At 49.5% G+C, this 139,848-nt stretch overlaps 7 protein-coding genes across 10 annotated transcripts; 4 read left to right on the forward strand and 3 right to left on the reverse strand.

Annotated features, from left to right (window-relative positions):
- Positions 1-449: 449 nt before the first annotated feature.
- Positions 450-18,271, forward strand: Cplx1 (complexin 1). Its single transcript, XM_048364085.1, has 4 exons — positions 450-516; positions 1,942-2,042; positions 13,773-13,948; positions 16,422-18,271. Exons 2-4 carry the CDS (start codon positions 2,012-2,014, stop codon positions 16,617-16,619), a joined length of 405 nt encoding a protein of 134 aa, XP_048220042.1. The 5' UTR covers positions 450-516; positions 1,942-2,011; the 3' UTR covers positions 16,620-18,271.
- An 8,598-nt stretch (positions 18,272-26,869) lies between these two features.
- Pcgf3 (polycomb group ring finger 3) lies at positions 26,870-61,884 on the reverse strand. Of its 2 annotated transcripts, XM_048364083.1 has the most exons (12): positions 61,696-61,882; positions 56,391-56,471; positions 48,920-48,959; positions 48,500-48,640; positions 46,671-46,788; positions 44,567-44,663; positions 41,329-41,384; positions 36,649-36,756; positions 36,178-36,266; positions 32,589-32,726; positions 31,729-31,809; positions 26,871-31,041 (listed from the first exon to the last, which is right to left on the reverse strand). In XM_048364083.1, the coding sequence occupies exons 5-12, from the start codon at positions 46,777-46,779 to the stop codon at positions 30,994-30,996; spliced, it is 726 nt and encodes a 241-aa protein (XP_048220040.1). In that variant the 5' UTR covers positions 46,780-46,788; positions 48,500-48,640; positions 48,920-48,959; positions 56,391-56,471; positions 61,696-61,882; the 3' UTR covers positions 26,871-30,993. The 2 variants fall into 2 exon arrangements, with proteins under 2 accessions (XP_048220041.1, XP_048220040.1); XM_048364084.1 differs by lacking the exon at positions 36,649-36,756 and having other exon boundaries at positions 26,870-31,041; positions 61,696-61,884.
- Positions 61,885-76,309: 14,425 nt separating this feature from the next.
- Slc49a3 (solute carrier family 49 member 3) lies at positions 76,310-82,954 on the forward strand. The gene is made up of 10 exons (XM_048364167.1): positions 76,310-76,399; positions 79,062-79,220; positions 79,414-79,627; positions 79,775-79,851; positions 80,321-80,458; positions 80,544-80,660; positions 81,067-81,219; positions 81,436-81,593; positions 81,902-82,011; positions 82,704-82,954. The coding sequence occupies exons 1-10, from the start codon at positions 76,310-76,312 to the stop codon at positions 82,952-82,954; spliced, it is 1,467 nt and encodes a 488-aa protein (XP_048220124.1).
- A 594-nt stretch (positions 82,955-83,548) lies between these two features.
- Myl5 (myosin light chain 5) lies at positions 83,549-86,389 on the reverse strand. Its single transcript, XM_048364447.1, is given in 8 exon segments — positions 83,549-83,622; positions 83,625-83,649; positions 84,231-84,279; positions 84,893-84,908; positions 85,215-85,254; positions 85,256-85,278; positions 85,681-85,784; positions 86,311-86,389. Coding segments are annotated over 8 exon segments (399 nt in total). The 5' UTR covers positions 86,379-86,389.
- Positions 86,390-90,035: 3,646 nt separating this feature from the next.
- Positions 90,036-91,300, forward strand: Atp5me (ATP synthase membrane subunit e). Its single transcript, XM_048364446.1, has 4 exons — positions 90,036-90,194; positions 90,445-90,499; positions 90,734-90,832; positions 91,228-91,300. The coding sequence occupies exons 1-4, from the start codon at positions 90,159-90,161 to the stop codon at positions 91,251-91,253; spliced, it is 216 nt and encodes a 71-aa protein (XP_048220403.1). The 5' UTR covers positions 90,036-90,158; the 3' UTR covers positions 91,254-91,300.
- A 1,780-nt stretch (positions 91,301-93,080) lies between these two features.
- On the reverse strand, positions 93,081-120,633 carry Pde6b (phosphodiesterase 6B). Of its 3 annotated transcripts, XM_048364442.1 has the most exons (22): positions 120,099-120,633; positions 114,102-114,254; positions 113,672-113,761; positions 106,741-106,881; positions 106,583-106,657; positions 106,009-106,073; positions 105,400-105,466; positions 105,157-105,204; positions 103,179-103,328; positions 102,757-102,900; positions 102,240-102,305; positions 100,998-101,144; positions 99,234-99,341; positions 98,861-98,970; positions 98,584-98,671; positions 97,961-98,061; positions 97,752-97,859; positions 97,341-97,404; positions 97,004-97,078; positions 95,947-96,030; positions 94,682-94,835; positions 93,081-93,281 (listed from the first exon to the last, which is right to left on the reverse strand). In XM_048364442.1, exons 1-22 carry the CDS (start codon positions 120,564-120,566, stop codon positions 93,220-93,222), a joined length of 2,568 nt encoding a protein of 855 aa, XP_048220399.1. In that variant the 5' UTR covers positions 120,567-120,633; the 3' UTR covers positions 93,081-93,219. The 3 variants fall into 3 exon arrangements, with proteins under 3 accessions (XP_048220399.1, XP_048220400.1, XP_048220401.1); XM_048364443.1 differs by lacking the exon at positions 93,081-93,281 and having other exon boundaries at positions 94,344-94,835; positions 120,099-120,566; XM_048364444.1 differs by lacking the exons at positions 93,081-93,281; positions 97,004-97,078 and having other exon boundaries at positions 94,344-94,835; positions 120,099-120,566.
- Positions 120,634-134,859: 14,226 nt separating this feature from the next.
- Positions 134,860-136,472, forward strand: Tmem271 (transmembrane protein 271). The gene has a single exon (XM_048364564.1). It carries the CDS (start codon positions 134,860-134,862, stop codon positions 136,003-136,005), a length of 1,146 nt encoding a protein of 381 aa, XP_048220521.1. The 3' UTR covers positions 136,006-136,472.
- Positions 136,473-139,848: the final 3,376 nt, after the last annotated feature.

The following is a 139,848-nucleotide window of genomic DNA, read 5'->3' on the forward strand; positions in this document are numbered from 1 at the left end:
GCCCCGGCCCCGCCTCGGCCCCGGACCCCGCCCGCGACCCCCGCCCCGCCCCCACCCCGGCCCGGCCCCGCCCGCGACCCCACCTCGGCCCCGGCCCCGCCCGCGACCCCCGCCCCGCCGCCCCGGCCTCGGCCCCGCCCGCGACCCGCCCCGGCCGCCGCCTCGGCCCGCGACCCCCGCCCCGCCCCCGCCTCGGCCCCGGCCCCGCCCGCGACCCCCGCCCCGCCCCCCCCCGGCCCCCGCCCCGCCCCCGCCCCGCCCCCGCCCCGGCCCCGCCCGCGACCCCCGCCCCGGCCGCCCCGCCTCCCTCGCGACCCCTTCCCGGCCTCCGCCCCGCCCCCGCCCGCCGCATCGCCCCGCCCCCGCCCCGCCCCCGCCCCGCCCCGCCCCTCGTCACGCGGCACGCGGGAGTGACGCGCCCTCCTCGCGGTGCCCTTCAGCCGCCGCCGCAGCTCCGGGCGCCACATGGACCCCGCCAGCCCGAGCGCGCGCCGCCGCTGACTGCCGCCCGGGAAGGTAACGGCGCCCGCGCGGCCCCGCCGCGGCCGCCCGCCCCGGGCCCCCGCACCCCTCGATCCCCGGCCCCTCCGGGTCCCGCTCCGGTCCCGCGCCCCGCGCGGCGGCTCCGCGGGGCAGGCGCTGTCCGCCGCGCGGTGCTGAAGCGGCCTCGCGTCCCCGCTCCCGGTCCCCCCGCCTCGTCCCCTCCGCGCCCCGCGCCCCGCGCCCCAGCTCCCCTTCCCGGCCCCTCTCCCCTGTCCCCCCTCCTCTCCCCGCCCCGCTCCTGGCCTCTCCCCTGTCCCCCGGCCCCGTCCCCTCCTCTCCCCGCGCCCCGGCCCCTCTCCCCGCGCCCCCCCTCCTCTCCCCTTCCCGGCCCCTCTCCCCTGTCCCCCCCCTCCCCCTCCCCCCCGCGCCCCGCGCCCTCCTCTCCCCCTCTCCCCTGCCCCAGCCCCCTCCCGGCCCCTCTCCCCGGCCCCGTCTTTCTCTTCTCCACCTGGGGCGTCTGCCCGTCTGCCCGGCCGCCGCAGACGGGGCTGGGGACCTGGGGAGTCCTCAGCAGAGGCCACGCAGCCCCGGCGTCTCCGCGCTGCCCCTGCGGTCCTCTCCCCCTGGAGGCAGGGGGAGAAGTTTGAAAGCGCATCGGCTTTGCGACACAGGCGCCTCGCCTCTGCCTGCCAGCGCTTCTGGGGGCGCCCCCCTCCCCTCCCCGGCTGCCCGCGGTCTCCTCCCGCAGAGGGAAGCCCGTGAAACTAGATCCCCGGGGGCCTGGGCTCCCTGACGGGAGACACCCACGGAGGAGGGAGCACTGCAGCTCTGTGGCATAACAGAAAATGTGCCCCCCCCAGCACCTTGCCCCCCTCATCCAATGCAGACCCGCCTCTCCTCTGGCTGGAAGGCGGCGTCCCTGCAGTCTATGCCCCAACTCCAGTCCTTTTTTTGTTGACCCATGAGGGGCGTCCCCTAGAGTCTCCCCAGCAGCTTCCAGAAGCCACATGGACCTTTCCTGAGGAGCATACTCATGAAGGACGTGCCCACCCTAAAACCTCTGCTCTCAGACCCCTTCCCTGTGGCCCCAGAACTGCCAAGGAGACTGAGCAGCCAGATACTAGACTGCAAAGCAGAGCAGTGACCTTCAAATGCCCCTTGGGCCTGCCTGGCTCTGCTGAGACTGGCACCAGCCTCCTCTATACAGGGCCCCCAGGTTATGGGCAGCCCCCCCCTGCTCCCCCCAGCTGTGACTGTTCAAAGCAGGCTTTGGAAACCTAGGACTGATGAGAGAGTATGGCTGGTGTCTTGGAACCTGCCATCCTGGTCTCAGTGTGGGGACAGACTTGGAGCTACACAGGACCTTCCAGGTGTACCTTACACCATGGAGTCTGGTCTTCAGGCCAGGGAGGGCAGGAGGAGTTGGCGAGGGCACACGTGACCACTTGCTCTCCCCAGGCAGAACTCTGGCCACCCTTGAATGTGAGATCTGAGCCTGGAGTGACTTCTGAGGAATCAAGCCATCATCATGGAGTTCGTAATGAAGCAAGCCCTAGGAGGTAGGAGGTGGCACGGGCAGGGAGGGCTGTGGAGCTAGACCACTGGGACCAGGCAGACAGGGGACACCCTGGGACATGTCTACCCACTGCAGAGGCACAGGGCAGCACAGCACCTGCAGACTCACACACAACCTGCACAGATACACCTGCTTTCCCCTGGATGAACCCTGGGTCCCCCAGGCTAGCCTTGGGTTGAAAACAGGAGGGTCAGGATGTGAGGTGGAAGCTGGCCCCAGCACCCCATGCCATGTCTTGGCAGAGCCTACCATCTGTATTCAGGCAAATAGAACTGAGTGGCCAGTTGTACCCATCAGGGAGGGTAGACATCTCAGGGGAGTTTGGGGGCTATACTCAGTGTAGCCAAGCCCTGGTCAGAAGGAACACTAAGAGGGGAAATGGGGACAGAGCCAGCTATACTGTTTGGTCAGGATCTCATGGGTTTCACTCTGGAAGAGGACAGTGCTGTCCACAGGGTGCCATGGCTGCTTGACAGAAGAACAAGAAAAGACAGCTGTGTAGCCTAGGTCCTTTCCATGGAGTCAAAGCGGCCTGGTTTGTTGTTTTTTGTTTTTTTGGCTGGGGGTGGGGGTGGGGGAGAGGCCAGCTTGCTGACTGCTATTGGAAGGGAGCCCTGTTTCTGTTTGGCTCAAGGCCATCACTGTAGCCAGAGTTATACCCAGGACTGGAGGTAGGAAGAGGGCAGTGGGCAGAGTCTCTGGTCAGAAGGCAATGGAACAGTGGGTTGAGGGGCCTCTTGGCACACTGGCATAGGTGAGACTCAGTAGGGCCATCAGGTAAGCTCAGGTCTGCAGACCTTTGGGCTGAACTGGATAGGCTTCAGGTCTGCTCAGAGCTGTATGCCCTAAGCACTCCAGTCCCCCTGGTGCAGCCCCAGGTCCCAGAGCCTTCTTGAGGAGAACCTGTGTCTAGTTCATGATTCTTCCATTGGAGAGTCAGCCTTGGAAGTCCTAGCAGGACCTGATGTGGCAGGGATACCCTTCTGCCATGAAGGTGGGGGCATGGCGAAGGTAGGGAGAGAGTCACCTAGAGAAAACTGATTGGACCACAGTGACGGTGGAGGGAGGCTTGAGGGACACTTCCGGACGTCTTCCAGAAGATGTCTACTCCTCCACTGGGATGAGATAGAAGGTACATGCAGGGTGTGTCCCTGAGAGTTCATGGCCAAGGGTAGGTTCAGGCTGAGTCTAATTATAATGATTACATCACTGGGACATGATTCAGGAACCAGCCAGCATCCTGCATCAGGAAGAACCCATGTTGTACCCAGTGAGTCCCAGGCTGCTACAGATAATTAATTAGGTGGCTAATTCAGGCCCTGAGGTGGGCTTTTAAGGAAACTGAAGTATCTGATTTGGCTGTCTACATGGCTGAAATTAGCTGGGTAATTGCCAGCCTGGGTTCTTGCTTTGTTCCACGTCAGCCCAAAGTTTTTCCTGCGGCAACTATGGGGCGGGCTCCATGAAGTGCTGTGGGACTGGGAGCCTCCGGGGCAGCAGACAGGGCTGCAGTGCTGTTGCCACACACTAGGCCTCCGACTGAGCACTGCCCCTCCGCCTCTTGACAGAGATGTGGGTCCAATGATGCCCAGTGGGGCTGGTGTGTGTGATTCCCCTTCCCAAACTTTGAGCTCCAAGCTCCTTCTCTCCATCAGTGGACATCACTTTTGTTGTCTCAGGATGTGCAGGTGAGGGGGAGCTAGACAGAGACAGAGATGGATGGAGAAAGTAAGCTCCAGTGATCTACAAACACCCTGAGAGACAGGCCAGGCCCCAGATACGGAGAAACCATAAGCTAGGGGGTGGTACAGGAAGGGGGGAGAGAGGGGAGAGAAAGGGAGACAGAGGGAGAGAGAGAGACAAACAGGGAGACAGGGAAGAAATTAATAGCCCAGAAACAGAGGGAGAAAAAAACACATGAGACATACACTTCAGACGCACTGGGGATGGCAGAAAACAAAGGCAGAGAGACAGAAACAGAATAAAAGAGATAGAGAGAGACAAAGGCAGAAAAATAAAGCAGACACTGAGGTAAAAGTAGACATAGGAAGGTAGAGGAACAGAGATAAAGAGAGACAGCAACAAAGACAGAGATGGAGCAAGACAGCATTAGAAGCGAATTGAGAAATATGGCCAGTGATGACAGTCATGCTCCCACAGACCAAAGAAACCTAGCAGGCAGCAGGAAAGGAGCTCTGGGATGAGGCCCCACCTGAGGCCCTGGAGACTGGCTCACTGACCTGTGGCCATGCCTTACCATTTGAGCAGTTGAGGCAGTGGCCAGATGACCCATGACCCAGGGCCTTCTCTGCTCTGAGGGACCGCCTGGTGGGTGGCAGCTGATGGACTTGTGCCAACAGGCTCCTCAGTAATATGGCTTTTCCTGCTGGACCTTGTCCACTGGTTGACCAAGGTCTAGACCTTGCTGCCACTCAAGACAGGGGAGGGCCCAGGACCTGGCTGACCATCAGCATTGTGCAGGCCTTTGGTCTTGTCTCTATGCTTCTCTGGCCCCATGCCTGTTAGGGGTCAGCAGCCCACAACTCAGACCTCATGCCATGCCATGGCTGCCACCTCTGGCCCCTATTAGTAAGTCCCAAGTATATGCTGGAGGCATGAAGATGTCTTCCAAGTGGGGCCCCAGGGAGGAGCCTCAGGACCACCAGGGCTCTCCTGTGGATGTCACATGACATGAGGAAAGGCAGGGTTCCTCTCCAGTGCCATCTGGCTTAGGTACCAGATGGGTCCAGTGGGTCCCTCTGGGAACCCTGAGGTCATGACGACCCTTAGGTCCCTGCTACCTAAGGGAAGGAAGGTCTCACGTGGGGTTCAGTGCTCTAGCTTCCTCTGCAGCTCTGGGCCAGTGGGGGCCAGGAGGTTGAGTGTCCAGGGCAGAGCTCCGAGAAAACCTAGGAAGTGTCTGTGAAGGAAAGGGGCTCAGCCTGCCTTGGGGACCCAGGTCTTCTCATCAGCCTTGTGTAGTTTCTTTATCACCAAGGCCCACCATAAGCCTCACCAGAACAGCTCTTTCCCTAGACATTCCTCCCTACTCTTTCCCACCCAGCCCACAGGTCCTAGCTCTGACTGTCCCCCACCCCACACGCCAGCCTTGTAATAGAAGCCCTTCCTTGCCTGGCCTGGCTTCCAGAGGATCTGAGGCAGGCAACTGCGGTAGGGCAGGGCAGGACCAGCCATCTGTTAGCCTCTGCCCCTCTACTCTGCGCCCACTGTGGTGCCAGGAAAGCCCCTACCTGCAGTGTGGGCTTGGGTGAATGTAGTGGACCCTGCTGACTGGTTTGGTTTGTGTCTCCTTACCCCAGGAAGCCCTAAAAGTCTCAACACCTGTGTTGTGGCCTAGTCTCTAGGTCATAGCTGCCTTATAGTGTTACCTGTTTACCCTCAGGCCAGGGCACCTGGTCAGGACCTGCTGGTCACAGCCAACTTTCACCCATCCTTCCTCTCACTCTGCAATCAGCTGGAGCCTAACCAAGTGCCAGGGGGTGGTAGAGTGGGGCTGCCTGTGCCAAGGTCAGGCAGGGCTGGAAGGAGAGAAAGATCTTTTGGGGTCAAATGGTGGAGGATAGTACCCCTGGGGGCAAGCTCATTCTTCTCACTAAGAGAATGACCTCTAGGCCTCATCAGACCTTAGACCCCTCAATCCCTGTCAATGCTAGTCCTGAACCAGTGCTAGTTCTAGGCAGAGAGAAGGAGGGGATGTGACTCAAACCGCATCAAACCAGTGATAGCTCTCCTGGGATGGATAAGCCAGTCTGCAGCACAGTGGCCTGCTGGGCCAGGAGCTCAGCCATATCTTCATGGATCCAGGATTCAGGCCCCTAGGGTATAATTTAAAGAAGTTGTTTCTCCTCAGGCAGGAAGTGGCAAATGCCCAGGGGCTGAATTTATGCCGGGAGGAGAGTGGGCGCTGTGGCTTGCTCAATGTGAGCTCTTAGTTGAGTTAAGCAGAAGTGGCTATTTTGGCTCAAATGATCCAGGTCATGCCTTGTTCTCCCTTCCGTCTGCTTCTGTGTGATGCCTGCCCTCTGTGCTGGGAACATGCTTAGAACCCAGGCGCAGATCAGTGCAGGTAAAGGCTCTGAAGAATGAGCAGAGAGCCAAGGGCACTGTAAGCATTTTCAAGGCCTAGGGCCTCTGGGCAAGGACAGGCAGAGACAGTGGTAGGGGATTTTCAGGACTGTAGGCCAAGCCTGGTTCTTCCTGGGCAACCCCAGTGACTGGCTTGGTCAGGGTGCTTAGTGTCCTACAGTGAGTCCACCCTGGGCCTGGTACCTGGAGTTCCACATGGGGAATGTCTGGACCAAATTCCTGGGGGGGTTGGCCTCACCTGCTCTTACCCTTCCCATGATAGTCTGAGTCTCAAGAGCAATGTTTACCAGGTCTCCCTGGCTCATGTGGGTTCCTGCCCCACTGGGACACTGGCCAGGCAGGACCAGGTTGGGTTGCAGCTGAGCTGGGCAGCAGGAAAAGTAGCAGACAGGAGAGGAAGTCACATGGCAAGGGTGTTTCTGGTTGCAGTTACAGAACCAGAGTTATGGATACAGCAGCATATCCAGAGGCAGCTCTGCAGTGCTACTGGAGACCTGGCGCCACAGGCTCCACATTCATTCTTGAAAAAACTCTCATTCTCAGCCTGCTCCTCACAGTCTCAAAGTGGCTGCTGCAGCTCTGGCATCACCTTCCTAGTGGGATGAGTGAGGGGATACGCTGAGGCAGCCCTTTCATCTCTTTGGTGGATGTGATTATAGAAAGGCAGGGAGGGTTTCCATTTGGGAAGGGGAGGGCCATGTTGGGCAAGTGGACTTCCAGAAATGAGCAGGGTGTTGAGAGGGCAGCTCCCAGTGCCTCGAGCCTCCTCAAGCTGTGCTGTAGTGATTTCCAGATCCTCAGGCAGAGTGTCGTCCTTCCCCCACCTCAGCCTTTTCAACAGGCATCCAGCAAACACTTGAGGACAAATACCAACACTCATGCTTGCTCAGAAGATGCTTCTGCTCTTTCTGGTGGCAGAACGGCCTCTTGCCCTAAATCTCTCAGTGGCTGGAAGGATACTTCAGAGAAATGACCTTTTCTCCCCAAACCCTGAAGGATGGTCCCTTCCTTCTGCAGAGCTGCTCCTGGCTGACGAGCTGTAGTTCAGTGGCACAGATTTTAGGCCTGACCTGAATGAAACAGCTGCAACACACGTTGTCAGATGTAGTCATCCAGTTTTTGCCTTGTTGGTTGGCAAAAGATCATGGTCAGGATTAAAGCATAGGTTTTAGTAGCTTCCGTGTGCCAAATACTCTCAGAATCCTTTGCTAACATGGTGCACTGCGGGACTGGCTACGGATCCTGTCATTTAGGGCAGGAGGTTAGATGGAGCAGGAAACTTACAAAAGCTTCAGAGTGAGCCAAGTGCAAGCCCTGTGACATCCACCAGCCTGGCAAAGCCCAAACCCAAGAGGCATCCGGCATCCCCTAAGAGAATCCTCCTTTTGTCTAGCTATGTGTGAATGCCTGTTGTCTTGTATAAGTTATCATGCCATGGTGGTAGCTTCTGCATATGAGAGAAAACATGCGCCATTTGTCTCTCTAAGCTTATGCCCCGTAAGTTTGGACTAGATGCTAGATATTGCAGATTTTACTTCATTGGGTGCTGGATAGTTTCATTTTCATAAATGTGTTCTTGAGTTTTGAACTGGATGTGGTCAAGCCACTTAGAAACAGTTGATTCCACCCCCCCCCCCCGTCTTGATCTAGACTTGGCTTGGTAGGATCAGAGTTTAGTCTAAGGATAATTTTTCAGCAAGGTAGTACGTGCTTTTCTTGTAACTTTGGCCCATGACTGGGGGGACCTTTTCTCCTTTATCTTTTGGAAATGCTTTTAGTTAAATAGCAGAGATTGGTCAAGATACTGACACACACCTGTTATTCTAGCATTCAGGAGGCTGAAGCAAAATGATGAAGAGTTTTAGGCCAGTCTAGGTTATGAACTGAGACATTGTCTTAGAAAAAAGAAAGGAAAAGAAAGACAGAGGTTAACAGTCTTGATAAAAGAACAATATCCAACCCTGTGCTACCTAAAAAAATTACTTTTAATTGTGAAGATACACATGGGGTAAAAGCAAAAGGTTGGCAAAAGATAAATCATACTAGTATTAATCAAAAGATGAGGCTGGGAATGTGGCCTAGTGGTAGAGTGCTTGCCTGGCATACATGAAGCCCTTGGTTCGATTCCTCAGTACCACATATACAGAAAAGGCCAGAAGTGGTGCTCAAGTAGAGTGCTAGTAGAGTAGAGTAGGTAGAGTGCTAGTGCTAGCCTTGAGCAAAAAAGAAGCCAGGGATAGTGCTCACACCCTGAGTTCAAGCCCCAGGACTGGCAAACAAAACAAAACAACAACAACAATAAGATGACGTTTACCAGACTAAGTAAATGTCACAGCAAGAAGTATTACCTTTGGTAAAGGAGCCATTTAGCCAAGAGGACACAACAGCTCCAGTTACTTCCACCCCTTGTAACTGAGCTTCAACATAAGCAGATCCTAGCTACCCAGAAGGCTGAGATCTTAGGATCATGGTTCAAATCCAGCCCAGGCAGGAACATCTGGGAAACCCTCATCCCCAACTAACTACCAAAAAGTCAGAAATGGAACTGTGGCTCAAGTAGCAGAATGCTAGTCTTGTGCACAAAAGCTCAGGGACACCCCACAGTCCCTGTGCTCAAGCGCCAGGAATACTGTCCCCCAACCCCCACAAGCAGAACAAAGCTATGAAAAGAAATAGATGCCAAAAGATTGTGTGTGGGGCTTGGGAATGTGGCTTAGTGGTAGAGTGCTTGCTTAAGCATGCATGGAGCTCCCGGTTTGGTTCCTCAGTACCACATAAACAGAAAAGGCCAGAAGTGGCACTGTGGCTCTAGCCATGAGCAAAAGATCAGGGACAGTGCCCAGTCCCTGAGTTCAAGCCCCAGGACTAGCAAAAAGAAAAATGTGTGTGTGTGTTTGGGCATGCTGGTATTGGGGTTTAAACTCAGGGCCTGGGTGCTATCCCTTAGCTATTTCCACTGAAGGCTGGTACTCTACCACTTGAGCCACACCTCCACTTCTGGTTCTTCTTTTTGGCTGACTAATGGGAGATAAGAGTCTCACACACAGACATTTCTGTCTGGGCTTGCTTCTAACCGTCATCCTCCTCAGTACTGAGAATTACAGGTGTGAGCCTGTAATTGGCTTGTTTCAAATTTTATTTTCAAAGGTTGTTTTACTAACATACATTAGTTGTGCAAGAGGAGTGTGTCATTGTGACATTTGCATACGTGTGCCCAATGCATCCACTGTGCCCACCGTACCTCTACAAGGGACACAGGCACAGAGGTGCACGTGCCCACAGTGCCTCCACAGAGCTGCTCACAGTGTGTTCTCAGTGGGTCAGGACATGCCCGCGTTTGCCACCACTGTGCTGTGATTGCATGTGTGGGCTCCACAGCTGTGGTCCCACCTCACCCTTTCCAGGCCATGCTAAGGTGTGAGGCAAGATGGTAGAGAGGCTCTGGCCTGCCAGTGGGCCTTTCTAGAGGAGGATTAAAAGCTATGGCCAGCCCTGCCCTGGTGTGGGGGCATAAGAAATCATTGACACCCATCTGTAGAAGAAGAAGCTGCTAAGGATACACAACATGGTTCATGATGATGCGGTGATGGGACTGGCCTGTACCTTCCTGAAAGAAGCCCCACTGAGCACAAGTTCTGTCTTTCTGCCTAAGAAACACCAGACTCTGAATTCCCTTTGTTGGGTGGGGGGTGGACACACAAGCACAAGAATGTTCTAAATATTATGGGAATTGCCTGTTTATGAATGTTTGAAAGATCCCATCTATATATTCTTACACATGGTTCTCAGGTTTTTGTTTTGTTTTTGTCTTGGTCCTGGGGCTTAAACTCTGGGCCTGCACACTGTCCCTGAGCTTCTTTTTGCTCAAGGCTAGCGCTCTACCACGTGAGCCGCAGCACCACTTCCAGCTTTTCTGAGTGGTTTACTGGAGATAAGGGTCTCATGGACTTTACTGCCAGGGCTGGCTTCAAACCACGATCCTCAGATCTCAGTCTCCTGAGTAGCTAGGATTACATGCATGAGCCACCAGTGCCCGATTCTCAGGTTTTTATTATTTCTTTTTTTGGAAACATTTTATTCAAAGTTTCAAATGTATTAGGACAGAATATATAATGTATCATTCGATCATTTTGATTGCTACCTAAGGCATTTTGTGTTATTAATAGGAGTGCTATTTTGTGATTACCCTAATTTGGGACATTTTCACGCTTCGTCTCCCAGCATTGAACCCGTGTTTTTTCCTTCATTGGCTCTAAGATTCACCTGATGCTGACATTCGACAATGATATCAATATGTTACCTGTAGCTTTTCTGCCCCAATTCTTCCTACCTTGCAACCTGTCTTTCTTAGAGGGTAGAGGTAGAGCTACAAGTCCTAGTTTGCTCAGGAATGTGGTGTTTAGGGACTTGCATGGCCACTACTTAGGTCGTGCCTAAGGACAAGGTGACCTCTAGCCCTCCGAGATGCGTTCACTGACAGAAGTCACATTTGCATGGGCTAGGAGGTAGTTTTACCCAGTCACCTTCCCTCTATGCTGTGCCCCTTGGGTGAGATCCAGCTTCAGGTCTGCTTTGAGAAATACATTGAGATCATTATAGCTATCATCACTGGAAGATGGAACATCACTGAAAGTGTTTTACCATTTTAATCAGTTTTAAGTGCACAGTGCAGTGCCACTAAGCATATTCACGCAGTTGTGTAACCATCACGACTTCCAGAATGTTCTCAGCTTCCCAAACTGAAACTCTGCTCTTGTGAAACACTGGCTTCACATTTGTCCCCAAGCTCCACCATCTTCATTCTGATCTGTAGGTCTGATGTTGTAAGAGACTCAGTATTTGTCCTTCACACCTGTCTTGTGTGTTTGTGCCCATGCACACGGGTGGTGTGCACATGCATGCTGGTACTGGGGCTTGAACTCAGGGCCAGGGTGCTGCCCCTGATCTTTTCTGCTCAAGGCTAGGACTCTACCAACTAGGCCACAGCTCCACTTATGGCTCATTTTGGTGCCTTATTTTACTTATTTTGAGATAAGCATCTCACAGACTTTCCTGCCTGGGCTACCTTCAAATCCCAGTGCCCAGACCTTAGCCTGCTGAGTAGCTCCAATGACAGGAGTGAGCCACCAGTCCCCAGCTCCTGGCTTATTTTACTCAGCATGAGGTCCTCAAGGTTCCTTTGTGCAGTAGCCTGTCAGAGCTTCCTTCAAGGCTGAGTCTTATCCGTGTGTGGACAGACACACTTGCGGTGTGACGCCCAGGTGGCCCTGCCTCTCAGCTGTTGTGAACGGTGCTGTGAGCATGGGTGGGCGGGCACCTGACCAGGTTCCTGCCTTCAGTGCCCTGTGCACACCTGTGGGTGGGGCCATCGGGTCATGAGGCCATGTTAACTTTCTGAGGGGTTGTGACCCTTTCTGCAGCAGCTGCCTCATTTCCCATTCTTACCGTCAAGTCCCCCACAATGTTGTCAACATTTACTTTGTTTCCTCCTCCTCCACACCGCCTCTGCCTCCTTTTCCTTGTCTTTTTTAAAATAACAGCCACCCTAACAAGGTGGTCTGTTACAGAATATGCGGACATTTGATCTTTTTTTTTCCATTCTGTAGTGTATACTAATTGTATAAAGAGGGTTTTCCATGGCATTTTCCAAGTGTTTATGTTATAATTTAGTCAGATTAAGCTCTTCTTTCTCTCTTTTCACTGCCCTGACCTTCCTATTGCTCAATAGCTTTTTGTTTTGTTTCTTCTCTCTCTTTTTTTTTTTTTGCCAGTCCTGGGTCTTGAACTCAGGGCCTGAGCACTGTCCCTGGCTTCTTTTTGCTCAAGGCTAGCACTCTACCACTTAAGCCACGCTGCCACTTCTGGCTTTTTCTATATATGTGGTGCTGAGGAATCAAACCCAGGGCTTCATGTATACGAGGCGAGCACTTCCCAGCCCCCCTCCCCCTTTTTATTGTTATTGTAAAGGTGATGTACAGAGGGGTTACACTTACAAAAGTCAGGCAGAGCACATTTCTTTCTGGACAGTGCCACCCCTCAATGGCTTTCTTAATCTCTGCAAGCTTGAAAGAAATGCCTGCTGCTTTCTTTGGGACTGTAGTATGTGGTGTCCTGGTCCTTTCTTGCCCTTAGAGGATCATGAAACATGGTTGTTTTTATCTGTAGGGTTTTCTCTCTGCTTTCCCAATATGAGGTCTATGGTGCTTTTGTCTGCACATAGCCCTCCTCCTGTGCTCTTGGCAGCCACCTGGGAAGCAGGGCTCTGTGAATGCTTCCATGATGGGACCCATGGCCGATGTGATATATGAAGGAGCAGGCCTTGCAGTACAGGCTGTGCCACTGGAGCTCTCTTGCCCCCCCTAGCCACCGTACATTGTTCCTCAGGAGAGAACTGGGGACCAGGTTCAGCAACTTCCACTTCGGTTACCTGCTCCTAGGAGGAAGCAAGTTTCTTGTTCTACCAGGGAATATAATTTGTACAAAACCAGTCAGAATTGTGTGGTTCATCCTTATTTCCTCCCACACCTGCTGGAGACAGACGTTCCAGAGGCAGAAAGATTCCATCCTCATTGTCTGGGGAACCATGAGAATATGCTTCTCCATGACCCACTTTTCCCCGACTCACTGGCCTGAGAGCTCTGCACAATTTTGCAGATGTGGCTGAAAAGTGACCAGGAGGCTCCTGTTTCCTGTTTCCTGACTCAGCAGGTAATATCTGGTCCTGGCTAGTTCCTTGTCCTCATCCCGAAGATAAGATAATCTTGCTCCCCTTCCCATAGCCTACCATCTGTGATGGTAACAAGATATCCCTTGTCTGTCGGAGGACCCAGGGTGTCCAAAGGCACATGGGGGGTGGGGGCTGAGCACAGCTGCCCTCACCTGGGGAGGTCATCCATCCCTTAGAGCTTCTGAACAGAGAAGAGGCGATGATGGCTTTGCTCCTGTCAGCCAGAGTGTGCAGGAGTGGGCTGGATCTCCCGTGAAGCAGGTCCCAGCCAAACAGCCCCCTACACCCAGACTCAGAGGCCAGCTGATCCCTGCCTGGGGTGACCAGCTTCTGGAGGCTGCCCCGGGCAGGGCTCACCGGTTGGTGCTCATGCTGTAATTACAGTTTTGGTCCTGTGGGCTGAGCTGCAGGGCGTTTGGGGAGGTATCTGTGACTCAGGAACTCATGAGAAAAGTGGTGGCTGGCAGAGGGGGAATTAGGGCCTTGGTGCTGGTGACAGACAGTGCCTGCAGCCAGGGCCACAGGTGCCATCCATGCAGTGCCCACATCTGTCCAGGCATCAGAATAGCAACCCTGTCTACCAGGCATCTGTCCCTTCTCATCTGTGTCTGCGTATCTGAGCACTCCCCCTCCACCACCTTCTCCAACCCAGCTCAGATGCGGGAATAGCACACACTGCCCCTCAGGAGCATACTTACATGTCCCTGCAAGCAAGCACATGTGCCCACAACATGGCCACATAGTCATGGCTCATAACCACACAGCCACCTCCTGTCAACCAGCAGGTTGTCTACTTCCTTCACAGCAGTGGATGCCAGGGCTCGCAGGAGGCTCCGAGAGCCCTTGGCATAGCTCTTACCTCTGTTTTTCTGTTCACAGGGGCCACCAAGGACATGGGGAAGATGCTTGGAGGTGACGAAGAGAAGGACCCCGATGCTGCCAAGAAGGAGGAGGAGCGGCAGGAAGCACTGAGGCAGGAGGAAGAGGAACGCAAGGCCAAGTATGCCAAGATGGAGGCAGAGCGTGAGGTCATGCGACAGGGTATCCGAGACAAGGTGGGCATTGATGGGTGGATTTGCATATGCAACACCCAATTTTCACGATTCCAGCCCCTCTCAGTGGCTAGCTGAGTCCGACTTTCCCCCTGGGGAGGAGATGAGGCCCAGCCTGGAGTTGGTGAGCACCCACCTGATGCCTCCCTCCACACCCCTTTGTGCTTGCTCAGGGCCTGCCTGAGCTTGTTGCCTGAGCTTGTACTGATGACAACAGGTGCAGGTGGGTGCCAGCAGCAGCTGGGGGCCCCAATACTGGGTCTTGCCATTAATGAACACTATGGACTTTCCTCAACAGTGTTCTCAGGGTTTCTGTAATCTCTTGTACTTTGGCCCCCACCCTCATCCCTAGCCTTAGCCTAGCCCAATGTCTAGCTACATGGGGCTCACCTTTCAGGGTTCCTTGAACTGGAGGGCCCCTCTTGTAGACTTGTCCTCGGGCATAGCCACCTGGCATGATCGACCTGGTAGAGCTATCTGTCTCTGGAACTCAGATCTTGGAACCAGAACCAGCCACACATTATGAGAACCTTCCTCAGGGGTGGACCCTGGCTGGCAAGCCTCCTTGGGTGTAGCCCAGAGTCACTGCCTCAGGAAGACCTCAAACCTTAGTGCATAGACCAGTACCTCAGGCCACGCTCAAAGTGCCCCAAAGGACAGTGTTTGAATGTGCAGTCACATGTGTTCCCTGACAACATGCATGTTCGTGGTCACCTTTTCTGAGTTTGGCCTTCACAGTTCAGCCTCCTGCTGCAGAGCGTCTGCATTGCTGGCTAGAGGGGTGTGCTCTCAACCTACACACAGGGACAGAACCAGATGCTCCTCCCTCCTTGCCTGGGCTCTGCCTGTGCAGAACAGGCTGTCTCTGGGGGTGACCCAGCCACTGGCTGTGGGGCATGCCCTCCCCTTGCTGTCAGTTTCTCATCACAGCTGACTCATCAGATGGGGACAGAGCTGTCTATGACATATTTGCTTGCCATGTCCTATCACCTGCCTATAGAGACCAGAGTTTAGCTCTACTATCAGCATGGAGAGGTGACTGAAGAAGTTGCGATGAGCCCTCTCCCTTCAGGAGCTAAAACAACCCATAGTCCAAAGACAAGGAGCATGCCACTGAAAAATGAAGAGTTCCTTCAGCCTCCTAGTTTACACAAAAAGGGAGATTCTCACAAGGTTAAAGTTTTAGCAAGGATTTATTAGACCCCCCCGCAAAAGATTCAAATGGTGGTTTTTGTCTGCAGCACCCCCCCCCCTGCTTTTTGTACCAGTCCTTGAACTCAGGGCCTGGGTATTGTCCCTGTGCTTTATTGTGCAAGGTTAGTGCTCTACCACTTGTGCCACATTTCCATTTATGGTTATTTTGGTGGTTACTTGGAGATAAAGAGCTTCATGGACTTTCCTACCCCTGCTTGCTTCAATCCATTATCATCAGATCTCAGCTTCTTGAGTTGCTAGGATTACAAGTGAGAGCCACAGGTGCCCAGTCCGTTGGTTCTTTACATAACCAGTCAGAGTTCCCAAATGTTTACTGTTTGAAAGAAGGCAAATGTAGATCGCTCCTCCAAAATCTTTTAATGTTGTAATTTAACAATAAAGAGGAGGTATGGTGGGAGGGAGTTTATGTGCTTTTTCAGTTTGCTTTCTGGTTTTAAGTTAGGCCCTTCTGATACGTGTTCTAAAAAAAAAAAAAAAAAATTTTTTTTGTGTCCTCATCTATCTTATCTATATCCATCTAACCTATGTATCATCTATGTATTTCTTTGTTTTGTTTTGTTTTTTTTGCCAGTCCTGGGCCTTGGACTCAGGGCCTGAGCACTGTCCCTGGCTTCCTTTTGCTCAAGGCTAGCATTCTGCCAATTGAGCCACAGCGCCACTTCTGGTCGTTTTCTGTATATGTGGTGCTGGGGAATCGAACCCAGGGCCTCATGTATATGAGGCAAGCTCTCTTGCCATTAGGCCATATCCCCAGCCATCATCTATGTATTTCAGCCTTTGCTGACTGCACAGGGCTGCAGAGTGGCCAGGCAGCCTTGCCTGGGGGAGGGATGTGTGCACAGGCCGAGGGCCAAGAAGCAGGGGGCAGGTAGACTATAGAACGAAGGGTCCTGATACCACTGTCCCTCTTTCTGTTTGTTCCTCCCTTCTTTGCCATTTTCCCAAGGGTATTCCCTCCCAACCAGCATAAACAAGCATTAGATTTGAGTTCTTAGACACATACCTCCAAGTTCCCGGGATGCAGGTCTGCAGGGTTCTGAGGACCAAGGCACTGACTTGGGGGCCAGAGGGCGGGAGGGCAGAGAGCTCTCCATGCCCTTGTGACCTTAGGCAGCCCTCAAAAGAAGCCCCATGCTAGGGGAGGAGGGTCCCCTACACCAGATCTAGGCATGGGTTGGGGACCTCCCCTGGGGCAGGAAGGCTCCCACCTCCATGGACATAGGGTCTTTAGGACTGGCGCCTGAATGCCCTCTCCCTGCAGTATGGCATCAAGAAGAAGGAGGAGCGAGAGGCTGAGGCCCAGGCAGCCATGGAAGCCAACTCAGAGGGCAGTCTGACGAGACCCAAGAAGGCCATCCCACCGGGCTGCGGGGATGAGCCTGAGGAGGAGGATGAGAGCATCCTAGACACCGTCATCAAGTACCTGCCTGGGCCGCTGCAGGACATGTTCAAGAAGTAATGCCAAGCTGGTCAGAAGCCAGGAGCCCAAGACCCTGCCCCATCGCCCCCTGTACAGACCCCCGCGGAGGCCCCCCCCAGGGATGTTGGGAGCAGATGCAGCACCCCCAATGCCAAAATAAGCCATAGTCCTAGGTCTGTCCTTCTTGTGCCCCCAGGGCCCGCCTCGGGGCCTTGCCTGCCCCTCCCTGCACTGCCATCCAGGGCCCCACTCCCAGGCCCTAGCATTCGGTGACCGAGGCCAGGCATGGCCCCTGCACTCCCAGCCTGCGGGTGTTGGACTCTCATCCTGTCCTTGCTTATCCCCCCACTCAGCCCGCCCAAGTCCCCGAGAGGGCTGGCCCCTTGACCACCCCTGGGCGCGCCGTCCCTGCGTCTGTGGGCGCCTATGGGGGCCCAAACTCAGGAGCACAGCCATAGTCAGAGCTGCGCAGCTGTGTGGTTGGGGTGGGCTCAGAGGTGGGCAGCAGGTGCCTGTGTCCCACCCCGTAGCCGGCCTGGGTCCTGAGCCCTCCCTGGTGCCTGGCACCAGGGTTTCTGGACCTGTTGGCCCAGCTGGACCATGCTCGGTCTGCCTGCTGCACCCCACCCCTGACTTCCATCTGCAGCCCTTGACGCTTGTCCAGCCATCTGTCACTTTCTGTTGCTCCCTCCCTTCTTTCTTCTCTCTTTGTTCCACAGGTTTGGCTTCTTAGAAATATCATGGCCAGCCGGTAGTATCCAGTCTCAACCAGGGGAAACAAAGCAGTGGGCTTGGGAGGGGAGTTCTAGGCACACACGTCCAGTTTCTTTGCACCCTCTCCCCATGACGCTCACTTTCTTGGGTCTCCCTCCCCCCCACTCCCTGTCCTCCACAGAGGGTGCTGCGGTTCCCAGGGGGCCCCTGCGTGTGCCCAATGAACACCCACTTTCCAAGAAAGGCCTGAGACTCAGGGCCTTAGGAAACCATGGGTGGAGAAAACGAATGGCTGGGGAGTCTGGCTGACTCCTGGCTCTTCCTTGCCCATCCCTGGGAGAGGGGGGGGCGGAATGTGGTGCAGGCCTCTGAGGCTGAGGACAGCTGTGCTTGGCTCCCAGTGGGATTTTGGCCACCTACCACTCTGCCTCCAGTCCTGGGCTCACCTCCAGTCTTGTTTAATTTGCATCATAACATGTTGAATCTCAGGTAAATGAGGTCTTCTGTATTTGTTGAGTTTTTACCTTGACAGAAAGGCAGTCCTCTCCCAGCCCTTTCTGTCCACATCAAATCTGCTTTGTGTCCGCAAGCACGGGCCAGGGGCGTGGCTTGGCACTGACCTTCATGACCTTACATAGCTCTTTAGAGAAGCCATAACAATTAGACTGCAATACTGACCACAAACACCCTCTGTCCAAAGAGACGAAGCATGCCGGGCGCGCGCGCGCCCCTCCCGCCCCGCTAGCCCCGCGCCGCCCTCTGCGCCTCCAGGTCCGCGTCGGTTTTCTAAATGCCTGTTTCCTCCTGTTGGTAAGACGGGGCGTCTTCTCTGTGAACTCTGCACCCTGTTCCCAGCGCGTAGCCCGCGGTGTTACCTGTCCGTCTGTCCTGGCGCCTGCGCCTCCTCCTGCATGTGGGGGGCCTCGCGGTCTTCTCTCCGGATGGAATCACAGCCAATAAACGGTGATTTCACGCCCGGTGTCCATTCCTTCCTTACGCACTCACTTCAACCAGCGCCGGCACGGGAGCTGTCCTTCCCCCCCCCCCCAGCAGGTCTTACACCCGCAGCCTTACACCTCAGGGTCGGCACGAGGTCAGCCCCCCCCCCCCATGAGCCAGGCAGGCTGTGACTGGGCTCTACCCTCCCCCAGGGACCCTTCAACCACAAGGCCCGGGGAGGGAGGGGGAGGCCCAGCAATTAAGGACCGTTTTGTCTAGCTCTGTTAATCCTCTACTAGACAAATCCCGCTGCCCACCAGACGCCAGCGGGCCGAGGAACCCTGGGCCTGGCCACCTGTCCACACCATTTGGAAACGGCTTCACTTTCATTGTCCGTTGGGCCCGAAAAAGGGGACTGCGGCGGGAGTCCGGTTGGGGTGAGTGGTCGCAGCCAGGAGCCAGGGTGAGGACTTACCGGGGGCGCGGACCCGAGGACGGAAGGGGCCTCCCGCCCGCGCGCCGCCCCCGTGCCAGGGTCTGTCTGGGCGCGGCGGCGAGGCGCCCGGACTCGCGCCCTCCGAACGACGCAGCACGTGGCGAGGGGCGCGGGCGGAGAGACGCCCACGCCGGCAGCTCCGGGGAGAGCCCACCCGCAGCCCGAGGGCCACGGAGGTCAGGCGTGCAGCTCGGAGCCCGCGAGAAGTCACCGCTCAGGGAGCTTCGGCCGCACCCCCGCCCCGCCCCGCCCCGCCGCGCCCCGCCCCGCCGGCGGCGGAGCTCCGGGCTTGGAAGGACGCGGGGGCGAGGCTCTCGGGGGCCACACCAGGCCCCGCCCCTCACTCCAGCCACGCCCCCAGGTCACCTGGCCCGCTCTCCGAGTGGCCGCTCCCGGCCCCGCCCACCGCCCCGGACCCCTCCCCACGTCACAGGGCCCGCTCGCGCAGCGGCCCCGCCCCTCGCCTCTAGCCCCGCCCCACGTCGCGTGGCCCGCCCTCGCGGTGGCTCCGCCTCCGCTCCGCTTCCACGGCGGCTTTCCCGGCAGCTTCCGGGTCCCCGGGCCGCCGGGTCGCCCCCGCCGACCGGGTCCTGGCCTCCCGACGCTCGGTCAGCGCGTCCAGGGTAACGAACGGGGTCCCCTCCCTGGATGCGGAGTCTGTGTCCCAAGGGGGTGCGGGGCCCAGGTCTTGCGGCGGCTCTGCGGACGTGTGGCCCGCAGCAGGCACAGCCGAGAGGGGGTCCTCGTTCTCCTCCCGGTGAGGGGCGGCGGTGGGGGGCGAGGCGGCCTGCAGCCTGAGGCTTCCGTGAGACCCAGGCCGTGGCCGGCCCTTCTCCTGCTCCTCCGCTTTACCCGCGGATGGAATCGTGTCTCAGCTGGGCCACCCCTCTCCTGCGGCCCGTGCCCTGTCCCCCAGGGCTGCACTGGAATGCGGGGGCCAGAGTGGCCTTTCCAGTAGCTGTCAGGGGCGTCCAGGGCGGGGGCCAGGAGTTACTCTTGCTCACAGGAAGATGGTACTGAGTTAATGACTGCCTTTCAGCCAATCCAGCCAGCACAGGAGCAGTGAATGTCCTTTTCTTCATCTCTCCCCCAGATGGAGGACCCCAAGGACAGGAACGCCCCCTCCTCTGTTCCCACAGAGACCGCACAGGTGGGGTCACCAGCGGGACCCAGGACCAGGCCAGTGAAACACAGGGAGCACAGAGTGGGAGCAGCAAGTGGGGCTGTGGGAACATGGCAGGGACCTAGGCCATGTGCAGGCGGGCACTTCCAGAAATCCACCTTTCATCCTCAGGTGGACTCAGAGCCCCCACCTGGGGTAGCCTCCCTTAGCCTCCCTTGCTGTCCTGGGTGGAGGGCACGGCTGGCCGAGGGGACCTTGTTCTGGGCCAGGACACACCAGCTTCTCATTGCTCACTGTGGCTCTGGGTGGTAGACAGGTGCACATGAGCCTCTGGGGACACCTCATACACAGTGACAGGTCAATAGTAGGTAATGCTGGGTTACATGGTAGGAGTATGTCTAGTCTTAAAAAACAAAACCATTGTCCTCCAGAGTGGCTGCTCTCCCCACAGCGAGGCACAGGAGTCCCTGTGGCTCCACATACCCCTCAGCCTTGTGGTTAGGGTTCTGGTTTTAGCCACTCTGTGTCATTATGCCAGGTGCCAGTGGCTCACACTTACATACAACTGGATGTAGAGCTTTTAAGGCTTCATTCAAGTGCCAGCCTTTAGTGAAAAGCTAAAGGACAGTGCCCAGGCCCTGAGTTCCAGTCCTAGTACTGTACAAAAAAAAAAGATTGCATTATTATGGCTCATTTTTTTCCAATTTGCAATTTCCAAATATAGGGTATTATCTCTTTTCATATATATACATATCCATGTAACATATCTTCCTTGGAGTTCTGTTCAGAACTTTTTCTGATTTTAAAAACTGGATTGTTTTCTTATTGAGTTTGAAGAGCTCTTTGTGTATTTAGGATCTTAAGTCATTTCATTTTTATTTTTGTACGTCGTGGGGCTTGAACTCTGGTCCTAGGCACTGTCCCTGAGCTCTCTACCACTTGAACCACAACATTACTTCCAGTTTTCTGGTGGTTAACTGGTGATAGAGTCTCATGGCTTTTCCTGCCTGGGCTGGCTTTGAACTGTGACCCTCTTATCTCAGCCTCCGGAGTAGCTAGGATTACAGGCATGAGCCACTGGTGCCTGGTGGATCCTAATCATTTTAAAAGATATGTGACTTGCAAGTATTTTCACTATGGCCTGTCTTTTCATTCTTTATAGCATCTTTCAGAGTATAAAGAATTTTGCTAATATCTATCTTACCAACTTGTTCTTTCCTGGAATTTGTGTCTGGCATTGGATCTAGGAACCTAAATTTTTCTCCTGTGTTATTTTCTAGGGGATTTATAGTTTTGTTTTTTACATTTAAGAATAAGGTCTGTTTTAACTTCGGTGGCATAGAGTCTTTGCTTGACTTCTGATTGTGATTCAAGCTACAGAACAAGCTTGGAAGAACTGACATCTTGTCCTGCCTCTTTGTAACCATGAACAGAGGATATCTCTGCCCTCAGTTATTTTATTTCATCCATTAGAATGTTACAGTTTTCCTCATATAGATCTTGTATATATATTTGGTTAGGTATATATATGTGTTCCATTTCTTTTTATTGCTAATATAAAGGACATTGTGATTTTAATTTCAAGTTCCAATTACTCACTACTAGTGATTGTTTTATTTTTACATTTCTTTTTAAATGATTTTTTTTGTGTGTGTATCAGAGTGGGGTTTGAACTCAGGGCCTGGGCGCTGTCCCTGAGCCTCTTTAGTGCTCAAGGCTAGCACTCTACCACTTGAGCCCCATAGCACCACTTGCTGTTTTTGAGTGGTTAATTGGAGGTAAGAGTCTCATGGGGACTTTTCTGCCCGAGCTGGCTTGGAACCTCTATCCTCAGATCTCAGCCTCATGAGTACCTAGGATTATAGATGTGAGCCACTGGTGCCTAGCTTTTAAGTGATTTTTAAAAATTAGCACATATTAGTTGTAGCAAAGAAATTTCACTGACATTTCCATACATACCTACATTGAGATACAATGTATCCCAATAAAAATCACCCTATCACCACTGTCCCTTACCTTCACTTCTAAAAGTTTCAACAGGTTTTATTGTTCCATTCTCATGAATGCAAATCCTCCATTATGACCATATTCACTCTAATTTACCCTCTCCATTCATGTTCCTTCCTCTTGATACCTATCCCTAGCAGAGCCCGTCAACCATTTTCTTTTAGTGTGTGTATTCATTGTACCAAGAGGTTTCACCATGGTTTTTTAGACAAATATTTTAGTTTTGGGCCAGTCCTGTGGCTTGAGCTCAGGGCCTGGGCACTGTCCCGGAGCTCTTTTTGCTCAAGGCTAGCGTTCTATCACTTGAGTCACAGCACCACTCCAGCTTTATCTGTTTATGTGGCACTGAGGAATTGAACCCAGGGCTTTATGCATGCTAGCCAAGCACTCTACCACTAAGCCACATTCCCAGCCCATATTTTATCTTTTAGTCAGAAGAACCCTCTTTATTGCTTTCTTTTTCCCTGTCTCCATCTGTGTGTGAACCCCACTTTGAAAATCTGAAATTACTCTCCATCACCTCCTCCCCTCGCAGTCCTATCTATGACGAGCATGTGCCCCAACTGCTCTGCAGTAAGTTGGTGTGAGACCAGGAGGGTTGGGAAGCCCCTTCTCCCCACCTTTAGGACCCTGCTTACTCAAACCTCCCCCTTCATTCCCTCCAGTGACCTGGACTTTTATCTCCACTGAGTCTATACTTTTCTATCAAAAAAGCTTTTTTTTTTTTTTTTAATGGCAGAGCACCTCAAAAAAGTTTTTTTTTTTTTTTTATAAAGGGAGACAGGTTCTCAACATATTTTGACCAAAAACATTTTTTTTTAAAAACAACTGGTTATTATCAGTCCCTAAAAATCAGATGAGTAATTATAATGGTCAAATAATCCTCATGTGTGAAAGCAATCTAAAGACAAGCCTTGTCACATCCTACAGAGGATGCAGTGTTTCCTCCGTGACACCATCTTAACAGACCCGGACACTGCTCACTCTAGCCTCAAAGCAGGTCATTGGGGAAGAAGGGACCACATGCAGCCAAGATGCTCACTTGCCTTATTTGCTTACTTCCTTAATTTATTTAGAGCCAGTGTGTAATTATGTAGCCCCGGCCGGCCTCTAACTCAGTACTCAGCAGACTCCTGCCTCTTTCCCAAGTTGTTGAGAGTATAGCACTGGGATTACCATATATCTGGTTGGTTTGTCCGTGTGTGTGTGTGTGTGTGTGTGTGTGTGTGTGTCTGACCGACCTTCCACCACTAGATCTACACCTCCATTTCTGGCTTTTTTACTGGTTAATTAGATATAAGAGACTCACAGACTTTCCTGCCCAGAGTGGCTTTGAGTTGGTATCCTCAGACTCAGCCTCTTAAGTAGCTTAGAATTGCAGATGTGAGACAGTGGTGCCCGGCTTCTGCATCCTTTTTGGGTGGGCATATTATAGAGAAACTACTATTCATGAGCACAGTTGCATGTAGGCATAAGAGAGCAAGATAATCTACATTTCTAGATACAATTATTATCATGGGGAGATGATCATCATACAGGCCTTCCTCCATCCCATCAGCCATCTCAAAGGATGGATGGACATGATACTTAAGAACTAAGAATAAGGGACCATTTAATATAAGATGCAAGTGGTGGTCACTTTGATGATCCTTAGCAGAGTGGTGAAATTTTAAGATATATTCAACACAGTAGTCAACTAACAAAAATATATTGGATTCTATATTGTCAACGTCAAAATACTTCAGCCAACTTCACATACACATTTTTGAATATTGGATGTTTCATCTCCATTCTAGTTTCATGTGGCTTTTCTCCTTCCTAAATTAGGACTTTCTTCAGGCATTTCTCAAATGGTGTCTTCTTCCTGTAATAGAACTTTTGTACTTTTACTTGAAACTGAAACTGTTAGCTGGGTGCTAGGTAGGTGCTCATAACTATAGTCATAGCTACTCAGGAGGTTGAGATCTGAAGATCATGGTTCAAAGCCAGCAAGGGCAGGAAAGTCCATAAGAATCTTATCTTCATTTAATCACCAAAAAAAGCCCCTAGGACTGGAGCTGTGACTCAACTGGTAAAGCACTAACTAGCCTAGCACAGCGCCTAAGTTCTGAGTTCAAGCCCCAGCATACACACACAAACAAAAAAGAAACAGAAACCATTATCTCCACAGCATTCTAAACTTCAAACATCTTTTCTACAAAATGAAAATGGTTGATTATACATGAAAATTTCAAGTACTGCAGAAATTCAAATGAGGAAAACTGTTGCAGGCATCAGCAATCAGGGAAAACTTCAATGTTAGAAAGATTGCAAATGTCAGAAAAAGAGGTTGTCTCATTCTAGAAACACAAAAATAAGGACTTCCAAATATAGGTCAAAGGATAATTACAGCTTAGGATGATGTTTTCTTTGCTTTACTGTCATGGCTGTTTTCTACTCGTGTAAAAATAAATAAACTAATCAGACCAAACCTTCATTATTATGCATTATAAATACTGTGGACCTTTGGTGGAAGCATGCACTTCCAGATTAAAAAAAACAAAAACTTCTCCCTGTTGGTCTCAGTTACAACACTAATTTCTTCTCCATTATCTACCTAGTTTTAGGAGTCACACTTGGCCTAGTCCCCCCAATGCCTGCAAGGCTGGATAAACAGCATAAGCCAGGGTGGCCCTCCCAGCACCTGCAGGCTGGAGAAACAGCATAAGCCAGGGCGGCCCTCCCAGCACCTGTAGCCTGGAGAAATAGCATAAGCCAGGGTGGAGAGGCCCTGGCCCTCCCAGCACCTGCATGCCCTTGATCAGTTTGGGCAGGCAAGAGGAGAGCCTGCTGTCTGGACTTGAGTCTGGGTGTCAGTGGCTCACACCTATAATCCTAGCTTCTCAGGAGGCTGAGATCCAAGGATAAGGTTGGAAGCCAACCTGGGCAGGAAAGTCCAAGAGTGTCTTATCTCCAGTTAACCACCAAAAAGCCAGAAGTAGATCTGTGGCTTGAGTGGTAGCGTGTTAGGCTCTTTAGTATAAAAGCCCAAAGACAGTGCCCAGGCCGAGTTCAAGACTCAGAATCAGCAAAAAAAAAAAAAAAAAAAAAGAGAGAGAGGCATTCAATAGTAGTAGTCCATGGTATGGCCATGATCCTGAACTCTTCAGAGATTAAATAATCTGCAGAAGCTGGGTGCAAATGGCTCTGGCATGTAATCCTAGCTACTCAAGAGGCTGAGATCCAAGGATAAGGTTGGAAGCTAGCCTGGGCAGGAAAGCCTGCGAGATGCTTATCTCCCATAAACCACACAGAAAAAAACTGGAAGTGGTAATGTGGCTCAAATGGTAAGAGTCTAGCCTAAAGCAAAAACCAAATTCAGGGATAGCTCCCAGGCCCAGAGTTCCAGCCCCAGTACCAAAACAACAGCAAAAAGACTTGTAGAAAATAACTTTGTTTTTTCTTTTTTGCCAGTCTTGGGGCTGGAACTCAGGGCTTGAGCACTGCCCCTGGCTTTCTTTAGCTCAAGGCTAAAGCTCTACCACTTGAGACACAGAGCCACTTCCAGCCGTTTCTGTTTATGTGGTGCTTCATGCATGCTAGGGAGGGCTTCATGCATCCGAGGCAAGCACTCCACCGCTAAGCCACATTCCTAGCCCAATAACTTTGTTTTCTAAGACAAACCTTATTTTTCAAACCTACTCATCTTAAGGCCATGAGAATTTAATTTTGGTCACAGTCCTCTTTCCCTCTTATCCATGTTCTCAGACTTACAAGAGAAATGGAAGATTATTTAACCTTTAAAAACCCAAGTCTGGGGCTGGGGATATAGCCTAGTGGCAAGAGTGCCTGCCTCGGATACACGAGGCCCTAGGTTCGATTCCCCAGCACCACATATACAGAAAACGGCCAGAAGCGGCGCTGTGGCTCAAGTGGCAGAGTGCTAGCCTTGAGCGGGAAGAAGCCAGGGACAGTGCTTAGGCCCTGAGTCCAAGGCCCAGGACTGGCAAAAAAAAAAAAAAACCAAGTCTGACTGAAAATGAACTATACACTTGACATTGTCCAAGAAGAAATGTACTCATTCCCTGACTTATGTAACTCCTCTGTACGTCACCTTTATAGTAACAAAAAAAACCCCAAAACATTATAGTACCCTTCTCCCCCCAAAAGCCCTGAAGTCTGGTGGGCATTTCCCCTTTTAGGCACACTTTTTCCCACATTTACAGTCAGCCACCTAGGGGACCATCAAGTTTGATCCCAGCATCTTGTTGCCACACCCTGCTCCAGACCAAAGAGAACTTCCTCTGCAAACAGTTGAATGCACTTCAGTTTCCCCTGGGCCAATTTTAAATGAAGTTCTGTACCAGGCATCATTTTACAAATTCTGTGCAGAATAAAGAAAAAAGGCACACCTCAGAGAAGAGCAGTATACCTGTATACACATGACCATGCTGTGTACATGCATGCAGTGAGCATGTGCTCGTGCTCACATGTGGCCTGCTGTGTACACCCACATGGTATGTTCCTGTGTGTGGCTGTGCTGCATATACACGAATGTGCTTCTGTGTTCACATGTGACCATGCGGTATACACACACGGTGCCTTCCTGTGTGCGTGTGGCTGTGCTGTGTACACACATTGCATGGTGAGTAACTCCATCCTGTGATCATGCTGTGTATAGTCATGTGATGAGCATCTGGCCTACCGGAATGGCTGGCTTCTGTACCTGCAACACTCTTACCACACAGGCACCTTCAGCATCGCAGGGCTAGATTCTCTGACAATACCAGAATCTGCAGATGTTGTTCAAATCCCTTCTATAAAATGGCATAGTATTATAAAAAATACACACCCAGAAGTGGCGCTGTGGCTCAAGTGGTAGAGTGCTAACCTTGAGAACAAAGAGGCTCAGGGACAGTGCCCAGGCCAAGTTCAAGCCCCATAACTGACAACAAAACCAAAAAAGCACACAATCTTGCATACTTTAAATCATCTATAGATTACTTGTAATACCTTATACAATATGAATGTTCTGCAGTTGTTATGGTGTATGATTTAAAGAATGACAAGAAAAAAGTATAATTTTCAGTTCAAATGAATTTTTCCCTAAATATTTTCAATCCATGATTGGCTGAATCTCTGAATGCAGCATATGTGAATAGAGGGCCAATTGTATTCCACGAGATTGACTTAAGTTCCTAAAAATATTCTATATAATGAAGTTTCAGCCTGGGAGATTTTTAGTCATTTTTCTTCTGCTTTTATTACAAGCATATAATATTAGTTGGCAAAACACTGAATACAAGCTTCACTATCATAAAATCAAAACATTAAGCAATATTCCAAAAAAGATTTTAGACAAAAACTAGCCACCGATGGTACAAAAATTACACACCAACACAAGCATAAAAAATGTAAACTTTCAAATTAAATATCAAAAATCTGTATCTGCATCATCATTTTCCTATACTGTGGCATTTTCCTCTGCTCGCCACATTCTGAGGCGACGGCTTGGGTCGGGACTGTCCCTACCGGACATTACTTTCACTGTGGAAACATATCTGGTACCCAGCTGAGAGCTGGGATATAGACATTTACGCTAAAGCTACACATATCTCAGTCCACTCTTCAAATACACTCTTGGATGGGAGCGACAGGGACGCAGAGGGAGCAGCCCAGCCCCACTTGGCCTGGTCCTTGCCTGGCAGGATGTGCAAAGCTTGTAAATTAATTTAAGTGTCGATTTTCAAACCTACATATCACAGTTTATTCACATTGTGTATTAAGTATCAAGGTGGAGAAATAGCATTGTTTTTGTGTAAGGTCACATGTGATGTGGTGGGGCTTGAATGCTTTCCTGAGGAAACAGAGAAACAGGTTATTCTGTATGATTTAGCTATCTGCACTCAATTTATTTTTAATGTTTTGGGAGCACATTCAATATCTACATACAATGTAGAAATCTGTTGGTTTGTTTCTAGAACAATGCCCCCAGAAAAGAAACCAATCTCCAAAGACTGACACAAAGCCAGGCTTCAAGCCAGCTAGCCATGAAGGGAAGGCCACCAGGTTTGTGGGCTGAGCCCATGTGGTCCCAACCTCCAAGGTGGCCTGGCTATGAGCACACAGGCTCAGGGCACCAGGACCTGGGTTGGGCATAGGTGGACACAAGTTGACAACCTCATCACTTCCTGCCTGGCTGCTCATTTTAGGATATTGCTGGCAAGTATTCATGCACACACACGCACACAGGCCCAATAACAGCATTCTTATAACAACAACAATGAAAAAGGAAAAACCAAACAGCTGAATACACATAATTTGAAATTCCACCTATATTCCCTTTCAGTTTAGTAGAATTGATGCTAGATCACAATTAAAACACATCTAATAAATGCATGTTGGAACCTATTGCACAAAAGCATAAAAATGCTCTTCATCCCTATAAAAACATATGAATTGAAGGCTACACAAAGTAAAAGAAGCTTGCAAAACATCTCACAATTTCATTTTATATGCCTGTAAATAAAGCTGGACCATGGAAACCAAACGATTGGATGGGAAAATATGATAGAAGGCTTAAAATAGAATAAATAATTTTATAAAGTTAAGTTTTCTTTTTTTAACCCCCCAAATCTTAAATTCAATATTATATATTCTATCTGAGTTCTATCTTCGTGAAAATGGTGTCTGGCGAGACCCAGTGCTGGGAGGCTGGTCCCGTTGCTGCTGCCGCCGCTGCAAAAAGTCCTCTGACAGCACCTGGTTCCCTGTGCGGCAGCTGTGAAAACGACTTCGAAGGAGCTAGGCCTGCTGGGAAACTCAACAGGACCAGTCACTAGCTGATCCCGGAATTCATGCTGGAAAAGCAAATTCGGCCTTTGATGTCACATGGAGCTCGGCAGGGGTGAAAGGAGGCGGCCTGAAGCTTCCATCAGACACAGGTTCACTCTGCTTGTCTCCAAGCACGGTAAGGCTACAGGTCAGACCAAAGGGCAGAGGGCACCGGGAGACACCTGCAGTGCAGCTGGTGTGTGATGGAATCTTAGAAAAATAGGTACTTTTGCTGCTGAGGTTTATCAGGTTTACATGGTGACAGAAGCAGGGCTGTGGGAGGCAGCGCCCAGCCTGGACGTCTGCATTGCTGTACAACTTAGACTTATCAACTTAGCACCATAGCAAAGTCAAGTGATTCCAAAGGTAGCTACAAAGTTACAAATGTATGTCATGAGATTACACAGCCATACTATATTTGATCTGAACTGTAAATTATCTTTATTTGAATTTGGAGGCTCCTACCTGTTTAACCCTTTTTTAGTTTCACCACACAGAAAACACCTAACCCTAACAGTACACGTCAGCTGCACGGTGAGAACAGGGTCCTGCTGGGTACTTCAGCAGTGTCATGTGTTTTGAGGTAGACAGGTAATATTTACTCATAAACCCTTATATAGTAAGTAACTCTAGAAACGATTTGGATGAATAGCAAGCTCAGGAAACTGAGTAATTCAGAATCCTGGGCTTAAATAAAGAGGTGAATTTTGACCAATTACTAACAAAGAGCTTGTTTTTGTTTTAAGAAAGGCCTCACATTAAAGATTGCTTGGATGAGTTAATTTGGACATTTCCTCATCACTGACATTAAGTTTCACCAGTTGCTGCTTCTAACATTTTGTGTATGGGAACAGGAGACAAAAAGGAAACAAAACTAGCTGTCAGCAAGCCCAATCTCAACTTTTAAAGCAAATGGAGAAGAAATTCTAGTGATTAAGGTGAAGATTCATGGACATGTTGGGACCCTTTGCCTACCCGGCAAGGGCTGGTGGGCAGTGGCTTAGTGGACCTACTAGGGACCGTCCATCTACCGAGGGCCTGGGGAAGGAAGGAAAGAAGTGAGCCCACAGCTCATCACGAAGTAGTGCTCAGCGCAGCTTCCCACAGGACTCCAACCACCACAGAAAAGAGCCTCTTCTCACTCCTGCCTCCACACCGTTTCTGCCATAAGGGAACAAATGTTCATGTGGTGGCAAAGATTTTATCCTCTAATTTAATTTAAAAAACAAAACACATTGCATTTGGGAGGCAAGAGGGCTTAACAAAGGGTCTCTTGCCTGAGACTAAAAAGCAACTTCTGGGCAGAGCCAACTAGCTTGGCCTGCCTGGCCCAGTCCCACAACTCGGCTTAGCACCACCTTTATCAATTCCAGAGCCACAAACCTCACACACCACCCTCACGGGCAGGAGGGCAAGGCTGGCAACATGTCGATGGCACCGTTGCCTTCACCAGCCAGTGCCCACAGGCTAGGCGCCATCTGCATGCACCCCACAGCCACTGCCATGGCTCACCAGCAGAACAAAAACAGAAAGGGAAGCTATGAACACAGATGATGGCACCAGTCATTTGGGCCCTTTTCAACAAAAGCAATTTCTAAAACAAGAACTCTTCTGCAAGTCAGCTCTATTCTGGCCAAACCAGCCCTGGTCTACCCTGCTGAGTGTGCTGGAATCTTGTCAAGTGTCAAGTCTGGGGTGACAAAGGAGCCCTGCCTCACCTGGCCTGCTCAGGCCAGCCCAGGACACAGCACAGACCTCTGCTGTATTCTACAAGGTGGAAATTAATCACCATGGTTAAATCATAGTATTACCACAAGCCTCTTTGGGTATGCTTTTAAATTAAATTTTTATATATCTTTTAAGTCTCAGGAAGCTAAAGGCAACATAAATATTATTTACCATGAAAAGGCTTTTTCAATAACTTAGGAAGGATGCGATAAAAGTACAAATGTTTTGGAGGCTTATCAAGAAACCCAATCCATGACATAAACCAAAATGAACTCAAGATTTCGTGACCTGAACAGCAGGCGAAGGTGCTGGGTTGGAGGTGGCAGGACGCGCACTGCACTGCACTGCACTGCACTGCACTCGTTCTCTGGCCTGGGGACCTGAAGCAGAGACGAGTGCACTTGGTCACACAGAACTGCGAAGTGTTTCCATCCTCTGTAAACGCGTGCTGGTAGTGTCTTGGGTGTGGATTCTCTCATACAAAAGTTATAAATATTCTCTATTCAGAAATCTGGTCCGCATGACACCCAAGAGGTGGCATTCCATAGCCGAGTCACCACGTGGAGCCCAGGGTGCAGCTGAGACTGGCCGGGTCACAGCAAGTCCATCTTGGGTCTGTAGTGCAGCAAGAGAGGCGCCTTCTGCAAGACAGAGACAGTGGCTCATAGCAGTAAGGGGAAGCCAGGGGGGCAGATGGCTGTCTCTTCAGATAGCAGAAAGATACCACAAAGGCTTCCAGCAGGAGCCTCTCTGTCCTGGATTACAGGGGGTGTAGGGCAGAGGCTGGAGGAATGAGACCCATTTCCTTGGTCCTGTGTAACCCAGTGACCCTTGTATAGTGCTTGAGACCTGACGGAGGCCCTGGTAACCAGCACCTCCACTTGCCCCTCCTGCGCATCACAGTGGCTCTGGTCCTTCCCATGTTCTCTCATACCCTCTTGCCCTGGCCCTGCCCAGCTCCCAGTCACCCAGACCCCCACTCCAGTCACTGTGCCACCTGGTCAGTTCTGTTTGCAGGCAGTGTGCCCTGGGCTAACCTTGCTGTTGCTTTCCTTTTCTCCCTAGTCAGTGGCTCAACTAGACTGCTCCTGGTCTCAAATCAGAGTTTCACCACTTGTTCCTTGCCTCGGAAAGGCACCCAAAGTATTTGGGATTTGTTCCCAAACAGTGGTCACTCTCCTACACTCATATCCTCTGACATCTGGTCCCTAACTGCAGGGGAGGGAGTGAAGATCCTGGCTGTGGCAGATGATTCTTGAAAGACACCTGCTCCACAGCAGTCTCTGATGGGAGCCATCACAGACAAGTCAAGTTCCATAGGCTCTCACCTTGAATCTCCACCTGGTGACAACCACGAACTTGAGGGTGTGGTCCTTGCCCAAGATTTCTTCATTGCATAAAATGTCCAGCTGTGGGAGAAGGGGCTTTGGTTAAGGACATTAGCGCCCTACACTGAGAACAACGCCAATGGTAATAGTGTGAATGACACTGCCTTAAGCCTGGTGCTGCTCCTTTCCAGTGGGAACATTTACCTGCCTTACTGAAACAGGAACTTTGTGCAATGCAAGCTACAAAGTATCAGAAGCATATATGAAAGCACCAGATCTTCCTCAAGGGCCAAAGGCGGCCAAGGATCTGGCTACTCCACACAGTAGTGATGCCTGGAGGCTAGGCCCAGCCCTTCTGTCCTCAAAGCTGCACAAGGCTGTGTTCTCACCCAGGTTCACTGTTCCTCTACCCACAAGTCTTGGAGGCAGTTCCATCTCTGAGGGTCCCTCTCTGCACTGCAGGTCTCACTATCCTGACTGAGGGCCATGGGCAGTACCATGGCTGAAATTGTCCATCTGTGCTCTCTCCCCCACAAACTCCAAAACAGTTTAAAAATATATATAAAAGTCCAAGACTGGGGCTGGGAATATGGCCTAGTGGCAAGAGAGCTCGCCTCGTATACATGAAGCCCTGGTTTCGATTCTCCAGCACCACATATCTAGAAAACGGTCAGAAGAGGCGTTGTGGTTCAAGTGGCAGAGTGCTAGCCTTGAGCAAAAAGGAAGCCAGGGACAGTGCTCAGGCCCTGAGTCCACGCCCAAGGACTGGCCAAAAAAAAAAAAAAGTCCAAGACTTTCAGAGTATATCTTTGGCAAATGAGAAATGCCTTGTCCCCACTACTGTGTGCACTGCTGGCTACCTCATTGAAGGAGGAGAGATTGAGCTTCTTGGCGATGAACTTCTTCAGGTGCAGGACTGTTGCCTGAGCCGAGCAACGAATCCACTTCCGCTTCAGGCCCCGAAGTTTGCTGCTGTTGCATTCCAGACAGATGCTCACCTGGAAAGTGTAGTTGGTACAGTCAAGAGGGATTCTCTGTCAATTCTCAGGACCCTTCCTGCATTGGAGATTGCCAGCCTTTTTTTTGGCTAGTCCTGGGGCTTGGACTCAGGGCCTGAGCACTGTCCCTGGCTTCTTTTTGCTCAAGGCTAGCACTCTGCCACTTGAGCCACAGCGCCACTTCTGGCCATTTTCTGTATATGTGGTGCTGGGGAATCGAACCCAGGGCCTCATGTATATGAAGCAGGCACTCTTGCCACTAGGCCATATCCCCAGCCCCATTGCCAGCCTTTTTGAAATTAGAATCCTGCTTTACCTCACTGAGGCAGAAGGAATTTTACATCAATCATTTTATACACATTCTCTTTAAAACTATTGTTCTGCTGGGAAATGTGCCCCAATCTGTCTATTTTGTCTTCTAACCTGTAATAGTTTGGAAAACACCAAGAACTATAGTAGTTCCCAATGTTCTGCTCCAATGGCTGCTCGTATTCTAACAAGCCTAGAAAGAGCCGGTCATGGTACCACAAGGGTACAGAGCAGCACATGTGATGGAAGCAGAGCTAGTGTGGCCTGGAAAAGCCATTAGGAAACTCTTGTCTGGCTAGGTACAGGTGGCTCATGCCTGTCACCCTAGCTACTCAGGAGACTGAGATCTCAGGACTGGGGTTCAAAGACAGCTCAGGGGGCTGGGGATATAGCCTAGTGGCAAAAGTGCCTGCCTCGGATACACGAGGCCCTAGGTTCGATTCCCCAGCACCACCTATATGGAAAACGGCCAGAAGCGGCGCTGTGGCTCAAGTGGCAGAGTGCTAGCCTTGAGCGGGAAGAAGCCAGGGACAGTGCTCAGGCCCTGAGTCCAAGGCCCAGGACTGGCCAAAAAAAAAAAAAAAAAAAAAAAAAGACAGCTCAGGCAGGTAAGTCCATAAGACTCATACCTCTAATTAATCACAAAAAAAAACAAAGAAACAAAAAAAGCCAGAAGTGGAGCTGTGTCTCAAAAGGCAGAGCACTAGCCTCAAGCTGAAAAAGCTCAGGGACATTGCCCAGGCCCTGAGTTAAAGCCCAGGACTAGCAAAATAATAAAATAACGACAGCAACAACAATAATAAAATTTAAGACAAACAAAAAGCACCCCTCTGGTCTGGCAATGCAAGGTGAGTCCCAGGTGTGTGCCAGGGCTGCCAGGCAGTGCAAAGGTGATTTGCTTCTAAAGGTCAAGGCTCCATTCCAGGATGAGGATAAAGCCCTATTCCCACAAACACACAGTGCTACCCAATGGATAAGCTTGGGTGCAACCACCAGATGCTTGAAAATTCAGATAAAAGAATTAACAAGGGGCTGGGAATATGGCCTAGTGGCAAAAGGGCTTGCCTCTTATACATGAAGCCCTGGGTTCAATTCCTTAGCACCACATATATAGAAAATGACCAGAAGTGGTGCTGTGGCTCAAGTGGCAGAGTGCTAGCCTTGAGCAAAAAGAAGCCAAGGACAGTGCTCAGGCCGAGTCCAAGCCCAGGACTGGGGAAAAAAAAAAAAAAAAAAAGAATTAACAAGGCTGAATGCTGGCGATTCATGCCTGTAATCTTAGCTACTTAGGAGGCTGAGATCCAGTGAATTGTGGTTTGAAGTCAGCTGGGGGGAGGGGTCTTGATACTTTGTCTTCAAAATAACCAGTAAAAAGCCAGGCTAGAAATGTGGCTCAGGTGGAAGAGTGCCAGCTGAGCAAGCAAGCTGAGTATATGCAAAACTGTGAGTTCAAAACCTAGTACTAGGGGCCGGGAAGACGGCTTAGCGGTAGAGTGCTTGCCTAGCATGCATAAAGCCCTTGATTCAATTCCTCAGCACCACATATCCTGAAAAAGTTGGAAGTTGCGCTGTGGCTCAAGTAGCAGAGTGCTAGCCTTGAGCAAAAAAAAAAGCCAGGGACAGTGCTCAGGCCCTGAGTTCAAGCCCCACAACTGGCAAAACAAAAAACAACCTAGTACTAATAAAAAAATTGGTAGTAATTAATAGTGTTTTTGAAGATTAAGAGACTATGGCAAGAAGCCAATTTCCAGGTAACTTCTCACAAAAGAGCACAGGGCTAAGTCCAAGTGAGGAACACACTGAACCAGACAGGCTCTGCAGGTAAACAGGGCCCACAATACCCTGGGCATCATCTGAGGGGTCTTCAAAGCCACTCAGGGACAGTGCCTCTGCTACTTAAGACTCAAAAACAATGCAGCAGGGCTTGGAATGTGGCTTAGGGGTAGAGCGCTTGCCTAGCATGCATGAAGCCCTGGGTTCAATTCCTCAGCACCACATAAACAGAAAAAGCCAGAAGTGGCGCTGTGGTTCAAGTGGTAGAATGCTTGCCTTGTGCAAAAAGAATCCAGGGACAGTGCTCAAGAGGATTGTGGTTCAAAGGCAATCTGGGCAAAAAAAAAATGAGCAAGACTGCCATCTCAGTTAATAAAGTGGGATCACACCTGCATGATTCCCAACTATGTGGGTAGCTGTAGTAGGAGGCAGTCTGAGACTAGCCACAGAAAAAAATGTGACACCCTACATGAAAAACAACTGAATGAAAAATGGGCTGTGGGCATGGATCAAACAGCAGAGCACTTGCTGGGCATCCACAGGGCCTTCAGTTCAAACCCTTAGAAAGAAAAAAGTTCTACAAGCAGGGTTAGGGAGCTGTAGCAAACCCTTCTATGGCACCTGTTATGAATTGTTTTTCTTCTTTACCTACTAACACAGTGAGGAGACCTTATGCTCACTTTCATTATTGTGCTGCTGGGTCCTTCGTTTCTCACACACAAGAGCACCCAGCAGAAGAGGCATCAAAATACAAATAGTACAGGGCTGGGAATATGCTCTAATGGCAAGAGTGCTTGCCTCGTATACATGAAGCCCTGGGTTCGATTCCCCAGCACCATATATATAGAAAATGGCCAGAAGTGGCGCTATTGCTCAAGTGGTAGAGTGCTAGCCTTGAGCAAAAAGAAGCCAGGGATAGTCCTCAGGCCCTGAGTCCAAGCCCCAGGACTGGCAAAATAAAATAAAATAAAATACAAATGGTACAAACCTGCAGGGATGCTAAACAATGAACACTAGGGGGTAACCTGTAATTTTTTGATTGAAATGCTTTATAGTCACTGCATATTCCTTTGGTAATAAAAACAAGAAAGAAAGAGAAAAAGGAAGGAGGGAAGGAAAGAAAAGGAAGGGACGAAGGGGGAGGGTGGAGGAAGGAAGGAGGGAGGGAGGGAGGGAGGGAGGAGGAGGGAGGAAGGGAGGGAGGGAGGGAGGGAGGAGGGAGGGAGGGAGGGAGGGAGGAAAGAGAGAGAAAAGATAGTGTGTGGAATTCAGGAAGAAAATTCCCAGGTATTTGACTGTTACAGTTTCACAAGATACCAATGTGGAGGTGTCAGCCCAGGAAGTACATCCTAGCCAGAAGCAGCCCCACCTGCTCATCACTCCTGTGGTAATCGTTATCCTCTTCCTGTTTCTCTTCTGTTGTTTCTTTGTTTGAACTGTCATCTGCTTTGGTTTCACCTTTTAGCACAAACAGAAAAAACTATTCAGACTGAGTGTTCCTAATCCAAATTCCAAAATGTTTTAAACCCCAAACTTCCTGAGCTACATGTGGAAACTTCCACAACCAACCCCATGTTCACATCAAATTGTAATTTTGCCATTTTATCATAAAGCACTTCTTTCTAGGGCCTCTGCCCCCTGATATTCCTCCACCCAACCTCCAGGCACTTTCAGGGACCTCTTGCTCTCCACCCCTCCATGTTCCAGAAGTGATGAGGAGCCATCCCACAACTGTTAGCATCATCACCTTCTGGTGAACCACCTGAGGCTTGAGACAAAGTGCTCTCTGAGAGGAGGCCTGAAAAATCGAGCTCCCACTACAGCCTGCATAGCTACTTACCATTCCGGGTATCTAAGTGTTGTTTTGCAGAACACGCCTCCCCTTTTATGTCTCCTGGCACCTCCATGCCCAGCTTGTGATAGAATTCCCTCTGTTTCCTCATTTCCGCTATTAAAAATTAATAGATAATCTTCAATCTTTAGTAGGCAAAGAATTACAGAAAAGCTTCACACACATGACATGAAGGAAGCTGTAATTTGGGCTATCAACTTTAAATGCTGTTACTAGTGAGAAAATAGAAGATGTGGACAGAACTCTGTATGGGTCAGACTTGGAAACCAAGTGCCTGTGCTGGAGGCATGCAGAAATGGGATTCTGGTAGCTGTCATGTCATTCAGTATGTAATCATGGAGTGCTATGGAATTCTTCTGGACCTACTTGCTTGTATGATTATTAAGTTGCATCTTAATCACTTTAACTAAAGAACAGGTGTAAAAGCTCCTTAAGTGAACAGGGTTGGATACATTCTGAAATATGGAAACTTGATTTGCATTTGTATCATTTGCATTGTAGGATCAGCCACAGGTTCCTACCACAATGTATGGCCTTACATGGCCCAAAGCCATAGGACCAACTGATTCTGGACTGAAACCTCAAAAACTATGACCCAAAGTAAAAGTTCTCCTGATAATTTGGTGATTTTGTTATACTGATGGAAAGCTAACAGCTTGACATCATTTGTGACATAAGTAACATTAGCAATATGTTTTTTTTTGGCCAGTCCTGGGCCTTGGACTCAGGGCCTGAGCACCGTCCCTGGCTTCTTCCCGCTCAAGGCCAGCACTCTGCCACCTGAGCCACAGCGCCCCTTCTGGCCGTTTTCCATATATGTGGTGCTGGGGAATCGAACTGAGAGCTTCATGTGTAGGAGGCAAGCACTCTTGCCACTAGGCCATATTTCCAGCCCCATATGTTTTCCATGTAAATGTTTTGTCTTAAAATGTTAAGGTGATTTCAATATTAAGCATTATTAGGTCTTTAGCAAAAGCTAATCTCCAAAATCATTCAATATTTGACAGCAATGGTTAAAAGTGCTTCTCATTCAGAAAATTGCCATCTCTGCCCTCAGCTCAAACAAACAAATAAAAAAATCCAAACACATACATATATTTCATTACTGCCAAATCAGTGAAATGCGTGCCTCCTATTAGTAAATCAGTGCTTTGCCTGTTTGGCTTGACAAATAGGCCAATAAGCAGCTGACTTTGTAGCCTCACCTTTGTGAATTTTCAATTTTCTTCTCTGACACCACATCTGTGTTGGAAACACTATACTGGGCTTGTTTATTCTATGGTGAATTTTCAGTTTTTTTCTCTGATACCACATCTCTCTGTGTTGGGAACACTATAGTGGTCTTGTCTATGAGCACCCACAAGATCACTGTGTGATGAGTAGAGTGCTCTGCCACTAGTAGCAACTGGTCAGCAGCAGCAGTCTGACACTTGAGGTTCATTTTTCTTTTCTTTCCTTGTCTTGGCATGTTGGATATGTGCTGATAGCCCAACATGTCTCATCACAGTGTAACACAAGGCATTCAAATTATACATTTCCTGCTGAGAAATATTTTGCAGTATATCAGAGCAAGGACCACATAACACACAGTCTGTAGCAAATAGTTAATTACCATTGGAGGACAACAGACAGTACATTCACAAACAAGCATGACTGTGTTCCAATGACTTTTTGGGGGGAAGGAGGGGATTTTTTTTTTTTTGTTGGTGGTGGTGGTCGACGGTAGGACTTGAGCTCAGGGCCTGCCTGGGTACTGTCCTTGAGCTCTTTTGCTTAAAGTTAATGCTCTACCACTTTCACCCACAGTGCCACTTCTGGTTTTCAGTTGGTTAACTGGAGATAAGGGTCTCAGACTTTCCTGCCCAGGCTGGCTTTGTCAGATCTTAGCCTCTGGAGTAGCTAGAATTAAGGCGTGAGCCCCCAGCCCCTAGCCCCCAGCTGGGGGAGGGGATTTGAGAGAGGGTCTTACTATGTAGCCCAGGAGGGCCTTGAACACAGAATTATTTTGCTGCCTGAGGGCTGGAACTGTAAGTGTGTACTTCCATACTTGGCTTCTAATAAAACTATTTATGTACTATGAAATCTCAATTTATATAACTTTCATGTTACAAAATAATATTTTTATTTTTTCCCACTATATAACAATGTAGCACATATTCTGAGCTCACCTGCCATATGAGACAGGCAGTAGGTCAGATGGGGCCTGTGGGATGTAGTGAGCCAACTCCTGTTCCAGATAGTGCAATAAGGCACAAGAAAGAAATAAAAAGGTAGATACCTTTTGATCTGGCAAGTCTACTTCCACAATGAAACCAACAGATATTTTTACCCATATGCATAAAAGTATACCTTTTAAAAAAGCAAAACACGAGAAGCACATTTAGTATCTGTTGGAGCACTGGTAAAGAAATGGCTTGAATTCTCGAAGAATGCATGTCATGTTTGTGGACATAGCAGCCACAAACAATGTGAAGGAAAAGCAGAGAAGATGGTGGTATTAAAAAGTGGGCACTTTGATGAATTTTATAGATAAAGATATTGCCTCTGGGAAGGCAGGTGTTTAAAACATTTTCACAAACACAAAAAGAACAACTGAAAATGAACTTCTGTTACTTATCTGCATGGGAACAAAAAAAAGTCAGCAGTTGTCACTAGCTCCAGAACCACAAGGTGGAGGTTGTGGAGGAAGCCTGTTACCAAGGGGTCAGAGTGGGAGCCAAGGCCCAGTGAGGCTTGGGCATAGCACCCAGGAAGGGGCTGGAGGCATTTAGTTGTTCTACAAGAATTAATCAGGGACCTCAAAAGCTGATGCTCTGTCTCATGACAGCACCACCACTGTTAAAATATGTTCCAGTCTACTTGGAGGCCCAGCTAACAACCTCTGGCCTAAGAAATGAGGTTTACAACTGCTTGTACAAAAAAGAAAGCCAAAGAAGTGGAAGCAGCCCTTCTCAAGAACATAGCCACTTGTTAATGGTTTCAAAGCCAGAATAATCCTTCTAAAGAGCAAATGGCTGAGACATGGGAGTTTGAGAGCAAACATCTGCCACATCAGGAACACGCCAGTCTGTGACCTCTGAGAGGGCATCACAGTGAGAAGCTGGGCCACAGGAAGCACATGTCTCTGCATGCCAGAGGTGTGAACTCAGAACCCCTGACTTTCCATACTCCTGGCTTCTCCAACCTCCAAGTAGAGTGGGCAGTGACCATGTACGACAGGTACCTGGGTATGGCAAGGATAACAACGGAAGCAAACAAGTGTCTAAGCCAGATGATCCTCCCGTACCATGGCCCTCACTTCCAATAAAACACAGCAACAGTGAGTACTGAGTACCCAGACTGTGCCCTCAGGACAGCACTGCATGCCAGGTACTGAGAAACCTGGCTCTATGGAGAGTCCCAGGAGGTACCAACACCTGTACTTGGAGCCCTGAACATCTAAGACCACCAGGGGTGATAGGGTCCCAACCAAATATGAGATGCCAGCTGGCCACAAGCTTCAGATAACTGCAAAGAACTGAGAACACAGGGCTATGAAGATGGACAGGAAAATAGGTAACCTGTTATCATGCAAATGGAAGAGGACCGGACATGTATTCTGCCTCTCTTCCACAAACAGGACCTCTGGGAAACCCAGCACCAATAGTCTTAACAAACACATTACAATTAGAGGAAATCTATGAATGCAGGACTGGAATGGCACTGCGGCTGCCTGGCAGGAATTATCAATGATCATCTCCTCAGAAGTTGACTCCGCCTGCTTAGGAAAAGAGACTATCCAGCAGTGAGCTGGCCAAAAACATGCACCAGAGTTGGACAGATCCACTGGACATGTTCACCACTAATTCCAATACATAGGACATGTGACGATGCCACTGCATGTCCTCTGTAAGTCCAGACTCCAGTCGAGCCTTAGGAGGAGGCAAAGACAAGATAGCAGAGACCCAGAGGAGGCCTGTGAGTCAGCTCCAGGTACAGGCCATATGTGGATCCTGACCAAAACAACTGGAAAGCCAACAGGAGACAACTAGAAACATCAACATGAGTGGACATGTGACATTAAGGAATTGCTACAACTTCCCCACAACTCCCCCACGTGTCCTAAGGCATTAGGGCCAAGCATTTTTTTTCTTTTAAACCCTTACCTCTGGGCCTCACAGATGAAGCACCATAGAGGGGAGGCAAGGGAGTCAGAACCACTAGACACAGCACACAGGGCTCCTCACACATTTGTGCAACACATGTTTAAGATCTTAACACCTTATTTTGAGGTGTTCTTTGTCTTTTCTTGGGACAAAACAGTCTGCACATTTTGTTTGTTTGTTTGTTTTTTTTTGTCAGTTCTGGGGCTTGAACTCAGGACATGAGCACTGTCCCTGGCTTCTTTTTGTTCAAGGCTAGCACTCTGCCACTTGAGTCACAGTGCTACTTCTGGCCTTTTCTATATACGTGGTGATGAGGAATTGAACCCAGAGCTTCATGTATACAAGATGAGCACTTTGCCACTAGGCCGTATTCCCAGCACCAGTCTGCACATTTTGGAAAGTCAATGGAGAACCCAGTGTTAAGAACAGAGATATGAGAGATGAAGACACTGCAGGGGGAGAGGCCTTGGTTCCAGAGCCAAGAGCCAGGAGTGGATCTGAGCAGAGGAGCTCCTGAACTCACCTTCTTGGAGGCCTGGAACCAGCTTGTAAACGATGTCCTGCATGGTCCTGTCATGACTGCAGAGAGACAGGACAGGATTAATCACAGAAACTTGGTTCTATAATTCTCCACATTTTCTACTTATAAAAACAAGTTTGTGGGGCTGGGAATACGGCCTAGTGGTAAAGTGCTTGCCTCGTATACATGAAGCCCTGGGTTCGATTCCTCAGCACCACATATATAGAAAAAGCCAGAAGTGGCGCTGTGACTCAAGTGGCAGAGTGCTACCTTGAGTAAAATAAGCTCAGGGACAGTGCTCAGGCCCTGAGTTCAAGCTCCAGCATTGGTTAAAAAAAAAAAGCTTGTGCTACCAAAAAAGTCATCTGTGACTTGAATTAATATACCATTTGATTTAGATCCTAGGTACTTATGAATATTTCAAATAATGAGAGCAGATAAAGTCTAGGATCCAGTGCCCTCTGTATGCTGGACAAAGGATTAGTGTGTACAGGCTCTTCTCTCAGAGGACAGTCAGCACCACTATGTCCCACAAATGTGGGATGCCAAATCCCTGTGGCTCTGGGCTCTTCTACCCTGCGGCCCCTGGGCTCCATGACATTAGGCTTTCTTTCTGTGCTCTTTCTGTTAGACCTACAAAGGTTCTTCAAGAAGGCATAGAGGCACTATCTCAAATACAGTACCTACTCTGGTTTGCTATTCTTTTTTTCTTTTTTCCTTCGGCCAGTCCTGGGGCTTGGACTCAGGGCCTGAGCACTGTCCCTAGCTTCTTTTTGCTCAAGGCCAGCACTCTGCCATTTGAGCCACAGCACCACTTCTGGCCGTTTTCTATATATGTGGTGCTGAGGAATCGAGCCCAGGGCTTCATGTATACGAGGCGAGCACTCTTGCCATTAGGCCGTATTCCCAGCCAAGGTTTGCTATTATTTTCTTTCCTTTTTTTCTTTTTTCTGTTGGTTGTGGGGCTTGAACTCTGGGCCTGGGTGCTGTCTCTGAGCTCTTCAGTTCAAAGCTAGCTCTCTACCACTTAAGTCACAGAGCCACTTGAGGTTTTCCGGTGGTTAATTGGAGATAAGACTCTTCATGGACTTTCCTGCCTGGGCTGGCTTTGAACTGTGATCCTCAGATCTCAGCCTCCTGCATCCCGAGTAGTTAGGATTACAGGTGTGAGCCACTAGTGCCTGGCGTGTGTGTGTGTGTGTGTGTGTGTGTGTGTGTGTGTGTGTACCAGTCAGTCCTAGGGCTTGAACTCAGGGCCTGGGCACTGTCCCTGAGCTTATTTTGCTCAAGGCTAGCATTTTTACCACTTGAGCCACAGCACCCTTCTGGCCTTTTCTGTTTATGTGATATTGAAGAATCAAATCTTGGGCTTCAAAGCACCAAAGCTAAGTGTCACAGGACTATAGCTGTCTGCCTCAGCCTGGGAGTGAGTGAAGAATCCAGCAGGAGGGCAGGAATGAAGCTACTAGCCAGGCAGTTCTAGGCAAAGCCTGGACAAGCCAGTGAGAGAGGGACCAAGAGTCCCAGAGGTCAAAGGCCCACAGAAGGCAAGTATCTCCACTCAATTCACAGCCTCTGTATCATCATGTAGCAAAGTGTCCAAAGCCAGAGGCAAACCAGCCCCTGTTAACCCAAATGTACCCCCTCCCTCAATTCCTGGCACTTACCTCTCTACCTGGTCCCACACTTATTCCTCATTCTCTCTATGCATGCCCAACAGCCTAAGCCTGTGATAAAAAGTCTAACCCCAAGACAGCCTCCCTGCCAAACATCCCAGTGTGAGGAAGCATTGAAGCTCAGTACCCTGGAGAGGGTGACACCTTCTTTAGGCTTCTGTCCCTGGCTCACGCACAGCCCCTTGCCATTCTTCTGCCAAGAGTTCATTCCAGCTCTGCAAAACGACTCCCCAGATGGAAAGCAGTTATTGTGGTCTGTCCACAATCAGTGGTAAGACAAGTAAAGACTTGCTCCAAACAAGTTAACCAGGCAAAGCACTTGAGACAGGTGATACCCACAGAGTAGCCCCAGTGGCCAGTCAACATGTAGAAATGGGAGCTCAGAGAAAACCAGAGAACAGAGTAAAATTTACCCAGTGTCACCACATTGGAAAAATTAAACATTTGGTACTACTCAGTGCTGGTCAGAATGTGGAGAGCAGAAATTTGAACCATACAGAGCAGGAGCCTCAGGAAAATGGGCAGAAGTTCCTTAATCCAAATATCTTTCATCTACCCTTCACCTGGTACACAGAAAAGAGCTCAGGGTAGAGAGCCACTGGATGTCTCCAGATGACCTGCAGTGTACATGGACCATGGGAGCTTCTCAGGGATGCCATGCCATGGACAATTCGTCGAAGGTTCAGTACACACAGAAACTCACACTGGTTCAAGTGAAATGCTGGAGGAATGGAGGGACCTGATGGTGCTGTCTAGGAAGCTGCAGGGGCTTCTGAGGACAGCCCTGTTGCCTGAACCCAGGCTCTCATTCCTGGGAAAGCTAAGCATCTGTTTGCCTCAGTGCTCTGTGTGCAACGTGCTGTTCAATGTTAACACAGAGGGCTGGGAATATGGCCTAGTGGCAAGAGTGCTTGCCTCGTATACATGAAGCCCTGGGTTCAATTCCCCAGCACCACATATATAGAAAACGGCCAGAAGTGGCGCTGTGGCTCAAGTGGCAGAGTGCTAGCCTTGAGCATAAAGAAGCCAGGGACAGTGCTCAGGCCCTGAGTTCAAGCCCAGGACTGGCAAAAAAAAAAACAAACCCAAAACAAACAACAACAACAAAAAAACAATGTTAACACAGAAAACAAGTACATGCCTCTTCCTTTAACCTGGTTTCAGACTTCTACTTCCCTCTTGTACGTGTGGGGTGGGGGTGGGGATAGGGCGGGGGGTGTTCCTTCAGAGTGATCCTCAAATCTAAATTCCACTATTTTGTCCCCTCACCTCCTTTGCCCCAACTCCAGTACAGGGTGGGTTATTTCTGCAGAAAGGCAGGTCTAGAACACCTTCTACTTTCAACTTCACTCCCAGTTTAGAAAACTCTTGAGGTTCCACTTGGGTTTTATGATCCCTTAACTGACCACTAGCTGCTGCTGCACAGCTGCTGACCAAGGCATGTCCACTCTCATGACCCTGGCCACCTTGGTCTGGCATCTGGGCAACCTGAAGCAGAGCAGCCATGCTCATGCAGCTGCACAGGTGCCATGGCTGTGAGCCCTCAACCCATGTGCAGTACTCACCCAATGTACTGCAGTGGGTGGCTCTGATGGATCACAATCCTGCACGTGGGACAAGTGTTGTTCTCTTCTAGGTACTTTACCAGGCAGCTCCTGCAGACTACACAAAGGGCAGTAGGTGAGAGGAAGCCCAGTGTAGAGAGGTTCCCAACACCCACACCTAGCCAAACTCCACTAAGCTGAAGGGACACTCATCCAGCAACCTCCTTCACACAGTGTCTGGCTCCTGAAAGAAAGTACTTGCTTAGGGAAACATTGTAGGAAGGAATGTCTACTGTGTGGTGGTCAGCTCACCCCACACTATCCCGAGTGGGGGAGGAAACAGCAAAGTGCAGCTATCAAAGGCCAAAGAGAAAATTTCTGTCAAGTTGGGCTAAAACATCACAGCAATGTCTTGTGCAACAAAACTAGATACAATTCAGTGAAAAACGCATGACAAAATTTTGCTGCCAGCTCTTAACAATATAGTAACTTCAACATAAAAGTTCTATTAAAACTGGCAAATCTGGGGCTGGGAATATGGCCTAGTGGCAAGAGTGCTTGCCTCCTACACATGAAGCTCTCGGTTTGATTCCCCAGCACCACATATATGGAAAACGGCCAGAAGGGGCGCTGTGGTTCAGGTGGCAGAGTGCTAGCCTTGAGCGGGAAGAAGCCAGGGACAGTGCTCAGGCCCTGAGTCCAAGGCCCAGGACTGGCCAAAACAAAACAAAACAAAACAAAACAAAAAAACTGGCAAATCTTGCCAGGTGTCAATAGTTCACACCTATAATCCTAGCTATCCAGGAGGTTGAGATCTGAGGATCCCGTTTCAGAACTAGCCCATGCAGTAAATCCGAGAGATTCAATCTCCAACTAAACAGCAAAAAGCTGCAACTAGAGGCATGGCTCAAGGTAGTGTCCCAAGTTCAAGTCCCATGTCTGGTACTAAAAATAAAACAAACGGGCTGGGAATGTGGCTTAATGGCAGAGACTTGCCTAGCATGCATGAAGCTCTGGGTTTGATTCCTCAGGACCACATGCACACAAAAGGCCAGAAGTGGCGCTGTGGCTCAAGAGGTAGTGTGTTAACCTGTGCAAAAAGAAGCTGGGGACACTGCTCAGGCCCTGAGTCCAAGCCCCAGGACTGGCAATAAATGAATGAACAAATGAATGAATGAATGAATAAATAAGAACAACCAAAAAAAAAAAATCCCTGGCAAGGGAGAAAAGGTGAGTGAATAGTCATAGTATTCAATGTACTTATGTGAAAATGAAACTAGGTAACTTGAGGGGACTGGTGTTGGGAGAGATGGAGGAGAATCATGCAAAGAATGACATTGATAAAAATTTACTATACTTGGGCTGGGAATGTAGCTTAGCAGTAGAGTGCTTGCCTAGCATGCCCTGGGTTCGATTCCTCAGCACCACATAAACATAAAAAAAGCTGGAAGTGGAGCTGTGGCTCATGTGGTAGAGTGCTAGCCTTGAGCAAAACGAAGCCAGGGACAGTGCTCAGACCCTGAGTTCAAGCTCCAGGACAGGCAAAAAAAAAAAAATTAATCATAAATTGATGTGTTGAACTGAAACCTTTGTACAACCAGTTTAAAAAATGAGAAATCTTTTTTAAAGAGAAAAGTATAAGATGGCAAGTCATTTATGAGTCTTCACTTCAACAAATTTATGCCTGGTGGTTACCAAATACATTACTACCAAGTCTCCAAGTGACCCACACAGAACTTTAGGGAGACAGAAAAGCCCATCCCTCAAAGGCTAAGTGCTTGACAGGTAGAATAGGGAGCCAAGTATCAGGAACAAATGACAGATCTCCGATTCCTATAAAAATGTCAGGGTTTCATTTGAGAATTTGAAACAAGCTATCTCCCTGCTGGAAGCTAATACTGTTATTCCTATACATTCAGAGCACAGTTCTTTCAAGTTCAGCTTTCCTGAATGAAATCTCTCATTACAGAGAAACCACCCACAACAGCTTTACTCTGAGGTTAATTTTTCTAACCTCTGGCTCGCAAAACACAGCCAAAGTCTTATGGAGCAGACTGCAACTGTCTCCACTCCCCATAATTGTCTAGGGTGACTCGCAGTAGTTTAGGGTAAGGGTTGTACTCACATGTGTGCAGACACTCGGTCACTGTGGTTGCATCAATGAGGTAGCCGCTGCACAGGCGGCAGGTGATGTGGGCATTTATGTCCCAGAGCTTAATCTTCCTGGTCAACATCTTTGGCTTCTGCAAGAGAAACAGACTAGTCAACCTCTCAACTGCTCTGTGTTTCACCCATGGCCCTGAACTTCCTCCAGGGACATCTCTGGCCACAGGTGAGTTGCCTGTACTGAGTTCATTTCCTCATTCAGAAACATTAAACAATGGATGGTCTCACAGAGGACTGGGACAGGAAGTTGCAGCCAGTGTGAGAGTATGAGGAGACCTCCCTACCAAGACACTCATCCATGTGGTCCAGGCCTCATTCTGCTGTTAACCCTTCTTCCTCTCCTACTGAAGGCTGGGGGTGGGGTAGGGGAGGGTTTATAAAACAGAACAGAGGAAAGTTGGCTGGGAAGGCCTGAAGCCAGGACTGGGGGTGGTAGCCTTTGCTTGTGATTTTTCAGGGATTCTGCTGTGATAGCAAAGGGTGAGGGAGAGGGAGGGTAGAGGTGGAGCCACCTGGGCAGGAACATGGACAGATACCCTGGGACATCTGCATGGCACACACTGCATGGAGTCCTTAAAACCCCTGCAGGGTCCATACAGTGGGTATAAGGTACTCATTGGCTGCTTGATGCACTAGGATCTCAGGGCCTCCATCTGTCTGCTATAGTTCCACAAGACCAGAGATCTCCTTTGCCCTTCTCCTGAGCCCAACATGATATTGGTCTTGGCCCAACTGCCTGTTTCCTCCTTTATTGCCCAACCCAGCTCATCAGATGGCAGGCTGTTCCAGGCCACAGCAGCAGGTAGAGGATGAGCCCTGAGTTGAAGCCCATCAGCCTTGTTCCAGTCTACCAGGAAGACAGGACTCTGGCCCCCACAGGAGGCTAATTGTTAAGTTTCTCCAGGGCATAGGCCCATCCTTAGCCAGTTTCATCTGGATCTGCCATGAGGCCTCTGAGCATGGAAGCTGAGGTACAGGCCCCAAACCCACTTCATGTTCATCTCTCATGCTCTCTAGGCAGGAGATGGTTAGACTAGACTGTCCACTCAGAAGTATAGGAAACTTGCTGGTTGCACTTCCACAGCAAGTCACCCCTTAGAACCCTGCTGAGCTCCAGACCCCCAACTGCCCTCAGTACAGCATGACCATCTATCCTTCAGGGCAGAGCACTGCCATGGAACCCAAGTTCCACAGGAAGGCCCATTCCTTACCACTTCCAGACCACATACCTTCCCCAGGTAATCTGATGGTCAGCCACCATTGTCATACCTACCTCCTCCTCTCTTCCCATTTTAAAGACTATCATCATTATTATTATTACTATTATTGTTTTGTGCTGACACTGGGCCTGAACTCAGGGCCTTGAGCTCTTGCTTGGCTTTTTTTACTCAAAGCTGGTGCTCTACCACTTTAGCTACACTACTACTTCCAGCTTTTTGCAGGTCAATTGGAGATAAAGAGTCTTTTGGTTAAATGGAGATAGAATCTTTTGGACTTGTCTGGTCTGCTCCATCTGGGTTTCCAACTTTCTCCGGTTCTGTTTTATAAACCTTCCCTACTTGCTGCGTCCCCCTCACTGCCCCCAGGCTTTCATGAGCAGACCAGACAAACATAAATCATGATCCTAGAGCTGAGCCTCCTGAGTAGCTAGGATTACATGTACGAGCCACCAGCACCTCAGCACTTTGAATGGACCCCAAATTCACTCTCTCTGGAGGGCTGGCCCCACGAATGGAACCCAGGCCTCCATGGATAGAAAGGCCTTACTGATGGAGTGCTGGGCCTCACCAACTCTGGACGACTGCGGATCCCTCCTCACGCCGTGGCATGGGGGCTTCAGGCCACCACAAGGATGCGATGATCCCTTCTCACTCTGTACTCAGGCTTACTTCTGCACCTTCTTTCTGGCCCTTGCTCTTTTTCCATTTTCTAGGTCAGAAATGGTACTGTTACTCAGGCACATCACTGACAACCCTACATACAACCCTGCACCGAGTCTACATAGCAAGCCACAGTGGGACAATGGTCCATGAGAAACAAACATCCACCAAAGAAAACAAGCCACAGTAACTCCAAAGCCAGCTGCCAATGACAGCACAAAGGGGAGTAGAAGGAATTGACTTCTTCATTGCCATACAGCACTTGCCAAGTATAGGTAGGTAAAACTCATCAATTCACAGCAAAGAAGGAAGATCAGCTTCCACTTACCTGTGAATGAGAGCCTGGAGTCTTGGCTACATCGTGAAGCCTGTGGGGAAGCAGAAATGATGTCATCATAGGAGAATACAGGGCACAGGCCAAGCACATGTCAAACCTTCATCCTTGCTAGGTTAAGTATATCTGCTTATTTACTTGCTTAAAACAATTCAAGGAGAAAATTAAGAAGATGTAGAAAGGAGCTCAATAACATAGAGATGAAACCAGAAGTCCCTGAGCCCAGCCCAGAGAAGAGATGCAACTTGTATGAGCTAGGGAAGGAGGAAGTAGATCTCAGGGATGACCTGCAGGGCCTCAGGAGCAGCCACCTGTCTTATCACTTCACATGTCTGCAACTCCTGTGTCTTCACACCTGTACTGAGCCATCCTTTCTCCTGGTCACAAATGTGACACACACCTAGTGGACATGCACTAAGGAACATGTGTGTGGCTACCTTGCCCATGCTGGACTCAGGTAGAAAATAAAGGCGAGCATAACATTTGTAGCAGGGAGAGGGGGACCAGAGCAGCCTGAGTGACCTGGAGCTCTGACTCAAGTGAACGCATGGTAAGTGATGTGTGGTTAGGGCGAACCTGAACCTGCCTGGGCTCACAACCCCCCACTCTACCCCACTGCTGTGACCACCTGTGCAGGGTTCTGTCCACATAAGAACAGGCATTGCTAGAGAAGGGCTCCTGGAAGACATAGATATACGTGGTTTAAGGACCGTGGTTAGATGCAATCTGGAAACAACAGGTCCTAAAATGTAATGAAAGCATGTTCCTATTTTATCAAACTCATACCATACCATTATCACTCTTAAAAGTTTTTCCATGGGCTGGGAATATGGCCTAGTGGTAAAGTGCTCGCCTCATATACATGAAGCCTTGGGTTCGATTCCTCAGCACCACATATATAGAAAAAGCCAGAAGTGGTACTGTGGCTCAAGTGGTAGAGTGCTAGCCTTGAGCAAAAAGAAGCCAGGGACAGTACTCAGGCCCTGAGTTCAAGCCCAGGACTGGCAAAACAAAACAAAAGTTTTTCCATGACTACATTTTTATTAATTTTTTCCCCCTTCATACTGGAGTTTGAATTCAGGGCCTCATGCTGCTAGGCAAGTGCTCTACCACTGAGCCACAGCTCTAGCCCTCATTAATCCTGAGGGCTGACAGGCATGTCTGAGGTGTCCACATGAGGACACAAACGACGCATGAACAAACCTGTCGTCATGAACTGTCCCCTGCTCAGCATGGAGGCCACTGATCATTTGAGGCTGCTGACATTCAAGAGATGGCTCATCTGAAAACTAAAGTTTTAATTGCATTTCATTTTTTTTCTGTTTGAAAATATCCGTTTTATTTTCTGAACATAGTATTCTATTTCTAATAGTAGTTGCATTTCATTTTAGTTCCAGTAAAGCACAGTGCAACTTTCTGACTGAAGCACTACATACATACATGCCAATGAAGAGAGACAGCAATCAATAAACACAGTGAGCAGTTCAGTTATCTAGTACAAGGTGGCAAACACTTCCGAGAACTAAGGGGAGAAGGGGAGACCTGATGGGATCATGCCAAGCAGGCAGGTAATAAACAGCCAGTGGATGACCTGTGGGAAAGAGGGCACCTGAGCAGTAAAAGAACACTGAACAACTCCATGTCAATGAAACTGATATGAAACTAACAAATTCCTAGAAAAATAATTTAACAGAATTGAGGCAAATGCCAAATCCCCCAAACATTCTATATCTGTTATAGAAACAAAGCAGTCAAATCCCCTTAAAGAAACTACAGACAGGGCTGGGGATATGGCCTAGTGGCAAGAGAGCTTGCCTCATATACATGAGGCCCTGGGTTCGATTCCCCAGCACTACATATACAGAAAACGGCCAGAAGTGGCGCTGCGGCTCAAGTGGCAGAGTGCTAGCCTTGAGCCAGGGACAGTGCTCAGGCCCTGAGTCCAAGGCCCAGGACTGGCCAAAAAAAAAACACAAAAAAAAAAACAAAAAACTACAGACACAGTAGTTTTCAGATGTTTCCCATGAGTAAAAAGACAGTATTTTCAGAATGGAGATGTACACTCGCCCAGCATACAGGAGGACCTCGATCTAATCCCGAGCATCACATACCAAATGCTGGCAAGGTGAGAGCTGGAAGGAAACTGTGAGCCCTATCTAACTTTAAGTATCAGCCCACAAGCAGCAATACACAGAAGTTACAGTCATTCAGCATTAGGTTAGGTTTATCCCTAGAACAGGGGTGGGTACAATATAAACACACCATTTAGGGTAAAGGTTAAAAAGAGAGAGGAAAAAAAAAAAGACAGGATCCTCCCAACAGATCAGGAAAAATCATTTGATAAAATCCATTACCTATTCACGATTTTGTTGTTGTTGGTCCTGGGGCTTGAACTCAGCCTGGGCACCGTCTCTAAGATATTTTCACTCAAGGATAATACTCTACTATTTTGAGCCACAGCTCCACTTCTGGCAATAAGCCACCAGTGCCTGGCCGACATTCATGATTTTTTTTTAAAACAAAACAAAACTTGTCGTGTCTGTGTGTGTGGGGGGGGGGGGGGTAAGGGTTTGAACTCAGGGCCTTGCACTCTTGCTTGTCTTCTTCATTCAAGGCTGCCACTCTACCACTTGAACCACATCTCCATTTGCAATTTTTAAAAATGCTTATAAGAGGCAGGTACTGGTGGGCTCATGTCTGTAATCCTGGCTACTAAGGCTGAGATCTGAGGACTGTGGTTAAAACCCAGCCTGGGCAGGAAAGTCTGTGAGACTCCAAAAAAGAGGAAGTGGAGCTGTGGTTCAAGTGGTAGTTGTGGCTAGCTATGAGCACAAAAGCACAGGGACAGCACCCAGACCCTGAGTTCAAGCCCTAGGACAGGCACCAGTGGCTCCTCCCTATAATCCTAGTTACTCAGGAGACTGAGATACAGTGGACTTTGGTTCAAATCCAAGTCAGGCAGATTCCATCTTCAAATTACCCAGTAAAATCATGGCTAGACGTGTGGCTAAAGTAATAAAGCACCAGCCAAGCAAGCAAATCAAGCAAGTGCAAGATCCTGAGTGTAAACCCTACTACTGAAGGGAAAAAAATCCATGAGTCTCCACCTCCAAAATAACCAGTAAAGCTGAGCACCAGTAGCTCACACCTGTAATCCTAGCTACTCAGAAGGCTAAGATATGAGGATTCAGGTTCAAAGCCAGCCCAGGCAGGGAAAATCCCAGCGAGACTGTTATCCCCAATTAACCACTCAAAAACTGTAAGTAGAACCTGTGGCTCAAAGCAAAAGAGCCCGCAGGTCCTGAGTAGACACTCACAACTGATAGAAAAAAAACCAAAACCAAAACCAAAAATAATCTGTGAAAATCTGGCTGGAGGAGCAAGCATGGGATCAAGACTTTAAACCTCCATTGGGGGTCCTCCCCCCAAAATAGGTCAGAGGCATGTCTCAAGTGGTATAGAGTCAGCTAAGCAAGCAAGCCCAGTTCAAATCCCAAGACTGGCAAAAAGATTTAAAAAAAACCAAAAACCCTGGATTACTGAAAACGAATGAGGAAAGCCATAAGCTATGAGTACTGATACTCAGGCACCCATGGCTCACGCCTATAAATCCTAGCTACTCAGGAGGCTGAGATCTAAGGACTGTGGCTGGAAGCCAGGCAGGCAGGATAGTCTGTTATCTCCACTATCTTATCTCCACTAAACTACCCCCCCCCCCAAAAAAAAGCCCCAAGTAGAGCTGGTGCTCCACTGGTAGGGCACTAGCCTTGAGCAAAAGAAGCTCAGGGACAGAGTCCAAGACCAGAGTTCAACAGGCCCCATGACCCTTGTGTGTGCCCTTGTGTATGACACACACGCACACACAAGTGCTGACAGTCCTAGACTCACAATTCATCAACTGTGCATTGTGTGAAAGCCAGGCTGCAGCAGAAGCCATACTTGCAGGTCAGATCTTTCCTAGGCTAGCAATGTGAAGCATGATGCCCTCTCACCCTGTGGGCAGTGTCAGTAAACTACAGCTCCCAAGAAGTCCTTCAAACCCTCAGGGAAGGGAAGTAAGCTCCCAGGATGGACAGCTTTTGTGTATTTTTCCACTTAACAATACTTTGAATTTGTTGGGGGGCATCATACTGGCTCCATCTCAGATTAGAGAGGGCAGAAGCTGACCCCATCTTCACTAAGATCTCCCCTGCCCCTGAGCTTCAGAGTTGAGGGCCCCACCCTGTTCAGGGAAGGTCCCTTCACTGTGACAAGATTGTGTAAACTGTTTGACCACTGGAGTTGAGGAAGTTCAAGGTTAAACCTGTGCCCTCCCATCAAGGAGCAACCTCACCCTGCCCCCGTGAGTAGGCGAGTTCACCTGTATCATGTGGGGACCTGCCAAATCCGCGCACCAACTCTAACTAGAATGATAGGTTGGTTCAAACAGTTACTATGGGGCAGACTGTAACCTCATTGGCCACATGTATGTGGCAAGCTTGACCATGTGGTATTTGCCTTTATAACCTGACCCCAAGTGCGGCCCCAGCCCCCAAGTCTGGACTGCAGGCCCCAGCCAGTCAGCCTGCTTTTACGGTCACAGTTTCAGCTCCCAAGTCTGGGGCGCGTCCCTGGCCAGTCAGTTCACTTTTTACTTCCCAATAAATCCATCTTTTTTCATCTTTTTGCTTGAGACTGTCTCTGAGTGGTGGACTCCTGGATGGGCGGGGAATCCCCTACCTCGAACCCCATAACAAATTTGTGATGGGTTTACTGGGCTACTGCGGTCTTCAAGCCAGTCTGGTACTGCTGGTCCAGCTTTTCAGGCCATCTGTGCTCATGTACAACTGCTCAGAGTTGAGTAGTTTTTTTTTTGTTGTTGTTGTTTTTTGTTTTGCTGGTCCTGGGGCTGGCTTTTTCTGAGTAGTTGATTGGAGATAAAGAGTCTCACAGATTTTCCTGTCCAGGCTGGTGGCTTCAAACTGTTATCCTCACACCCCAACCTCTGGAGTAGCTGGATTATAGGCATGAGCCACCAGCAGGCTAGAGTTGAGTAGTTTTGATGCTGTGGGATATGACTATCTTTGAGTCAGTTTACCAATCCCTACTCTGATGATAAAAATAACTTCACATATCGGAAATTCCAAACAAGTATAAACTATTCAACCTTACTAGTAAGCTGGGAAATGCAAGTTAAAAATCTCATGAGACACAGTTACAGATCCACCATGCAGCAAGATGAAGCCCTGGATGCCAAGTGCTAGTGAGGAGCAGGCCCTTGTGTGCCAATTGCCATGAGATGCTCAGGTACAGTGTCAGGAGACAGTTTGGCATTTTGTGGAAAGGCAACACACATGCCCCATCAGTCTTTTCACCTGGCCACTTCCCAAAAGATCCCCTCTCAGGCCATCCTAGCTCTAGCTGTGGGCCTTCTTGGCATCTGTGGGTATTTTTCAGCATCCCACCCATGGGATGGTCCTGAGAGGCCATCCTTTGGGAGGGTATTGTCAGCCCCAGCTAGCAGAAGTTCACTAGAGATTGGAACTTTCTCTGAAGAAGCACTGTACTGTGCCAAAACCCCATTTCCATGTCCAGACACCTTCAACAACATGCCTTACAATTTATGCTGAAACTGTAACCTGCGAGGGTCTGGCATTCAGTGCAGACAGGAGAGCCTATGGGACCAGCCACCAGTGACAACCGTGGGCCTTGTGGATGGACACGACCCCCTACCTGTCCTACAATCTATGCTAGGGAATAAAGCCTGCTCTGGGCATGTGATCATGCACTGTGAGCCTCCTCTCTGGCTGACTCTGCTAAGTTCTTTCCTTGGGAAAACAGATACCAACTCTACACCAAATCTCGTTTAGTATGTCTAAAAGGGAAGAAACTAACTCTACACCAGACCTCCCTAAGTGTGTCAGGAGGGACAGATAACAACCCCATGAATCTGGTTCAGGGAAAACACTATGGATCCTCCAGTCCCCAGAAGGAAGATGACAAGCAGTTCACAAGTCCTGAGTGGATGGTGGCACTTCTGTCTACAGGGGCAGCAGGGTGGGAGCCTGCTCTCTAGGCCAAGCGTTCCTATGTCCTCCAGTAGGTACTGTGTTGCACTGTCTGAAGCTGCTCCCCTGTGACCCCATACAGTAAACCAAAAGAGGAAGCAAACTGCCAAATGGAAGACCGTGTTCCAGGAGTGAGCATAAAGGTCTGTCTTGCTCTGTTGAGATGTTCACAAAATATCCTGAACTTGTTAGTAAAGGTGTGGCTCAAGTGGTAGAGTACTAGCCATGAGCAAAAAAAAAAAACAAAACCCAACAAGCTAGAGGGAGAAGCCCTAAGTTCAAGCCCCAGTAGCTGCACAAACAAACAAATAGCCAGACTGGGAAGCTCACAAACCACTGAAGTTTATTTGTCCCTGCTGGAGGTAAGGTCATGTGTGTAAGGTCAGCCCTGGAAGGCTGCACATAGATGCCCCCCACCTCATTTAAGTCTCCACCCAGTTACCTGGGTAACCAGCAGACCTGGAGGCAGTTACCTCCCCTTTCCCTGAGGTCACATCCTAATCCACCCTGCCCCTGCTCTAGATAAGGCAGGGCTAGGTGGGGGTTGCCCTTTCTCTCCCTTCTCTCCAGCCAAGCATCATCTCAGCCACAGGCCAGCAGTTCGGTAATAAACTTTTCTCTCATGCCTCTATTCACAGACTGACCTTCATTGATAGACCTTCACTAAGAGCACTTCTCACTGAGTCTTCCCATAGCAGTAATGGCCAGAAAGCTCTCTTTCATAAGGCACTAATCCTATCCACAAAGGCAAGAACTTCCAAAGACCTATTCATACCATGCCCTTGTGACTGGAAATTGTGGGGAGATTCAAACATTTAGACTCAGTAGGTGCTCACAGTATAATTCTTGCAGGGTTTCTCCATTTTTCTCTTAGTAAATACTTGGGAAGTAAAAAACACACAGAATGGGCTAGGAATGTGCCTTAGTGGTAGAGCGCTTGCCTAGCATGCATGAAGTCCTGGGTTCGATTCCTCAGTACCACATAAACAAAATAAGCCAGAAGTTGTGCTGTGGCTCAAGTGGTAGAGTGCTAGTCTTGAGCAAAGGAAGTTCAAGGACAGTGCCCAGGCCCCAAGTTCAGGCCCCAGGAGTGGCAAAAAACAGCAACACATAATATGAAGTTACTGAAATAAAGAAGAAAAGCTCACCCTTTTCTGCTACCTCCTAGTATGTGTGGCCCAGCCCCCATTCCTGTGTAAGGCAAACAGGTTTGTCCTGGTGTCTTTAGAGACTAAGGTGATCCACACCACACCCTCAGAACAGAGCTACTGAAGGCACTAGTCTAGATCTGACTTTAATTATAGACTTATAGACAAGGAGATGGAGTCATTGATGAGACCCACACATGACCCAGGAACATGGCTTGAGCCCTGTAAGTCCCACAGTGCTGCATAAGGCCCTACAAGACCCACACTGACCTGGGTAGGAAGCAGTGGCTCCAAGGAGGTCTGCAGATACCTTTCCACTATTTGCAGGCTTCTTACTGTGTGTGGAGTTTGCTGTGAATATAGTCAAGTGCGACAAATATCAGTGAATTTACAAAAGAATCTAATTTACTGTCAAGATTCACCTAAACAATAGATCACAGTCTAAGGCCAGCTGGGGCAGAAAAGTTCATGAGACCCCCTTGTAAACTAAGAGCTGGCACCTGCTATCCAAGCTACATGGGAAGCCTAACAAAGGTATACCGCATACAGGTTGGGAAGCAAGACCTTATCTCAAGATTAACCAGCAGAGGGTTGAAGGCATGGATCAGTGGTAAGACTGCCTGCCTAGCAACTCCGAATCCAAACCCCAGTACCACCACCACCCTCCTCCACCCACAAAAAGCAAACACCTTAACAGTAGGCTGATAAGGGTGGTACTTTCTAGCAAGCATTGTTCCTACCATGGGAGCTTTGCTGATCAGTGATGATTCTATAAAACATATAAAGGCAACACTCATTACTAACCCTTGCCTTTGGCTGTGTAAGAAGATACTTGGCAAGTCAAAATGATAGTTATTTTTAAAGGCTAAGGTTTCTTTTTCTTGTGGGGCCTGAACTCAGGATCTGGAATTTGTGCTTGTGGCTAGTGCTCTACCACTTGAGCCACAGTGCCACTTCTGGTTTTTGGCTGGTTAATTGGTTATAAGAGTCTCGCTGGGACTTTTCTGCCTGGGCTGGCTTCAAACCTTGATCTGAAGATCTCAGCTTCCTCAGTAGCTAGGATTACAGGCATGAGCCACTGGCACCTGGCTGCTTCACATTTCTATTTATTCATTTATTTATTTTTTGAGGCAAGGTCTCAAACCAAGGTTGGTCTCAAACTCCTGGGATCAAGCCATCTTCCTCTTTCAGCCTCTGTAGCTAGGACTACAGGCATCTACCACTCTATTGATTAAATATATTGGTATCTTGTGGAACTGAAGAACAGTTTCAATTTTTGAAGCATAATGTATGTGTAGCCATTTTGCAACCTAAATAGCAAGTATCATAAGGTAATAAATAATAGATGGACAAGAAATTGCTCCGAAACATCAACATATTGCAACTTAGTGAAAACAAATTACATCTTCAACCTTAAATCCAACTCTGAATATCAGGCAAATAATGCAGCAAGTAACAAATCCGGCCACTTAATAAACAGAAGAGCAAAAGCATAGACATGAAGGGCTAGGAATGTGGCTCAGTGGTCAAGTGCTTGCCTAGCATGCATGAAGCCCTGGTTTGATTCCTCAGGACCACATGAAAAGAAAGAGCCAGAAGTGGCACTGTGGTTCAAGAGGGAGAGTGCTAGCCTTGAGCAAAAAAGAAGCCAAGGACAGTGTTCAGGCCCTGAATCCCAAGCTCCAGGACTGGCAAAAACAAAATAAAACAAAACAAAAAAGCACAGACATGAAGGAAGCCTGCTTTATAACTCAAATTGAACAACCCAAATCAACAAATCCAGGCAATGGCAAAGGGCCCCAAAAGCCTTGTGATATCCTGCAGTGGAACCTGTGGAGAAGTGGGAGGTTGATACCAGAACACCGGCATACATACAGGATGACCATGAATGGGTCCCCAACATAAACATCAGGCCTGGGCACAAGCAAGGTCCCTGAATGCAGGAAGCCCCTGGGGCATAAGGCACCCACAGGACAAATGTCCCAAACTTTCCAGGATCTCACATTTTATACACCATTTGGAAGACACAAATAACCAAGTGCACAAGGTCCAAAATAACATGAAAAGCCTTTCTCCATACATTTAAAAAGGCTAAAAAAATTTCTCTACTTTCTGAACCAAGTCCCTGGCAGGAGTAATAGTAAGACTCTTAGAACCATACAATCCCTTTTTTCAGGAGTTCAACAGTACACCACTGCTGCCCCACTTCATCCACAGAAGTCAGGATATTCAGCATGGCATTCTTAGGAATCTTATGTATCAGGCCCATATATCACAATGATCTCAACTGTTATAGTAATATCAGAGGAGCCTGTATTTTACCAACTAGAAAAGTTTCATTTCAATGTACTGCTCTACATACAATTCTGAAGGGGATTTTCTTGGGTTCAGGCTAAAAAGTTAAGTACCTAAAACCTAGTAAAGTCAGGCTCACAACACTGAGGCCGGATTCCACCCATCTCCTGGTATTGCCATCCCAATGGATCCCACCCCTGAAGTCTGTATCAGGCCTAATGTCTCCATTCTAACACACAGAATTAGGTAAAGGTGATAGTGGGTGACTTTCAAGATTAGGTTTGTAAGCTCTGGCTCCCTTCTGTCTTGTATTCACAGCCTCCCAACTCAGCTTCTTTCTAGGCCCTAGGAAAGAAGCTAGGCTAACAGACGACACTGCAAAAAGGGGCCTGGAAAGGGTGCTCCAGAGTGGCTGCCAGGTGAGGGCCTGGCCAGCCACACCATCTTGCAGGGTCTGACCAAAGGACCCAGGCTAAGCTTGGGTTTGACCCACAAAAACTGAAGGACAGAGGCTGGGAATGTGGCCTAGTGGTAGAGTGCCTGCCTACCATTCATGAAGTTCGATTCCTCAGCACCACATATACAGAAAAAGCCAGAAGTGGCGCTGTGGCTCAAGTGGTAGAGTGCTAGCTTTGAGCAAAAAGAAGCCAGGGACAATGCTCAGGCCCTGAGTTCAAGCCCCAGGACTGGCAAAACAAAACCAAAAAACAAAAAAACTCACAAAAACTGAAGGATAATAGCTGACTGTTGGCTAAGTTTGGGGATAAATGTTGCATGGAAATATATAAATAATATACCCACTCAGCACCATCACATGTTTAAAAGCCCCAAAATAGGAAAATGAAGACTTATTCAAACATGAATACATACACAGTCTCACAAGTCTTTCTCTAAATTTTGTACATTAAGCTTTAAAAACAGTAGAAGGTATAGCAAAAGAACAAATCAGAAGTGCATTAATTAAAAAGGTTCCAAGTGTGGCTGTATTTGGCAAATACTGCTTTCCACGCTGGACTGCTGGTGCTGACACTGGGTGCTACAGTAGTCACGGGGTAGTTTTTTCCTAAGGTACTGAGAGGTAAAACTACAGCTTAAACTGAAACATGGAACCTGACAGTTCAAGTGTCTCTCTGGAAACCAATCATCCCAGAGCACTGCCAATTTCTGTAAGTGTGCTGCCTGACCCAAGCAGAGCTTCCACAGGTGTATCTGCCTCTCACTAACTCTTCAGTGAACATATCCTCTGTGCACCCCAGGTTTGTTCTGGGGGTAGAATGGGCAAGGCCCTTGTCCTCCTTTTGCTTTCTGATCTTGGAACACATCTGACAAGTTGTCACTGGGCCTGCCCTAGTCAAGAACAGCACACATCACTGCCTCCTTTTCGCTTCATGAAGCAGTAAAACTGCATCCCACTTTTCCACTTCCAAAGTAAAGAAAAATACCTCACTCTAGATGAAAGGCCAATTTGGAGGTTTCAGAGAAACAAAAATCTCTCTCCAAGATCCTCCAATGTCACCCTTGCCCTTCCCAGTTAGGAGTGAAAGTGCCTGCAGGTCCTCATCCACACATCCCCACTCTCTGCCCACTCCAACCCACCCTCTTGCCTGCTCCTGAGCCCCTCAACACTAGAGACACCTCTAGATTCAGTAGGTACCCACACAACCTTGGAGGGAGAGGATGGGAGGAGAAGGTGCCAGACACTGAAAGGGCTGAGAAGAGGAAAGGCGGCAGTTCTGTAGGGGGAATGGGAGAGCAAGCAGGATGTGGTTTTCTGGATCTAGAGCATAGAACTTTCCTAGGCAGAGAGCACCCTTGAGAGCCAGAATGAGTCCCAATCTCATCTCGCACCTGCCCAGGTGAAATTTGCTGAAGGTTTGGGGGCCAGCCAGGAGCTCATGGTGCCATGGTGCTTGGGAGCCTTCTGGGGAAAGTAGCTTTTGAACCTGTGGGCTCAGGTGACTAGGATTCCACAAGCCAGAGTCTTTACAGCATGTTTAGAAGGGGGGAGCCCTCATTCTGGCCACCCTGAGGTCTCAGCACCCTTTCACCCTAGTATTGAAGTATAGTAGTCCTAAGTCTCAGGCCTCACTGAGGATCTATCCTGGGGTTCCAGTTCTTACCACGGTCCTCGTTCCTGGAGAGGACCTTATTCATGGTCCAGCCCAGTGCCCTCATCTTAAGTGACTGCCTAGGGTCCTAGTTGTCCTAGAGCCTTTCTACATCTTGAGCTTTCCTCCTATCTCAGCATAAGGGTCCCAGCTTCCCAGGGACGGACACACGGCTGTCTCTGGACCCCAAGTTGATTACAGGATGGTGTCAGGATTGGGTTTCAGACCAATGTGAGGCCGGCCTTGGTGTCTCAGTCCTCTCCAGTAGGCCTGTCTCAGAATGCTGGCTTTCCCACAGCCTTGTCCTGGGGTTCTGGCTCTCCTCTGGCATAGTCCTAGATAGAGCCTTGGGTCCTCTTCTGTGACCTCTCTTAGATTGGAAACTCCTCACACTCCAGTGGTCCTGGCTTTTTCTAGGTCTGTCTGGTTCTGAAATCTAACACTCCCTGATGACCTTTCCCAGGTCCCAGCCATGCCTGAGTCCTGCCAGACCCCAGACCTGGCCCTCCTCTGTAACCTACCCTGGGGTCTCGCCTTTCCAGTGATCACTCTTGGGATTGGACTCTTCCGGATGACCTGTCCTGGAGTCCTAACACTCTAAGGGCCCTGCCCAGGGACTGGCCCTCCTTGGTTAATGGCCCTCCGTGGTTCTTGCCTAATCTGAGGTCCAGCCTGGGCTAGGTCACTGGCCTCCTGCTCTTCCAGGGTCCTGTCTAGTCTGGGGTCCTACTTGGCACTAGGTCCAACCTGTTCGGAAGTCCTGGTCTGGGCTCCTGTTCTCCCTGGATTAGCCTGGTCCGGGGAACAAGCCTGGTCTGGCTCCCTGCTTGCTCCAGGTCCTGTCTGATCTGGACTCCGGTCCTCTCGAGGCTCTGCCCTTCCGGGGTCCCGCCTGGCCAGAAGTCCAGTCTGGCCTGGGGTCCTGTGTGGTCTTGGCTCCTGTTCTCCCAGGGTCCTGCCCTCCCGGGGTCCTGCCCAGCCAGGGGTCCGGTGCGGTCCGGGGTCCTGTCCTCCTGAGGTCCAGCTCTCCCATGGTCCCAGCCTCCTCGGTAGCCCCTAGGGGTCCCGCCTCCCAGGCCTGCCGAGGGATCCCGGCAGCCTTCCACCGGACACCGGCCGAGGCCTGAGGCGCGGGCGCGCGGGCCCAGGCCGGGCAGGGCGGGCTCACTGACCTGCGTCTCGAGCGGCGGGCGAGCGGGCGCACGCGGGGGCTCGCCAGGAAGGGGAGGGGGCGCCGCTCCCTCCGGGTCCCCCCCAAGAGGAGGAGAAAAAAGCCGTCCGGAGTTTAAAACAAAGAGGCGGAAATGCCCGAACACTGCCGAGCGCCGAATCGGGGGCGCCGCGCTTGGAGCATGCGCGGCGTGTGGCTCGGCTCCCACCCCGCGGCCCGGCAGAGGCGGGGCTTGGGGCGGGGCTTGGGGCGGGCCCTCAGGGGGTGGGGCCCAGGTCGCCGGGCGCAGGCGCGCGAAAGCGCTTCGGAGGCAGCAGGCCTGGCGCGTCGGGAGGGGCGGCCTCTGGGGGCGGGGCCACGGGCGAGGGGCGGGGTCGCGGGGGCGGGGTCAGAGGGGTTAGCCCGCGCAGTCTGGAGCCCGAAGCGGGCGTGGACGGGGCGGGGCGAGGAGCGGGCGGAGCGCGAGCGGGATCTCTGCGCGCTGAGGCCGGGACTCGGCGGGAACGCCGGGGCTGCCCTCGTCCTCAGGTCTCGGTCCTGGGCTTCTGGACCCCGAGCTTCCTCCCGCAGAAGCCGGGTGTTCTGGAGCTCCTGGCCTTTCGGGGAACGAGGCCGTCCGTCCTCCGGCGAGCAGTCTCAGCCCGGAGCCGTGAGTGGTGACTGGCGGGCGGGGGTCGCCGCGTTCCCCTCCTCGCCCCGAAGGCCTCCCCGGGCCTTCCGAGAGAACGCCGGGGAACGGGCCGTCCGGACGACTTAGCTGCGCCTGGGGCACCGCGGGCAGCGGGTTCGGAGAAGAACCGGAAGACTAACGTGCTCCGGAGGCTACAGGACCCAAGGAGACTGTTAGCAGAAACGGGGCTGTGTGGATCGTTACGGGAACAGCAGCCTCAGCCCATCGAAACACGTCTGGCACTCCAGCCTTGGACGCCGTGCTACCCAGTGAGATGGCAGCTTAGGACGCCTAGAGAAGCTCAAACCGCGGAAGACAGCTCGTCCCCGCAGCTGGGCCTCGCCACGGACACGCCCCTCTCTCCCTCTCTGTCCCCGACTCACTTCCTCAGCTCCTCTTCCAAACTAAAGCCCTGAATTAAGCCTTAATCTTAAACTCTGCTTCCTGGCAGCCCAAACCTGAAATTGTTCAGGCCCGTGTGTCTCACATAAATTGATAGGAAATGCAGAATTGAGAAGGGGAGTGAGATGGATTGGAGTTCAAGCAGGAAGAAACTCAGGACAGAGGGCTATTTCTACCACAACCCAATTGTAAGAGAGTAGAAACAACAGGTTGAAAAAAGCAAAGTGAGGACCAGCAGCTTCCTTTGGACCAAACAAGACAGGATGAACACCTGAACAATGGGGTGAGCTGACACTGGCTAGGTATTAGATGGTGTTGAAGATTTGGAGTCTGTGTTAAAGTGTAATATAGTTTGGGGTTATGTTTATTAGGAGGCCTTGCTTTTTAGATACTAAAATACTATGGAGGAAATGCATAACCTCTAAGACTTCCTCAAGATAACTTGGAGTAGGATGGGGAAGAATGCAGGCAAAAGGAGATGTGCCATTACATTATTGTGATGAACTGGAGGATGTCTTCTATAATTTTCTTTCCCTTTATCACTGAAATTTTCTGTAATAGAAACTTCAAAGATTATAGCCCGTTTTCCCCCTAAATCTCCCTACTAATTGTTCCATTTTACTTCTGACCCCAGTTGTCCACTTCTCTCTCCAGAAGACAGTCTCCAGTAAATAATGGTGGTCCATTTGCCCTCAGAGTGGCATTACCAGTGTTGTACACATGTTGAGTGGCAGTGTCTTAATTGGATGGAAATTTTGGAAATAAAGTTTGCAATTGTTAGCCAAGCATGAATGCAGATGCCTGTAATCCTAGCTACTCAGGAGAAGTAGGGAAGCTCTTGAGTTTGTAGCCAGCCTGAGCAAAGTTAGTGAGACCCTGTCTCAAAAATAAAGTAAACAAAAGGGTTATGGGATTAGCTCAAGTCATAGTGTGCTTGCTTAGCAAGTTTGATGCCCTGGGTTCCATTGCCAGCATCACATGGGTGTGTGTGCACGCATGTGTGCGCACACACACACACAAATTCCAGCTGTTGAAATACAGAAAGCACTAAGTGAGTTAAACTCAGTTGATGATCACCTCTGTCCTGTAAACAACAGTAGCAAGGCTCATATTGGATGCTGCAGAACAGGAGACCAACATCCGACCAAAGACAGCTACCATAGGACAGAGGTGATGATTTTCAAAGGACAAAAGGAGTACAGAATCACCTTGGTGAGCAAGGAGATAGCAGTCCCCAGGTAGAATGCTTTAACTGACTCCCAGTTGGATATGTGAACCTGATGAGAGCATACTGGGCACCAGTGGCACTGCAGAGGTCAGGAAGTGGCCAACCCCTAGCCAAGAGAGATAGAAAAGGTAGGGTACCCACATGTGGCCATCAGACTATCAGCAGATACTATATTGCCAACAACTAACACCAAGTTACAACCTTGCCGTAAACTGAAATAATACAAATTGCTGTATTGTGTTGTTTTTTTTTATATCAGTCTTGAGGCTTGAACTCGGCCTGGGTGCTGTCCCCAAGCCTTTGTACTTCAGGCTAGGCTTTGCCACTTAGCCACAGCTCCACTTTTGACATTTTGGTGGCTAATTGGAGATGAGTCTCACAGGTTTTCCTGCCTGGGCTGGCATTAAATTATGATCCTCACATCTCAGCCCCCTGAGTAGCTAGAATTACATGGTGTGAACCACTGGCACCTGGCTGTGGGTTTTTTTTTTCACTTAATATCTTTTTTTTTTTTTTTTGGCCAGTCCTGGGCCTTGGACTCAGGGCCTGAGCACTGTCCCTGGCTTCTTCCCGCTCAAGGCTAGCACTCTGCCACTTGAGCCACAGCGCCGCTTCTGGCCGTTTTCTGTATATGTGGTGCTGGGGAATCGAACCTAGGGCCTCGTGTATCCGAGGCAGGCACTCTTGCCACTAGGCTATATCCCCAGCCCCACTTAATATCTTTTTTAAAAAATATGTATTTATTGTCAAACTGATGTACAGTTGGGTTACAGTTTCATACCTAAGACAGTGAGTACACTTCTTGTTCAACTTGTTACCTCCTTCCTCATTTTCCCCCGTCGCCCCCTCCCCCTTCCCCTTTCCCCTGTGGCTTTTTTTTGGGGGGGTGGGGGTCTTTTTCTTTTTTGGTACTGGGGATTGAACCCAGGACGTTGAACTTGCTAGGCAAGCACTTTGCCACTGAGCTACATCTCAGCCCTGTTGTTGTTGTTGTTTTAAATAAATTAAAAACCAACAATGGCCATGAGAAAGCCATGTGTAAATCCAACGAGCAGGTAGCATATTGCAAGGCCCCTAACTTATTTAGGGAGAGTCTTCCAAGTCTGCATAATTTTACACTTTCTTTGGAAAATATTCAGTTGACTGTAGGCAGTTGAAATATAATGGCTGGGGGCTGGGGATATAGCCTAGTGGCAAGAGTGCCTGCCTCGGATACACGAGGCCCTAGGTTCGATTCCCCAGCACCACATATACAGAAAACGGCCAGAAGCGGCGCTGTGGCTCAAGTGGCAGAGTGCTAGCCTTGAGCGGGAAGAAGCCAGGGACAGTGCTCAGGCCCGGAGTCCCGGAGTCCAAGGCCCAGGACTGGCCAAAAAAAAAATATATATATATAAAATGGCTGGGCTGGGAATATGGCCTAGTGGCAACAGTGCTTGCCTCCCGTACATGAAGCCCTGGGTTCAATTCCCCAGCACCAGAGATATAGAAAATGGCCAGAAGTGGCGCTGTGGCTCAAGTGGCAGAGTGCTAGCCTTGAGCAAAAGGAAGCCAGGGACAGTGCTCAGACCCTGAGTCCAAGCCCAGGACTGGCCAAAACAAAACAAAAACAAACAAACAAAAATATATATATAGGCAAACCCTAAAAGAGCAAAGAAAATCAGAGGCAATCAGGACTCAGGGAGGAAGAGAGGAAGCACCCAGTGCTGCCCATGCAGGAACGATGAGCAAAGCTGAAGGAGGGAAACCATGGTGTGATCCTTTGATCACTACAGAAAGTGCAAAGACAGTCACCTGATTGGGTAAGAAGACAATATCCTGAAGCACTCCTGATAAAGAGCCACAGCTGGAACACCCAAAGTGAAGGTGTGGGAAGACACTAGAAGAATGCTATAACCATATTCCTGCCAAACACTGTTGAATACAAGTGGAAAGCAACAGATATAAAGAAGTTGCAACAAAGCAAATAATCCAGCAAGAAAACTTGATTAACAACTGAATTGCAGAGATATGGAAGAAAAAAGTATAAGAGGTAGTAACTCAAGTCTATCATAACTGCTGTATCAGAGCAGGCAAAAATCAGCTAAGTGTTTTGAATCTTCAGCAATGAAAAGAAAGCCTTATACAGAACAAAGTCTGACATTAAACAAATAGACAACATATATGTGAATATATTATAAACATTTTATGTATTTCACATATATTTTCAAGTATATAGGTAATATGTACATTAACCAAACATTTAACCATTAAAAAAATTCAGCCAGTTTGAAAGATTATATGGATGATATTTGCTGATTTCTCTGCATATAAATTAGAATTCAATATGAAATTTTTTAATTGTGATTGGGAAATTGTACATACTATTAAGTAGCTTATGAAATATGTATAGAATCTGTATAGAAAGCTATGTATAGAAAACTATCTGTATAGAAAATTCTGATGGAAGAAATAAAAACTAATGGGGATATATTTTGTTCATAGATATAAAGTCTCAATATTATCAGGTGTAAGTTCTTACCAACCTGTCTATGATTTCAAAGCAGACCCAAATAAAATTCTAGAAGATATTTTGTGGATATTGATAAACTGGCTCTAAAGGCTGTATGGAGAGAAAAAAAGACCCACAATAACCATCACTACACCAAAGAGAAGAACTGAGTCAGAGGATGGACACTGCCCCATTCAAGACTTACTGTACACGTGCAGTGATAAAGATAGCATATCAGTGAGAAAATGAACATACAGATCTATGGAACAGAACAAATTCCATAAGCAGATCCCACATGTATATTGGTAAATGAAAGAAGACAACCTGAAAAGGCTACATGGTATCTGATTCTAACTACATGACATCCTAGAAAGGCAAAAATGCAGAGACCGGTTTGTTTATTTGTTTTTAAAGACATGATGGAGGCTGGGAATATGGCCTAGTGGCAAGAGTGCTTGCCTCGTATACATGAAGCCCTGGGTTCAATTCCCCAGCACCACATACATAGAAAAATAACCAGAAGTGGCGCTGTGGCTCAAGTGGCAGAGTGCTAGCCTTGAGCAAAAAGAAGCCAAGGACAGTGCTCAGGCCCTGAGTCCAAGGCCCAGGACTGGCAAAAATAAAAAAGGCGTAATGGTTCATGCCTGTCATCTCAGTTACATGGGAGGCATAAATAGGTGGATCACAGTCTAGGCTGGCCTGGGTAAAAGTATGAGACCCTATTCAAAAAATGACTAAAGCACAAGTGGTAGAACTCCTGCCCAGCAAGTACAGAGCCCTAAGTTCAAACCCTAGTACTACCACCAAAAAAGAAAAAAGAAAGAAACATAAGTACTCTTGAAGCCCAGCAATGGGAAAATGAGTACCTAATTAAAAATGAAGAATTTGAGTAGCTAAGTTTTCAAAGAAGACACACATGGCCAACAAACACATGAAAAGATGCTCAACCAGATGGGCTCCAGTGGCTCATACCTGTAGTTCTAGCTACTCAGGAGGCTGCTTTGAGCTTTTTGTCCTCATACCTGTAATCCTAGCTGTTTGGGAGGCTGAGCTCTGAGGATCACAGTTTGACGCCAACCCCCGGCAGGAAAGTCTGTGAGACTCTTATCTCCAGTTAACGCAAAAAGTCAGAAGTGAAGCTGTGGCTTAAGCCTTGAAGAAAGGGAAAAAAATAAAAGATGTTCAACGTCAGCCATCAGAGAGGTGCAAATCAGAACTCCAAGAAGACACCTCTTCATACACAGTGGGATGGCTGTAACTGAAGAGAGACAGAAGTAAGTGTTGATGAGATGAAGAAAAATTTTAACTCTCATCCATAATTGGTGGAAAAATAAAGTAGTGTATTTGCTTTGTACAAGAGTCTGGAGGTCCTCCAAAGATTAGATAGAAAGTTAATATCAGAGTCAGATCAACAGGAAATACAAAGACAAATGACTACACAAAGATTGACACCTAAGTGGTTAGAATTTCATTATTCATAACAGCTCCAAAGTGAAAACATCTCCAATGCTGTTCAACTAATGAATGAAGAAATGAGATGTAGTGTACTTATAAAGGGAAATGTTTGGCAATAGCTAGAACTGCTAATAAATTCTACAAGATGGATGACCCCTGAAAACACTTAAGTGAGAGAAGCTAGTCATGGAGGGACACATGTTATAGGGTTCTATTTATATGGAATGTTCAGAATAGGTAAATCCGTAGAGACAGAGGGCAGAGCAGTGGTTTCTGGGGTGGGGGTGATGAAGGATTGCTAAAAAGCACATATTTCTTTTGGCATGACATGATGCTACAAATTGGTTGCAGTGATAGTTCCACTAAAATTGATTAGCTTGTAATCTAATAACTTGTAATACACTTTAAATGAGTGAATTGGATCTCAATAAAACTGTTATCTCAAAGAGAAAATTACAAAGGAAACTACAAAATACTTAGGACTGATGAAAAATTTGGGAGCTATATGTTTATGGGACCACTATAATGTTAAACAGCTCTCCATGAACACAGCACAGTAACTAAGTATCTCACACCAGCACACAGCAGATATCCATCTCAAACAACCCACATAGGAAAAGTAAGATACTTGGTCTCCACCACACATACCAAAATGTGAGATATGCATTTTATACTGTAAGCAAACTGTTAGGCATAGCACACCCACACTCAAAGGCACACACACATATGGGTTCACATCATTCTGTACACACACAAACATAGCCACTTCTGATATATTCCAGTATATTTGATAACTAACCCATAATACAGAACCATTAGTAAAAAAAATTAAGTATCAATTTCACATCAGATAGAGAAAAGAAATCCACCTGTCTCTTACCTTATACAACTAAGTTAGATCACACACATCTTTTTGTTCCATTCAGCACATGAGGCAATTTCCACACACAGATACTCAGCTCAAGTGGGGTCCTGTCAGAAGGCCAGACTATGAGCCACATGCCACACTGCAGGCAGGATCCCTGCCCACGGGGCAGGATGGTTCTGACCAGGTTTGGAATGTTCAGCAAGGAGACACAGGGACAGAGCCTGAGAGGCCCCTCTTCTAGAGATTGCAACTAGAAGGAAAGATGACCCTGGATAAGAGGGGCAAATAGTCCAGAGCAGACATCAGGCGCATCTCTGTAAGGAAGATGGGGTTACCAGAAGCCCTAGGAATAAAAGACTTTTCTAACTTAAGGGCTTTCCTAAAGCATACCCTGCTGCATGTGTAGGGGTCATCTGTGTTGTAGAACTGGCACTAGTGCTGCTTCTCCTTTGGGAGTAAACCTTTTGTCTCTACCCAGGGTTCTGATGCTCCCTGTCACACAAGTGTTAATATGGCAGGCTAGCTGAGCTTGTGAGTGAGCAAAATCCCAGGTCCTGCCAGCTTTTGGTTTCATATTTATACCACAAACATGCACAAAGAATTACATGTATTACTTCATCTCATATATATATTTTATTATCAAAGTGAATTACAGAGAGGTTACAGTTTCATACACTTCATTTTAACATTTACAAAACTGAGGTGTCCAGCTGGGTAACACTGGCTCACACTTGTAGTCCTAGCATCTCAGGAGGCTGAGAGCTGAGGATGGTGGTTCAAAGCCAGCCCCGGTAGGAAAGTCTGTGAGACTTATCCTCCAATTAACCACCAGACAGCCGGAAGTGGAGCTGTGGCTCAAAACAAACAGACAAAACACAGGGATATCGCCCAGGCCCTGAGCTGAAATCTCAGGATTGCTACCCAAACAAGAAGGTATCCACTAAATGGAAAATAACCGGGGTTGCCGGGGGTGGAAGGAAGCGGAGGGGGGGGCGCCCCGACCCCCGGCCCAACTCCCCCCCCCACTCCTCCCCTCCCCCTCCCCTCCCCCCACCCCGGGGGCCGTCCCCACCCCTCCACCCCTCCCCTCCCCTCCCCCCGTGCCGCCCGCCGCGACGCCGCAGCTCCAGAACTGGGAGGAGCTCAGCCGCCCATGCGGGGCGGAGAAGCTGTCCCCGCGTCCCCGCGTCCCCGCGTCCCCGCGTCCCCCCCACCCGGGAAGGCGCGTGCAGTTCTCGAGTGCAGCCATGCTGATGGGAATTCGTGGGACAGTAACAGACGACGCCGGTCGTGGGGTCTGCAGCACCGAGCAAGCTCAAGATGTACAGCAGGTTGAGGAATCCCGGCGCCCGGGGTGGCCACGGAGCCCCGCACCGCGCCGGCGGAGGCGGAGGCGGAGGCGGACTGAGGGCGGGCGGGCGGGCGGCCCTGTTTACAAGTAGAGACCCAAGTGTGGGGGCCGAGGAACCGAGTAGGCGCTTCCGATTTTAATTGAGAGAGCTAGGAATAAAAATGCCTTCAGTTAGAAAACCTTGATTTATTTTTGGAAATTGAACAAGATATACTAACTCTGAAAAATTTATATCAGTAATTTGAACATGAAATACTAAGAAAAAGCCCAGTCCTCTTTAACCTTCGTTCATGTGTCTTTTAAGAGAAAATTAAAAAGACCCCATTTTGCTGGACTCTTGTATTTCTTTTGGAACATAAAATTTATGCTGGTAATAACCAATAAATCGTTCACTGTGAGAAAAAAGAAAAAGAACCACCAAAAAAGCCCCACAGGGAATTGTTTCACACTACATATGCAAAGACATTAAATATCCATCTTAGACCACACACCCAAACCCAGATAGCCTAACACAGTATATCATGACGCCAATTATTACATAGTCATGTGCAGCATAGATGAACATCAGACTCTTCACAAAAAATTAGATGGAGGGGCTAAGGGATAGTTTCGCAGGCTAAAGTGTAGCTCAGAGCAGTGGCAGGTTACCTGCCCAGCATGCTGGAGACCCTAGGTTTAATCCTGAGCACTGAATCTCTCTCTCTCTCTCTCTCTCTCTCTCTCTCTCTCTCTCTCTCTCTCTCTCTCTCTCTCTCTCTCTCTCTCTCTCTCTCTCAATACTACCTTGCACCATACACACCATTTCATACTATGTACACACAAAAATGAGAAAGCCAAGTCTTTTTACTCCTTTAAGAGATTAGTGACTGGTGGCTCATGCCTGTAGTCCTAGCTACTCAGAAAACAGATCTAGATGATCATGGTTTTAGATCAGCCCAGGCAGAAAAATGCCCTAGATTCTAAAAGAAACAGCAAAAAGCAGCGCTAGAGATGTATCTCAAGTGGTAGAGCATTAACTGTGTGCAAGCAAAACAAGCCAGGGGCCCTGAATTCAAGTTCTGGTACCAGAAGAAAAAAGAATAATGGCCTGAGGGTAGGGACTGATAGGATTGTGAAGTCCTGGTGGGCTGTAGGAGGGGGCAGCAAGCTGGGCTACAAGCACTTGTTGACTCCAGGGAAGTGAGGAGGTAGATAGCTTGGGTCCTCCCTGTGGGACCAACTGAAGCCCAGGCAGCAGACACTAGAGCTCTCCTTCATCAAACAAATAAACAGGTTGACATTCCAGTGAAGGTTGTAAACTGTTTTGTTACTGGATCTTCTTGGCATCCATGAGGATGAAATCACATCATCATTTCTAAGGCAGGCTGAGAATCTGGATCCTGATGTGCTAGTTTGAACCCTGCCTGGGTGGTGTTCTGTGTGGGTTTCCAGCAGCTGGGCCCTGAAGGGGGTGGAGGAGGAGCAGGTGAGTCATCAGGCAGATATTCTGGGGAGGCAGGCTGTGCTGCTGGAACCAGACAGGGCCAGGAGGCCCACACAGCTGCTTGGGTTGATGGGGTACACCCACAAGGACATGCCTGCAGGCCCTTGACAGTGAAGTGGCCCTTCTTCCTCCACCCTTGTTCACTCAGGACTTGTATGGGCCCCTCAGGTATTTGGGATGGATAGACAGGCTCCTACCCTCACATTCTGGGACATTCTGTGGGAGGAACAGATTAAAAAACAAATAATAAATCCCTTACATAAAAGGTATTAGCACAGAAAAAGAAACTTCCTGTTGTGGCAAAGCAGCTCTTAGTTACTTGATTTTGAACAGAATTCTGTGTAGGAAAGATACTAATCCAAGAAACCCCACTTAATGTTAGTTTGGAATGCCGGTAGAAGTCTGACAAAGAGCTGGGTGCCAGGGCCTTTCACCTGTAATCCTAGCTGAGATTGGGAGGTTGCCTGTCACACTATTCAGGAGACTGAGATCTGAGGATTGTGGTTCAAAGCCAGCCTTGGCAGGAAGGTCTGTGAGACTCTTATCTCCAATTAACTACCAGAAAACCAGAAGTGGCACTGTGGCTCAAGTGGTAGAGTGCTAGCCTTGAGCTGAAGAGCTCAGGGACAGCTCCTAGGCCCAGCGTTCAAGCCCCACAACCACCACCAACAACAGCAAAGAATAAACCGAGGGAAAAAAGGGCTGGAGATGTGCCTCAGCAGTAGACTACTTGCCTAGCATGAAGCCTTGAGTTCAATCAAACTCAAGCAGGCACCAAAAAAAAAAAAAAAAAAAGACCTTGAACGCAGATTTAGCCATAAGTGAGAGATGGATGCTAAATATGTTCCTTAGAGTAATTTCTAAAAAGTCACCAGGAAGCTGCATGTGGCTGTTCCACAGGTGTGCACAATCACCTGCCGAGGGCCTGATTCTGTGATGCTATGCTGGATGCTAGGCTGAAGGCATTGATCCATTGAAAGCCAGAGTGGAAAAGCCATTGTTTCCAAAGAATGGACAGATTTTCTCGTTATGGGATTTCTTAGAATTATGCTTTCTGTTTCTAGATGATGTGGACTCACTAGCAATTGTAGGAAACAGCACAGAGAGAACTTTTGTAACCATTTGCCAGCTTTTCCCAAGGGTAGCCTCTCACAGGACATAGCAAGGCACATGGCAGCCACATGCCTGGGTCTAGCTTCCCACAGTTATATACTAGGTGCAGGCCCACATGTCTACTGCCATGGTGAAGGCGCAGAACCTGCAACACTGTGAATACCCTCCTGTGGCTCCTTCCCAGCCCACACCACCCTCCTGCTCACTCCCCACACCCATTACTCAGTTGGCCACCTCCAATCTGTTCTTCAGTTTTAAAGATTTTCTTCTCAAGAAGGTTCCCTAAATGCAGTATTAGTCCATTTTTGTTACAATAACGAAATGAGTAAGGCTGGGTAACTTTATAAAAAGGATATTTGTTTAGTTCACAGTTCTGCAGGCTAGGTGGTCAGGAGCTTGGTAAAAAATTCAAAAGAAGCCAAGGGGAGGGGAGGGGCTTGCTCTTTTTTTCTTTCTCCCCCCACCCCCTTTTCTTTTTGTCTGTACTTTGAATTCAGAGCTTTACATTTGCTAGACAAGTATTTAACTACTTTATTTTTTTTTCTTTTTTTGGCCAGTCCTGGGACTTGAACTCAGGGCCTGGGCACTGTCCCTGGCTTCTTGTTGCTCAAGGCTAGCACTCTACCACTTGAGCCACAGCAGCACTTCTGGCTTTTTCTGTTTATGTGGTGCGTAGGAATCGAACCCAGGGCTTCATGCATGCAAGGCAAACCACATTCTCAGCCCTTAACCACTTTATCTACATCCCAAGTCATCTGTCTTTTTTTTCTTTCTTTCTTCCTTCCTTTTTTCTTTCTTTCTTCCTGGGCTAGTATTGCACCATGATCCCATCTCTGCCTCCCAACTAGCTGGATTACAGACACATGATCATCAGCTTGCTCTTTTCATAAACAACCGCTTCTTCAGAACTACATTTACTACATCAAATGAAGGCCACCTGAACACTCTCACTAGACCCTTCTTCCTAAAGTTCCCTCCACCTCAGCATTGCTACACTGAGGACCAAGCTTCCAGCCATGAACTGTGGAGGACTCAGTCAATCCTATCAGAATCATAGCTATGTAGCTTTTAGGGATGGTTGTTTTTTGTCTCACTCTTCCAAATCACTTGCATATACACCTATGCTGTTGCTAATGTCACCTACATTCCTACCAAGTAATAGTCCATTGTGCAATGGACTGTTTGCTTAACTATACCTTGACTAAAGGACATCTGGGTATTTCCAATTTGTGTGTGTGTGTGTGTGTGTGTGTGTGTGTGTGTGTGTGTCTGGTCTGTCTGTGCTGGGTCTGGGTGCTATCACTGAGAGTTTTTTGGTCAAGGCTACCACTTTAGCCACAGTGCCACTTCTGGCTTTTTGTTAGTTAATTGGAGGTAAGAGTCCTATGGGCTTTCTTACTAGGCTGGCTTTGAACCTTGATCCTCATATCTCAGCTTCCTCAGTTGCTAGGATTGAAGGCATGCACCACTGGTACCCAGCTATTTCTGAATTTTTATTATCATATATAAAGCTGCTACATGTGTTTGTGCAGATGTTTTTATTCCTCAGAAATAAATTCCCAATAGTGTAGTTGCTGGATTATATGAGCACAGAGAGACTCAGGGACAGAGCCCAAGGACCAGGACCAGCAAAAAATAAAAAAGTAAGAAAGAAAGGATGAAAGAAAAAAGAAGAAATAAGGGAATTTCTAACTGGTTTTCAATAGCCTTGATGGCACTTGGTGATGTTGCTCTTTCATTTTAGCCATTCCCAAAAGTGTGTGATGATATCACATTGTGGTTTCAATTTGTATTTTCCTAGTTGCTAATGAATCTCTATTTGCAATCTGTTTACCCTCTTCTCAAAATTTCTTGGGTCTTTTATCTATTTTTTAAACTGTTGAGTTATATGCCCTAGACAGCAATCCTTTGTCAGGTATGTGGTTTGGAAATGTTTTCCCTACAGTATATGTATACAAAAACCTTTTGATAGGAGTTGCATTAAACCTATACAGTAGATCAATTTAGGAAGAACTGACATCTGTACATATTTATTTATTTATTTTTATTTTTTGCCCTTCCTGGGGCTTGAACCCAGGGCCTGAGCACTGTCCCTGAACTTCGTTTGCTCAAGGCTAGCATACTACCACTTGAGCCACAGCGCCACTTCTGGCTTTTTCTGTTTATGTGGTACTGAGGAATCAAATCCTGGGCTTCATGCATGCTAGGCAAGCACACACTCTACCTCTAAGCCACAGATTCCTAGTCCCAACATCTATATTATTTTCCAATCTAAGGCATGGTATGCCTTTCCATAGGTCTTTACTGTTGTTTTTTTATTAATGTTGTATTTTTTTTAGTTTGTAAGAACTACAAACCTGTTTTGTGCCAGATACCAGTTGCTCACACATGTAATCTTTGTTATTTAGGCGGCTGATGTCTGAGGATCATGGTTCAAAGTCAGCCTGGGCAAGAAAGTCCAAGAAACTCTTATCTCCAACTAACCACTGAAAAGCCAGATGGGGAGCTGTGGCTCAAGTGGTAGAGTGCTAGCCTTGAACAGAAAAGCTCAGAGAGTTTCTTTGTTTGCCTTTTTTGTTCACTCAGTTAAATTCCTCACGGAGCATATATATTGAAAAACAAGGCTGTAAACTCAATTTCTTCTAAGGTGTTGCATCCTCTTAACCATTAGCAAATACATTCTGTTTCTATACTGCCACCCTCACATACTGGCTTTCATAGGGGCCAGTAAGCAATCACCCATTTGACTAATAACAATTTGTTAAAGCCACTGACACTTAATAATCATTAAACCCATCAGGACATCTGGGCTAAGGAAGAGTGCCCAGTTTACCTAACAAATTAGAATTGAGGTATAAACACACTAAACAAACTTTTTCCATTGTCAGTTGAATTAACATAAATGGGCTCTTCAGAGAGAACTGGTTTTGAGCATTTCACTGTCGGCTATCTGCTCAAATTTACTTTATTTACAAGACTATTATAAAACATTTTGCAAAATAAAAATATTGTACTCATGGCAAAAAAAAAAAAAAAAGCTCAGAGAAAGTGCCTAGTCCCTGAGTTCAAGCCACAGAACCAGAACCCCCCCCCCAAAAGTCTCTTTTGTTCAGTTTATGTCTATCAGAGCTTAGAAGTAACGGCAATTGTATCATGTGTTTAATTTTGGCTCCCACATGTTCCACTTTGGTACAGGTTATAGAAATTCAGTTGGTTGTTTTGTGCTAATTTTTCATCCTGCAACTCTGCTTGAACTCATCTACTCAGCCCAAGAGCCCAGGAGGATGGAAGCAAGTGAAGTGGGGGCAGCTCAGCAGAGACATGTCCATGTAGGAAGCAATCACGGTGACTGCCTCTTAACAAGCTTAGACAGTACCCAGGCTTACAGCTGTGAGGGCAGACTTCATTTTAGCTTTAGATCTGGGAAACCTAGAAGGATCAGGCAGCACTGGCCCTTCCCACCACATGCACCGCCCCACCCTCCACCCCCTGGGCGGAGATTGGCTTCCTTGCTGACCCAGACCTGCCCTGGCGGCTCAGTGGCTCGGACAGGGACCATGGAGGCCGCCCCTCCTAGCTTCCGGGCCTACGCTCGCCGCTGGGTCTTCCTGCTGGTGGTCAGCCTGCTGAGCTGCTCCAACGCCATGGTATGGACGGGCAGGTGGGCGGGCATAGGGAGCTGCCCGGCTCACTTTACTAAAGCCACAGCGTTGCCTGTGTTCGGTGTCCCTCCTGCACCTTGTCCTGGTAGGGAAGGGGGAAATATTGATTCTGGCCTCAGGATACAGGGGGGCCTGTGACTGGGGGAACCAGCCAAAGACACAAACCTTCTTTCAAGGTCCCTATCTTCAGCCCAGGCCACCGGTTGTTCCTGGGCCAGATCCACAGGTCCTGTGTGGTCTTTCCATCATCTGACCTGTGCATAGTCAAGCTGCCCCTTGTCATTTCCCTGGCCAGATGGCCTGCCTCCTTGGCCTGCATGCATCTGTAGGTGACTGCAGGACTTCTTAAAGAACCACAAAAACTAGTTGGACAGCATTTGGGCCCTGCAGCTTGATACGCAGCTCAGGGAGGTTCAGAGCTATGGTAGAGATGATGTCTAGGCAGGCAGGTATGGAAGGATTTCAGTACTGCCAGCTGGCATTGAATTTAAAAAGCCTGCAGGCCGATTCTTGAGGCCTTTTTCTTCCCTGATGAGATACAAATGGCACTTGTGTGGACTGGGCTCTGCCTGCTGTGTTGATGGTAGAAACCTCCTCTCTGCCCGCAGCTGCCTATGCTGCCTGCCATGGCTGGACTCCCAGGTCCCCTGTGCCTGGTTAGTGGGGAATACCATTGGCTTTGGGTGGGTTGTGTGAAGATACACCTAGGGGAGCTGCTTCCATGGGTCTGAGAAGTCCTTGGGACACATGGAAGTGTCCCATTGTCATTATGAAACAAACACAAATCTATTCTGACACCAAGGATTGTGGCCCTTGGCTGCATCCTAGCTGTGAACCAGTGGGTACCATGTTTACCTGTCTAGAGTCCCTGGAGGCTCCACTCACCTGCAGCTGTAGAAGAGCTACTGAGAGGGCAGTATGAGGGGCAGGGACAGTGGAGTTCTGGGCAAGGCTAGGAGACAGCTCAGTGTTCTGCTTGAGGGTATAAGGCAAATGGCACACCACCTGAGTGATACGGCTGAGCCCGGGCAAGGCTGGGAACTGGCTGAAGGTGATCTGGTAGGATGGGTAAGATGATGATCATTTCCTCCATATCTTTTATCTGGCACATGCTTGACACATATTCCCTGTCTGGTTATGGGCACAGCTCTGGGAAGAATAAGGTCAGAGCTTAAAGGCCAATGAGAAGGCTGGGAATGTGGCTTAGTGGCAGAGTGCTTGCCTAGAATGCATGAGGCCCTGGGTTCAATTCCTCAGTACCCCACAAACAAAAAACGTTAAAAGTATATTTTTGGGGGCTGGAAATATGGCCTAGTGGCAAGAGTGCTTGCCTCGTATACATGAAGCCCTAGGTTTGATTCCCCAGCACCACATAGATAGAAAACGGCCAGAAGTAGCACTGTGGCTCAAGTGGTAGAGTGCTAGCCTTGAGCAAAAGGAAGCCAGGGACAGTGCTCAGGCCCTGAGTCCAAGCCCCAGGACTGGCCAAAAAAAAAAAAAAAAAAAAGGCTAATGAGAAATGTGTCTGTAAGCAGTCACCTCTTTGTCTTCTGGGGGAGACTTAGGCTGGAAGTAGGTAGGTCTGCATGAAGCTCTTTCTTGAGCCTGGGAGCTCAGTCCCTTGTACTGTCCTGAGGAAATAGGAAGAAAATGTAACCCTTGCCTAAGCTTGCTGTACTGTCCTGAGGAAATGGGAAGAAAATGTAACCTTTGCCTAAGCTTGCTGTCATGTGAGATTTTTATGACTAGTAAACCTGGATCTTGCTGTTTAACCACCAGGGGTGTGGCCTGGAGCTATGCCAGCCTCAGAGTTGGCTTAATTAGGATCTTTAACTTATGGTGCACCCTTGTCATTGATCCACACACCCACCACTTTTCTTCTTCTTGTGCTAAGCCTCCTGTGTGACCCTTCCTCTCCTTTTGGACCCTCTCATCTCTTCTAGAAAGCCTTCCCCTCTACCCAGTGTGTGCTGTGCCCTTTGCTGAATAGAGGGTCAAAGAGAAAGGTCTGGGTCCTAGCCCTTGATAATGCCTAAAAGCCTCCTGTCCTTGTCCATTCAGATATTTGACATGGAGTTTCTTATAAGCTCCCCAAAAGATGCTCCCCTGCCCAGCCAGTTTCACACACTGCTCTTACATGTGTTGGGGACCAGGGTGCTACCTCCCCTCAACCTGATGTCTTCCCTTCTACTTCCCATGCCTCTGTGCTGCATCTTTACAACTCTACCTCTGAGGTCTGGCTTTATAGTCCCTGCCTGCCCCTTTCTGTCTACTTTCTACAGGTACCTCCCAAGCAGTGGGGGCTCCCCTGCTGACCACTCCCAGCCCCTTTGGGGGGTCAGACCAATCCCAGTGGAGCTTCTGGTCAGACCTGAAGGTTCCGGCTATGTTTCTGGACTCCCACAGGTGTTTCCACAGGCTGGTCCACTGCTGGGGAGGCTGTCTGGTCCTGCCCAGGTGCCACCTTGGGATGGCAGAATGGATAAAGGGTATCTCTAGCAAGAGGACACAGATTTCACGTTAGGTTGTATCCTTACAGCATTTATACACCTGCCCACATTCCTGCTCCTCTCTGGGTTGACTATATGAGGCTACAAGCAACAAGGGCAGAGACTATATCCCCCGATGACTTCCTTGTATCTCACAGTTGTGGCTCAGCTTTGCACCTGTGGCAGACACCATCGCCCAGAACTTCTTCCTGTCCATGGAGCAGATCAACTGGCTGTCACTGATCTACCTTGTGGTGTCCATCCCATTTGGCATGGCAGCCATCTGGGTCCTGGATCATATGGGGCTCCGCTGGGCTGTGAGTCAGAGCTGATAGCATGCCTGCTCTAGGGCAAGGGGTTCCTGCCTTTGGGTGTACTAATGCCACCAGCCAGGATGATGCCAGGGGTGTGGGGTAGCTGAAGTTGGGCTGTCCCTGTGGCTGGGGCTGGGCATCTGGGAATGTGGGGTGGGAACACTCAACTGACTGTCAACCTCTGACCATCCCACAGACTATCCTGGGTGCATGGCTGAACTTTGCTGGGAGTGTACTGCGTGCTCTGCCTGGCCTAGCTGGTGGGATTCCCAACCCATTTGCCTTCTTCATGAGTGGCCAGAGCCTCTGTGCCCTGGCCCAGACTCTGGTCATCTTCTCTCCAGCCAAGCTGGCTGCCCTGTGGTTCCCAGAGCACCAGCGAGCCACAGCCAACATGATAGGCACCATGTGTGAGTCCCAGGGTGAAGTCTTTGCTGCCTGGCCTCAGCCCTCCGCCCATGAGCTTGGGCTTAAGCCAAGGCATGAAAACCAAGAAGGCTGGGGTGAGGCCTATCATGGCTGAACTAATGTGGTTCTTTGTACATCTGTCAACCTAGCAAACCCCCTGGGCATCCTTATAGCCAATGTGCTGTCACCTGCCCTGGTCAAGAAGGCAGAGGACATCCCTGTGATGGTGAGGAACTCATGAGGTGCACTTATGTCCTGCACTAGCTTGGGCATGCATATATGGTGTGCACATGTGTGTATGATGTATGTTCTTGTGTGTGCTATAGGCATAGATACAGCATATGCACATGAACATATGTGCACCCATTCCTATCAGTAGGACCCTTCTAGGTACGTCAGCCTGACCTGCTTCTCACGTAAGTGTGAAGGGCTATCAGGGAATGACTCTGGACCCTGAGGAGGTTAGGCTGCCATTTTCAAGGAGGAAGCTGTCTTTGGGTAGAATTCTGAAAGCTGGGCTCCACATGAAGTCCTCTGAAGAAGGTAAGTATGGAGCAGACAGCTTACTACCTGGAGATTGAAGATGCGTGGTAGCTGGCAAGGGGCCAGGAGAGCCTGGACCCAGAGCAAGCTGGAGTGTGTGAGGATGCATCCACCAATATGGCCATCTGGTGACATCCATTCACTCTCCCCAGCTTGGTGTCTATATTGTGCCTGCTGCCCTTGCCTGCCTGCTGGCTACCACCTGCCTCTGGGAGAGTGTACCCCCCACCCCACCCTCTGCTGGGGCGGCCAACTCCACCTCTGAGAATTTCATCCAAGGGCTCAAGCTGGTGGGTGCTGCAGACCCTGGGGCCTAGATGGCTGGTATGGGAAGCACACTGCTGCTTTTGGGCTAAGGGATTCCTTCTGCTCCAGCTTGTGCAGAACAAGGCCTATGTGATCCTGGCTGTGTGCTTTGGAGGTGGCATCGGGGTCTTCTCTAGCTTCTCAGCCCTCCTGGAGCAGATCCTCTGTGCCAACGGCTACTCCAATGTAAGCACCCAACCTTGTCCATGCAGTCACCTGATGCACACTCAGTGTCCATCACTGATGGTGACTAGGTCAACATTCTCCTGGTGGTGGTAGCCATTGTGGCTGCTCATACATCCCTGTGTCATGTCCTCTACCTCCAAGCTGGGGGTGGGTTTAGATATATATTTCTACCTCGGCTCTGGGGTACATAGACATTGAAGTCTCATAGGCTATCTGGAGGGATCAGGCCCTGCCCTAGAGTGGATGCAAAGTGCTGTCAGGCAGCCAACAGTCTTTTCCATCCTGGGCCTCTGGCCCTTCCCTGGTGATAGCATAGACCCTGAGAAGCCCTATTGGTTCCTTCCCCATGACAGTGTCTGTCTTCTCTTCCCCCTCTTCCATAACCCCCTCTTCTCCCTGCTTCCAGGAGTTTTCAGGCCTCTGTGGGGCTCTTTTCATCGTGTTCGGGATCCTGGGTGCCCTGGTTCTAGGGCTGTATGTAGATCGGACCAAGTGTTTCACTGAGGCCACCAAGATAGGGCTCTGCCTAACCTCCATGGCCTGTGTGGCCTTTGCCCTGGTGAGCATCCCCTGGGCAGGGTGGTGTGGGCTAGACAGGGGATGGGGCAGCCTGGCCTAGCAGTCTCCTTAACTTCAGCTTGACTATTGCCTGAGTTGTCTTGGGTAGGACGCAGCTTCTCTGCTCACACCTCGCCAGCTAGTCTAGGAGCTCACAGAGCAGTATACATCTGATTGTTTCCACTGCTCCTTTACTCTGCCACCTTGCTGCCCCCAGGTGTCCAGGCTGCAGGAACAGCATGTGGCCCTGGCTGTCATCTGCTCCCTGTTTGGGCTCTTTGGGTTCTCAGTGGCACCAGTCGCCATGGAGCTGGCTGTTGAGTGCTCATTTCCTGTAGGAGAAGGAGCATCTGCAGGCCTGGTCTTTGTCCTGGGGTAAGTGTCCATCTGCCCCAGCTGTTTCCCTTGGGGCCCAGAGGCCCTCCTCTTGTCCTGCCCAGGCTTTGAGACCCAAGCCCGTTCCATGAAACAAGGAACCTGTCTGCTTTGGCCAATGCTGGGCGTGTTCTGAGCATCTGCTGTGTGTAGGCTGAGGCCAGCTGCTGGGTCCACATGGGCTTGGGGCTATACAAGGAAATGGCAGGTGGCAGGGTAGGTAGCACAGATGTTGGTGCCCTCCTACGGTGGCAATCAGCTCTGAGTGGTTTGCAGTGCTGCTCAGCCTGAGAGCCCTGTGTGTCCAGGCAGGCTGAGGGAACACTCATCATGGTGCTGCTGACAGCACTTACTGTGCAGAGTGCCAAGCCATCTGTCTCTACTTGCCGACAGGAGGAGGACCCACTGGACTGGACGGGTGAGTGTCCACACCCAGGCATTGGCCCTAGAGAGCAGCAGCTAGGAGACCTAGCCCAACCATGGACATCCCTCGATGGTCTCCAGAACACTAGCTCATGTTGCCCTTTGCTGTCCTGGGTGGGCAGGCATGGGCACTATGGGTGCTGTGGGGTGGGGTCAAAGACATCTGGGCTTAGCTGGTGTGTGTCACCAAAAGACTCTGATATAAACTCAGCCTCCATACCCCCATGTGAACTTCTTACAACACAGGAGAAGAGAAAGAGAAATGGAGGTAGAAGCAGAGATCTGGGAGAGGAGAAGGAGACAGAGACAGGCAGAGACATACTGAGATAGAGATGGAGGCAGAAGAGTGATACAGGAAGACAGGGACAGAAACACAGAGATAGGGACACATCGAGAGAGACAGGGTCAGCAAGAGACCAAGATGAGAGGGGGAGGTAGAGTCAGAGATGATGTAGGCAGAAATCAAATGTTGTTGTACACTCACCACCCAGTCCCCTTGTTGGTAACTCAGAGCCCCAATTCTTGGACATGAGTCTATAAACACTCTCAGGGCTGCCAGGGACTGGGCACAGGGCTGTTTCCAGGTCACTTTGTGGTCATGGTCAGTGAGTAGGCTTCTGCCCACACTTGTAGCCAGGGGTTCTGTGGCTTGGAGTTTGTGGGACAAAGCTATGCTTGTATCCCCAGGGTCCCTGCTGCTGCTGGCTGGCCTGTGTACCCTCTTCACTTGTGTCCTGGTCCTCTTCTTCCACACTCCATACCGGCGCCTGCAGGCTGAGTCTGAAGGGCTTTCTCCACCCAGGACCAATTCTTCGGAGCCCAGGATCACAAGTCCCACTCCAAAGTCACCCCTGAAGGCTCCTGGCTTAGCATCCCCAGATGGGGTCCTACAGGAAATTCCTGCCCCTGTCCCTCTACCCCCAGTAGTGGAGATCTAGTGAAGGAGAGGCAGGCTTGGGTCACCCCTACTGGGTCAGCCATGCTGACAGCCTTAACATGGACTCATGAATAGGTACGACTGATTATAGGTGTGAGCCACCTGCAGACTCAAGGTTCTCAGCACAGGCCCAGGGTGTAGGAAGGTGGTCATTTGCCTCTGGAAGACTGTGTGCTGTGGCATGGACGTTAACTAGGCAGATGGGACCTTCTCCAGGCCAGCCCCTGTGGCTGCTGTAGGGAGGGGCAGTGTAAGGGCAACCTGGGTGAGGAGGAGTGTCCTGTCATGATGAACAGGGGCTGACAGGGGTGCACAAGTTAGGGGTCCTAGGAGCCAGAGCATGGCCAGACTGGGGTGGACTAGTGTGGAGGGACCTTGCTATGAGCCGCACCTGGAGCCTCTCCACATCAGCTCACCAGAGTGACCAGACCCGAGCCCAGTTCTAAGAATGTGGTGGATGTTGGGCAAGACTGGGCTGTGGGGGCAGCAGAAGAGCACCAGTAAATGCAGGGACCTCCCTACCTCACTTCCCTCCAGCAGACAGGTTTGTGGGTTCATGTTTATTGAACTGGCCACAGCCCTATGGGTGGGAGAATCACTCTTCCTTCTCATCCCTATGGGTGAGCACATAGCTCAGCACCTTGTAGTCCAGGTTACCCGCACTATCCTAGTGGCAAACTCTAGCATCTGATCCACCTGAGAACAAGTGTGTTGGTCAGTGGCCAGGTGGGAGTAGGGGGTCAAAGACTTGCCAGGCTCCACTGCCCAGAACCCATTGAAATACAGGAACTTAACTCCAGCTAGCAGTGGCTCATTTCTGTGCCGGGCTGAGGAGGGGCCCGCAGCTTAGGGGCATGGCCAGGCAGGGCCTGGAGGGGGCAGGCATGGCCCTACTGGCTGCTCAAACAGGCTGGGCCTGGGCCTGTCCTCTGCCTCTAGACTTCCTCCACTATTACTGAGCTGGTCTGTGGCTCTCACACTTGGGTTTTTGGGCATTGTGGGAGAGGGCAATGTACAATATGAGGGAGAGGTAGGGATTCCAGAAAGCTGTGGAGATCACAAAGTTGCAAAGTCACCTCCTGCCAGGAGTACCTTCCAGGCTGCTGAGTACCTTCCAGACCTGACCTACCATTCCTGGAGGGTTTAACCCCTTGCTGGGATACCAATTCAAGGGTGTGTTCTGAGTGGTGCTTCCATCCCCGTCACACCCTACTGCAGTCTCTGGAGAGGTGGGCACCTCCCTCCAAGCTTGGCAGAGGGGATGGAGCTGAACAAACCTCATTCGCTGTCATTTTGTTGGCCTGGGACATCAGCAGGTGTTTGAGGCTGAGGAAGGGAAGGAGCTAAATTAGGCTGTTCTGAGAAAGGGTGATCAGTTCACAAATGCAACTCCTTGGGGTGGGGTCCGCTCTGACTGCTCCCTGCCATGGCCTGGTGGTCACAGAGCCTATCTTTTTTTTTTTTTTTTTTAAGTTTTTAACCTTTTAGTTTTTTTTTTAATTTATTAATTGAACACAAATTTTTTGACAAGGTGTTGTGCAAAAAGGGTACAGTTACATAGTAGGGCAGTGTGTACATTTCTTGTGATATCTTACGTCCTGTTTTTCTATCTCTTCTCTAGGTCAGTAGACATATATACAATATACAATGTATCAAGAACATATACAGTAGCCACGTGGCCACGCCCAAGAAAGTTCGCCTAGGGCTTTAAATGTAATGTCGATATTAGACCATATGTCGACAGTAGTCTTATGTGAACGTACATACCTAGCTTTTGAGCTATTGTATTCCCCTGGGAGGTCAATTTTTGACCTTTATATGTTGAGTAATTGTTTGGTTTTAGTTACATACTGTTGGGTCGCTGCCCCAATCCTGTGGGGAATACTATTTGACAAGCAGTTTTTGGTTTCACAGACTTGGTCTCTACTGTCCACAGAGCCTATCTTGACTCACACCTCTCCTGGGGTCTTGCCTGGGGGGAGGTGTCCGATGACGTCAGAAGCCATGACCAGGCCACCGGAATACTTATTCCCTTTTGCCAGTGCTCAGCAAGAGGTAACTCTCTACATAAGAGTCTAAAGGATCTCTCTAGAAGACAGAACAGTGGTCAGAGGAATGATTACCATGTCATGGGCAAGGTTATCCTAAGAATGGGGCTTTTATGGTCCCAGGGCAGTCACTAAAGGCCCTGACCTGGGAAGAGGCCAGGGGTGTAGACTGTAGGATCCAGGAGCTCCAGATATTCACCATTCCGAGAATGCTGCCTTTGCCATCTAGGTCAAGCATCCTGAAGGTGTTTAAAGATGGTTTCCTCTGTGTTGCTGCCTGTCCACCAAGAGGCCTTTAGGATCCCATCCTGCTCCAGGGCACCAAACATTGCTCACAGTGTGTGTTTTGCTTGGAAAGCCTTCCCACTCCTGAGCCCCAGAAAGATCTTATCTTTGTCACCTTGGGGATAACTATTCATAGGGCAGCCCAGGTCTGCAGTTGAGGGCCAGGGCTCCATGAGTGAGAGAGGCCACCAATAGTTCAGATAACTGGAGGTGAGTATGGGACCTCAGGTGGTCTTGAGGTAGCTAACCAGCTTCTATAGTGATAGGAAAGTATGGATTTTTCTGTGAAATGTCTAGGTTTTTACTAATAGGACTTAACCAGCATACAGGCATCTGGCTGTACTCCTGTGGGCTGTCTAGCACTTCTGTGCCTATTGAAGGGTTGGGAACTCACCATTCAGACTATCTCCAAATAAGTTCAGGAACAGAGTGAAGTTGATGGGCCTCCAGGCCTCCTTGAGCAAGACCTCCAGCTCTTGTCCTTGACATTGATTTTGCCTATGCAGACATGAAGGGCAGGGGTTCACTGGAGGGCTATATCCCCAACTGTACTGTCCTTATTGACACTGGCAGGTGACTCCTTCCAGGGATCTTCCCATCTGTCATTCTCCAGACTGATCCCAGAGCAGCCCAGGTATGCAAGGCATGGACTGGAATAGACCAGGCTCCAAACCAGGAGCCAGGGACATTGGCTGCTGTGGAGGACCAGAGGAGGAAGAGAACTGTGGACATTGTTAAGGACTTGTTTTGTATCCTCAGGTATTAGAAGGCTAAAGAAAGACCAAGTCACTAGGGACCCTTCGCCCAAGGGAGAGACCAGATTGCTTTCTGTTTCCTAGAAGCCTCTTGCCCTCCCTCACTGGGCTAAAAACAATGTGTTGCATGGTATTGAATTGAGGCAGGGATGGCCATGGTATCCATTAGGGTGTTAGCCCCTCTGCAGTTCCTGTTCCAAACCCATTCTAGATTCCCTGTCCACCCGAAATGCTAGGATGTCTGGGGCCATGCTTCCCTTCCATTGTACCTACCTAGTGAGGCCAAAGTGTCTTTCAGATCCTCCTTGTTGATGAAGCCATCTCGGTTCTGATCCATAAGTGTGGATCAAGAGATCAAGGGATCAAGGCCAGGCCTGTTGTTCCTGGTGGCCTGGCTTTACCCTGTCTTGGGCCCCATCCCCTATGACCCACTCCTCAGCCCCACAGAGGGGAGAGGTAGCCAAAGGCCCACATGGGTCCTCCAGACCAGCTGGGCAAAGTGTCCCTGTGAAAGAAGGTCATCTCACCTCCTTGAACTCCTGGATCTGGGTCTGCTTGAAGCTGGAGAAGACATTGGAGAATGTGGCTGGTCACCCAGGGCTCTGCCTTCCTTCTTCTTGGTCTTCCTCCTGGCCTGAGTTGGGAGCACAGTAGCTGAGGTCTCTGGAAAGTTGTGGGAAACCTCATGGGCACCCCATGATTTGGGAGGTGAGAGGAAGAGGAGCTATCGCACTTGGGGCTGAAGGGGCCTGAACAGCCCTCAGTCCCAATGCCTGGGTTTTAGGGGAAAGACATACTCCTGAAGGCCTTGGCAGAGTATGCACTTATGACTGGCCCTTGGTGTATTCAGCCCTGGATGGCCTAAAAAAAAAAAAAAAAAAAAGGGACTCCAGGAGTATCCTTGTTCTGGGATCAGGTTTCCTGGATGAGATTTTCTTCATCCTGTCCAGACTCTCATCAGCATAGGCCCAAGACACATACCTCCTATACCCACAAGCGCATGTTTACGTGAGTATGTACATACACACATGTACAAACACACATACATATGAACACACACTCCCATGCCCCTGCCCAGACTCCTTCCTGGCTGTCTGCTCACCATGCTTGGACTCTTCCTGCTCAGGGCCAGGTACTGCCTGTCTTAAGACAGCTCCTTTCTGGTACCCCAGGGAAGCTCAGACTTCAGCTGCCACTCCCTATAAGGAGAGGCTCAGAGCTATGTCAGGGGACTGGACACCTGCAGAGTGAGCCCTGGCAGGGCTGGGAATATGGCCTAGTGGTAAAGTGCTTGCCTCGTATACATGAATCCCTGGGTTCGATTCCTCAGCACCATATATAGAAAAAGCCAGAAGGGGCGCTGTGGCTCAAGTGGTAGAGTGCTAGCCTAGAGCAAAAAGAAGCCAGGGACAGTGCTCAGGCCCTGAGTCCATGCCCCAGGACTGGCAACAAAAACAAAAAACAAGAAGAGTGAGCCCTGGCACCAGGTGGTGACTCAAATCCCCCTTGCTCACCCAGCATTCCCAGGTACCAGGGGACTTTACTTTGCTACAGTTCCATGGCCACATTCCATGCTCTTGGCTAGGACCTGGGGGGGGTCTGAGCCCCCATGGTGCCTGGGCTCTGCCAGGGCTGCAGGAATTACGGCCATCAGAGGAAGCATACCTTTTCCAGATCTACACAAAGGCCTGTTTCCCTAGCATTTTGTATGTGTAGGGCTCTCAGAGCACCATCCTTACATCCTGGCAAGACCCATGACCCTGCCCCTAAGGCTTCTTCTGACCTTTGAGTTGGCATCTCTTTGGCTGGCCCCTGGGGGATAAAGTTTCTGAGATGGACAAAAGAAGCTGGAGATGATCAACCAGGATATAGTCACTCAGTCTTGTCCCCAGGTATTCTCCTATTCCTAGCCTGATGGACAGAGTAGATGGAAAGAATCTGGCAAGCAGCCTGCTGTTGGTACCAAACACTGGATGTCCTGAAGCGAGCATGACTACAGAGGAGGTGGGGGTTTGCAGGCCACAGAGGTTGGGTGAGGCGAGCAGGTGGGACCCCCACGATCCCATGTGTGGAGAACAGGGCCCCAGCAGCCACAGTCCTCCCAGTGCCCGCAGTGAGTGGGAGATGGAAGTAGACTGTGAGGTTCTGAGAGCTGGGTGTCCCCTCCTAGCACATCTCAGAGTCACAGTGCCTCTGCCACTGTGCATGGTGACAGAGGTCCTCTTGCCTTGTGCCTTAGCTGGCCACAGAACATCCAGGGTGTTACCTAAGACCTCTAGGGCTGACAGTACCTTCAGGTAAGACAGGGGGGTTTGGGAGAAATCATCAGAGGGGATGTTCATGGCCACGCATGGGGCAGAGGTCCTTTTCACTTGTGCCTCAGCTGGCCACAGAACATCCAGGGTGTTACCCAAAACCTATAGGGCTGACAGAACCTTCAAACAGGACGCAGGGGGCTTGCGAGAAATCATCAGAGGGGATGTTCATGGCCATGCATGGGACAGAAGCTGGGAAGGAAGGGCCTGGGCCAGCTCTGGGTTTGACTCTGCAGGGACTGGGGGGGGCTGTGGAGCAAAAAGTTTGGAATCTGAGAAGGGCCACAGAGGCCCCAGGGAAGTTCAAGCCTATGCTCAGCACTAAAGATAGCGACACAGACAGAGTATTGACATTCTGTACACAGCTGACCTCAACAGGTGCAGAGGTGCCCTGTGTTGTCCCAAGCCAGGTAAAACCCTTCTACCTCCAGAAAGACCCCAAGTCATGGGGGGAGCCAGAGGGCTGAATGTACAGAACTGCCCTATGGATGAAGTCTCATGAGGTGTGTCCTTACAGCTTCCCCAGGAAGCTTTCCATCCAGAAGGCCAGTATCAGACAGAAGTCCTCAGATGTTCCAGATCAGACTCACACAGGCAGCCCTAGAAGATATGCTTGGTATTTGGTCCTAGAAGACTTCCTGATTTCCCAGCCTGGAAGGCCTAAAGCATGGACACAAGACCCTGGAGCACAGTAAAGTTTCACCTGGGTGCCTAGGCTAGATCAGCACCCATCTTCCTGCTCCAGGATTGCTAAGTACTTATATTGAGCCCTGGAGGTTTTGCTGCTGGACTTTGTTCACTTTATATTAAGTTATGCTCTTGTTTGGAAATGAGGATGTGGCAAACAGAAGGGGAACCTGGGCTTCTTTCATTTCTGCAGGGTGTGGACCTTGTGGGAACCATACCTTTCTTCTCCAGGACCTCCTGTCCAGCAGTTTGGGGCTAGGAAGGCCAGAGCACAGGCAGCCTTGGGGAAGTGCCACTGCTGGTCATTAGGGCTGGCAGACCACCCTGCCACACCAGGCTTCCCTGGAGACTCCGAACTTCCTTCCTGCAATACCACGGCTGGGAGGGTGCTTTTCTACCACGGGTCTCACCTCTGGTAAGCTCCAGCCGGGGCTGACGAGGATGCAGGGCACAGAGAGCCACCCGGGGGTCAGAGAACAGACGGCTGTCCGGCTCTCCAGATCAAGGCGAGAGACTAGATGGACTGGCAGTCTGGAGCAGAGAGGCCTGCGTGGAGGCTTTGGGGCTCCGGACCGTGGGGCTCAGAGGGCCTGGGTCGAACACCTCGGGGGCAGCCCCGCTCGGAAAGGCCGTCCCAGCCGGACCCTAGCCCTTCCGGGTGGCAAGCAAGGAGGGCCCCGGGAGAGGGGGGCCTGCGGAGCGCGCGGGACGGCATTGCAGGAAGGCCTGAAAGGTCGCCGCCTCGTGGCCGCTCCACGGGGATCGGAAACGCTCAGTACCGGGGCTGCACCGCCCGTCGACTCAGAGGGGACCTGACCACGACCCCACGAGGCCAGCCGCTCGCTCCCGCCCCGCGGGGGGAGGAACGGAGCCCGCGCCGTCGGCAGCGTACCGGCCACCGCACGCGACGACTGCGCGTGCGCACACCGACGCAGCCCGCCCCCGTTCCCGCCCGTGACGTCACTCGCTGGGCTCTTCGCCCGCCAGGGGGAGCCCCGGGAGCGGTTCGCAGCTACGGCGCGTGCGCGGCCCCGCCGCGTCCTTCCGAGGCTTCCCCTCCGCGAGGTTTCTTCCTCCACCTTCGATCTGCTTCCGGTGCGGAGGTCCGGGACAAGATGGTGCCGCCCGTGCAAGTTTCTCCGCTCATCAAGGTGAACCCAGCTTCGTGGTCTGGCGATGGTCCCGCAGGACCCGACCTGCACCCCCCCGCCCTGTGGCCCCGGCCCTGCATGCTTCAACCCTTCCCCACTACCCACGTCCCGCGGCTTCCACTCCTTGGGCGGCGGCCCGCGGTGCCCCGGGGGCTCCCGCCGCGGTCCCCATCCCCGCCTCGGCCCCCGGAGGCCCCCGTCAGTCCCCGCCGCGCGGTGCTCAGCTCCCCCCGCCTCTCTTGTCTTGCAGCTCGGTCGCTACTCCGCCCTGGTCCTCGGCATGGCCTACGGAGCCAAGCGCCACAGTGAGTTCGGGGGAGGGGAGGGGAAGGGAGGGAGAGGCCCAGCCTCGAGCGTCGGGGTGCAAGTCAGGGTGCTGGGCCCACAGCTTCGGATGGCTCCGGCTCGGGCCCCGATCGGGCCTGCACTGCCGTGAGGCCGAGGAGGCGGGCAGGTGAGCAGCCACCCCGAGGTAGCTCCTTGCGTGGAAGCAGCTTGGTCAGGGAAGTAACCTCCTCCCCCCACCCCCCGCCCTCCAGGCTACCTAAAACCTCGGGCAGAGGAGGAGAGGAGGGTAGCAGCGGAGGAGAAGAAGAGGCAGGATGAGCTGAAGCGGATTGAGAGAGAGCTGGCCGAAGGTACTTAGCCCCGTCTCCCACCCTCACTGCCCGGGTTTCCTGGGAGCAGGTTGCCGCGTAGTGGAAGGAGGGCGGTTTCTCCTCACTGCCCTGGGTCCTGAGTGCTAGGATGTGGTGGGTTTGTGGCACTCTGTGGGGAGCGGGGGGCAGGCCCTAGACTGGCAACATGCACACCCCTTCAGAGAAGCCACAGCAGAGCAGGCTGACCCCAGCAGGTTCAAGTCGTGTGACCCAGAGTGGGAGGGAGAAGCCAGGGACTGAAGCCAAGCACTTAGCACTGTTGGGATCGCTTTGAATTAGAATCTGGATTGTTTGAAAACTGAAACCTTTGAGGTTCTCTTAGGTGGCCTGAGAGTGGAATAATGTCTGATATTTCGTCTCTTCTGATTTTTCAGCCCGGGAAGACAGCATATTTAAATGAGAGGCACCAGCTCTGCCCCATTGGATGAATAAAAATTCGGCTTATTATGCTTTGGCTCCCTTTCCTTACTGTCCCAAGCAGTTTGATTCTGTTTTCCTACTATGGGGGCCTAGAGGAAATTTGAAAGAAACTAAGGAGACTCTCTTAACACAGACCTAAAGTGTAATTTACAAGCTAGAAGTACAGAAAGACAAAAAAGCAATTGCCTGTTCTGTTTGGGACTGGCTGGAGTGTGGTGTGTGTGTGTGTGTGTGTGTGTGTGTGTGTGTGTGTGTGTGTGTGTGTGTGTGTGTGTGTGTGTGGACAGGATGCAGTTTACTCTGCTCTGGGCTGGCCTGCTTCTGTTAGCAGCCTGTGTCCCTGGATTGGCATAGGAGGGACACAGGAGGACCTGTTATGGGTTGCTTCCCTTACAGTTGGGAGGATGTATTCATTTCCCTACTCAGTTCTCTAGATGGTAGAGTCTTGGTCTTGAGATGAAAGCTCTGGGAACTGATCTAGAGCTGAGTGAACTCCCAGGCTCCTTCTTGTTAGGAGTTGTCCAAACTCTGGCCTAGTGGTTTGAAATGGACTGGATGGTTGTGGCTATTTTCCAGATTTATGCCTTGAGCAAATATCCCAGGGCTGGGGCCCCAAATGTGTTTTCTCCTCTTCTGTAAAGTGAGTTCATTTGTACATGTAAAGAGGTAGTGCTGTGTGAACTCAGAACCCTGTATATGAAAGAGGAGGGCAGTTCCCCAGAGGCCCCCTGTACCTGGTATCTAGCATCTGGAACTCATGGTTGTTGCCAGGTCCCTCTAGGAGCCTGAGTCCCTTGGTCTCTGCCACAACCTCTTGTCACCAACTGTCATTGAGGTGAAAACAAACACTAGACTGGTTCCTACTTGCAGCAGTCAGATGGCTATGTTGGGTATGTCATCCCCCTCCCCCTCTGGAGTGACCCCATCCAGTTGAGTATCAAGGGAGTAAGTGCTTTGGGCTCACTGTGAGTTAAAAGCCTATTTTTTTCCTAGACAATGCCCATTGATGTAAAGTCTCATGAACTTCCTGCCTTTGTTCTTCCAGGCTGGCCTACAGTAAGTCACTGAGGGTGAGGGCTGCTGAAGTTGAAATTGCAGGCCTTGCTGGTGGGAGGCTTAGCTTCAAGTTCCACTCTAGTTGCTATTACAGTCTCGTGTCCTCCACCACCGCCCACCCACCGCCAGACCTCTGTTCTGATCACTGCTGTCTCTATTCATGGCCTTGGCCTTTGGTAATAGAATGCCCTCACTAGGTCAAATCTGATGTGCCCTCCACAATAATTCCACTCTGTATAAAAGTGAGCAAAGTGAGTTTTATTCTGAGTTCCTGGGCATGATTTTACTAAAAGAGATGTGATGTATGGATGCTTTCTACCTATATACATGTATATACATATTGGTTTTACATGGGCCTGCTCAACAGTTCACAGACCCAAATTAAAGATCTTATGGAAACTAAAACTGATGAGCCAGGCACCAGTGGCTCATGCTTGTACTAGCTACTTAGAAGGCTGAGATCTGAGGATCACAGTTGAAAGCCAGCCAGGGCAAGAAAGTCTATGAGACTCTTTATCTCCAATTAATCACAGAAAAAGCCAGAAGTAGCACTATGGGTCAAGTGGTAGGCACTACCCTTGAGCCTCAAAAAGGAGCTCGGGGGTAGCACCCAAGCCCAGAATTTGAGCCCCAGGATGGGGCAGAACCCCAAACAACAGCAACAAAAATCACCCCCCCCCCAAAAAAACCCCCAAAACATTTAGTTTTGTGGGCTACACCACTTAAATTATTCACAATTGGCTTTAGTTTATAAAAACACAACTTTAGTTTCAAAATACTCAAAAGTTATGTTCAATCATTTTCTTTGCTTTGTAACTTATACCAAACAGCCAGAGGCAGGATGTACTGTGTTAAGTAGTAGCAGGAGGGATCGGCAGCCGGGACATTGCTCACAGGATACAGCAGGTAGAAGACTTTGGTGCAGGGCCACCATTGCAGATTTCCATGCCCACTGCAAGAGAAGACAAATAGAACCCTGGTTGCCTTCTCTGTCCCATGTCCTCTACCAAGCCAGCAGGAGAAAGGGCTGTGCTGGGTGTGGCTAGTCCAAGCGGATTACCTGCTGAGAATTAGCCCTGTTGACACCATGCCCTGATTACTCTCAATCCTAACCTGCCATGACCTTTAAGCTGCCTTGTGCAAATGGGGCTTTTATCCAATGGCACAAGAAGGAGGGAAGGAGAAAAGCACAGAGTTAAGGTAGCCAAACACCAGTGAGGGTAAAACTGTTACTGGGCTTCTGACCTGGGTGCACTAACTTTTTCAGCTGAGTCCTAGCCCATGTTGTGGGAAGAAACAGTATCATGAACGAAAACTTTTACTTTGCTCAAATCTGTTTTCATCTTTAGGCTTGGTGTTTTGCTTCTGAAGACTAATGGGAGTATGATTAGATTTCCTGTTACTATATAACTACTGTGTGTGTGCGTCCCCATCCTGGGCCTTGAGCTCAGGGGTCTGGGTGCTGTCCCTAAGTTTCCATGCACACTACCACTTGAGCCACAGCTCCACTTCCGTCTTTTTGGTGGTTAATAGAGGTAAATGTCACTCAAGTTTGTCTGCCCAGGCTGACTTTGAACAGTGCACTCCTCAGATCTCAGCCTTCTGAGTAGCTAGGATTGTATGCATGAGCCACCTGTATCCAGCAAGAACTCTAAATTTTTTTTTTTTTTTGGCCAGTCCTGGGCCTTGGACTCAGGGCCTGAGCACTGTCCCTGGCTTCTTCTCGCTCAAGGCTAGCACTCTGCCACTTGAGCCACAGCGCCGCTTCTGGCCGTTTTCTGTATATGTGGTGCTGGGGAATCGAACCTAGGGCCTCGTGTATCCGAGGCAGGCACTCTTGCCACTAGGCTATATCCCCAGCCCAAGAACTCTAAATTTTAAACATGGTCTTGCTGTATAACCTTGGCTGACCTCAAACTCATAGCCCTCCTTCCTTAGAGGCTGAGATTACTATCTTGTGTCTCCACCTATGCCTAACTTAATGTAGGACAGAAGGGCTATCAGGAGTTAACCTCAGCTGACTTCAAACTCAACCCTTCTTCCTTAGAGGCTGAGATTACTAGCCTGTGTCCATATCTGTGCCTAACTCAGGACAAAAGGGCTATCAGAAGCTTGGGGAACCAACTTCCCTTGTATGGAATGTGAGCATTCCTGGCTGGGAATGAGCTGGATCTGCTGGGTCTGCTGTGTGGCATGAGCTGCTGTGTTTGGAAGAGGATTATTCTGAGTCTGTATACCAGCCATGGGCTGTCTAAAGTGTGCTTGTCTCCAACTCACCCAGCTAGGTGGTCTCTGTAATTTCACAAGTCTAACTGGGGGGATTGACCAAGGACCTTCTCTAGGGTGCCCAACCTTTTTTGGCTGCGGCATTCTCCTCTTCTTTCTTCTTCTCCTCCAGAGCCTTGACTTTGGCCTCATATTCATCAGCCAGTGCTTTCCACTCCTTCCTGTTGTTTTGCAGTCGGTCGAACATAGGCAGGATTTCTTCATGAAAACGAGAAAATTCCTGGGGGGAACCAAGAAAAGTTGCTGCATTATTGCACTGCCCCTGACAGGCTCAAATGTTAGCCCTTTCTCTAGCCTTTGCTGGCTTCAGTCTTCCCTACTCCCCACTCCACCTCACAGGATTGGCTGGAGAACCACTGAGACATCCCTTTTCCAGCAAAGCCCCAAGGAGAGGGACAAGCTTGAGAACTTATGCAAAGAGCTGCTTCATAGTATGAATCCTCCAGATAGTCCCAGCAGGGAGAGGATCCCAGGAATGGGTGAAACACATGGATGCAAGGAGTGGTCAGGGTAGCATGATGTGCTCCCTGCAAGAGCAGGAAGGACTGGAGCAAATTACCAGGCCCTGTAATGTTTTTGCTAACATGCACATATCACAGATGCAAAACCACATGCACACATGCAGATTGCAGTTGCACACTACATATGCACATGTATGTTATATGGTGTGGATGGGCTGAGGAAGGCAGTAGGTACCCCCTGAGGGGCTGTGCCCTGTGGCCACTCAAGAAGGAGGGTCCTTAGTTCTTCCTGCTTGGCTGGACAGGACTAACTTCACTTTGAACCAAACATCTTCCTTACAATGTGGAGTCCATTGGGCCATATGCAACCACAGGTGTAGTATCTCTGTATCACAGGGGCTTTGCAGTGCTTCCCCATGCCAGCTAGTTGGTGGGAATGTGGCTGCCTTCATTTTCTCCAAGTTGTAGCAGGCAGGGTGCACTGGTGGGGACAGACGGACAGATCCAGGCCTATCCTTGAGAGTTCACAGGCATCTAGCCAAAGACCTTACAAGCAAGCTGCAGTCATTGCCCTAAAGACTGTTCAGGTCATGGGTGGGAGGTGCTCACTGAAGCAGTGACTTGAAGTGGGCTGGGAATTTCCACAAGGGAAGTACTCAGTGCTGCTTCTGAGGGATGGTTGCAGGTTTGGGAATAGGTCAGGGGCTGACTTCTGGTGTACATGCTGGTTGTGATGATCTCTTCTGTCTGCCATTTCAGACTGGGGTTAGGGCTTACAAGTTCCCTCCTGTGAGGACAGTTTCTGGTCCATGCTTCTGCTGATTCCTGGCCACGCTGCCCTATCCAACACAGAATGCCTTGCTTGTATACCTTGTACACAAATGTGCACACGAAGTCGATGAAGCCAACTTGTAGCTTGGGGAGCTCAGCTGCTTTGTTCCGGTCCATCATGGGCTTGTGGGAGAAACAGGCAGCTGATGACACAAGTATCATCACCTCAGGCTCCCGTCCAACCCTCACCCTACAGCTCAGGTGAATCTGTTCCCAGAGATATGGACTGTATAGAGGCAGGGGCAAAGATGGACCCCAGGTGTGGCATCACAGGGGCTGTCCCTTGTCAGCTGTCCAGTGGCCCTGGCCACAGGCTGAGCCCTGGCTTCCCATGTGGGTTCTCATATGTTCACCAAGGTTTTCTGTGAGCCACAGCAGTCTATTGCTCTACTGGGGGTGCTGTCCCAGCTGCTGACCAGGCTGCAGCTGCTAACCAGGACCCAGATGTGTTCTGTGGGCTGTTTGTGGTGTTGTCAGACTGGGTGTTTTGAGTAGCCCTGAAGTCTCCTTCACTTCCTCTTATTCCAGGGATTTGTGCAGTGGGACTCAAGCATGCAGGCAGGGTCTGAGGCCAGGTCCTAGGATGACCAGCTTTACTTCCTGTCTTTTTTATGAAGTATTACTTGTTGGCTAATGGCCCCTTTCTTTGAGACTATGCCCCAAAGTCTGTCCCAGAAAGCTCTTCACATTGCCTGGAGAGTTAGTTTACAAGACAAAACCTATCCCATCTCCTCCCACAGGTGCGAAGCAGCCCTGCCTGTCCCTGTCCCCAATTCCCATTTGGGTGTCTCCCATGTTCTAGCAGTCAGTCCTGACCATCACTGACTCAGCATCTATCTTGCCATGAAACTCTGTCCCTGGCTTTCCTGCACTCCCCTTAGGACGGCTCTGCCTGGCCACCTTATCCCACAGCTGCCTAAATCCTTCCGTTTCCAGGACTGACCTCTTTGTGTGTCATCACCCACACCCAGCCTCTTCTGCAAGATGCTGAGCCACCCATATTCATGCTACTGGATCTTCATAAAGTGAGGTTAAGAATGTCTCAAAGGTCCTGAGCCCCACAATGAAGCTAGAAACCACTGGAAGAAGCACTTACAATGGGCTGCTGATCCAAGACTGTCCTTTCCAGGTCACCTTGTTCCCAGAACTCCGCAGCTACCAGAAGAGCAACCTGGGGGCATAAAGGTTGTGGTGGGGCTCTGCACTCAGGGGCAGTTAGGCTTCCTCAAGGCTCTCCCCAGCCTCTAGCCCACTGAGACTGCTGGGCCAGCAGTTCATGTGCCACCTCCTTCTGCTATGTTCTGGCAGGCTCTGTGCCCCAGTGGCCTGTAACAGCTGTAAACCAATGGCTGTTGCCCTCTACGGCTCTCAGCTGCAGCCCTAGGACTCTCTGGGAAGAGGTATTCTGGATCCAGATGGCTGCTAGCCCTGACCTTGCTCTGGACTTCCCAGGGCTTGGTGATGGCAGACAGGTCACATGCAGTCATCATCATGGCCCTACAAGCAGTAGAACAAACGTAAGTTTTTACTGTATGTCTTCTGAGCACAGAGTAGACATTCCCAATGGCTCCCCAAGACATGGCCAGGGAAGGAATGGGACTCAGCCACACTTCCTTATATGAGAAGAAGAGAAGCTAAATGTGAAGCATGTGGGTACCAAGACCTTAAACCAAACCAAGTGCCCATATGATCCTGATCCCTCCTCGGGAACTGAGGACAGATAGAGACACAACATTTACTCTCAGCATCAATAAACCATATCTTTCTTTCCAGTTTATGGGGTCCAGGAAGTCTATAGGATTAAGTGGCCAATAGTGGACCTGCCACCTTTGCCCACAGCTCACATGACAATCTCCTTCCGTGTTGTCTCTAGGGACAGGTACTCCACCCAGCTCTTTTTGTCCTCGTAGTTCTTGGACTCATCCACAATCTTCTGGAACATTGTCCTCTTCCTAGACCCCGAGAAGGGGAGAAGGCAGGTGGCAGAGCAGTCATACCTGCCCTGTTTTACCCAGGACCCCGCCCACCCTCCTGACCTCTGCCTAGTGCATACTTGAAATAGAGGGCCAGGTCGGTGGCAATGATGGCAATGTCCATGAGGTGGATCACATGTTCATGCTGTCGTCGGTTCAGATTCTGGTAGATGTTCAGGCTCTGCAGTTGGGAGGACATTGATCCATCTCAGAGTGTCACCCAAAATCCCCTTGCCCTTCTGGCTCTCAAATGGGCTAGGCCATTGGCCTCTCATACCCCAGCCTGGACCTTGCTTGTGGGACTCTGGATCTGCCTGTCTTAAGCCTGCAGCTTCTCCAAGTGAGGATGGCTCTCTTCCCTCCCTTGGTGTCCATCCTATGCAGTGGGCTTCCACTATGGGCTGTCAGCTCTGTACCCAGGTAGACACACAGGTCCTTGTCCTGGGAGGGTCCTGGGCCAGCTGCCTTTGCCCATTCCCTCTATTGAGGCTTCTGCCACCACTGGCTGCTTTTGGCTGCTGCCTCCTGGATACCACCCTTCCCCATGCACAGACATCTTCAGCTACCTGTTCTGCAGCTCTTGACACAAAGCCCTGGATTTCTTTGTCATGAACCCTTACTACACAGGACCTGAGGTTCATCTGTCCCTGCATGCCTTGGTCACCCCAGCCCACAAGATCAGGTACTGATTTAAAGTGCAAACCTCCTCTGCCAGCAAGAACTTCCCAAACTCCAGATGGTGCCGTTCCAAAATGGAGGAACCATGCAGCTTGGCTAGGGGATTCTGGGATCTGTGGCAAGTTTAATTTAAAAAATGAAGTCAGAGGACAACAAGATGAGACCCAACCCTCCCTGGCACTATGCCCTGAGGATAGCTCCTCTTGGAACCAGCTGACAGGCAGTGCAGACCAATCCCAAAGCCACATGACCTGGGGTTGACCATGGGCCCTGAATGAACCTGTTTCCCCCCAGGCACCTACTTCATCTGATACAGGTTGTTAGTGCCGCGGTGGTCAATGTCATGGCATAGGCCGGCTGTGACCATGGCGAAGGCCTCCAGATCTGTGTAGTAGCTCTTCAGTTTGCCTGTCTGTGGAGACAGGTGCATGCTTGGATCATGCTGTTGGCCCTTTTCCCCAGCTCCAGTGGGCAGGAGGGAGAGAGGTGTGCGGCTAGCCTAAATTTGCTGCTCTGTCCAGTCAGTTGCCCTGCCCCCTGGGCAGACCTTCTCACTACCTCTGTCCTGCCAAGCCTGTCTCCTGCCCTGGGCTTGGGATGCCCTTGGGCCAGGAAGAAGGTGGTGTGGACACTCTTAGTCTTGTGTGTGACCCTGTCCTATCCCATTCAACGCACCATGAGCAGTGTAAACATGGTCTGGGCCACATTGAAGCCATGCCGCCAGTTGTGGTAGGTGATTCTCCGGTAGGCCTTGCTGACAGAGAACAGGAACCGCACCAGAACCTGAGGAAGGAGAGAACTTGTGAACTCTGATCACTCCCTGCAAGTCCACCAAAGGCTCACCCTATGGTTCATGGTGAAGCCAGCTCCATGCCTGTCATCCAACTCCTATGTCTCTGAGGTCTCCAGCCTTCTTTGCACCCGGTGGCTACTGCTCTCTGGTTGGCCTTTGAGCAGGCGGAGCTAAGAAAAGCTCCAGTCATGGGGAGTTTGGGGCCTCCAGCTTAGGGCTCAGTTCCAAATGGGGAAAGGGACCCTTGAGATATGGGACAAAGAAAAAAGTCTTAGTTTTAGGCACAGTTGTTTGAACAGGCCAAATAGGCCTGTGGGCAGGAAAGCAAGAGACTCTTGGCGAGTGGTTATTTCTGGGCAAGAGAATACAGGCCAAGGGGGCCTCTTACCTGCTTCCCTAGTGACATTTAGGGCCAGAAAATGATTTGAAAATATTTTTATTCTGTTGATTCTTTCTTTTTTTCTAAGCCTGTGCTGGGGCTTGGATTTAAGGATTAGAGGCTGTCCCTGAGCTTCTTCTGCTCAAGGCTAGTGTTCTACCACTTGAGCCACAGCACCTCTTCTGACCTTTTCTGAGTAGTTTGTTGGAGATAAGAGTCTCAAAGACTTTCTTGCCCAGGCTGGTTTGAACCACCTCAGATGTCAGCCTCCTGAATAGTTTAGGATTATAGGTATGAACCACTGGCGCCCAGCTTCTGTTGATACTTTCTACAAAAATTTCCTTTTTGTTTTCCCATAGCATTCAGTAAAATTTCAGAGCTATCAGATTGCCAGTTTTGCTCCCCAAGGAGTTTGAGGAAAATGATTGAGTCCTCAAGAGCTGTGGTGGTGCAAGGGAGGTGGAAACAGCAGAGACTAAGAGAACCGAGGGGAGGGAGCAGATCTGTAGGGCCCTGAGCTGGGGAGTCATTCTTTCTTCTCCGTTGTGATTCTTGAGGGGCCTCATTGGATGGAACCTAGAGGATGCTATGTGCTTTCTCTTTAGGTAAGGGGTTGCTTCAAGTCCCTTTGTACCCCATGCCAAACCCCATTTTTCAGACCAATGGTGCACTAATTGTCTAGAGCTCCTATTAATCAAGGTTTCTGTCCAGCCATCCATATACCATCCATTCATCTACATACCCAACCTTACCAACTCATCTATCCATAAGGCCTGCATTATTATCCCTCCATCCAACAACTCATCTACTCGCCTATTCATCTATCCACATATCCATCTACTTACCCACTTGTCTACCTATTCTTTATCCCTCATTAATCTACTTATTCATCCCTCCATCCACCACCCACATAACCTTCCACCTATTCATATGTCCTTCTACCCATCTGCTTATCCAACATCTATCTAGTCATTCATCCATTCATTTGCATACCCACCCATCCAACTCATCCATTCCTCTCTCATTTATTCATTTATGTAGTCATCCACTTACCTACATGCCCACCCATTCATCCAACCCTTTATTCTAAACATATTTACTATATTTTACCAGTTCCATCCCAATACTTCAAATGTTTCCTTCAGCACTTCCTGTGGGATGTGGGACTGCCCATACCACATGCCCTTCCCCTCTTGAAGGGCCTGGGGCCCTCAATCACATCCCCCCACCTCCTGGGATACTGGGACATCTGGCCATGTCTCCCTACCTCCTGGGGAATCTGGAACTTGCGGACCACACCAAGCTCGTAGTACATCTGGATGCCACACTTGACCAGCTCTAGCTCAGTGCACTCCAGGTCAGAGAAGTGGAACTCATAGATGTCAAACTTGGTGGGCCCCGGCAGCTCTTCCTTCTGCAGAAGGGATTGTGGGCTGAGAGAGGCCAGCCATTCCCAGTCCACTGGTTTCTGGACCTCTCTTTTCTTTGAACCTTCTATGGAGACAGACACCCCAGGCCTCTCTGGAGCAGTCTGCCTACAGCCACTGCAGCATGCAACCAGGATGTGTACATTGCCTTGGCCCAACCAATTCTCTTCTTTCCTACCCAGTGACCTGTCAGTTAAGGTGACATTGTGGAGCAAACACTAATATATGCCCATGAAAAGGCACACAGAGAGATACACAGAGTGAACAAAGTACATGTGTGAAGACTCACCCCACACAGACCACACACAACCACAGGGCGACATACACACCACTGGCATTCAGAATTTGTCAGGCATATTCACATACTGCAAGACTGTCCTATAGGCTGCACTGTCTGGTGGTCCTGCCAAGTCATACAAGTGGTATAGAGATGGAGGCACATGACTGCTGAGTTGATCTAGGGATGTTCTTTGCAAGTGTTCATATGTGTCTTTGTGCCAAACACACGCACAGATATATCCACACTAGGGATTGCAGGCCCTTGATCACTCCTGTAGGGAGACAGCCCTATGGCTGGACACTTGGTCCAAATTGTGCCTGCAGAGACATGGGTAGCATTAGAAAAGATCAGTAGTCAGATAAAGACACTTGACAGCTGGGTGTTAGTGGCTCACACCTACAATCCTAGCTACTCAGGATGCTGAGATCTGAGAATTGCAGTTTGGAGCCAGCCTGGGCAGACAAATCCTCAAACTCTTGTCTCCAAATAACCAACAAAAAAGCTGAAACAAAAATCTGAACAAAGAGTACTGGCTGCAAGTTAAAAAGTCAAGAGAGAATGTGAGGCAAAAACAATACAAACCACCAGCAGGGTAAGCATGACATCAACTCTAGCTGGACAAACCCTCGGAGTGGGGGTGGTGGAGACACATAGCTGCTGAGCAGCGCAGACACACCTGTGATCACACCCTCCCTTGAGCAGCACCAACACCTGGAGATGCCAGTGTGTTCAGGCATCTGCGTCTCCGAAGGATGCCCTGCTACCCATGGGAGTGGCCAGTGTCCACAAGGCAAATTCTCACCAAGATTTTCCCCAGCTCATCCTCCTCACAGTCTGCAGGCTCTTTCCCCAGGCGCTCCCTTGTGGGCTGACAGAGAACAACAGGTGAGTCACATGACATGACAATGTTGGAGTCGTCATTAGTCCACCAGTGAGAGGGGCAGGGCTGCCCTCCTCCCACAAGTGTGACAGAGGGACCCTGCCACTCTCACCCCCTATGAGAGAGGAATTTCACTTTCATGCCATGAATGCATTAGATAAAGGACCCTGAGCATGGAAGGTCAGCAGTCTCCTTGGGCCCAGGCACTATCAGTTTCAGACAGGAATGGCCAGTGCCTGGGGCCCCTTACTTTGCTGCCTTTTACTACACTGTCCTCAGTGATGCAGTGGATCACAGATGGAACCTTATGAGACAGTGTTCATGCCATGCTTACAGAGGCAGAGGTGTAGGGAGGGGCCCCAGGAATGTGTTCTAGTTCCCAGACTCCTTGACCCAACCTCCCCCATAGAAGGGTCTATGGAGTGCTGGCACACAGTACCAGGATTGCCTGGATCTCGTCCTTGTCACACCTCACATGGTATAGAACCATGTCCTGGGCGATGTCCTTGCGATTCTCCAGCTTGTTCATCTTGTCATAGGTGTCTGTGTTGAGCACCGACCAGCCCAGGAACTGGGTCAGGGACTGGAAGCAGGCAGCAGTGTTACCTCATCTCCATGCACCCCAACTAATGCCTACTGTGTGCCATTCCTGTGGTTCAGTGGGCAGGGTTCCAGGCTGCCTGCAGCATGGTGCCTCTGGCTGGGGTCTCTAGGACTGAAACCTTGGGATCTGTCCTTATCTCCACTTTCCCTGATCTAGTGCTGGATAGGGATGGATATGGGGGGGGGGCGATACTCTACTCCCTAGTGTCCTGTACCACTATGCAAGGCTGCTGCTGAAGCCCGGCACCAGATACTCACCTCCATGAGAACTTCATCGTGGTCATCAAAGGGCTTCCCGTCTTTCCTGTTGTAGAAGGTCGCCACCCCCACAATCTCCTCTTTCTTGTTGACAATGGGCATGGAGAGCACATTCTTGATGACCCACCCGGAATCATCCAGAGGCCCCTCCTGTGCAGGGCAGAGGCAGAGCTGAGGCCAGCTCTGGGTCTGACCCTGGCCAGGACTTGTTTGATAGGGAAAGTAAACTTCATTTGTTCTGCCTTCAAGCTGATTATGCCTGTGGTCTTCATGCCATGAATTTCCCTGTCAGAGGAGAATGTTTCCCCACAAGAGCAGGCTTCATAGGATGTATGCACTGCAGCCCTCAGAAGCCCCTCTAGGAAGGTCATATGCTCCCCTTCTCTTAAAGCTCTTAATAACTGCTCAACAAAGAGCTTCACATTTCTGTTTTGTACTGGGCCCTAAATGTTAAGTTCCCGTCTCATGGATGCTGGGCTTGGATATGAAATATGGACACTGGATCAATTCTTGTTCTCGTTCTTTTTGTCCCTTCCTTCCTTCCTTCCTCCCTCCCTCCCTTCCTTCCTCCCTCCCTTCTTTTCCTCCGCTTCCTTCTCCTCCTCTCCTTCCTCCTTCTTTTTTTTGTCTATGACCAGGACCCAAATCTGGTACCTGACACTTTTGCTTATTGGCTAGAGCTTTACCAACTGACCCATGCCTCCCACCCCACTGGGCCAATTCTTCTAGTGTGTTCCTTCTAGGGTTACCTCCCCTAGGGAAGGTCCTTGTGGTTTTTCACATATCCCAGGCTACAGATGAGGATAGGTGGTACAGAGGAACCCCAAGACCCTCTTTCTGGCTGATGTTCAACCTGGCCCAGCCCAGCCGAGAGACCAGTGGAGATCAGATAGTCAGCTAAGACAAGACAAGATGCGCTTAAACAAGACCAGATCGACTGAGTTCAGACAAAGCCAGCACCTCTACAGACAAGAGAGCAGGAATATAAACTTCTTGTGTCGGTATCTCAGTCACTGAGAAAGCTGTTTCACCCTCCTTCTCTACTTCTCTTTCTCTTTCAGACAGGCTCTCATCATTTTGCCTAGGGTCTAAGACTGTGATTCTCTTACCTATGCCCCCCCCCCCAATTAGCATAGCTAGGGTTAAAGGCATAAACCACCACTTCCACTATCCATATTATTTGCTGAGACGGTAGTCTTGCTAACTTTTTTGTCAAGACTGACCTCAAACAACTATCTTACAAGTTCCTGGAATTATAGACATGAGCTGCTACATCTCCAGAGTTGCTGCTTCTTCTTCCTTCTCCTCTTCTTCCTCTTTCTCCTCCTCCTTTTTCTCCTCCCCCTCCTTCTTCTTTCTTCTTCTTTGTATTCTTCTTCTGCTGCTGTTGTTCCTGCTGCTGCTCCTGCTGTTGCTGGTAGTAGGCCTTAAACTCAGGGCCTGGGAACTGTTCCTTAGCTTTATTGCTCAGACCTGGAGCTTTACCACTTGAACCAAAGCTCCACTTCCAGCTTTATTTGCTGGTTAATTGGAGATAGTCTACTTGATTTTCCTGCCCAGGTTAGCTATGAACTGAGATCCTCAGATCTCTGCCTCCTGAGTAGCTAGGATTACAGGTGTGAACCACTGGTACCTGGCTCAGAGTTGTTGTTGTTTTTGGTTGGTCACAGGGCTTCAACTCTGTGCTTGGGCACTGTCCCTGAGCTCTTCACCTCAAGGCTAGCACTCTAACACTTGTGCCACAGTGCCACTTCCAGCTTTCTAGTGGTTAAGTGGAGATAAGAGTCTCACAAACTTTCTTGCCAGGGCTGGCTCAGATCTCACCCTCCCTGAGTAGCTAGGATTATAGGCATGAGCCACCAGTGCCCAGCCAGAGTTGCTTCTAAAACAGCAAAAAGTAATCCAGTCCATGATTCCTGGACCAAAATACTTCCTTTCCTAAGTAAAGCACAGTTTCTGTCAATAGGTAGACACACACCTGAAAAGCGAACATTTCATCTGCAGAGGCATTCATGATGTTACAGATCTGTGAAAGGATCAGAAGCAGTTTCATTCTGAGCACCTAAACTCACAGTCACTACCCACCCCAGCCTTCTCGTAAGACACACTTCTGACTGAGTAAAGCAAGCATCAGGGGATGGCAGGAAGGACAGGTGAGGAGACAGGCAAGCAGGAACCACAGCACTGGCCATGGCAGGCTGGGGCCAGGGGCAGCACTCACAAAGCCACTTTCTGCCACGTAGGTTGGGAGGCCACTGACCAAGGCCCAGTGATCAGCTGGGGGTGTGCTGGGGGAGAGAACAGAGGGTCAGAGGGATAACCACTTAGGTTGTAGAGATGGTTGGGTGTGATCGGGATGGTTTGAGGCACTTTTCACTTCATCACGCTGGGGTCCCTCACCGTGCCAGGGCTCCTCCCCTACCACAGATCCTCTGGGACTTCATTGTTGTACCGATCTGGCCCACTTACCTTCAGGCTTGGCACCTGGATCCCAGTGCCTGCTTAGGGCCTGGGGACAGAGTCTTGATAGAGTTGTGAGATCAGGGCCAGTGGCCACACAGCAGTAGTCCCTCTAGTCCTTAGTCCCTCTAGGCCTGAGCCCTGCCCTGCACTCTGGGCTGGATTTTCCATGGAATTCTTGCCTTCTGGAGAGTACCTTCCAGGACTGGGCTGAGCAAGCCAAGAAACCTGAGGGCCTCCAGGCTCAGGTCACTTCCCTTCTCACTTCCTCAATTCTCACCTGAGAAGGCCCAGATCCTAGTACTCTAGGGGCTGGAAATTAGGCTCCCCCCACACCAGGGTGAGCTGCTTCTAAAATCCTGGCACTTACGGAATGACCTTGATGTCTTCCTTGCCATGGAGGATATAATCAATGACTTTGTAGAAGACAATTTCCTGAAAAACAAAGCACATCAATATGGGGGATTCCTAGCCTGCCCCTAGAGGGGGTCTCTTCCTGAGGTAGAAGAGAGCCAGTCCCCAGCACACACAACTCAAATGCGCACCCAAGGAATCGCATGTGTAGTTGATTGCACACATCCACTGACCAATCCGCCATGAGCAGGTGGGTTGCATAAGCTCCTGTGCATGCCTACACTCACGCGCATGCTCCTTGCCCGTGCCCATAGGCCACACCCTGGTGCAGCCTGCACACACAGATTTTGACCCATCTTTCTTGTGTGCCCTTCAACCCTATACCAACTAGGCCCCTATTCCCCACAGGCCTATGTGGTCTCAAGTTGGAAGATGTCACCGTAATGTAGAGAGAAGAAGCTCTAACAAGCGAGAACAGATGCATGGAAGCCACCCATGCCAGGGCAGGACTGGTAGGGAAGATGGCAGACAGGCACTTGGGGCTGGGAAGCACGGTGGTGGGCTGGGCCCCACCTGCCACCATGACTCACCCTGCCATCAGGTGTGCGTGGGCCTGAGTATGGTTGGGCTTCCCCCATCAGCACTGGCCATATATCAAAGAATTCCTGGGCAGAAAATAAGAGAGAAGGAGTTGGCTTGAGGGATGGGCCAGGCTGGGCAGGAGGCTCCTGAAGGCCCAACGCCTCACCTTCTCCTTGGTCATGTCCAAGAGGCCCACCGAATACCGGTCACAGTTCAGATAGGCCCGCACAGTGTAGAAGGCCTTGTGGAACTGCCTTTCAATGTCCGTCAGCTCCTCAAACACCTTGTTGGCTGACCAGAGCAGGACCTGGAGGGGGAGGTACACGTGTCGGCTGTGACCCTCGCCATCTAAGAATGGCAGCATGGGGTCCACACATACCTAGTATGGATAAGCACACAGGCAGTTAAACACAGCTCCCATGGGATGTCCAGCTGGCTATGGAATCCAGGACAGTGACCAACAGTGTGTAGCTCAGGGTTTCCTGGCGTACAAGATGACCTGTGGTCCTGACCTCGAAAGGCCCTGAAAATGCAGGGACTAGGGAGGTTTCCCTCCAGGCTTTGGCCACGTCCTGTACACTGCCTGGCTTCAGGCTCAGCGAATGAACACATGAGCAAAAGCTGGAATGGCTTGTGTGCACTTGAGATCAAAGCTCTGACCAGCTGTTCCTCTGACTGGCTACTCTGCCATTACCCATGGAAAGCTGAGGTCTGCAGATATAAATTTAGTCTTTTGGATTTTAAGCCCTTTTGTGTCTCAGCAAAGCAAAGCTGAAGGTGACAGCTTGGTAAAGTGCTCCTCTAGGTCCTGGGCCAGACCAGGCTGAACATCACTCCTCAGAGGACCTGGTCTGGCTCAGCCCTACTTCAGGGCTTTCCTCCCACTGGACTGAGCCAAGGTTCTCAAACATGGGTCCTTCAGGAACCCTGTCAGCCCCTAGGGGCTTGCAGCCCCCAGTGGGTTCTGCCTAGAGCTGAGCCCCTCCTCACAGTGGCTCCCATGGTGCCTCTGTCCTACCAGCTCCCTTTGGGTCCTGGGGACTGGGCTATTTCTGGCCACCCTTCCCATGCCCCATGCCATCACTTCCATCCCCAGAGCTAAATACCACCCCCTTCTGTGGTCTTGACCATGAGTGAGTACACATGAGGTTAACAGTGAGAAGAGCCTGCGCTGGCAGAGGCAAGAGCAGTGGTGGGGTAGCCAGAATTCTCCTTGACAGAGGTACAGAACCTGGTCCACTTCCTGCTCTCAGCTGTCAAAGGACTCTGCTTTGACCTTTAAAAAATTTTTAACAATAAAACATGCATTATAATTACTGTTATTATTTTTTATTATCTGTGTGTGTGTGTGTGTGTGTGTATGAGTGCACATGCACATGCGCGTGTGTGCTGGTCCTGGAGCTAGAACTCAGGTCTTGGGTGCTGTCCCTTAGCTTTTTTGCTCAAAGCTGGTGCTCTACCATTTAAGGCTCAGCTCCACTTCTGGCTTTTTGGTGGTCAGTTAGAGACAAGAGTCTCATGAACTTTCATGCCTGGGCTGGCTTCAGACCTTAATCCTCAGATCTCAGCTTTCTGAATAGCTAGGATTAAAAGCATGAACCATTGGTGCCTGATGACACTATTTTTTTTCTTTTTTCTTTGTTTTGTTTTCTGCCAGTCCTGGGGCTTGAACTCAGGGCCTGAGCACTGTCCCTGGCTTCTTTTTGCTCAAGATTAGCACTCTACCACTTGAGCCACAGTGCCACCTCCAGCTTATTCTATATATGTGGTGCTGAGGAATCAAACTCAGGGCTTCATGTATTTGAGGCAAGCACTTTACCACTAGGCCATATTCCCAGCCCTGACACTATTATTTTTTGTTTTTTGTTTTTGTTGCCAGTCCTGGGGCATGGACTCAAGGCCTGAGCACTGTCCCTGGCTTCTTTTTTTGCTCAAGGCTAGCACTCTACCTCTTGAGCCACAGCTCCACTTCCAGCTTTTTTCGATATATGTGGTGCTGAGGAATTGAACCCAGGGCTTCATGTACACGAGGCGAGCACTTTACCACTAGGCCATATTCCTAGCCCCCGACACCATTATTTTTAAAAGGTATATCTCAATATTTCAGCTAGGAATCAAATTCAAACAAGTGCATTTTAAATTGTCATCTATTTAGCAGTCCCAATCACAGCAACCTCATATAGTAAGAGCCAAATTAAGGAGCATGGGTCTCATATTTTTCCATCCCAGCCCACAATACAACTTCCATGATGGAAAGTACATTTGTCTTTGTCTTCAAAATGATCAGCCACTCCTACTTGTCCAATGTAAGTTGAGGTTGGTTAAGAGTTACTGCATTGATGGAGCAGTCTGGAAATGTAAAACTAAAAGCTAGAGCTCTTAGGCATATGCCATGCATTGCCAGTTTTGAAATGGGAAAGGGAAGAATGTCAAGCATGAATGTCCCTAGGCTGTTCTTGGTAATAAAGATGGCTGAAATTTGGGCTGGGGATATGGCTTAGTGGTAGAATGCTTGCCTAGCAAGCATGAAGCCTGGATTCGATTCCTCAGCATCACAAAAACAGAAAAAGCCAGAAGTGGCATTGTGGTTAAAGAGCTAGAGTGCTAGCTTTGAGCAAAAGGGAGCCGGGGACAGTGCCCTGAGACCAAGCCCCAGGACTGGCAAAAAAAAAAAAAATAGATGGTTGAAATTCAATTTTATGTACATCCACATCTACATGGGATCTACTGGATAGATATAAAAAGAGCCATGTAAGATTTGGAAAACCTTAGAATCACTTAGCCAAATTGGAAGCGCATCAGAAGATACGCAGTGGCCTTAGGATGTAGCCAGATTGAAACAGGCTCCAGAGGCAAGTATTTTTCCAAAAGCCCTGCTGCGGGCATGTACATCATGGACACTTACTGCTAAAACATATCATTAGTTCACATGATGCAATCTGTTTGAATGTTTGTGTGCATGTATGTGCTGGTCCTGGGGCTTCAACTCAGGGCCTCCTGCTCTTGCTTGCCTGTTTTTGCTCAAGTGGAACCACACCTCCTCTCCTTGCAACTGCTATGTGTAGGTGACTTCACCACACAACGGAAAATATGCATTCTTCTCAAGTTCACATGGAACATTCACCAGGACATACTTACTCAAATTATGAGGATAAAAATCATAAAAATATTCTCACAGGGTTAACAAACAGTATGTTGCCAGCTGAGGCTGCTGCTGTTTTATTACAACATTACCTCTTGTTTTTATAAAATGTACCAAGATTTAAATTGATAACTTTATTTTCCATGTAAAAAGATCAGTTTTCTTTTATAAAAAAATTCTTACACCACAGTATAACAAACTAGAAATCTACATCACAATATAGTTAGAAAATTCCAATGTAGTTTGGGCTCAGATCCTTCTAGCAGGTGAACATGTGTATCCGAGGATGACCAGCGTGCACCACTGCATCCAACCACTTCCCCCGTAGTTGGTAAAGCAGGTGCATGCCACCATGCCCAGCGACTGGTTGAGGGAGAGTCTTGTAAACATTTTTTTTGCTAAGACTGGCCTCTACTTTCAATCCCCCACCTTCACCTCCCAAGTATCAAGGATTACAGGCTACAACCTTCTTAACCTGCTCTGTTTCCAGCCTCTGCCATTCACTCCTCCTTAGGCAACCTGGTGGTCCTCTGCTCCTGGGAAGTCACCATATCCATTTCACACCAGTTGGCACAGGGCACTGCAGCCAGAACTCCTGGACCCAAGAGATCCTCCTGCCTCTGCCTCCCATGCAGCAGAGATCTCAGGTACATGCCACTTTGCCCAGCTGACATAACTCTTAATGACGAGAAACTGAATGCTTTCCCCTAAGATCAGGAATGAGGAAAGATAGACTTTTCTCATCATAACTATTCATTATTTTATTTGAAGTCTAGCTAGTGTATTAAGAAAAGGAAAGAAAATACAGCATACATAGATTGGGAAGTAGAAACAGAACTGTTTGCACTACCAGAGAAACAATAAGAAAAATCTGGAACTAATAAATGATTTTAGCAAGGTTACAGGATACAAAGTTAGCATATTATAGTTACTGGCTTTCTTTTATGACAAGAACAACTGGAATATAAAATTAAGAATCCAATATCATTTGTATTAACATAACAAGCTGAAATACTTAGGTAAAAATCTAATGAAATATATATATATATATATATATATATATATATATATATATGATCTTTATGCAAAAACTTCAAAACTCTGATGAAAGAATCAAAGATCAAAATTAATGGATTGTTCTTTTTTTTCTAGTCTTGGGGCTTAACTCAAGGCCTGGGCACTATCCCTGAGCTTTTTTGCTCAAGGCTAGTACTCTGTCTCTTGAGCCACAACTTTACTTGTAGCTTTTTGGTGGCTAATTGGAAATAAGAGTCTCTCAGACTTTCCTGTCTAGGTTGACTTTGAACCACAATCCTCAGATCTCAGCCTTCTGGGTAGGTGGACTAGAACAGAGTGGAGGCCAGAAATAGATATGCATGTATGAAGCACTTGATCTTTGACAAAAAGCAAAGTCTTCCCACAAATGGGTAAAAACTGAAGTTGGATATCCACAAATGAAAAAAAATGAATCTAGCCTCAGCCTTTACAACTTCCAGAACATGAATCAGACCTATGTGTAGAAGAAGGACAATATTGTGCAACTTCTAAAAGATGACACAGGAGAAAACCTAGCTAAACTTAGATTTTTGTGATGAGTTTTTAGGTACAACACAAACTATGGCAAGCTGTCCTTTATTAGAACTTAAAACTGTGCATTTCACGGTTGGAGGTAGGCCCTAGAAAAATCTACAAGCGCCTACCTGAGAAACAAGCTAAAAGCAAAAGAACTAGAGATGTGGTTCAAGTAGTAAACATGACTAACAAATGATAGGCCCTGAATTCAACCCTCAGTGCCTAATGAATCAATCTATTGCACCAAATATACTATAAAGAGAATGAAAAGACAAGCCACACCTTGTAAGAAAGTGCTTATAAAACACATATCTGACCAAGGGCTTGTATTCAAAATATGTGCAAACTACAGGTGAACGACTAACCCTTAAAACTAAAAAGCAATCCAGATACTTGTGGCTCGTACCTGTAGTTGTTACTACTCAGGAGGCTGATCTGAGGATCACAGTTCAAAACCAGCCCTGGCAGGAAAGCTCATGAGACTCATCTCCAATTAGCCAGCAAAAAACTGGAAATGGAACTGTGGCTCAAGTAGTAGAGTAGGACTTATGCCTTCCAGACCAGTGTGTATGAGCATGCGCACACACATCTCCCAACAACAACAAAACAATTGAAAAACAAGAAGCCAAACAACTCATTTTAGAGAATGGACAGAAGACAAGCAGACAGCTCGCAGAAGATGGAGATTCACATGAGCATGTAGGGAGGGAATGATAAAATGCAGTACTGTACACTGACTAAGACTGTAGGACCTAAGGGCCCCATACACAGTGCAGGCAAGGGCACAGGGCAACAGCAACACTCACTTCCCCAGGAAGTAACATAGCACAGCCACTTTCTGGCATTTTCTTGCAAAGCCAAGCATAGTCACATGGTGTTGTCCAGCAGTTATGCTCCTGGTATTTACCTAATTGAATTAGAAATGGTGTGCACAAAAACCTGCATATGGGGATTCACTGAGTATTATTCACAGTTGCCTCCAAACTGGGAGTGACCAAGATGTCCTTGAGCAGATGAATAAACAAACCGGTATATCCAAACAGTGAAATATGATTCAGCATCAAAAAGCAATGAGTAAACAAGCCGCCAAAAAGTGAATGATGCAATGTGAAGAGGCTGCTTGCTGTATGACTGCAGCTCTGTGCTGTTCTGGATAGGAAAACACTGCGCGTAAACCTTCATGGTTTCCAGGGTTTCATGGGGGTGGTGAAAGAGGACAGAACAGGAGATGTATAGAGCATAAAGATATTCTGTTTGAGATGGAATCTCCTTATGTAGTGTCAGTCTTCAAACTCTGAGTCTTTCTACTTTAGTCTCCAAAGTGCTAGGATTACAATAATGCATTATGATGCCCAGCGCTGTAATGTTATCTTTTTTATATACTGGTACTAGGGCTTGAACCCTGAACTGAGCACTGCCCCTTAGTTTTTTGCTCAAGGCTGGCACTCTACCACTTCCAGCTTTTTTTGGTGGTTAATTGATGATGAGAGTCTTATAGACTTTCCTGCCCATGCTGGCTTCAAACTGTAATCCTAAGCTCTCATCCTTCTGAGGTGCCAGGTGTATAAAGATACTGTTAACATCCATTGTGCATTTGTCATGACCTGTAGAACTTTATAATACAAAGAATGAAGCTTACTGTGTGCAAAAATAGGTGAATTGTTTTGGGGAATCCAAGACAGAATGCAGACCAAAAAGAGACTCTAACTGTAGTGTAAACTATGAAAACCTCTGACTGCAGGGAGTGTGAAGCAAGGTGTCCATTTGTGTAATTTGGGAGATGGGTAGTGTCTGTAAAACTGGGGCAAAAGGAAATGCATAATCACTGCTCTCTGCTTAGTGTTGACCATGTGAGTACAGGCTAACAGTTCTGACATAAATTCTGTACAAGTGGGTGGTGGGTGGTGGGAGCCAGGGGTCTCTCTGTTGGGGGGATTTGCATTCCAAAAAGAGGAGGAGGTGAGTGAGGTTGATGTGGCAAAGAATGGGGTTGGCAACACCAGTCAGGACTCTTGTCTAACTGAATGCAGGAAGAGACGGTTGCTTGTAGGAATACTTACAAATAAGTGTAGACACAAGTTAGTGCACAAATATAGCCTCTTCCTTTGTCAGATGAGAGGATATAGAAGCAATGAGCCCCCCAGCAACAATGAGCACACCCAGCACCCAGATCTTGGCTTCCAATACAATGTTTGAGTGGAGACAACTGGACTGGGGCAGGTGGACTCTCTGGAGTGAGTGTCCGTGTTGTTTGTGCTGTATGTCTGGTGGTCTCTCTGGAGTGTCTGAGTTGTGTGTGCTGGGGGGGTCTCTCTCTGGAGTGAGTGTCTGAGTTGTGTGTGCTTTGTGCCTGGTGGGGTGGGTGTGGGGTATGTAGACATACCTGGCCTCGGCGAGTCTCGCAGTTGTGGAGGTAACTGAGGTGGTAGATCTTCAGATTTAATGTGGCAAAATTCAGGTACTTTGTGAAAATCTGAAACAGAATTGTAACAGCAGGAATCAGAAATTGCAGGGTTTGGATTTTCTGGCTATATGTTTACAAAGGAGACTTGTACCAGAGGCCACTGGATGAGGCACCATGGGCTCAGACATCCAGGACCATCACATGAGAATCAAAGGGAGATGGATCACATGCACAGTTTGCACACATGGAGGTGCAGAAGGCACAGGGATTGTGCTCACTGATGCCCAGGACACCACTTGCACATAGATGGATGCCCAGAGGGAGACAGCGACATGCAGACTGCATGGGAGTGCTCATAGAGACATGCCGACATGCAGGGAAGACACTCAGACATCTTCCAGACACTCACATCTTCATCTTCACTGGTGAAACATGGGCCATCTAGCTTATTCACTGCCATGATAACAGCCATGACATCTTTGCCATTCATGGTGGGCATGGCCAGGATGTTCCTTGTCACATAGTCGGTGAGCTCATCAGCAAATGAGCTGAAGTGGGGACACTGTGGAGAGAGGAGAGAAGAGACTGTTGCTGTGACCTGGAGCCTGACTTGTCCTGGCTCCTGGGGTGGGGCTAAGCTCTAGGAGACTGCTCCACAGGTGTGGCAAGGTTAGGTGGCTCTGCCTCTGGCCCTGGGATACAGCCCCTGGGCTTAGCTTGCTCTGGGTCTTAACCTGGTTCACCTTACCACTGAGCTTATGACATCTGAGCTCTGACTCCTAGAGAGGTGCTTCTGCCTTCCCTTGGCCTCTCTCTGCTCTGTCTCCACCTCTTCCTCCAGCACCTGCCCAGCTTTTGGTGGAGTTGGCCTCCTGAATGCCTGAGTCTTTCCCAGGTATCTCTTAGTCTAGATGATGATTCCCCTTCTATCTCTAGCCACCTTGAGGCCAGCCCCACTTGTTCTTTCCCCAACAGACAACTATTGTTGAATGGTTTGTTTGTGGGACATTCTCACAAGGATGAGTTAGCTGGAAATCTGGGATGAAGTCCCCTGTGTTCTGGGGTCTGTCCAAAGGTGGATTGCTCTTGTGTCAGCCTCATTGTAGTCTGCTCATTTCCAGCAAGCCAGAAATAGTCCAGTGTCCCTCCCATCCCTGGTCAATACTGTCTCCTTGATTGCTATATGGTTGGATGAGGAAATTCCTATCAAAATCCCTGTTGACTGTTACAGGAATTCTTTTTTGTTTTTTTGAGATAGGGTGTCACTAACTTTATTTTTCCAGGACAGCTTCAGATTATGATCTTCCTACCTCAGCCTCCCACATAGGTGGAATCACAGACATAGGCTATTGTATTCTTAGCTCTGAGTCCACGGTTCAAACTCCAACATCCACATTGGTTCCAGTCCTTAGAGTATTTCCTGAATGAGTGGTCTTAGATCATTACAGTGTTTCTGACAAGAGCAACATGTGAAACTTAGATTATGTACATCATCTAAGAGCATCACATGTGACCCTAGGATGCACACAGACTCTCACATGAGACCCTCAGAAGATGAAAAAGGATCTTCACATATGATCTCACATGTGACTTGTAGAGGGTACACAACAATTCTTATGCTTGATCTTTAGAGGATGTGACCTTCAGAGGATACAGAGCCACAATGTGAGCCTTCAGAGGATGTACACAGAACCTCCTGTAGCCTTCAGAGGATGACCCTCAGAGAATGTACATAGGACCACACGGGTGGCCTTCAGAGGATGCACACAGAACCACAATGAGAGCCTTCCGAGGATGCACACAGAATCTCCTGTAGCCCTTAGAGAATGACCCTCAGAGAATGCACACAGAACCACACAGGTGACCCTCAGAGGATGCATGCAGAACCACAATGAGAGCCTGGACATAGGTAACCCTCTGAGGATGCACATAGAATGGCATATATGACCCTCAGAGGATGCACACTATGCACAGGTCCTAGTCAGCAAACATCCAGTCTTGGTTTTTCAGCTTTGTCTCTAACATTTTGTTCTGAGACCTCCTCTTTCACCTCTCTCGGCTTCACTCACCTTCTAAGCCTCCTTTCTCAAACAGACAGTAGAGCAGCCTGGGATCTCCTTTCTTTCCTCTCTCAGACTTCCTCCACCACGAAGCTGTACACTATTTATTACTTTCTCTCATTCATCGGTCTTCCCCCTTCAGGGACTTAAATGTGCTCAAGGGCTTGGTTTTAGAATGCTCTCAGAACTCTTTCCGGCATTCTTTCCTCCATGACAGCTGCCTTTCTGGGCTCCCTACCTTCCTGGCCAGGTCTCAGGTTTTCCTGAGAAATACCTTGGCACTGTCCTAGCTCTCCTACTTGGGTCTGGTCCAGTCACCACCTGTATGCCCAAGGCCTCTGTCCTTCTGTTGGTAACCCAGCCGAGCCTCATCATGCCTGGGTCTTTGCCCATGCTGGGATATTTATCCCACAGCCCATGGACTCATGGACCCCACTAGACCCTTAGGAACAAGACGAAGGAGCCTTGGCTTTTAGGACAAACTGCTAAAGCCCTGCTTCTCTGAGCAATCTGTCTGGCCCCTCAAAAAATCCCTAGGTCTCCTAGAGCCTATATCCCTGACAGCTCCACTTCCTTCAAAGAGTTGGGAGGAGGCTTCAGGGTGAAGCTGTGAGTTATTTCATTTTGATTAGCTGTGGTGTTATGGGACAGCCTTCCTTGGAGACTCAAGCCAAGAGAATATTGCCAGATTTGGAAGTTTAACCTCTATCTTTTACATAATTTAGTCATATTTTCAGTCAACATCTCTTCACTCCACTTGTAGAAAATGATTACTTTTGTAGGATCTTGAGTTCAGTACAAGGATGTATATAATGTGACACGTAAATACTGATTTCCTCAATTCTTGTGTGTGCGTGTGTGTGTGTGTGTGTGTATGTGTGCACATGTACAGACACATGCACACCAATCCTGGGGCTTGAATTAATGGCCTGGGCACTATCCCCTAACTTTTCCTACCACTTGAATTGCAGCTTCACTTCTGGCTTTTTTGGTGGTTAATTGGAGATAAGAGCCTTATGAATTTGGTGGTTAATTGGAGATTAGAGCCTTATGAATTTTCCTGCCAAGGCTAGTTTCGAACAATGTGATCCTCACAGCTCAGCCTCCTGAGTAGCTAGGATTATAGGCATAAGACATTGACACTTAGTTATAATACAGTTATTGTTTATTTGTTTTGTTTCTAACCTAAAACTAACCTTGAAATTTTCTAGTTTGGTACCTGGGATAGACCAAAGAAAGGACCTCTTACCTTGTAGAAAAAAAATTTTAAATAGAGGAACTTAGTTGATATGCTTGGTCATACAAGAGGCACTGCTAAACAGTAAAGTGGTGCTAAGTCTTCTTCCCGTTATAGATATGTTATTGTTGTCAATGGTTTTTGGTTTTTGCTTTTGCCAGTCCTGAGTCTTGAACTCAGGGCCTATGCACTGTTCCTGAGCCTCTTTGTGTTCAAGGCTAGCTAGCACTCTACCACTTGAACCACAGCACTACCTCTGGCTTTTTTTTTTTTCTGAGTAGTTTGCTGGAGATAACAGTCTCATGGACTTCCCTGCCAGGGCTGGCTTTGAACCATGATCCTCGGATCTCAGCCTCCTGAGTAGCTAGGATGATAGGTATGAGCCTCTGGCGCCCAGCTGTGGCATAAATGTTTAAAGGATTATAGAGGTTTGATGGACCTGATGTGCTTTCCATCAGCCTAAGATGCTACACAATGGAATAGATCAGTTACTTGTCAGTTACTAGTGTCTCATTAGAGGTTCAACTACAACTCCTTTGTCTTTCATCACTCTGGTTCTGATTCTTCTCCAAAATCATTTGCAGCTATTGGATATAGGGTTTTGGTAACCCTAATATTCATGGACTAAATTCCCAGAACTCCCAAGAAAAAACTAATATGGGTCCATGAAATTGCTAATGAAGATCGAAGGAGGCCGAATTGAGATGGAATGAACTGATAAAATCTACAGGACTTTATTTTTTTATTTGAAATATTACTAGCTCTTTCTTAAATGCTTATGTTTTCTAGATTTAAGAAAACTTCTTAAGCTGTCTACAGATTACAGCAATTTGGTAAAATATAACTTTGTCAATGTTCTCAAAAATTTATTTTTTTCTCCCAAAATTATAAAAACTATCTGTGGATATTTTTATTTCTATGGTTGTATAGCTATTTGCAGAGGTTCAAGAAGAATTTGTTCTTTGCATAGTAGCACATGAATGGAACCATTACCTTCAACCAGGATGTCACATTTTAAAATGTGCCTGTTTCTTCCTTGAAAACAGGGATATGAACCCAGAAGTCTACCACTTGGTAATAGAGTATTGTAAAGTGCCTGATAAAAATCTTGGTGGTTGTTTTTTTTCTCATTTTGACTCTTATCTCTTTTCCTCTAGTCTGAGGTTGATAAGACCTAGCACAGCCTGGGGTTATTATAGCTCTTAAGGAGAAGGCATTGTACGTCTTCCCACAGAGGACATGCCCTTGGGAAGGCCAGTCCTGAGGCAGGCTTTACCACAGCTACACAGATGCATGGGGCAGGGGAAGCTGAAGGACACTGACAGCTTTGCAGCCTGAATGGACTCAGACTGAGGAGGGGCAGCAGCAGGTGGAGGACCAGTCCTAGGCTCAAGGATGAAGCACCATCCTGGAGATTATGTGTGAGCAGGCAGGGAGAGAAGACAAGGAAGGAAGGAAGGAAGGAAGGAAGGAAGGAAGGAAGGAAGGAAGGAAGGAAGGAAGGAAGGAAAGGGAGGGGAGGGGGAAGGAGGGAGGGGAGAGGGAAAAGAAAGAGAGAAAAAAGAAAAAGAGAGGGCTGGGGATATAGCCTAGTGGCAAGAGTGCCTGCCTCGGATACACGAGGCCCTAGGTTCGATTCCCCAGCACCACATATACAGAAAACGGCCAGAAGCGGCACTGTGGCTCAAGTGGCAGAGTGCTAGCCTTGAGCGGGAAGAAGCCAGGGACAGTGCTCAGGCCCTGAGTCCAAGGCCCAGGACTGGCCAAAAAAAAAAAAAAAAAAGAAAAAGAGAGAAGGAATGAAGGAAGGAAGAAAGAAAGAAAGGAAGGAAGGAAGGAAGAAAGAAAGAAAGAAAAGAAAGAAGTAGAAGCAGAAGAAAGGAAGGGATTGAAATGGTTACTGCCCTATACAAGCCAGCCTACCAATCACCAAATTTATTGTTTTCCTGCTCATGATATTCTATTTGACTCATGGATGACCCATTTATTTAAAAGGAAGTAAAGACTAAGCTAATCCTACAGATTAATCTATTCAGGTCGTTAGATGGATGCCTGTTTATAGCAGATAAGTGTAAGAGGATTGCAGCTGTCCTGCCTAGCCTTTCCACCTGGACTGGAAGGGAGCAAATGGTGGCCTTTGGGGAGACGGTCCAGGTGGGGATTCCCTCTGGGACTCCTTCATGGGGGCTTATACAGCAGGACCTAAGGCTGCCTGGGTCCCTCAGGGAAGGAAAAAGAGGAAGAGGAGCCAGGAGAGGAGCGGGCAAGAAAGATGCTGTCAACTGGTCTTTCTTCCTCATAGGCCTCTAGTCCCTGGTCCCACTTGTGTACTCCTCCAGAGCCCCTCATCTGTGGTCCCACCCACATGTAAGAATCACTTAACTCAGCAGTCCAGACATACATTGCTCCTGCCTGAGATAGGTCTTTCCTGGCTATGCATCCCTAGGCTAGCAGCTTCCACCAAGACCTTTCCCTTCTGTCAGTGAGTCTATTCACAGACAGGGCCTGAATATCTCAGCACTGTGCACTGCCCCCCTCTCTCCACCCCCAAATCCCCACCTAGCACCAGCTGGGTGGTGGAGCTGCTGCTGTTATGGTGGGAAATTTGGAGCTTCCTTCTCTGCTGACCTCTGTACTAGTCCTGGCCTGACCTTGCAAGGCTCACCCAGCCTACCTCTGACACCTCAGGGAAGGCTGTCCATCCCCTCTGGCCACGGTTCAGGCCCTCACAGTCTGCACAACCCCCACCATACACCATGGAGCCCCAGACACAAGGCCAGAGCCTAACTCTGTTCTCTGGCCTGATCAAAGACTACAGCACTAGGAGAATTTCTGAGCTAACATTAGGAGGTTGCAGCTTGTATAGGGCTCTGGGGACCGCGCCCCCCCCCCACCCCCCAGAGCTCTCCTTTTCACTGAAGGTGCCAAAGAATAGCTTCTGGGAGGGACAGGCAAAAGGCTGGACACATGATCTAGGAGCTAACAGGGTAGAAATGTGGGGCTCCAAGGACTCTGGAGGAAATGAGTTTGGGCCCTGGGCAGGAGGCCACTGCATACTCTCCTAAAGGTCCAGGGTGGGCACAGGGCCCCCTAGCTCATGCACACCCACCTCTGTCACATCCTGCACGTTCACCATCTTCTTGGTCTGAGCCACATGGCCCACAACCCCAATGTCCAGTGGGAAGACAATCTCAGAGTCGGGGGGCACTAGGCAGTCCTCTAGGAGGCTTCCTGGCTGCACACTGAAAAGCCGTGTGGCAAGCTCTGCCACGCCATTGCGCTGGCGGTACATGAAGAGGCTGCAGCGGTCAGCATGCAGAATTGTGCAGAGGCGCCGCAGGACTTTGAAGACCACACGCTCCATGTTGATGCTTTCCTGCATGTCCTGTACCAGCTCAAACAGTGCCATGCTCTCCTCTACCTGGCACAGCTCGCGTAGGCTCTCGCAGTCCACCAGACGCCCATTCTCGCAGGCACTAGTTACATTCTCAGGGCTCAGCTTCTTCCCAAAGTACTGGTGGGCAAAGCTGGGATTCCCATCCAGGAAGTTTTGCACCTGCTCCTCTGTGAGGCTCATGATGTCCCCACTGCTGCTCCTCAAGCTGCTGCCTCTCCAGGGTGCACATGGGTTCTACAAACACTGTCGTCAGCAAAGTCTTTCTTAGTGATGATTAGAGAGCCAGGGGATGCCGCTGACTCATGCTGCAGAGGGGGTGCCCTCCCTATTCTCAGGTGCTTAGATACCCCACCTCCCCGGGAATACTGGACTTGTTGGAACTGGATGTGGGGGTACAGATGAAGGCTCCTGTCTATCACAGAAGTTCTGGGCAGAGAAAAGAAAGAATGTAGCATTTAGCGGAATAGACCCTGTACCTTAATCCCTCAAGGGAGGTAATCCCTTGAACATCATGACCCTTTCTGCCTGGGGAGTCAGTCATCCAAGGATTTGGGATGGTTGGTCAGGAAGTTCCAGGTCTGCTTGGTGCCCAGATCTGGCTCAGGTATGCTGGGGAGTGTGGTGGGCCCTGGAACTGCCTTCACTTTCCCTGCCCAGCCATCTCCTGGGCAAGGAGAGCAAAGCCAGGTCTGTGCCTGGAAGAAGATGTGGCCTGGAAGTGGAGGTTGGAGCAGAAAGGGAGGCTCCAGACAAACATCTCCAGTACTCTTGGGTTGTGCAGGGCACCAGCTTTGGGGTGAAACACTCTGCAGCCACATGGCTGTGGATGCTAGGAAGAACTAAGCAGAGTGATCCCAAGACTTGACTTTTCCTCCCTCTCCCCTCCCCTTCTTTTCTTTCTTTATTCTGGCCAATGCTCTAGTTTGACTTTTTGATGGTTAATTGGTAATTAAGTCTTGCTGACTTTTCTGCCTAAACTGACTTCAAGTTGCTATTCTCCTGGCCTCAGCTTCCGAGTAGGTAGAACTAAAGGCATAAGCCACTAGCACCCAGCTAAAACTTTTCTCAACAGGCCTCTGGGCCCATGGACCAGCTCCCAGACCAGTTTTTTCTAGGTCTCAGGGTTCTGATCCTATGACCGGGTGGTGCTGTATTGAGTTCAGGCTGAGATAGGTGGGTGGTATCTATTTTAATTTCCTTGAATATAAAAGCATGAATTCTTACTTTTCAAACACCTTCATTTGTGACTGTAGATCCTCACACTGCACTGGTCCACAACAGCACATGGGCTCTGTATGTTTTATGAAGCGCACTATCTGTGTGGTCAATGGAGATGAGCATGTTTGGACAACAGCAGGTACGTCCAGCGGGGTCCTTGGCCAACCCCTAGAAGAAGTCTTGCAGGTAGGAATCTCTGTAATGATGCCATCAGAAACGGAGGACTTACTGCTAATGTTGCCTTTTCTCCTGAAAGCTGCCCTTTCCACTTACTGCATAGGAGACCAGAGGCTGTTCACACATTGCTCATGTGTGAATTCATGTGTGTGTGTGCACACGCACATGTGCGTGTGCATAGGTATGGGTATGCTAGTGTACATGGAAACAGAAAGGCAGGTGAGAACTATGCCATAGTGTGAGCCAGACCAGAGCACTGGCCCTGTCCTCAAAGATGAGAACACATGTTTCAGTTGGAAGAATTTCAGCCACAGATTGTAAATGAGGGAAACTGCTCAGGAATTCATTGTATCTGTCTCATCTGTATTTTTCTATGTGTTACTACACTTTTCACCAAAATGCAGGGGTTGCATGTTGTAACTTATGGCACTCAGCTGGTAACAGTGCCTAGTGCTTCCTTAGCACAAGACCCTGGTCCATGGAAGCCACTCACAGCCTCTGTGCTGGTGCCTGCAGCTACCTGGGATGGGGAGGCTGACACAGCCTGTCCTCCACGGTAGGCCCAGCTGGCTGAGCACTGCAGTGCCCTGTGCCCTCAAATCCGGACCTCTGTTTAGTCACGTGGAAGATTCCTTTCAGGGATCTACTCAGAGGTCTCCCCTTTTCTAAAAACAGATCTGTTGGGGGTCTGGGGGAGTGGAGACATGGGATGGGAGAAGGTGTTGTGAGCAGGCACTGTAGAGCTGAGGCTTAGGGCTTGGAGTGGGCCCTATATGTAGTTTTGGGGGCTTTTAGTGTCTGAGTTCAAACTGCTCCTAGATGTGAGGGAAATCCCTCACTCAGCCCCAAGGGCTGAGTGTTCATTCAGCTTGTCCCACCCAGAGGCCAACAGTTACCCTCAGGCCTCCTCCCTCTGTTTCTCCATGACTTCATCCTGGACCTCCTTCTCCCTAACTCAGCTTGGCCTCCCTCTTGTCTTTCCCCTGTCCTGCTCTCTCCTTACCCATGACACAGTGGTCTCTTGTTTTAGCCCAGCCTATGCAGGAAGTGAGCTCATCTGCCCATGAAACTGGATTTGATGAGCAGAGTAGAACTGTGGGTGTAGGGACCAGAGAGGAAGTCATGAGTGGGGGGTGGAAGTCACAGTGTGACTTAATTTGGATGCCCACCAATACATTTGCCCCAGCATAAGTACACCCACCAGCTTCTGCTTTGGTACTGGAGCACATAACTGTGAAGTGTGAAGATCCAGGGGTGCCAGAGAGTCAATCACCAGAGATCTCAAGGCCCTGGTAATGCAGCTGTGTGTGAGTGCCCCAGCTCCCCCACCTTCAAGGGCTCAAAGATGACTGCTTAGGGACACATCCTATCTCACTCCCCTACATACCTACTTGTGATGCCTGGGGTCCCTGATTGCAAGAGGACTCAGCAAAGTTAGAAAGATATACCTATGAGGCATACCTTTGAGACACGCCTCTGAAACACACTTGTGAATCACCCCTGTAGGACACACCTGTGAGACAAACTTGCAGGAAACACCTGTAATGTATACCTACATGTTTTATTTTTTGTTTTGTCAGTTGTGGGGCTTGAACTCAGGGCCTGAGCACTGTTCCTGAGCCTTTTTGTGCCCAGGGCTAGTGTTCCACCACTTTGAGCCATAGTGCCACTTTCAGGGTTTTGGTAGTTCATGGGAGATAAGAGTCTCACAGACTTTCCTGCCCTGGCTGGCTTTGAACCGAGATCCTCAGATCTCAGCCTCCTGAGTAGCTAGGATTATAGGTGTGAGCCACTGGCACCCAGCAGGTATACCTATAAATTACACCTGTGAGACTCACCCTTATAAAGTACCTGTGAGGGGCTGGGAATATGGCCCAGTGGTAGAGTGCTTGCCTTGCATACATAAAGCCCTGGGTTCAATTCCTCAGCACCACATATACAGAAAAAGCCAGAAGCGGCGCTGTGGTTCAAGTGGTAGAGTGCTAGCTTTGAGCAAAAGAAGCCAGGGACAGTGCTCAGGCCCTGAGTCCAAGGCCCAGGACTGGCAAAAAAATAAAGTACCTGTGAGACACCTGTGAAATGATACACCTGTGACACATACTTGTGAAATGTACCTATGAGGTACAATGGTGGGAAACACCTGTGAAGTATACCTGCAAGCCACTTGTGAGGTGCACCTGTGAGATGCATCACGAGGCACTTCTGTGCAATGGCTCTGGAAGGCATGCTTGTGAAGTATACTTGTGAGACACAGCTGGGAGGAACACCTGCAAAATATACCTCTAGAAACTCCTGGGAATCATACCTTGAGAGATATCTGTGACATAATGGTGACATATGCCTGAAAAATGCATCTCCAATGAGGTGCCTAGGAGGTGCACCTGAGAGCTGCACTTGTGCTCAAGAGGCAGCATGACTTCTCCACAGATGCAGCTGGGGAGGCATTTGAGGAGAAATGGAATTACTCCTTTACTAGGCTCCTGATGATTTCTGCCTGATTGTAATGTGGAAGTTTGGAACTAGCTGCACTTCCTGGGAGCCACCTAGAATAGGAGTGTGTCATTGCTGGCTATGGTGGGAAGACAATCTGGATTCTTGTGCCACACTGTGCAAAGAATGCAATTATACCAGGAGCAATATGTTCTGGAGTTAAAATTAACTAGTCAAGAGGAATGGTGAAAGATGGAAGTGGGGAGAAATTAGACCTCATGGTCAGAACCTCATATATCTATGAGCAGAAGAGGAGACAGGTCTGTCAGGATCTGGAGTCTCACAGAATGAGCTCCAGGAACAGGATAGGAGAGGTCACGGATGGGGTAGACAGATGCAGCTCAGATACATGGGCCATAGCTTTAGGTGAGGGGTGGACTCTCAGCTAGGCCTTGTCCTGGTTTACTAGCAATTTCTTGACTTCAAGTAAGTATCAACTTCTTTTATTCCCATTGCAGGTGAGGAATGAAGATGTAAATTACATAGCTACAGCAGGTGCCAGTAACCCTGATGAGGACAGGTGGCTGTGAGAGCCACCAAAGTTGACTATCCACCTGATGGAGGACCAGGGGCAGGTCTACAGAAGGGGGCTCCCTGGCCGCTAGAGCTCAGTAAGAAGATAATGAGAAGCAAGTGGTTTGAAGAAGAGTATTCTGAAGTTGCAACTTCGTGTGCTTCCCTGACTATAGTCAAGTAACTGCAGAGAGGAACTGACCAAATAACACATACTCCATGGACTTGTTCCCTGCAATGAGTGGACATACAGACTGGCCACATCCTCTGCTGGGGATACCTGGGGTGCCTGCCAGGTTTGTAAATGCAGGGCTCATGGCATGGTGATGGCACCAGGAAAGTCCCCCTGCTGTGTTTCCATCCCTGTTTGGGCCTGAACTGGATCTGGCCATGTGGTGTTTCCTGGCCCAGAGAAGCCCCTGTCTGTGAAGGACACTTAAACTTAAGACAAAAAGAAAAATACATGTTCCCTGCTGGTTTGGGGTACCTTGCCCCCACCAACAGCATTTATGCTGCTCTCAAGGGCTCCTTGGAGATTCATGGGTAGACTTCCTGGCACCACCTGCCAGCGTGGCCCTGCCCTATCCTGTAGAACCCTGTTTGGGCACACTTACCCCTCCTTCTTTCCTTTTGCAGATCTTTATTTTAATTTTATATGGGATGTAGTGATAAAATTGCAGATGTAGGAAGATATTAGGGATCTAGGCAATCTAACAGGGAGCATAAGGGACAGTAAACATGTCACTGAGAGTGATTTGGGTATGATTTTGGGGTCACTGCTGGAATAAGCTCACGTGTCCTATAGTCCTACAGCTGAGATGGTATAGGCATCACAGCTCATTCAAGGGAGGATCCCAGTTCAATGAGCACAAAGGAGGGGTTTATGTATATCTTAAGGTAACTATAGCCTTTGTCTTGAGGACCTTGATTTGCCAGCTGCCAGGTCCAGGCATGGCTGTGGGATGGCTTTGTCTTTGTACAGCTCTGGCTGCTGGAGACCAGTCCAGCAGTGCTGGGCAGGGCACCTGACCAGTCTCAATGGATGCCTGCCAGAGGGAGCCTGGGCATTGCCCAGAGTAAGCAGGACCAAGGGCCAGCCCTGAGTCCTGCCACAGTGCCACAGATGCATATGCTAATGCAGCCACCTCCTGTCCCTGGGGTAGAACAGGTCCAAGGACCTCAGGGAGGATCCAGGTAGGTTCCTCTTATCAACTGTCCCTCAGCATTGTGGGGGGGGAGGAGGGTCCCTCTTCTGTCTCTCTGGTGACAAGAAACATGAAGGGCTTTGGAGACTACTTGGACAGGTGGCCTCTCTAGGAGACCCGTGGCATGAAGGAGCCTCTGAATGTACTCAGGCTGCAAGTGCCTCCCACAGGAGGACGAGGACTTCCTACAGACCTGGGCAACACACTGTCCAGGTCTGTCCCATGGGGCTCTTCGAGTCCCTTTAGAATGTGGAAGAAAATGCAGCTTCAGATCTCTGGCAAGGCTTCTGGAATCCTCTTTCCCTGCCGAGGAGGCTGAGGTCAGTGTACCCTCACTGTAGAGAGAGAACAAGTTCCTCCTGCCCAATGACTTATGACTTTCTCCCTGTGAGGAGCCTGGGCCATGCCAGGAAGCAGGTCTGAGCAGAACAGATAGAAGCAGAGGACCCAGCACAAACCTGGAGAGGAGAGCCATGTCAGTGGTTTAAGGATCCTGGCACCCTCAGCACCCAAACGCAGAAGTTTCCCATCCTGTCTCCTATCACTACTATGGTCAGGAGGTTCTCCTAAGATGACTCATCTGGCTGCATCATTTATTTTTTATTTTTTGCCAGTCCTGGGGCTTGAGCCACAGCGCCACTTCTGGCGTTTTCTGTTTATGTGGTGCCGAGGAATGGAACCCAGTGCTTCATGCATACTAGGCAAGCACTCTATCACTAAGCCACATTCCCAGCCCATCATTTTTTGATTGAGACATCAGAACAGCATCTAGAACCTAGATAGACTGGGACCTAGGTCCTTTGTCCCTTGTCCTTGCATCCTGCTGGCAACTCAAATGTAACAGGTCTTCTGAGAACATTCTGCCACGGCCCGTGGTGGCAATAATTTACAGTTTAAATGATTTACATTTTAATTATACACGCCAATTAGCAATAAAGTATTCATTGAACAACTACTATATGTCAGGTGCAATTCTTGGCACCAGGAAAAATTAGTGAACAAAGAGGTTCCTGTCTTTGGGAGTTGAGAGGAAAAATAAACATGACAAATAAGGAAGGAGATCGTACTGTGTAGAGGTGACTGTTTTATGGGGAAAACAGAGCTGAGAAAGATGAGGAGGCTTGGAGCAATGTGAGTGAGGAAGGCCTCCCGGCAGGTGCTACATACCCCTGCCTGACAGGGTGCTGCAGCAGAGAGCAGCCAGGAGCCAAACTCCAGGCACAACTTGAGTTGTGTTGTTGACGTTTCCTCCGAATGAAACCAAAGGAGTTTTGAGCAGAGGCTGCTGTAACTGATTCATATTTTGAGGAATGACTTGCCCTTTTGGTAACGATAGAGACTGGGAGTCAACCATGGGCATCTTGGGAAGAGCAGGTGCCAGTACGGAGGAGCAGCCGCCGCACCTAGGCACTTCTCAGCCAGTAATATGCTGTTGGATGGGGCATTAACAACAGGGACAGATGCCAGGATGAACTTCATAAATTGAGTTGAGGGCTGGGTATGCAAGTCTTGATATAATGGGTTAGGGCACTGGTGGGCAACTGGGACAAATGCAGACAAGTGTCCGGTATATAAACTTTGGGGGCTCTGGCGAAGGTCTGAACTGGAATACACATCTGAGAGAGAAAGGAAACAGGTGTTTTATGTAGATAGAGGAGATGGAGTTGAGGCTTGAGCCCTGAAGCAGTGGCAAACTGTTCTCTGTCACCTGTTCTTCGTTTGATGTGTTGGACTTCTGTTGTAGCTGAACAGTTCTGAGATGGTGATTAATCTCTCTCTCTCTCTCTCTCTCTCTCTCTTTCTCCCCTCCTGCCCCCCCCCCCATGAGGCTGTGCCCAGCAGGCAGGGCCAGTCCTCTTTTGTCCTCTTTTGCCAAGTACACCCTGTGCTCAGAGCAGCCTATGTGCTGAACAATTAGGACAGATGAGGAGTAGGGTGATCGAGGGGCACAGTATTCTTTTCTGTGGTGTTTGTTTTACATTTTCACCTGTAAAAACATTGTAAGTTACTCTTTCCTTGACAGTTTTAGGGATGAAAATATGAAAAAAATAACTTTGTTGATGTAAGATTTATCCTAAAATTTCCATTAGCATTTTATATAAGTTTAGATATCACGCATTTAAACTGAAATACTAAGTACAGTGTGATTTGCTGTTTCCTGAAAAAAATCTGCTGTTTTTATAACTCTATCACCAACAATAGTGTCACAAAATTAGGCCATGAATAAACGCCTGATTATGTCTGTCTCAGCAGAGGACTTGCTCCCTCACTAGCAGAGGGAATAGCTCTGACTTAAATGCGGGTGCTATTTTCATTTATGTGGATGAGTTCCAGGGAAGAGAAGTGGCAGATTCGTTGGGATGTCGCTTCACTGACGATGTGCCATGTGTGAGCTGTTGCCACCACAGGCAATTGCTCCCTGAGACTGGAAGAATACATCCTAATTAAATGTGACAGGTGTGGCCAACACTGCTTTAAAGTTGCACGCATTATTCATATTTTCCTTCACTTTTTACTAAATCTAGTCAACAAACAAATCAAGAAGACATGCCTGATTTGCAACATTTGCCCATTTCTGTGGTGTGAATTTTCCCACCATGGCTAGTTTCAAGTTGCTGCATGTACTTCCTGAGTCCAGGCCCAGGAGAGGGATGGCTTCTGTCCAACAAGATGCAGTCAGTGTGAGGAATACAAGAACACAGATAATAGCAAAGCTAGATGCAATGGCTTTGAAATTAATAAGGTATACTTGGTTATAGGTTTATATGGTTTAAGTTTCAGTAACATTGGTCATTAAAAACTAGCATCCAGCCTGGCTCCAGCACACCCCTGACCGTTAGGCTCTACTTGGTGGGCCAGAGCTATTCTGGTGAACTGGAGACAAGAAAGGTAGCCACTACCAGCTTCAAGAAGCTTGCCTGTGCTGGGGATATGGCTTAGTGGCAAGAGTGCTTGTCTTGTATACATGAAGCCCTGGGTTCGATTCCCAAGCACCACATATATAGAAAACGGCCAGAGGTGGCGCTGTGGCTCAAGTGGCAGGGTGCTAGCCTTGAGCAAAAAGAAGCCAGGGACAGTGCTCAGGCCCCGAGTCCAAGGCCCAGAACTGGCAAAACAAACAAACAAACAAAAAGAAGCTTGCCTGTGCAGAACATGCGTTCTGGGGACTCAGGGCCTCATTCTACAACTCAAAGGAACAAATCCTGTCTACAACCTGAATGACCTTGGAGGAGGATCCTGTACCCATGAAATCACAGTTGTAGCTGACACCTGGGCTTTAGTTTGGGAAGACCCAGGGCAGGGGTCCCTACCTACAGGAAGTACAGGGAATTGTAAGAACTATTTAAGCCACTAGGTTGGAGATATTTTTTATATATATAGAAAGGAAAGCTAATTAGTGAGCTGAATCCTTTATTTGAACTTGAACTCTTTGTGCTTTCTTCATAGATGATGGACACCACCATACTCACCCACTGGTCAAGTTGGTTAACAACTTGATCGACAAACTTTTTTTGATAGCTAGATTTGACCTTGAACTGCAATCTCCTGATTTCCACTTCCCAAGTAGCTTGGGTCACTGTGATCCTAGAAAAAGATTTGAAAACACTTTTTACTAAAGAAGGTATTAAAAGACCTCATGTCATTAATTATCATGCAAAATAAAACCACAATGAGATGCCCCTGCTCCACCACCAGATTGGCCAACATTACTAGAAAGGCTGTCAGCACTTTGGGTGGCTGAGGACTTGAAGCCTTGGGGGCGTCAACATGTGATCTAGGCAACACATAATGACTCTGGAGGATACTCTGCCAGTTCCTCAAAAACATATGATATAATTCACAAACCCCACTTCTAAGGACATGCACAAGATAGTTGAGAACATGTTCACAAAGAACTGTACTTGAATGATACTCCCAAGGACTTTCAAACAATAGCTTCATCCACCCAATGTACAAAGCCCAAGTGTCCATCATTTTATGAGTGGATAAACATTTATTTATAGAACTCTCCACAACCATATGGACAAATGATCTGTCAATTCATGTCACAATATGAACAATTCTGAAAAGCATCATGCCAAGGAAAAGAAGCCAGACATGAAATACTATAGGAGTCAACACATATGAAACACTGTATTGAGACCACACCCAAACTGGCAGACCATGTAGCCTGATCTAGAGATGAAGAAGGGCTGAGGAGGAAAGCTTTTGGGGAAGTTGGTGGTGAGTTGTGGTGCTGAGGAATGGAACTCAGGCTTCATGCATGCTAGGCAAGCATTCTACCATGAAGCCATATTCCCAGACCCATGACCAAAGCTTTTTTTTTTTTTTTTTTTTGCCAGTCCTGGGCCTTGGACTCAGGGCCTGAGCACTGTCCCTGGCTTCTTTTTTGCTCAAGGCTAGCACTCTGCCACTTGAGCCACAGCGCCACTTCTGGCTGTTTTCTATATATGTGGTGCTGAGGAATCGAACCCAGGGTTTCATGTATATGAGGCAGGCACTCTTGCCACTAGGCCATATTCCCAGCCCCAAAACTTTTAAAATAACAATTAAGATGTATTGTTGTGTGTCTAAGAGTCCATGACTGTGCTTTTATGAGAGTCCTTTGGATAATTTATGGTTGGACAGAGTTGCAGAGATGCACATATCAGTGAGTGATGGGTCAGTCCTGGCTATTCTGGGGGGAAACAAAGGATGAGAATTAATAGCAACAGAAAAAAAAATGACTAGTCAATGCTATGGTTTAGTTGCTTGTCTCCTGGAATTCAGGGCTGGAAAATCAATTCCCAAAGTCCTATGTTAATGGTGGTTGGGGGAAAAGGCCTTTTCTGATATGTCACAAGGCCCTTACCAGACAGAATAGATGGTAGCAGCATGCTGTTTTGTGGGATCCTATAAGTGCGGAGCCATGAGGTCTGCCAAAGAGAATCGGAATGCCATTCTCTGACTCTCAGAAGGCTGACAGTGGCCTGAGAAAGATCTATTGCTCTTAGCATTACAAAAGCCACAGACTTTCCCCAGCTTCCAAACTTCCCCAGACTTCCAAGCCAATCCAAACGGTGTTTGTTTGCAGCTTCACTTCCTGTTTTCAGGAAGTCACCAATCCTAGGATTGTTTCCCCACCACTCTGGGTGTTGTTAACTTCAAAAAGACTGCGACTTTGCTTTCTGCAGTACTCCCCCATTTGATGATTAATAAAAGCCCTGTTCACAGGACCCTCTGGATTTGTTGCTGGAGTCCGGCAGCAGGTCCCCTCATACCCTGAAACCCACTCTATCATTGCCTTGCTCCTAGCCTTAGGCGGTTTGCAACACTGTTGGCCTTTCCAGAACTCAGAACTGTGAGCTAAATAAACTTGTGTGTGTGTGTGTGTGTGTATTTAATTACAGATAAAAGTCTCACAGACTTTCGTGTCCTGGCTTTGAACAATGATCCTCAGATCTCAGCCTCCTGTGTAGCTAGGGTAATAGGTGTGAGCCATTGGTGTCTGGTAATAAATCTCTATTCTTTATAAATTGCCCAGTTTATGGTATGCACTGACAACAGAAAGTAGACTAAGGCACTCAGTTTAAAGTAAAGGATAAAGCACTAAAGTCAAATAATGAATTAGAAAAAAAAATCTAGAATCGGCCAAGTTAGTTGAAGTCAATACTCTGGGAGATTGAATTTGAGAAGCAGATAAATTTGCAAATAATAAAATGACATTTAAATTCAATAGGAAGATATTTTAATTTACACGATTAGTATTTCAACCATTTTTTAAAAACAGGATTCATTTTTAAGTGGTGTCACTAGGCTTGGAATCTGGCTCTCTGTAAAATTGCCCCACCTGTGATTGGCTCCCTGATTTCATAATAACTTGTAGCAAAGTCATCTCAATGGTATTGTGCTTCTTTTATGTGCTTCTTTACCCCCTGCTCTGGCTCCTGACTTACCCCAAGACATTGGGCTGGACAGAAGGCTGCTTGTTGAGAAACGCTGGTAGGTTCAGGACATCTGAGACCATGGATTGACTGTCCTCTCTCTGCAGACCTGGCAACTTTATCTCAAAAGATTATTGATCAAGGGCTGTAAGCCAAGGAGAAAGGGCTCCTCAAACTCTCCAGATTCCAAGCACAGGGCTCAAGCACACACTCAACAGGATGGTCCCTCCAGGTCCAGTGCTTCAGCAGAACCAGGCCAGCATGTATACCCAGTCACAGACTTATTCTCCTACCCATTCATCCCACACAACCAGGTGTGGTGCTGAGCCCTGGTGGGGAACAATGGGACAGCATCCTGCCTTCCACCAGCTCTCCATTTCACGCAGAATACATATTTGGACCACAAGGAAATCCTAGGTCGTGGGGAATATCTTCTAGGGTTATGACAGGAGGCGGCTGGGGGAGTAGGGAGGCTGAGGATCCAGCACAGCCAGTAGGTGACAGAAAGTCCCTCTGATAATGGGGCACCTACCTCAGTTTGTTTCAAGGAGTGAATAAGGTCTCCTAAAGCTCTCAGTGCAGCACTGAAGGATGAACAAAACTAAGGCTATTAAGTGACATGAAGCTATGATTTGAGAAAGGAGAAGCAGCCAGGTGAGGCTGTGGGGCAGCAACACACTCCAAGAACAGGACACAGCAGGAGGCGGCAGGTGAATTTGAGCAGTGGGGAGATAGTAAGCAGAGTGGAAGTGTTCAGGGAGGGGAGATGTTGCTGCTTCCTGAGGAGCCTCTGAGAATGAGGCGGTGAGAAGCCGTCCTCACAGCCTGGCAGCTATATTCTTCCACCTGAGGAGCACACGCCATCCTTGAGAGGAGGAAGAGGAAGCGGCCAGTCTCTTCCTCTCTAAGGCAGGCAGTGGGAGTAAGAGGCGCTCCTTCATCCTCTATCTGAGGTGGCTGCAAACCCAGTTTCCCTGGAAACCAGCTCTCAGCTCCGCCTGCGTGTCCAACCCTTATGCAGCGGGCTTCCACGGCCCCAGACGCGGGGCACATCGTTGTCCTGCTCCAGGAGCTTACCAAATCTGCTCGCTCTGCTAAAAATGCAGTGAAGCAAGCTGGCGCCCCAGGTGGCTGTTGGGCTGACTAGACCCCACATAAACGTGAGGCTTCCTGATGAGGGCTAGGCCCTGCCCACTGTCCGCACATTGGGGACCCCTCTATCCCCACTTGCTGGTATCTCTGTGTCGTGGGGGGACAGAGTGCGCGTGGGGCGACAGAGTGCGCGTGGGGCCGGATCCCTCCCGAGCGCCGACAGCTGCGCAGGCGCATTCTCAAGTGCTCCTCCCCCTCCCACCCGGGTGGTGGGCGCAGCCACCACCCAGCAGTTCCCACGCTGCGCAGGCGGCCTGAGTCACCCGCGCCGGGGACTGCAGGCAGGGTGAGGCCGCTCTATGGGATCTACTGCCATCAGATCTTGCGCCTGCGGAGGCGCGCAGGGTCCCAGCAAGGCTACTTGTGCCCACCCCTTCTTCCAGGCAGAATTCCGCGGAAATTTCCTGCCGGGTTAGGAGACTGGACTGGACCGGACCCAAATCTGGACTCACTCTATCTGCCCAAGACTCCCCGGCCCCGTTCCGTGGCTGGTTCTCCAGAGGCACCTCCAGCCTGCCAAGCACGAGCACTCTGCACACGGGCACACCCGCGCGTGGCACACACTCCACACAGCACATTCCGCATACGGTGGACACCCATGTAGCACTCACCTGCATAGTGTTCCACTGCACACAGCGCACATGGTGCACACCCGCGTAGCGCACACTGCACACTCCACATACTCCCTTAGTGCACAGTGCACAGGAAGCCTACTCGGAGTAACACACTACACGGTGCACACCTCCATCACAGCGCATTCCCCCACCGTACACACCACATGCCTTGCACCCAAATACAACACCAACTTCTGCACACAACACACACCATGCTTCTCCCACCCCCACACCTCCACCACGCACGCATATACCCCTTCTACACACACTTGCCCCATAGACACCCTTTGTACCTCACGCTGCACGTAGCTCCCCCCCCACCTGCGCACACCGCACACGCCCTTCGTGCACTTAGTGGACACCTCACACACCGCACACACAATACATCACACCCCTCATACGCACACCGCGCTTGCACGCGCACACACACGGACGCGCGCGCGCGCGCCAGCGATTTTCAGGGATCAAGACCTCCTGGCTCGTCCCCACCAGCTCCCCGCTCCCCTCCCCTCCTTTCCCGGAGACTCACCCTTCCCCGCTCCTCGCCTGGCAGGCTCCCTCCGGTGCTGGCCCTTCCGTCCCGCCCCGAGCTAACTTCTTCGGGATCCCCGGTGCTGGCCGGCGGGAGGGCGTGGAGGCCGAGCGGGCCGGGTGGGCAGGACTGGCAACCCGGTCGGGGGGCACCGAGAGGTGGAGGGTGCTAGGGGTGGGGCCCGGGAGGCCGGGAGGAGAGGTCCCCGGGCGGCGGGCGCTGGGGGCGGGCTGGCCGGCGGGGACGCGGCGAGGGGCACCTCTCCTCGGGGAGGGCGAAGGGGCGACCTGGGGACGGCGGGGGCGGCCGGGGGCCGCGCGGGCGGCGCCAGGGCGAGGCGCGCGGGGCCGCGAACGGGTGGGGGAGCCGCGCTTCCGGGACGCGGAGCCGCGGGCTGGGGAGGGGGCGCGCGCGCCCAGCGGTCCTCCGCGCCGCCTCGGTTCCCGGCGCGGGGTCGCGGCGGCGGCGGCGGTGGCGAGAGGCGGAGGATGCGGGCTCTAGCGGTGGCGGCGCGGGCCCGAGAGGACGCGGGAGGATGAGGAGGAGGCCGGCGGTCCGGCCGCGCGGCGCCGGGAGGAGGCGCAGGCGGCGGGGGCGGCGGCGGGCGGCGGCGGGCGCGCGGGGCGCGGGCCGGTTCGGGCGCGGAGGATGAAGTGGAGCGTCCGCGGGGCCTGCGCCGCGCTCGCCTCCTGCCTGCTGCTCGCCTGCGCGCTCAGCGCCGCCGCCGTGGGTCTCAAGTGCTTCTCCCTGGGCTCGGAGCTCCGCGGGGAGCCGTTCCGGCTCGGGGCGGCCGCCGGAGCCTTCTACTCCGGGCTGCTGCTGGCCGCCGGCCTCTCGCTCCTCGGCGCCGCCCTTCTGTGCTGCGGACCCCGGGAGGCGCCCCTCGCTGGGCCCCCAGGGCCGGAACCCGGCCCCGGGCTCGGGGCGCCCGCAGCTCCCGCGGGCGCTCCAGAGGCCTCGCCGGGCGAGGCGGGGCCGGCGGCCGGGCCCCCGGGGCCGGTCAACAGTCAGAACCTGCTGCTGCTGGGCGTCCTGGTCTTCATGCTCGGGGTCCTCAGCGCCTTCGCGGGCGCGGTGATCGACGGCGACACCGTGTCCCTGGTGGAACGCAAGTACTCCCACTACTGCCTGCCGTCGCGCACGCCGGCGGCGGCCCCCGGCCCGGCCCCGGGCGCCGCGGCCCCCGGCCCCGGCCCGGCCCCGGGCGCGCCGCGCTCCCGCAGCGCCCTGGACAGCGCCACGTCTGCCAAGTGCCGCCAGCTGAAGGACTACCAGCGCGGCCTGGTGCTCTCCACCGTCTTCAACTCGCTCGAGTGCCTGCTGGGCCTGCTCAGCCTTCTGCTGGTCAAGAACTACAAGTCGTCCCAGGCCCGGCGCGGCCGGCGCGGCCGGCGGAGGGCAGGACGCGCCCTGGCGCGTTCCCGAGGCGGCCCCGGGCTCCGCGTGCAGCCGCCGGCCTCCCGGGCGCGGCGGGGCCGGCGGGGCCGGCGGGGCCGGCGCCTGCAGCCGCGGCCGAGCGAGGCCTCCATTCTGTCCCCGGAGGAGTCCGACTTCTCCGCCCCAGGGGACTGCGCGGGCTTCGCCCCGCTCCACGCCGTGTCCTACATCAACGTGGGCGTCTTCCACGCGTTCGACGAGGCGGGAGTGGAGGTGTGCTGCGGAGGGCATCCGTCGGTGGAACTGCCGGGGTACGCGCCCTCGGACCCGGATCTCAACGCCTCCTACCCGTACTGCTGCCGGCCGCCGCCGTGTGAGGCAGCGGCGCGCCCCTGGGAGCCGAGCCGGGCCTGCTGAGCCGGGCGCGGCCCCCGCAGGACCCCCAGCGGCGGGCCCGGCCCGGCCCGGCCCGGCCTTGCGGGGCTGGAGCCGCCACCGGGCTTGACGTTCTCTGGCCTGTCCCCCTGAGGGCTCAGTGACCACAAGACAGCCCTCCGGTGTTCTCCTTTCTGTGTCGGGCGGTTTCTCTTCTCTGTGTTGTTCGTATCCGGAACCCATTTAAAGTTTACAATAAATGTGTGGGGTGGGCTCGCCGACCGCAGTGCTCCTTGGCAAGTCCGCTCCCCGGGCTGCGCTCAGGGGGCGGATATCACTCGCGGACCTCCGCCGAGGGGACAGAGACAGCAGCCAGGATCTTAGGAATGGAGGAAATGAAAACCACCCAACAGCAACACTTTGTACACGGATGTGCCTGCTTCTGTCCACACTTTCTTACTGTAAAGCTCAACATAAACAGTGAAAAATGTTTGGTAAATTTATTGCAATTTGACATTGGTGAGTTCCTTTATTAAATTAATTGCTATGTTATTGGAGAACGTTCATCCACTTGGGATTAGCGTATGTCTACACCAAATCAGCATGGGGGAAATGGCTGAACTGGGTCGGACAGATGTTGAGTTTGAACAGCTGTGTTCTGCTTCGCTGATCAACTAAGTCCAGCCTTTCTTTGAGTTAGCTTCCTGTTTGTGCAGATACTGATATTGGCCCCTGCATTTCTGTTTCTGGAAACTGGCTGTGTGGTTTCTACTGCAAAGCAGTAGACTTTATTATATATATATATATATATATATATATATATATATATATATATATATATGAACAATCGAATCCTATTTTGGAAAATCACACTCATAGTTTTTCTGCAAAGATAATTTTCCTGTTAACTCATTGATCTAGTAATTTTTACTCATAGCATTTCATTTACCATATACCCTTTAAATAGCCTTAATGAATGTGAAGGATATACTTTTAAATGACTAGGATATGTGTGTGCATATTAACACACAATATGAAATGAGTTCTATATGAATGGAGTGTGTTTTCATCCTTCTGGTGGGTTGGTGGGAAGCAGGCTCTAGGTCTTGGAGAAAGGTGATCTGACCTCCACATACCTGGAATGATGGTACCAGGGAGAGAGCTGCTGACTGATGAGTTAGGAGCAGAGTCCTGCCCTGGGTGGAAGGAAAGTCGTGGGCCACCTGCAAGTGCAAGGGAGGAGCAGCACAAAGCATGGCATTGGTGGCGCATGCCTGTAATCGTAGCTACTCAGGAGGCTGAGATCTGAGGATCATGGTTCAAAGCCATCTTGGGCAGGAAAGTCATTGAGACTCTTTTTTTTTTTTTTTTTTTTTTTTTTGCCAGTCCTGGAGCTTGGGACTCAGGGCCTGAGCACTGTCCCTGCCTTCTTTTTGCTCAAGGCTAGCACTCTACCCCTTGAGCCACAGTGCCACTTCTGGCTTTTTTTTTTTCCTGCTTATGTGGTGCTGAGGAATCGAATCCAGGGCTTCAGGCATGCTAGGCAAGTACTCTACTGCTAAGCCACATTCCCAGCCCTGTGAGACTCTTATCTCCAATTCACCTCTGGAAAAAATAGAAGTGGAGCTATGGCTCAAAGTGGTAAAGTTTTAGCCTTGAGTAAAAGAGCTCAGGGACATTGCTCAGGCCCCGAGGTCAAGCCCTATGACCACCACCATCAACAACAACAAAAATAAGTCATAGAAATACAGGGTTTTAGCTGGGTGCCAGTGGCTCACACCTGTAATTCTACTTACTCAGGAGGTTGAGATCTGAGGATCAAGGTTTCAAGCCAGCTTGGGCAGGAAAATCCATGAGACTCTTATCCTTAATTTATCACAAGAAGTCAGAAGTGGAGCTGTGCCTCAAGTGCTAAAGTGCCAGCTTTGAGTGAAAAAAAGCTCAAGGACAGTGCCCAGGCCCCGAGTTCAAGCCCCAAGACCAGCAAAAAAAATAAAAAATAAAAATAAAATCCTAGGTTTCATCTTCAGTGATCAGAAAGCTGCTTCTAACTGTTAAAAAATAAAAAGTATACCAGTGTTTCCCAGGTGCAGGCTCTGGGATGGGACTTTTCCTCAGTGACGGGTGCACTGCTGAGAGCTCCCTGTACCTGAGAGCTCCCCTGCATCCTGGTGAATAAGAACAGCCCCCTACTCTGTACCACCTGGCATCTGACCCAGCTGCCCTGATGCAGCAGAGTCTGAGAAGAGAAGGCTACAGCCTGTTTTCATGAAGAAAGGTGAGACCTGTCACCAGTCAATGGGCTGATCTATGGTGAGGTAAATCCATCCCGTTGATGCTTGAGAAATTCTTGTGTATCTCTGGAGCTTGATCCAAGAGGCAATGGACTCAGTCCTGACTGTAAAGGTAATCACTGTGGCTAGTTTACTTGGCTCTTGCCTGCAGGGCATCTTAGGCCTTTATTCTCCTAGAGTAGTGGGAGAAAGGGGGTTTAGTCTGGTTTACTGGGTCCCCTTGATGGCCTTCTTCCCCCAGAAGTTGTTTCTGTCTCAGGACAGCAGCATTTTGGCCATCAGACTAATCAGAAATATTTCAGTAGCAGCACAAAGTGACCTTAAGTACCTTTTCTCATCTACCTAGTCAAGCCAACTTAGGTATTTCCAACTTGTTAGGCAAAGGCCTAACAGGTGGCCTAAAGGCCAGCCTCCTGAGGCTGCCCTGTAAAGGCAGCCAGGTTTGTCTGATGGGTGAGCAAGGGTGTAAACTGTGTGCATGTATGTGTTCATGTGCACACACAGCTGCCTGGGCAGAATGGAACCCATAGATACAAGGATGCTCTAAGTCAACACTCCTTAGACCTCTTTGTTTTCTTGCATACTTTATGAAGCTCCAAATGTCAGGTGCTTTATAAGTCCTTCAAATTTGCAACCAAAGTCAGTGGATGCTCTGAAGTTTTAGACTTTTCTTAAGAGGGAACAGAAACTTCCCAGAATATGGCACAACAGGCCGGTCAGGCAGAACTTTTTGCCATCTGTATCTGGTTGGAGCAGAGTTGGTTGCCATCAGAGTATCTGGTTGGAGCAGAGGAGGAATCTAGGGTAGGTGAGAAAGGGCCTTTCCCCTAGTTTTGGGTGAGCCAGCTTCTTCCATGTGAATTAAATGGGTCATTTTAGGATTTGATGTTACCAGTTCCAAAATTACTGTAAGGGCTAGGGATATGGCCTAGTGGCAAGAGTGCTTGCCTCATATACATGAGGCCCTGGGTTCAATTCCCCAGCATCACATATACAGAAAATAGCCAGAAGTGGCGCTGTGGCTCAAGTGGCAGAGTGCTAGCCTTGAGCAAAAAGAAGCCAGGGACAGTGCTCAGGCCCTGAGTCCAAGCCCCAGGACTGGCCAAAATAATAATAATAATTATAATTATAATTATTATTATTGTAAGCTTCACATTACAGAGGTGGATATGACCAGTGGGATCCCCAAAATTTCATTGCTTAAAACTTATCCCTACCTGTAAACTCAGATTTCAACAAAGACCAGTATAGGAGGGAACCAGGAGGATCATGTGGTCACCAGCTTTCCCTTCCAATCCGAGAACTCACATTTACTTCACTTTGGAGCTTTAGTCAGCTGTTCAGAACTAGTTCTTTAGCTACCTGGAAATCAAGGCACTCTTTGTCTTTCAAGTGGGTTTTGTGCTTCTGCTAGTTTTTTTTTTTATGACAAGATGCCAGAACCAGACAAACATATTTTAGCATTTTTGATGCTCTGAGTTTGCATAGAATTATTTTTACATGATGGCATAATTTGGTTTAAGGGAACAATTTAATTAGGATACTTAATGATACTGTGTATGGGACTGAGCAGTAAAATTGCTAAATAATC

Source organism: Perognathus longimembris, chromosome 16, assembly GCF_023159225.1.
Source record: "Perognathus longimembris pacificus isolate PPM17 chromosome 16, ASM2315922v1, whole genome shotgun sequence".
Lineage (NCBI taxonomy): Eukaryota > Metazoa > Chordata > Mammalia > Rodentia > Heteromyidae > Perognathus > Perognathus longimembris.

What these genes read in the sequence shown, in the direction of transcription:
- Cplx1 (XM_048364085.1), top strand. Translation starts at nt 2,012, where the DNA reads ATGGAGTTCGTAATGAAGCAAGCCCTAGGAG. An exon ending in AATGAAGCAAGCCCTAGGAG is followed by an intron (nt 2,043 to 13,772) that starts GTAGGAGGTGGC and finishes TTCTGTTCACAG; the next exon opens with GGGCCACCAAGGACATGGGG. An exon ending in GACAGGGTATCCGAGACAAG is followed by an intron (nt 13,949 to 16,421) that starts GTGGGCATTGAT and finishes CTCTCCCTGCAG; the next exon opens with TATGGCATCAAGAAGAAGGA.
- Pcgf3 (XM_048364083.1), bottom strand. Translation starts at nt 46,779, where the DNA reads ATGTTGACCAGGAAGATTAAGCTCTGGGACATAAATGCCCACATCACC. An exon ending in CACCCACTGCAGTACATTGG is followed by an intron (nt 41,385 to 44,566) that starts GTGAGTACTGCA and finishes GTCTCTCTGCAG; the next exon opens with TCATGACAGGACCATGCAGG. An exon ending in GGTTCCAGGCCTCCAAGAAG is followed by an intron (nt 36,757 to 41,328) that starts GTGAGTTCAGGA and finishes AATTTTTAATAG; the next exon opens with CGGAAATGAGGAAACAGAGG.
- Slc49a3 (XM_048364167.1), top strand. Translation starts at nt 76,310, where the DNA reads ATGGAGGCCGCCCCTCCTAGCTTCCGGGCCTACGCTCGCCGCTGGGTC. An exon ending in ATATGGGGCTCCGCTGGGCT is followed by an intron (nt 79,221 to 79,413) that starts GTGAGTCAGAGC and finishes ACCATCCCACAG; the next exon opens with ACTATCCTGGGTGCATGGCT. An exon ending in GGACCCACTGGACTGGACGG is followed by an intron (nt 82,012 to 82,703) that starts GTGAGTGTCCAC and finishes TTGTATCCCCAG; the next exon opens with GGTCCCTGCTGCTGCTGGCT.
- Atp5me (XM_048364446.1), top strand. Translation starts at nt 90,159, where the DNA reads ATGGTGCCGCCCGTGCAAGTTTCTCCGCTCATCAAG. An exon ending in AAGTTTCTCCGCTCATCAAG is followed by an intron (nt 90,195 to 90,444) that starts GTGAACCCAGCT and finishes CTTGTCTTGCAG; the next exon opens with CTCGGTCGCTACTCCGCCCT. An exon ending in TGAGAGAGAGCTGGCCGAAG is followed by an intron (nt 90,833 to 91,227) that starts GTACTTAGCCCC and finishes CTGATTTTTCAG; the next exon opens with CCCGGGAAGACAGCATATTT.
- Pde6b (XM_048364442.1), bottom strand. Translation starts at nt 120,566, where the DNA reads ATGAGCCTCACAGAGGAGCAGGTGCAAAACTTCCTGGATGGGAATCCC. An exon ending in GAAGACATCAAGGTCATTCC is followed by an intron (nt 105,467 to 106,008) that starts GTAAGTGCCAGG and finishes TCTCTCCCCCAG; the next exon opens with CACACCCCCAGCTGATCACT. An exon ending in CCTGGGAAGTCCAGAGCAAG is followed by an intron (nt 97,079 to 97,340) that starts GTCAGGGCTAGC and finishes TTATGCCCCCAG; the next exon opens with GTTGCTCTTCTGGTAGCTGC.
- Tmem271 (XM_048364564.1), top strand. Translation starts at nt 134,860, where the DNA reads ATGAAGTGGAGCGTCCGCGGGGCCTGCGCCGCGCTCGCCTCCTGCCTG.